Source organism: Cherax quadricarinatus, chromosome 55, assembly GCF_038502225.1.
Source record: "Cherax quadricarinatus isolate ZL_2023a chromosome 55, ASM3850222v1, whole genome shotgun sequence".
NCBI classification, from domain to species: Eukaryota; Metazoa; Arthropoda; class Malacostraca; order Decapoda; family Parastacidae; genus Cherax; species Cherax quadricarinatus.
This window is the reverse complement of record NC_091346.1, coordinates 19,946,603-20,087,137: the sequence shown is the minus strand read 5'-3', so window position 1 is coordinate 20,087,137 and position 140,535 is coordinate 19,946,603. Positions and strand designations below refer to the sequence as shown.

Below are 140,535 nucleotides of genomic sequence, written 5' to 3'. Positions count from 1 at the left end.
TCGAGAACAACGTCCAGTATTGGGCCCCTACTTAAACAAGATGGGTCCTACACAGATGACAGCAAGGAAATGAGTGAGCTACTCAAGTCCCAATATGACTCAGTTTTTAGCAAGCCGCTAACCAGACTGAGAGTCGAAGATCAAAATGAATTTTTTATGAGAGAGCCACAAAATTTGATTAACACAAGCCTATCCGATGTTATCCTGACGCCAAATGACTTCGAACAGACGATAAATGACATGCCCATGCACTCTGCCCCAGGGCCAGACTCATGGAACTCTGTGTTCATTAAGAACTGCAAGAAGCCCCTATCACGAGCCTTTCCCATCCTATGGAGAGGGAGCATGGACACGGGGGTCGTCCCACAGTTACTAAAAACAACAGACATAGCCCCACTCCACAAAGGGGGCAGTAAAGCAACAGCAAAGAACTACAGACCAATAGCACTAACATCCCATATCATAAAAATCTTTGAAAGGGTCCTAAGAAGCAAGATCACCACCCATCTAGAAACCCATCAGTTACACAACCCAGGGCAACATGGGTTTAGAACAGGTCGCTCCTGTCTCTCTCAACTATTGGATCACTACGACAAGGTCCTAAATGCACTAGAAGACAAAAAGAATGCAGATGTAATATATACAGACTTTGCAAAAGCCTTCGACAAGTGTGACCATGGCGTAATAGCGCACAAAATGCGTGCTAAAGGAATAACAGGAAAAGTCGGTCGATGGATCTATAATTTCCTCACTAACAGAACACAGAGAGTAGTCGTCAACAGAGTAAAGTCCGAGGCAGCTACGGTGAAAAGCTCTGTTCCACAAGGCACAGTACTCGCTCCCATCTTGTTCCTCATCTTCATATCCGACATAGACAAGGATGTCAGCCACAGCACCGTGTCTTCCTTTGCAGATGACACCCGAATCTGCATGACAGTGTCTTCCATTGCAGACACTGCAAGGCTCCAGGCAGACATCAACCAAATCTTTCAGTGGGCTGCAGAAAACAATATGAAGTTCAACGATGAGAAATTTCAATTACTCAGATATGGTAAACATGAGGAAATTAAATCTTCATCAGAGTACAAAACAAATTCTGGCCACAAAATAGAGCGAAACACCAACGTCAAAGACCTGGGAGTGATCATGTCGGAGGATCTCACCTTCAAGGACCATAACATTGTATCAATCGCATCTGCTAGAAAAATGACAGGATGGATAATGAGAACCTTCAAAACTAGGGAGGCCAAGCCCATGATGACACTCTTCAAGTCACTTGTTCTATCTAGGCTGGAATATTGCTGCACACTAACAGCACCTTTCAAGGCAGGTGAAATTGCCGACCTAGAAAATGTACAGAGAACTTTCACGGCGCGCATAACGGAGATAAAACACCTCAATTACTGGGAGCGCTTGAGGTTCCTAAACCTGTATTCCCTGGAACGCAGGAGGGAGAGATACATGATTATATACACCTGGAAAATCCTAGAGGGACTAGTACCGAACTTGCACACGAAAATCACTCACTACGAAAGCAAAAGACTTGGCAGACGATGCACCATCCCCCAATGAAAAGCAGGGGTGTCACTAGCACGTTAAGAGACCATACAATAAGTGTCAGGGGCCCGAGACTGTTCAACTGTCTCCCAGCACACATAAGGGGGATTACCAACAGACCCCTGGCAGTCTTCAAGCTGGCACTGGACAAGCACCTAAAGTCAGTTCCTGATCAGCCGGGCTGTGGCTCGTACGTTGGTTTGCGTGCAGCCAGCAGCAACAGCCTGGTTGATCAGGCGCTGATCCACCAGGAGGCCTGGTCACAGACCGGGCCGCGGGGGCGTTGACCCCAGGAACTCTCTCCAGGTAAACTCCAGGTAAGCATTTGCGACAGAAGTGATGTAGAACATCAATCAATTGAGATCTGTTATTGAAATGATAAAGACTTAAAGACAGGACAAAGTGCTTTTAAAACCTACAAACGGAAGTCAGTTTGCGTTTTTAGGTTTTTCTTTATAGTATTTTTACCAAAAATGCGTCTTTACTGGTCCATGCGTCTTTACTGGTCAAGTAACCCTATCAGGTACCTCCCTTAACATTTAGAGGCGAAAACAAACATTTATCCATACACATCAATGTCTATCAACAACACTTCAGTTAATTTGTCACAGTACAAGTCTAGATAACGTGTAATTACTACAGAAAATTGGAGAGGAATCTCCCATACTCACCCATTAGCGGGAAAACACAGCTGTTCTGATGTAAACAAAGGCGTGTTGAGTGTTGCCATCTATGGTTAGGTTTATTTACTTTTATTTTATTTTATTTCATTATTTATTTTTGTTTTGATTAATTTTTAAAAATCAATTTTACTCTCCAAACACTTGAACTTTTTAGGTAGGGACCCCTTTGCACTTGCACCATGTGCACAGTCTTGGATGAGCCCCTGAACCCCTTGGACCGCGGGGCCCCCAAATGCGCGGGGCCCTAGGCAAATGCCTAGTTTGCCTATGCGGTAATCCGGCCCTGCTTCTAGGGCAGGGTTGGTGCCAGAGCCCGAGTTTGTAGCTCACAAGATGAGGGGGGTACTTGTGCCTCCTCCCATGGGAGACTTAGGTCTCAGACACTCCCTAGACAGGGAGCCAGTGCCGGGCCACCACTTGGAAAGGCCCGGGCCGGGAGAATACCGGCGAATCTTTAACAACAACAACCTCTGTATGTAAGAAGTGATCAAGGTCCCAGGACCAAAACGTTTTCTAATAAATGTCATAGTGTTTGCTTACGTGTCTTTCTAAACCAACTTGTCGGTATTTATTACCAAGGTTTATACCATAAGGAATATAATTGAATCACTGATTTCACAAAAGCATTTTTTGAATATATGAATATATCCTTTGTCTTATATAAATTAGATTAACTTATAATTAATAGTCTACTGTACAACTATGATATAACTAATATTCTACTGTATAACTATGGTATAATTCTTAGTGTTAAGTAGTCTGTAAGCAAATAATGTTAATTCGGCCAGAATGTCTAAGCATAATACAGGCTCTCTTTGTATTGCAACCCATTATTGTAAATACAAAATCTCAATGTACTATTTGGAAAGACATAAATAAATGTAACGTCTGTGGAATCTGGGTCATGTAGCGTCTGTGGAATCCGGGTCATGTAGTGCCTGTGGAATACGGGTCATGTAGCGCCTGTGGAATCCAGGTCATGTAGGGCCTGTGGAATACGGATCATGTAGCGCCTGTGGAATCCGAGTCATGTAGTGTCTGTGGAATACGGGTAAGTAAGTAAGTAAGTAAGTTTATTCAGGTATACACAAATACAGTTACATAGAATTATCATACATAGCAGCATATGTGTAGAGAACCTGGGATAACCCAAAAAAGTCAGACAGAGTGACTTATTTCCATTGGGGTCCTTTTATCTTATTATTATAATATAAAGGTTATAATATTTTCTTATTATTCTACAATGAAGATAACATCTTATTATCATACTAAAAAGACTATCTACTACACCAAGGTCATTAAGACTATCTACAATACGAGGGTCATTACTAGGAATAAGGTAAAATTTACACGTATGTTAGCTAAAAAATAGAAAATCATTCCCCTCCCTTTCTGTAGCATCTGTGGAATACGGATCACGTAGCGCCTGTGGAATCTGGGTCATGTAGCGCCTGTGGAATACGGGTTATGTAGCGTCTGTGGAATATGGGTCATGTAGCGCCTGTAGAATACGGGTCATGTAGCGCCTGTGGAATACGGATCATGTAGTGCCTGTGGAATATGGGTCATGTAGCATCTGTGGAATACGGGTCATGTAGCGCCTGTGGAATCCGGGTCATGCAGTGCCTGTGGAATAAGAGGCATTCAAATTCGATCCAAGAATGGGTAAAATAAGTTCCAGTTTACTGGAGGGGCACCATTCATCAGCTCCATTTTCCGCTCTGTGGATATATTTTTAATGGTTTTTGGTGAGAAACCGATTCCCGGACGCAGGTGAGGATGTGAGCTTCCCGCTGTGCTGGGACCGCAGGATGGATATGGAGTGCACAATAAACTAGCCACTTTGGTGGGAAAATCTAAAAAAAATCTCTGAGGCTTCGCAAGGAAAACTTCTAATTTTTGTTTGTATTTGCAAAGGGACTCCTGTTCCCTTTTCCTTCATCGTCCATCCGCTGACAATATCTCCAAGAACCCCAGTAGAAATAAGTCCTCTGACTTTTTGGGAGTTTTGCTAGGTAATTTACATGTATGTTGCTATTTATGAAAATAGTTATCTCTGATTTTTTTTTGTAACTGTAGTTATATGTACCTGTATCTAAAATTTAAAAGAACCCCAACGGAAATAAATAAAATTGTCAGAATTTTCTTTTTTGATTACCCTAAGTAATTTACACATGTTACTGTGTATGATGATTGTACGTATGTGTACCTGTACCTAAATAAATTTACTTATTTTCTTGCTTGCTCACTCTCTCTCTCTTCCATACGTCGTGAAACAGCTCAATACGTCGTAAGCCGTCAGTGGACCTTACAAGAAGCAGCAGTGTTGTACAAGAATGGTATACAATACCGACAAGATGAAATTGAGACATGTGCAACATCTGGGTATCTTTATTGTAGACGTGGAATAGGTCCTACCCAAAGAGATGGGTTAGTTGTAGTAGTAGTGACAACTACTACTACAACTAACCCATCTCTTTGGGTAGGACCTACTTCCACTGGGGAATCCCGCCTACCAGTGACTATGCCCTTGTCTGCTACCCGTCCCATTTCCACCTGACGTTACTATATAAGCGTCAGGCGCCTTGCTTCTGCTTCAGATTCTCCACGACTATGGTGCTCTTCGCACCTACTGCTAGGTTGAGGGACTGATTACCTCATTTTTTGTACATAGTTCTCCTCTTCAAGGGGGGCTCCTTGGCGTGGTGAAGAGGCTCTTGGTCTGAGGAATTAGCCCTGTCGGTCTTCTTCCTCAGACCGAGCCTAATTACCCCCCATTCTCCCCTCCCCTATCCCATCCTCCCCTTTTTCCATTCCTCCTCCTCCTCCTCACCCCTCCCTTTTGCCCTTCCTCTTTTTGGCCTTTGGGATTTCTCTCACAGGCGCGCTAGTTCCTAGGTAGGGGAAAGGACACTGGGGTCCATCCCATTCCATTGAGGTTCTTGGTGGTGGCGTAGTTTGCCGTGGAATCTGGATTGCCTGGGGATGTCCCGATCCCTCTCCGGTATCCCGGAGTAGCTTTGGGTGTCTTTCGGGCGACGGGTGTATCTCTGGAAGCCACCTTTCGGATTCCGGGGGTGGTGGCCGAAGGAGGTATGCTTTGTGGCGGATATCCGGCCGCCCTCTCTTTTGTCCACCGAGGTAGCTCGGCAGATGTGAGATTCCTATCCCGGATTGCTGGTTTACTGGCATGAAGGGTAGGGTATGGCACGGGTTCCATGCTGCATCTGCACTACTAGCGGTGTTGAGGTCCTCTTGTGCGCGGAGGGAGATTTCTGGCCCTTTCATTCCTCCTGGGAACTATTCCTCCCCGCTCCCCCCTTTTTTTATTCTTTTTTTATTTTTATTTTCTTTTCTTCTTTCTTTTTTTTCTTAAAAACAAAAAGCAAAGGAGTAACCTAACCATGGCAGCCCTAGTCCATGAACCCACTACCCCCGGGCCCCTTCTTGATACCGCACCCCATTCTGACCCTGCCTTGTGTTTCGACCACTCTTCGGACACTCCTGATGCCCCTGTACCTCTTGCTGGTGCTGTTTCCTCACCCGCTTCAGGTACCGGGGCTTCGACTGACTCCTTCGATTTGTCTGAACTCCGCTCTCCTTTGACTATGCTTCCGGCTTCTCCCTCTACGGTACGGCAATTTTCGAATTGCCCGCCCATTTCATGCCGGACCAACTCCGGTCCTACTCCTAAACGCCAACGTCAATCTCCTGATGATGCTCCTTCGTTACCTTCCCATTCTACTCGGAAAAGACCGACACGTCAAGCACTCCCTCTCCACGCTCAGTTTCGGACCACACAATGGACTAAATTCTTTACTTTAAGACCGACTTCTTCTTCTGCCTACCTTTCTGACCATAGTATTGGCAAAGAGCTCCTGCGTCATGTTGGTAGAGATATTTCATTTCATGCTCTCAAGAGCGGTATGTGCATCGTCACTGTCCAGAATGCTGCCCAAGCTCATGATCTTTCTCTCCTTTCGAATATCGATACTACTCCTGTCACTATTGAAAAACATCTTTCTCTCAATTCTTGTGGTGGTACTGTCATTCTGCCCCATACCATAGTCCAACAGAATTTCCAGTCATGTGGCAATGACATTTTTGAACAGCTGGAACTCCAGGATCTCCCAATCCTCAAAGTAGACACTTATGTCCTTCCTGCCCGGGGGCGGAGACGTTACCCTTGCAATGTGGCTCGTTTAACTTTTGACAGCCGAGAACTCCCGTCCTCTGTATATGTCGCGGGACATCAGTTACAAGTTCGAAAGGTGATACCTACACCGCAACAATGTAGAAATTGCTGGCGTTTTGGTCACCCAGCGAAATATTGCAGATCTATGGCCGAATGCCCTGTCTGTGGTGCTGACGACCATTCTAATACATCTTGCAGGCAACCTCCATCTTGCCTTAATTGTAATGAAGCTCACCCTTCGTACTCCCGCCGTTGCCAGGTCTACTTAAATGAACGTGAAGTCCGTTGCCTCAAAGAGGCAGAAGGTCTCCCTTATGCTATGGCAGTTACTCATCTCCACCTCCAAGGGAGACTACCCCGTGTTTCTTATTCTTGTGTTTCCAAACATCCCCCCACTTCTGGGGTCCCATCTTCTGCAGCCTCCTCTGTTGTTACCCCTCCCATAGCCACTCCGGCATCTAATTCTTTTGCTGTCCTTGGCTCTGACGTCCCGACTACAACTCAGTCTGTTCTCACATCTTCGCGTCCTTCCTCACAAGCCCCAGTATCGACAAGACCTCGTACGACACCTAATACCAATCGCCCCTCTACTCAGAAGTCCAAAAAATCCACATTGCTCAAATCTTCTTTGCCCCTTCCTTCCCTTCTTCCACCTCCACACTTTACCTTTCCAGTCTTTGTACCTAGTTCTTCCCCTCTCTCTGGCTCTATTACAAGTGTGGAGATTCACCCTCCTCCTCGTACTATGCCTTCCACCCCCGTCCCCTCCCAAGTTTCTCCCTCTTCTGCTACCTCCCAGGTTTCTGCCTCTTCTGTCCCCCCCCCCACACTTCATCTCCAGTCCCTTACACTCTTCCCTTCCCCTCTACTTTGGTACAGTCCATTACTGTCCCAATCTTTACTCACCCTCCTCCTTCTATCTCCAATATGGTCTCCCATACATCTTTGAATTCAGAAACACTTGAAGCCATTTCAGAATATATTGCAGAGACTAAACCTTCACTGGACACTGATTCACTTCCTGTTCCTTCTCTTCCCTCTCCTCCATCTTCACAACCCCATTCTTCGCAACGCTCCGTTCCTTCGCTACTTGAACGTCTTCTAATGCCACCACACGTTGACTTTTCTAACCCCTCTAGTCCGTAGGTACCTTTACCTACAGATTCCTGATATTTTCTTCATCGCCAATCATGGCCTATTTACAGTGGAATATCCGTGGCCTCAGGGGTAATCGGGGTGAGCTTCAGATGTTGCTTTCCAGGTTTTCCCCTGTTGGTGCTTGCTTACAAGAACCAAAATTACACTCAGCTGTTTTCCAACCTATCTCAGGCTATAATTTATTGTATTCTTCGGATCCTTTCTCAGATGGGACCTTTAATGAAAGTGCCCTTCTTCTACACAATGATATTCCGTACTGTCAACTATTTGTCCATACCTCGCTGCATTACACTGCAGCCCGTATCCACTTGAATAAGTGGTTTACAATATGTTCTTTATATCTCTCTCCTCCTCGAGCATTTTCTATCCCAGACTTTGCCTTTCTTGTTTCATCCTTACCACCACCACTTGTTACTTGGTGATTTTAATGCCCACCATTTCCTCTGGGGGGGTCTCATTGTGACTCACGTGGCATCCAGTTGGAGGCTTTTCTCGCCTCTCACCCCCTCCATATTTTAAATACGGGTACTCCCACCCATTTTGATCCTCGTACTCATACTCTCTCTTGCATCGATCTATCAGTCTGCTCTTCCTCCACTGCACTAGACTTCACCTGGTCTGTTCTACCAGACTTACATGACAGCGATCATTTTCCGATCATTCTTACTTCTCCTTCCTATTCACCACCTTTCCGTAGCCCTCGCTGGCAATTTGATCGGGCAAATTGGGATCTTTACTCACATCTCACTGCTTTTAGTGAGGTTCCTTTTTCATCCTCCATTGATGAGCTCCTACACATCTTCTCGACGTCAGTTTATACCGCAGCTTCTCATTCTATACCCCAAACCTCAGGCAGGCATTCTCAGAAGTGCGTGCCTTGGTGGTCTCCTGCTTGTGCTCGTGCAGTACGTTTGAAACGTGCTGCATGGGGCAGGTACCGGTACAATAGAACCGCCGAGAGACTTCTTGATTTTAAGCAGAAGCGTGCGATCGCTCGCCGTGTCATCCGTGAAGCTAAATGCACTTGTTGGCGAGACTATGTTTCCACCATCACCTCTGCTTCTTCTATGAGTGCAGTCTGGAAAAAAGTGAGGAAATTGAGTGGTAAATACTCTCCTTACCCGGCTCCTGTTCTACGGGTCGCTGGTGTTGATGTAGCAAACCCTCTCGACGTTGCCATTGAACTTGGCACACATCTGGTCCGTATTTCCCGAGGGCTCCATCTATGCCCCTCGTTTCTTTCCTCAAAGTCTGCCAGAGAGTTAGTACCCTTGGACTTTTCTTCTCTCAGAGAAGAACAGTATAATGTGCCTTTTACACTTCAAGAACTGGAGGCAACGCTCTCAGCTTGCCGATCATCGGCAGCTGGGCCTGACGACATTCATATTCGTATGTTACAACATTTACATCGGTCAGCCCTTGTAGTCCTCTTACACCTCTTCGATCTTATTTGGGCACAAGGAGTTCTTCCCCAGCTGTGGAAATCTGCCATTGTTCTCCCTTTCCGCAAACCGGGTACTACAGGACATGATGCCTCCCACTATCGCCCCATCGCTCTTACTAGTGCAGTTTGCAAAGTGATGGAACGTCTCGTAAATCGACGTTTAATGTGGTATTTAGAGACACACAACAGTCTCTCCGCTAGTCAATATGGCTTTCGTAAGGGTCGTTCTACCATAGACCCCTTACTACGCTTGGATACGTATGTTCGTAATGCCTTTGCGAATAATCACTCAGTTATTGCCATATTTTTTGACCTTGAGAAGGCATATGACACAACTTGGAGGTATAATATTTTGGCCCAGGCCCATTCCTTAGGCCTCCGAGGCAATCTACCATCCTTCCTTAAAAGACACACTACAGTCTTAGAAGACACACTAGAGTCTTATAAGACACACTACAGTCTTTCAAGACACACTACAGTCTTACAAGACACACTACAGTCTTACAAGACACACTACAATCTTACAAACACTACAATCTTACACTACAATCTTACACTACAATCTGACAGACATTTCCGTGTTCGAGTCAATAATGTTCTTTCCCCGGACTTCGTCCAAGCTGAAGGTGTCCCTCAGGGATGTGTTCTAAGCACAACACTGTTTCTCCTTGCTATAAATGATTTGGCCTCTGTTCTTCCACCCAATATTTGGTCATCACTCTATGTTGATGACTTCGCTATTGCTTGTGCAGGCGCTGACTGTCATCTTATTGCAGTTTCTCTCCAGCATGCGGTCGACCGTGTTTCCACTTGGGCCACCACGCATGGGTTTAAATTTTCAAGTACCAAAACTCACCAAATTACTTTCACTAGACGCTCTGTTATCTCCGATCATCCTTTGCATCTCTATGGCTCCCGTATCCCCGAACGTGATACAGTCAGGTTTCTAGGCCTTCTCTTTGACCGTCGGTTATCCTGGAAACCTCACATTACCTCTCTGAAGGCAACTTGTCACAGCCGGCTAAACCTTCTTAAAACCCTTGCTCATCTTTCCTGGGGAGCTGATCGTCGAACTCTGCTTCGCCTACATTCAGCCCTCGTTTTATCGAAACTCGATTATGGTGACCAGATTTATTCCGCGGCCTCTCCTGCTACTCTCTCTAGCCTTAACTCTATCCATCACCAAGGATTACGTTTGTGCCTTGGTGCTTTTCGCTCTTCCCCTGTTGAGAGCCTCTATACAGAAGCGAATGTTCCATCCTTGTCTGATCGCCGTGATGCCCATTGCCTTCGCTACTATGTACGCTCTCACGATCTACACAATCCTTCCATTTATAGAATGGTCACCGATATTAGTAGACATTCTTTATTCGTTCGCCGCCCCTGTTTGCTCCGTCCCTTTTCTCTTCGCCTACATTCACTCTTGTCTTCCCTTCAGTTACCACCTTTATATGTTCATGTAGCATCTCACTTTTCCCTACCCCCCTGGGAAGTTCCAGCTGTTCGGGTCTGTTCTTTCTCACTCCCTTGCTCGAAAGCCCAACTGCCTACGGTGGCTTCCCGCTCTCTTTTTCTTGATCACTTCCACTCCCATTCTCATGCCACCGCTGTGTACACAGATGGCTCTAAGTCGTCAGATGGCGTCGGATTCGCAGCAGTGTTTCTGGACAGCGTCGTGTGGGGACATTTACTATCTTCAGCTAGCATTTTTACTGCTGAACTGTATGCCATTCTTACAGCACTTATTCGTATCGCATCTATGCCTGTGTCATCATTTGTAGTAGTCTCAGACTCCCTTAGTGCTTTACAGGCTATACGAAAATTTGATACATCTCATCCCCTAGTTCTCCGTATCCAACTTTGGCTACGCCGTATCTCTGATGAATGTAGCTACAGAAAGGGAGGGGAATGATTTTCTATTTTTTAGCTAACATACGTGTAAATTTTACCTTATTCCTTGTAATGACCCTCGTATTCTAGATAGTCTTAATGACCTTGGTGTAGCAGATAGTCTTTTTAGTATGATAATAAGATGTTATCTTCATTGTAGAATAATAAGAAAATATTATAACCTTTATACTATAATAATAAGGTAAAAGGACCCCAATGGAAATAAGTCACTCTGTCTGACTTTTTTGGGTTATCCTAGGTTCTCTACACATATGCTGCTATGTATGATAATTCTATGTAACTGTATTTGTGTATACCTGAATAAACTTACTTACTTACTTACTTACTTACCAAACATAAAGATATTGTTTTTTGTTGGGTCCCTGGTCATGTCGACGTACAGGGCAATGAACAGGCAGACACTGCTGCACGGTCAGCAGTACATGACCTACCAATTTCCTATCGAGGTGTTCCATTTCTGGACTATTTTGCTGCAATAGCTACCCACCTTCGCACCCGTTGGCAACAACGTTGGTCAACTCTGCTCGGTAACAAACTTCATTCTATTAAACCGAGCATAGGTTACTGACCGTCTTCTTGTCATCAGTGCCGAGGTTGGGAGACCACTCTCTCCCGCCTTCGCATTGGTCACACTCGTCTTACTCATTGGTATCTCATGGAGAGGCACCCTGTTCCTCTCTGTGAGCAGTGTCAAGTTCCAGTATCGATTAGCCACATTCTGTTAGACTGCCCTCTCTATCAACGAGCACGCAGAATTTACCTCCGTCGTCGTCTCCGCTCTACTACTCTCTCTTTACCTTCCCTTCTTGCTGATGGACCCTCCTTTAATCCTGACTCTCTCATTGACTTCTTGACAACGACTGATTTACTCCACAAACTCTGATGATACTTTTCGCACTCCCCTCAGCCCTTTCTAGTTCAGTCTCTTGCTGCCCTTTACACTTTCACCATCCACTACCCCGCTGTTATCCGTAACCTATCACTCATCCATCTCCCTTTTACCACCTGACACCCTCGCTTCCTTCCTGCCCTGCAGCGCTGTATAGTCCTTGTGGCTTAGCGCTTCTTTTTGATAATAATAATAATAATAATAATGTACATAGTTCTCCTGTCTTCAAGTTATGTCCTGGAATTTGTATTGATAAAGCCACTGGATGGCGAAACGTCTACAATAAAGATACCCAGATGTTGCACATGTGTCTCAATTTCATCAAGAAGCAGCAGTAGCAGCAGGTGATACACCTTTCATAATAATAATAATAATAATAATAATAATAATAATAATAATAATAATAATAATAATAATAATAATAATAATAATAATAATAATAATAATAATAATAATTATCTTATTTACTACAAGTACATGTACAAGGTATACAGACCGTAGCTGATATCAGTGACATACTACTATATAGAAAGACCCTTGTTATGCTGAACATTTCGGGCAAATTAGGTCAGTGTCCCAGGATGCGACCCACACCAGTCGACTAACACCCAGTTACCCATTTTACTGATGGGGAACATAGACAACATGTGGAAAGAAACACGCCCAGTGTTTCTACTCTGGCTGGGAATCGAACCCAGGCCCTCGCCGTGTGGAGCAAGAGCTTTAAGATAAGATTTAAGAGATAAGATTTCGTTCGGATTTTTAACCCCGGAAGGTTAGCCACCCAGGATAACCCAAGAAAGTCAGTGCGTCATCGAGGACTGTCTAACTTATTTCCATTGGGGTCCTTAATCTTGTCCCCCAGGATGCGACCCACACCAGTCGACTAACACCCAGGTACCTATTTGCTGCTAGGTGAACAGGACAACAGGTGTAAGGAAACGTGTCGAATGTTTCCACCCGCCGGGAATCGAACCCGGGCCCTCCTTGTGTGAAGCGGGAGCTTTAGCCACCAGGCCACTGGACCACCAGGGAAAGAGTTTGACCCTTCAGACCATCAGGAGATCCTGGCCTTTAGCTGGCCTTCTTGCTGGCTTCAGGGAGCATTGGGGACATATAAAGCTAACAGCCATTAGCCAACTTCCTTCCACTTTGGAAGGAAGTTGACTAATAGCGTATCGAGCCCTACCTTCCGGGCACTGGATGGAAGGGCTCGATACGGCGTACATTGTCAGTAGCTCTATAAACCCCAACAACAACAACAAAAAGATGCATCTTGTGGTCACAAATATCCCAGAATCATTTAGGACACCAGACCTCAGAAATTTCTTCTCTGAATATGTTGAAAAAGGTGCATTTCAGTGCTTTCACTTCCGCCACCGTCCCCAGACCCACCTGGCAGGACTCCTGGATAATAACGCAACAAGTTCACCACAGCAACATATTTCTCGCTCACAAACTAACGCAGAAAAAGTCAGTAGTAAAGAAGACAGTAATAAAACTTTATGTCCTCATTCACCTGATGCCACCAGTCTTAAAGTCCAGCAAGAACTGATCCAGGACACTGACAATACTTTAAATAAAAGACTAAGAAAATCAACTTCTGTAGAGTATAACCAAGACGATAAACCAGTTCACATAGAATATAATAACGAAGAAAAGAATAGCTCTGCTAGCAAAGTGCATTGGCTAAATTCAGGCTTGTCTGGGCTTTCATCATTAATTAATGAAAAAAAGGAGAAGGCAAAAACAGACTTGAAGCACTCGATGCAACTTTTACACAGAGAAGGAACTTCTTCCACTTGTTCAATGAAAAGTGATATTGATAAATCAATGAAGAAACAAAGTGGCAGTGATAACTTACATTCATCAGTGTCATTACATGTCATTGATATGATGAAAGAGGCAGAGGCTAAGAGGACTTGCTGCATCTTAAACATAAAAGAGGATTTTGTCGAAAAATTCACGTTGAAATACGACAAGAAACACTGGGTCGATCTTGCTGGTGAAGTTCTCGTACCGAGGTGTTATATCTTAAAAATAAACTTTAGGAAAAGCAAAACTTATGATGGTATGTTGAAGGTTGATATACTAATACAATGCTGATTATGTAGGTACAGTGACCATGGAAATCAAGGACCCCAATGGAAATACGTCACTTTGACTTTTTTTGGGGGGCGGTTAACCTAGGTAATTTACACCATGTATGATAATTGTACTTATTTGTACCAGTACTTAAACAGAAAAAGGCACAATACCGTGACTGGTATTTGTAAATGGTCCAAGTCGGACTGAAACGTCATCATAAGCTCCTCTCTTCTATATGCAGGTTATTTGTGTAAAAGTTCTAGTGTCTTATCAGTAATTTAGCTCTGTATCCTTCGTAGTGGGTGCCTTAGTAAGTTTATTTAGGTACATGTACACATAAATACAATCATCATACCTAGTAACGTAAATTATCTAGGATAACCCAGAAAAATAAAACTTTTTTCCATTGGGGTCCTTGAAATATCTTATTATCTAAAGCTGGTAAAGATTATTAATTTGAGAAACTTGAGCTATCCTTAGTAATGGGTATGGGACCACCTGTAGAATACATACCCCAGGGAAAACAAACAAGTTTTGTAATACAAATTCTTTAATAGGTAAAGTACAGTAATTTATTTTATATTATGTAAAATTTAGCAAAGTTAGGTTAGGTTGCTAGATTAGTGTTAGTGCACAATAAAAACATTTGCTTAAACAAACTTGCATAAAAAAATTTGACTGTTTTCCTTCACATAATCCAGGTATGATATAGTATATTTGTTAACTAAAACTATAATTTTTAAATTCTAATGATTATTATATACATATATGTATATATAGTGTCTAGTCGTATTTTTAAAATTAGGTTTTTATAATCATGAAATTAAGTAGAAAACTTTAATTTTTTATTTTATTATCACACTGGCCGATTCCCACCAAGGCAGGGTGGCCCGAAAAAGAAAAACTTTCACCATCATTCACTCCATCACTGTCTTGCCAGAAGGGTGCTTTACACTACAGTTTTTAAACTGCAACATTAACACCCCTCCTTCAGAGTGCAGGCACTGTACTTCCCATCTCCAGGACTCAAGTCCGGCCTGCCGGTTTCCCTGAATCCCTTCATAAATGTTACTTTGCTCACACTCCAACAGCACGTCAAGTATTAAAAACCATTTGTCTCCATTCACTCCTATCAAACACGCTCACGCATGCCTGCTGGAAGTCCAAGCCCCTCGCACACAAAACCTCCTTTACCCCCTCCCTCCAACCTTTCCTAGGCCGACCCCTACCCCGCCTTCCTTCCACTACAGACTGATACACTCTTGAAGTCATTCTGTTTCGCTCCATTCTCTCTACATGTCCGAACCACCTCAACAACCCTTCCTCAGCCCTCTGGACAACAGTTTTGGTAATCCCGCACCTCCTCCTAACTTCCAAACTACGAATTCTCTGCATTATATTCACACCACACATTGCCCTCAGACATGACATCTCCACTGCCTCCAGCCTTCTCCTCGCTGCAACATTCATCACCCACGCTTCACACCCATATAAGAGCGTTGGTAAAACTATACTCTCATACATTCCCCTCTTTGCCTCCAAGGACAAAGTTCTTTGTCTCCACAGACTCCTAAGTGCACCACTCACTCTTTTTCCCTCATCAATTCTATGATTCACCTCATCTTTCATAGACCCATCCGCTGACACGTCCACTCCCAAATATCTGAATACGTTCACCTCCTCCATACTCTCTCCCTCCAATCTGATATCCAATCTTTCATCACCTAATCTTTTTGTTATCCTCATAACCTTACTCTTTCCTGTATTCACCTTTAGTTTTCTTCTTTTGCACACCCTACCAAATTCATCCACCAATCTCTGCAACTTCTCTTCAGAATCTCCCAAGAGCACAGTGTCATCAGCAAAGAGCAGCTGTGACAACTCCCACTTTGTGTGTGATTCTTTATCTTTTAACTCCACGCCTCTTGCCAAGACCCTCGCATTTACTTCTCTTACAACCCCATCTATAAATATATTAAACAACCACGATGACATCACACATCCTTGTCTAAGGCCTACTTTTACTGGGAAAAAATTTCCCTCTTTCCTACATACTCTAACTTGAGCCTCACTATCCTCGTAAAAACTCTTCACTGCTTTCAGTAACCTACCTCCTACACCATACACTTGCAACATCTGCCACATTGCCCCCCTATCCACCCTGTCATACGCCTTTTCCAAATCTATAAATGCCACAAAGACCTCTTTAGCCTTATCTAAATACTGTTCACTTATATGTTTCACTGTAAACACCTGGTCCACACACCCCCTACCTTTCCTAAAGCCTCCTTGTTCATCTGCTATCCTATTCTCCGTCTTACTCTTAATTCTTTCAATTATAACTCTACCATACACTTTACCAGGTATACTCAACAGACTTATCCCCCTATAATTTCTGCACTCTCTTTTATCCCCTTTGCCTTTATACAAAGGAACTATGCATGCTCTCTGCCAATCCCTAGGTACCTTACCCTCTTCCATACATTTATTAAATAATTGCACCAACCACTCCAAAACTATATCCCCACCTGCTTTTAACATTTCTATCTTTATCCCATCAATCCCGGCTGCCTTACCCCCTTTCATTTTACCTACTGCCTCACGAACTTCCCCCACCCTCACAACTGGCTCTTCCTCACTCCTACAAGATGTTATTCCTCTTTGCCCTATACACGAAATCACAGCTTCCCTATCTTCATCAACATTTAACAATTCCTCAAAATATTCCCTCCATCTTCCCAATACCTCTAACTCTCCATTTAATAACTCTCCTCTCCTATTTTTAACTGACAAATCCATTTGTTCTCTAGGCTTTCTTAACTTGTTAATCTCACTCCAAAACTTTTTTTATTTTCAACAAAATTTGTTGATAACATCTCACCCACTCTCTCATTTGCTCTCTTTTTACATTGTTTCACCACTCTCTTAACCTCTCTTCTTTTTCTCCATATACTCTTCCCTCCTTGCATCACTTCTACTTTGTAAAAACTTCTCATATGTTAACTTTTTCTCCCTTACTACTCTCTTTACATCATCATTCCACCAATCGCTCCTCTTCCCTCCTGCACCCACTTTCCTGTAACCACAAACTTCTGCTGAACACTCTAACACTACATTTTTAAACCTACCCCATACCTCTTCGACCCCATTGCCTATGCTCTCATTAGCCCATCTATCCTCCAATAGCTGTTTATATCTTACCCTAACTGCCTCCTCTTTTAGTTTATAAACCTTCACCTCTCTCTTCCCTGATGCTTCTATTCTCCTTGTATCCCATCTACCTTTTACTCTCAGTGTAGCTACAACTAGAAAGTGATCTGATATATCTGTGGCCCCTCTATAAACATGTACATCCTGAAGTCTACTCAACAGTCTTTTATCTACCAATACATAATCCAACAAACTACTGTCATTTCGCCCTACATCATATCTTGTATACTTATTTATCCTCTTTTTCTTAAAATATGTATTACCTATAACTAAACCCCTTTCTATACAAAGTTCAATCAAAGGGCTCCCATTATCCTTTACACCTGGCACCCCAAACTTACCTACCACACCCTCTCTAAAAGTTTCTCCTACTTTAGCATTCAGGTCCCCTACCACAATTACTCTCTCACTTGGTTCAAAGGCTCCTATACATTCACTTAACATCTCCCAAAATCTCTCTCTCTCCTCTGCATTCCTCTCTTCTCCAGGTGCATACACGGTTATTATGACCCACTTCTCGCATCCAACCTTTACTTTAATCCACGTAATTCTTGAATTTACACATTCATATTCTCTTTTCTCCTTCCATAACTGATCATTTAACATTACTGCTACCCCTTCCTTTGCTCTAACTCTCTCAGATACTCCAGATTTAATCCCATTTATTTCCCCCCACTGAATCTCTCCTACCCCCTTCAGCTTTGTTTTGCTTAGGGCCAGGACATCCAACTTCTTTTCATTCATAACATCAGCAATCATCTGTTTCTTGTCATCTGCACTACATCCACGCACATTTAAGCATCCCAGTTTTATAAAGTTTTTCTTCTTCTCTTTTTTTTTTTAGTAAATGTCTACAGGAGAAGGGGTTACTAGCCCATTGCTCCCGGCATTTTAGTCGCCTCATACGACACGCATGGCTTACGGAGGAAAGATTCTTTTCCACTTCCCCATGGACAACAGAAGAAATAAAGAACAAGAGCTATTTAGAAAAAGGAGAAAAACCTAGATGTATGTATATATATATGCATGTGCGTGTCTGTGAAGTGTGACCAAAGTGTAAGTAGGAGTAGCAAGATATCCCTGTTATCTAGCGTGTTTATGAGACAGAAAAAGAAACCAGCAATCCTACCATCATGCAAAACAGTTACAGGTTTTTGTTTCACAGTCATCTGGCAGGACGGTAGTACTTCCCTGGGTGGTTGCTGTCTACCAACCTACTACTTTAATATAAAATTAATTTTAATTTCAAGGTAGAGTAATCAAAAAAAAAAAACAATTCTACCCATGACTGATTAAACATAAAGTCTTACCTTACCTGAAATAACTTAAAAGCAGAGATCACATAAATAAAATGAGTAATTTTTTGCAGTGTAACATTTATTGTAGACTTATGAGTTAAGTGAATTGGATTGGGTTAGTGCAGCATCAAAATAGTAACATTCAGTAAGTTAAATTTTGACTGAATCTACTTATGCCTACAATGGGTCAGTATCAGTAGTCATACAATTTTAAACAATTTACCTCTTGTAGTGATCTGAAGGCATGGTTCATCAAATGTGTTTTTTTTTTTCTTTTAACAGATTCAGATTATAAAACAAGAAAGGAATTGGACTCCCAAAGTCTCTCTGTGGAGTCACCTTTGGATTTAGTAGAGTTTTGTCCTCCTACTCTCATGCCACAAGGTAATGTTGGCACTCCAACCCAGCACTTCAAGAATTTAATTAAGGCTTGTCAGTTACCTGGCATCATTATAAGAAAGCTTGGTCTGGAATTTCCAAGAAGCAGGTGAATAAATTCTTAATGTTCTCTTTTATTTACTGTATATTATACAGAGAGTGCAAAAAATATTCCCTTGCTAGGTACCCAATCTATAAAAAATGTAATCTAATCATGAAAAACTTTGCAGAGGACAGAAGCGGTTTAGCCAAGTACCATTCAATTATGGAACAAGCGTGGTTAAAACTAAGCCAGTGTTAACAGATGAATCAGGAATTGCTTTTACTGCTGCTGGTCACCTTATACCTTCTTCAGCAGATTTCACAAGAGTAAAGAAAAAGCTAAAGAAAAAACGGATTTGTAGAAGACCAAAGTTAGAACTGGAAGTTGAAAAAGAGGTACAGTACCGTATTAAAAATTTACTCTTGATGTCTTCCTGCTATTAAAGTTTTATTCGTCTCTAAAATAGAATGAAAGTTGGTGTTTTAGTAGTCTAATTATTCTTGTTTACTTTAGCATGTAGGTTAGTTACAATTTAATACCGAAGTCAGCGTATATTTCTGTACAGTACATTCATTCTGCTTAATTTTTCTTATGTTAGATGTATTTTCTTGCATCTTTTTTCAGAATCATTCTTGGCTGCCATAACACTTGCTCCTATATCACATATTAACAGCCTTCTGATACTTCCCCATCTTTTGCAGAGCTCTGCATTTTCAGACTTTTTTCAGTGTTCGTTTTCATATTTAACTTTCAGGTTTAGATTTTTTTTATAGCTGTTTATGGACAGAATGTAATGTAATATGCCTTGAAATATTGGGACCTACATAACAGTTTTTCAGTGTTAGTAACCTAGATATTTTTTACATTAGAAAATGAATGCCGACTTTGCACTCCCTGCCATTAAGATTTCTAAAGCCGCTTTTCATTTTGCCATTCTTTGTCATATAGTTATAGGAAAGTAAATATAGTATTATAACCTTTCCCAATCTTTGCTTCTTGATACCCTACCTCTCATGAGTAGAAGTTTGGCAAAAAATTACCACGTAGGAATAGCAATTCTATTATATATGACACATCACTTACAGTCGGGGGCAGCCCATCCATATAGGCATATTAGACAGTCATCCATGGTGCCAAATTAAATGTGGTGTCAAATTCAAGGGAAATATTGAATTTTAAAAAAATTAAATTAGAAACAACTTGGGATTTTAGGATAGGGGTTCTAATTGCATGGTTTGCTGAGGGAACCAGGTGATAGCATCTGGCCAACCTTCCTTGCAATAGCTTTTCTCATATTTGACAGGAGTGGTAATTTTTGTCATTTGTATGAAAATTGTAGTTAACACTCTTTAGTGCATTGACATATCATTTACTAAATGAATGCCTGCCTGATCTTTAAAAGTTATAAAATATCTATGGTAAGTAAAAAGTGTCCTGAAATAGCTGTCATCATATGCAACAGTAATGCTATCAAGCAGAACCAAGAGTCCTTTAATATTACATTAAACTAACTAACCGACTGAAAAATAAGTAATATTTAAGCTACTTTTGGGCAAACATAATTTCTTCTTCTTTCAACAAACCAGCCATATCCCACTGAAGCAGGGTGGGCAAAAAGAAAAACAAAAGTTTCTCCTTTTAATTTTAGTAATGTATACAGGAGAAGGGGTTACTAGCCCCTTGCTCCCAGTATGTTAGTTGCCTCTTATGACACACATGGCTTACAAAGGAACAATTCTTTTCCACTTCCCCATGGAGACAAGAGGAAATAAATAAGAACAAGAACTGGTAAAAAAATAGAAGAAAACCCAGAGAGAGAGGGAGGGGTGGGTGTGGGTGGGTGGGTGTGGGTGGGTGGGTGTGTGTGGGTGTGTGTGGGTGTGTGTGGGTGTGGGTGTGTGTGTGTGTGGGTGTGTGTGTGTGTGTGTGTGTGTGTGTGTGTGTGTGTGTGTGTGTGTGTGTGTGTGTGTGTGTGTGTGTGTGTGTGTGTGCGTGCGTGCGTGTGTGCGTGCGTGCAGGGGGTGTACTCACCTAGTTGAGGTTGCAGGGGTCTAGTCCAAGCTCCTGGCCCCGCCTCTTCACTGCTCACTACTAGGTCACTCTCCCTGAACCGTGAGCGTTATCATACATCTGCTTAAAGCTATGTATGGATCCTGCCTCCACTACATCGCTTCCCAAACTATTCCATTTCCTGACTACTCTGTGGCTGAAGAAATACTTCCTAACATCCCTGTGATTCATCTGTGTCTTCAACTTCCAACTGTGTCCCCTTGTTGCTGTGTCCCATCTCTGGAACATCCTGTCTTTGTCCACCTTGTCAATTCTTCTCAGTATTTTGTATGTCGTTATCATGTCCCCCCTATCTCTCCTGTCCTCCAGTGTCGTCAGGTTGATTTCCCTTAACCTCTCCTCGTAGGACATACCTCTTAGCTCTGGGACTAGTCTTGTTGCAAACCCTTGCACTTTCTCTAGCTTATTTACGTGCTTGGCTAGGTGTGGGTTCCAAACTGGTGCCGCATACTCCAATATGGGCCTAATGTACACTGTGTACAGGGTCCTGAATGATTCCTTATTAAGATGTCGGAATGCTGTTCTGAGGTTTGCTAGGCGCCCATATGCTGCAGCAGTCATTTGGTTGATGTGCGCTTCAGGAGATGTGCCTGGTGTTATACTAACCCCAAGATCTTTTTCCTTGAGCGAGGTTTGTAGTCTCTGGCCCCCAAGACTGTACTCCGCTGCGGTCTTCTTTGCCCTTCCCCAATCTTCATGACTTTGCACTTGGTGGGGTTGAAATCCAGGAGCCAATTGCTGGACCAGGTCTGCAGCCTGTCCAGATCCCTTTGTAGTTCTGCCTGGTCTTCGATCGAATGAATTCTCATCAACTTCACGTCATCTGCAAACAGGGACACTTCGGAGTCTATTCCTTCGGTCATGCCGTTCACAAATACCAGAAATAGCACTGGTTCTAGGACTGACTCCTGTGGAACCCCGCTGGTCACATGTGCCCACTCTGACACCTTGCCACGTTCCGCGACTCGCTGCTGTCTTCCTGACAAGTATTCCCTGATCCATTGTAGTGCCTTCCCTGTTATCCCTGCTTGGTCCTCCAGTGTGTGTGTGTGTGTGTGTGTGTACTCACCTATTTGTACTCACCTATTTGTGGTTGCAGGGGTCGAGTCCTAGCTCCTGGCCCCGCCTCTTCACCGGTTGCTACTAGGCCCTCTCTCTCCCCGCTCCATGAGCTTTATCAAACCTCGTCTTAAAACTGTGTATGGTTCCTGCCTCCACTACGTCATTTTCTAGGCTATTCCACTGCCTTACAACTCTATGACTGAAGAAATACTTCCTACTATCTCTCTGACTCATTTGTGTCTTCAACTTCCAATTGTGGCCTCTTGTTTCTGTGTCCCCTCCCTGGAACATCCTGTCTTTGTCCACCTTGTCTATTCCACGCAGTATTTTATATGTCGTTATCATGTCTCCCCTGACCCTCCTGTCCTCCAGTGTGGTCAGGCCGATTTCCCTTAATCTTTCCTCATAGGACATTCCCCTTAGCTCTGGAACTAACCTTGTCGCAAACCTTTGTACTTTCTCTAGTTTCTTGACGTGCTTTATCAAGTGCGGGTTCCAAACAGGTGCTGCATACTCCAGTATGGGCCTGACATACACGGTGTACAGTGTCTTGAATGATTCCTTACTAAGGTATTGGAATGCTGTTCTCAGGTTTGCCAGGCGCCCATATGCTGCAGCAGTTATCTGATTGATGTGTGCTTCCGGAGACATGCTCGGTGTTATACTCACCCCAAGATCTTTCTCCTTGAGTGAGGTTTGCAGTCTTTGGCCACCTAGCCTATACTCTGTCTGTGGTCTTCTGTGCCCCTCCCCCATCTTCATGACTTTGCATTTGGCAGGATTAAATTCGAGAAGCCATTTGCTGGACCAGGTGTCCAGTCTGTCCAGGTCTCTTTGAAGTCCTGCCTGGTCCTCATCAGATTTAATTCTCCTCATTAACTTCACATCATCTGCAAACAGGGACACTTCTGAGTCTAACCCTTCCGTCATGTCGTTCACATATACCAAAAATAGCACTGGTCCTAGGACCGACCCCTGTGGGACCCCGCTCGTCACAGGTGCCCACTGTGATACATCATTACGTACCATGACTCGTTGTTGCCTCCCTGTCAGGTATTCTCTGATCCATTGCAGTGCCCTTCCTGTTATATTCGCCTGATGCTCTAGCTTCTGCACTAATCTCTTGTGAGGAACTGTGTCAAAGGCCTTCTTGCAGTCCAAGAAGATGCAATCAACCCACCCCTCTCTCTCTTGTCTTACTTCTGTTATTTTATCATAAAACTCCAGAAGGTTTGTGACACAGGATTTGCCTTCCGTGAATCCGTGCTGGTTGGCATTTATACTCCTGTTCCGTTCCAGGTGCTCCACCACTCTCTTCCTGATAATCTTCTCCATAATTTTGCATACTATACACGTCAATGACACAGGTCTATAGTTTAGTGCCTCTTTTCTGTCTCCTTTTTTAAAAATGGGAACTACATTTGCCGTCTTCCATACCTCAGGTAGTTGCCCAGTTTCCAGGGATGTGTTGAAGATTGTGGTAAGTGGCACGCACAACATATCTGCTCCCTCTCTAAGGACCCACGGGGAGATGTTGTCTGGTCCCATTGCCTTTGAGGTATCGATGTCCCTTAGCAGTTTCTTCACCTCCTCCTCATCTGTATGTATGTCGTCCAACACTTGTTGGTGTATTCCTTGCTGGTGTCCCCATCTGGTCTGTCCCCCCAGAGTCCTTCCTGTCTCTACTGTAAATACTTCCTTAAATCTCGTGTTGAGCTCCTCACATACCTCTTGATCGTTTCTTGTGAGTTTCTTGTGTGTGTGTGTGTGTGTGTGTGTGTGTGTGCGTGCGTGTGCGTGCGTGTGTGCGTGCGTGCGTGCGTGCATGCATGCATGCATGCATGCTTGCACATGCAAGTGTAGTGTGACCTAAATGTAAGTAGAAGGAGCAAGACATACCTGAAATCATACATGCTTATGAGACAGAAAAAAGACACCAGCAATCCTGCCATCATGTAAAACAATTACAGGCTCTCGTTTTATACTCACATAGCAGGACGGTAGTACCTCCCTGGGCAGTTGCTGTCTACCAACCTACTACCTAGGAAACATAAATTGTAGTGGTCATATACTATTGTAAAACACCTTTGCATCGCTCTAATGCATCCAAATACGTACTGTACATCCCAGATGACACATGACCCCTCTAATTCAAGGGACCTCCAAACCCTAATCTCTCTCACTGTTCCACTGTATATTTTACAGTTTTGAGATTGCCCTTGAGTTTTTTATACAGTACTCCATATGCCAGTTATAACTAACCATTTTCAACAAATGATTTTTCTAGTATTTTCTCTTTGTATACTGCATTAAAGTTGGCATTTTATTATGTTATAGTATTTGACATAACTGTTTTTTGCCATTCAGTTGAATAACATGTGTCATATTTGCGGATAGATAGCAATATCAATAAGTTTACAATCAAGGTTAAAAAAAATTGTGTTAAAGTTCAATAAATGATGGCTCACATATTCTTCATTGACATTCATTTTATATTACACTATAATATACATGTATTTAAAATGTACTGTACGTTTTTTTCAGGATGGTGCAGAAACAGAAGAATGGGAGCGTTATGAAGCCTTCCATAACGATGTAACAAGCCAGGACCGTATCAAGGAGCGACTCTTTGAGAAGGAAATAGAGGTGGGTACCATCATGTATCCTGAAATTAAAACTAGATATAGATGAAAGAAAATAGAGACAGGTATCATCATGTATCCTGAAGTGAAAGCTAAATACCAGTAATAGTAATACTATACTTTGTATCTTTTAGTTTAAGTATGGTAGTGCATACTACATTTTTTGTGGAAAACATAGCACACAACCACATTTTGCACAAAATATGTTCCAAAAAACAGAGCTATACATGAAAACATAATATATGAAGTGAATAACTTGGAGAAAAAGTAGGTTATATTCTGTCCCATCTTCAAAAAAAAAAAAAAAACTTTTCTTCTAAATACACAATTTGCCTAAAATAATAAAATATTGTACAATGATTTTAAAAGGCAGGCAGATGTTATGGGTACATTAAGTCATGATATTATAGTATAATACAGGATGATTTAACCAAGCATAACCTAAGAAAGTTAAGCAATGTGAATACACTGACCTTAAGTTCTGGATGCTTTTGCTTAAGTCACTTGACATCAGTGAAGAGGCATGGTGTGTCCTACTGGGCATCAGATGAGGTGGATAGGGTAAATGAAGTAGAAGGCTGGGGTTTGTGGACTGTAGTGGTGGATGGCTGGGGTTCCTGGGCTGAAGTGAATGACTGGGAGCAGTGCCCCGAATATTCTGAAAAAAAAATATTTTTTTTCTTTTTATAGAAAAAAGGAACACATTTTTTGACATGTTTTAGAATATAAAAAAAAAAAGAAATTAGGGTCAGTACTTATTATTTTATGTAATTTTTATGTTCTGATAATTACAATTTGTAGTAGTTCTTGTCATTTTATAACCAATCTTTGTTCTGACACTAGTATTAGGTACTGAAATTGTACTCAAATTGTCACAAACACAGTGACAGGTGGACATTTACACCTGCCTTAGCCATTTACTATTTCTTTCTTTCTTTCAACACATCGGCCATATCCCACCGAGGCGGGATGTCCCAAAATAAAAAACGAAAGTTTCTCCTTTTACATTTAGTAATATATACAGGAGAAGAGGTTACTAGCCCCTTTAGTCGCCTCTTACAACATGCATGGCTCATGGAGGAAGAATTCTGTTCCACTTCCCCATGGAGGTAAGAGGAAATAAACAAGAACAAGAACTAGTAAGAAAAATGGAAGAAAACCCAGAGGGGTGTATATATACATATATGCTTGTACATGTATGTGTAGTGTGACCTAAGTGTAAGTAGAAGTAGCAAGACATACCTGAAACCTTGCATGTTTATGAGACAGAAAAATGGACACCAGCAATCCTACCATCATGTAAAACAATTACAGGTTTCCGTTTTACACTCACTTGGCAGGACGGTAGTACCTCCCTGGGCGGTTGCTGTCTACCAACCTACTACCTAGGCCATTTACTATTGTCTTGGAATATATACAAAGTATTTATATGTCCCAGCAATGTTTTGGATATGTGGAAGTATATAATAACAATGAGGAGGAGGAGGAGGAGAAGGAGGAAGAGGAAAAGAAGGAGGAGGAGGAGATGGAGGAGGAGGAGGAAGAGAAGGAGGAGGAGGAGGAAGAGAAAGAGGAGGAGAAGGAGTAGGAGGAGGAGAAGGAGTAGGAGGAGAAGGAGGAAGAGGAGAAGGAGGAAGAGGAGAAGGAGGAGGGGGAGGAGGAGATGGAGGAGGAGGAGAAGAAGGAGGAGGAGGAGGAAGAGGAGAAGGAGGAAGAGGAGAAGGAGGGGGAGGAGATGGAGAAGGAGGAGGAGAAGAATAATACGTAATAATAATAATAGGTAATAATAAGTTCTATTGAAGCATAAAAAACAAAAGTCCACCCCTAACAGTGACATGATAAGATGAGATAACATGCATATATGAGGGTTACCTGGAGGTTATTCTGGGGATCAACGCCCATGCAGCCCGGTCCATGACCAGGCCTTCCAGGGTGGGAGAGGGTGCAGCAGATAAGAAAAGATTAGAGGTGATATTTGATGAGGATCACCCTCCTTTGTTTTCGCTGGTACACAAACATGTCTGTCTATTTGTCTGTCAAACTCCCTGTCTATCTGTCTATCCATCTAGCTCTCTGTCTCAGAGAGAGCCACAAGACTTCCTCATCACCTTTACTCACATCTTCAAGCAGAGTATAGCACTTTGGATTTTTTGGGTTATCCTAGGTAATTTACACTATATATACTTGTATTTATGTGTACCTGTGAGACAGAGATAGACACAGATAGAAAGAGAGAGACAGATTGAAAGAGATACAGAGACATAGACAAAGACAGATAAAGACAGAGACAGATAAACAGAGACAGACACAGATAGACAGAGGTAGACAGAGACAGATAGACAGAGATATATAGACAGAGACAGACAGACAGAGGAAGACAGAGATAGACAGAAATAGAGATAGACTGAGATACAGAGATAGACAGACCCTAAACTTGGGGTTAACATAACTTTCCTCTTAAAACAGGAGTGTTAATATGACATTACATCGGTGAATTCTTGGTGTTTGCCACATCTCAGGCCAAACGTGCCAAATTTGAAGGCAGGAAAAATAAAACACACACACACACACACACACACACACACACACACACACACACACACACACACACACACACACACATATATATGTCGTGCCGAATATGTAAAACTGGCCAGTTAGCAAGAATTCATTTAAAATTAAGTCCTTTCTAAAATTTTCTCTTATACGTTTAAAGATATATTTTTTTCATTAATGTTAATGCAAAAATTTTTAATTTTGCACCAAAAGGAACTTAGAAAACTTACCTAACCTTATTATAACAAGAACAATTTATTTTAGCCTAACCCAACTAAATATATTTTAAATTTGTTTACAATAATTTAATACTTAACAAACACAGTGAAATATATTTTTTTTGTTAGGTTAAGAATGATTTTGGCGAAATTATTGCATACAAAAGTTTTCGCTTGTCCTATATGGCAAGATGAGCGTTGCTATTTAAGCCAAGATTGCAAGTTCTGCCTATTCGGCACGACATATATACAGTGGACCCCCGCATAACGATTACCTCCGAATGCGACCAATTATGTAAGTGTATTTATGTAAGTGCGTTTGTACGTGTATGTTTGGGGGTCTGAAATGGACTAATCTACTTCACAATATTCCTTATGGGAATAAATTCGGTCAGTACTGGCACCTGAACATACTAATGGAGTGAAAAAATATCGTTAACCGGGGGTCCACTGTATATATATATATATATATTATATATATATATATATATATATATATATATATATATATATATATATATATATATATATATATATATATATATATATATATATGTATATATATATTTCAACAAGTTGGTCGTCTCCCACCGAGGCAGGGTGACCCAAAAAACAAAGAAAATCCCCAAAAAGAAAATACTTTCATCATCATTCAACACTTTCACCACACTCACACATTATCACTGCTTTTGCAGAGGTGCTCAGAATACAACAGTTTAGAAGCATATACGTATAAAGATACACAACATATCCCTCCAAACTGGCAATATCCCAAACCCCTCCTTTAAAGTGCAGGCATTGTACTTCCCATTTCCAGGACTCAAGTCCGACTATATGAAAATAACCGGTTTCCCTGAATCCCTTCACTAAATATTACCCTGCTCACACTCCAACAGATCGTCAGGTCCCAAGTATCATTCGTCTCCATTCACTCCTATCTAACACGCTCATGCACGCTTGCTGGAAGTCCAAGCCCCTCGCCCACAAAACCTCCTTTACCCCCTCTTTCCTTCCCCTATAGATTTATATGCTTTCCATGTCATTCTACTTTGATCCATTCTCTCTAAATGACCAAACCACCTCAACAACCCCTCTTCTGCCCTCTGACTAATGCTTTTATTAACTCCACACCTTCTCCTAATTTCCACACTCCGAATTTTCTGCATAATATTTACACCACACATTGCCCTTAGACAGGACATCTCCACTGCCTCCAACCGTCTCCTCGCTGCTGCATTTACCACCCAAGCTTCACATCCATATAAGAGTGTTGGTACTACTATACTTTCATACATTCCCTTCTTTGCCTCCATAGATAACGTTTTTTGACTCCACATATACCTCAACGCACCACTCACCTTTTTTCCCTCATCAATTCTATGACTAACCTCATCCTTCATAAATCCATCCGCCGACACGTCAACTCCCAAGTATCTGAAAACATTCACTTCTTCCATACTCCTCCTCCCCAATTTGATATCCAATTTTTCTTTATCTAAATCATTTGATACCCTCATCACCTTACTCTTTTCTATGTTTACTTTCAACTTTCTACCTTTACACACATTCTTAAACTCATCCACTAACCTTTGCAATTTTTCTTTAGAATCTCCCATAAGCACAGTATCATCAGCAAAAAGTAACTGTGTCAATTCCCATTTTGAATTTGATTCCCCATAATTTAATCCCACCCCTCTCCCGAACACCCTAGCATTTACTTCTTTTACAACCCCATCTATAAATATATTAAACAACCATGGTGACATTACACATCCCTGTCTAAGACCTACTTTTACCAGGAAGTATTCTCCCTCTCTTCTACACACCCTAACCTGAGCCTCACTATCCTCATAAAAGCTCTTTACAGCATTTAGTAACTTACCACCTATTCCATAAACTTGCAACATCTGCCACATTGCTCCTCTATCCACTCTATCATATGCCTTTTCTAAATCCATAAATGCAATAAAAACTTCCCTACCTTTATCTAAATACTGTTAACATATATGCTTCAATGTAAACACTTGATCTACACATCCCCTACCCACTCTGAAGCCTCCTTGCTCATCCATCCGCAATTCTGCATTCTGTCTTACCTCTAATTCTTTCAATTATAACTCTACCGTATACTTTTCCTGGTATACTCAGTAAACTTATTCCTCTATAATTTTTACAGTCTCTTTTGTCCCCTTTCCCTTTATATAAAGGGACTATACATGCTCTCCGCCAATCCCTAGGTACCTTCCCCTCTTTCATACATTTATTAAACAAAAGTACCAACCACTCCAACACTATATCCCCCCCTGCTTTTAACATTTCTGTCATGATCCCATCAGTTCCAGCTGCTTTACCCCCTTTCATTCTACGTAATGCCTCACGTACCTCCACCACACTTACATTCTGCTCTTCTTCACTCCTAAAAGATGGTATACCTCCCTGGCCAGTGCATGAAATTACCGCCTCCCTTTCTTCCTCAACATTTAAAAGTTCCTCAAAATATTCTCGCCATCTATCTAATACCTCCCTCTCCCCATCTACTAACTCCCCTACTCTGTTTTTAACGGACAAATCCATACTTTCCCTAGGCTTTCTTAACTTGTTTAACTCACTCCAAAATTTTTTCTTATTTTCATTAAAATTTCTTGACAGTGCCTCTCCCACTCTTTCATCTGCTCTCCTTTTGCACTCTCTCACCACTCTCTTCACCTTTCTTTTACTCTCCATATACTCTGCTCTTCTTATAACACTTCTGCTTTGTAAAAACCTCTCGGAAGCTACCTTTTTCTCTTTTATCACACCCTTTACTTCATCATTCCACCAATCACTATATATGTTATGAATGAAAAGAAGTTGGATGTCCTAGCCCTAAGCGAAACAAAACTGAAGGGGGTAGGGGAGTTTCGGTGGGGGGAAATAAATGGGATTAAATCTGGAGTATCTGAGAGAGTTAGAGCAAAGGAAGGGGTAGTAATATTGAAGGATCAGTTATGGAAGGAGAAAAGAGAATATGAATGTGTAAATTCAAGAATTATGTGGATTAAAGTAAAGGTTGGATGCGAAAAGTGGGTCATAATAAGCGTGTATGCACCTGGAGAAGAGAGGAATGTAGAGGAGAGAGAGAGATTTTGGGAGATGTTAAGTGAATGTATAGGAGCCTTTGAACCAAGTGAGAGAGTAATTGTGGTAGGGGACATGAATGCTAAAGTAGGAGAAACTTTTAGAGAGGGTGTGGTAGGTAAGTTTGGGGTGCCAGGTGTAAATGATAATGGGAGCCCTTTGATTGAACTTTGTATAGAAAGGGGTTTAGTTATAGGTAATACATATTTTAAGAAAAAGAGGATAAATAATTATACAAGATATGATGTAGGGCAAAATGACAGTAGTTTGTTGGATTATGTATTGGTAGATAAAAGACTGTTGAGTAGACTTCAGGATGTACATGTTTATAGAGGGGCCACAGATATATCAGATCACTTTCTAGTTGTAGCTACACTGAGAGTAAAAGGTAGATGGGATACAAGGAGAATAGAAGCATCAGGGAAGAGAGAGGTGAAGGTTTATAAACTAAAAGAGGAGGCAGTTAGGGTAAGATATAAACAGCTATTGGAGGATAGATGGGCTAATGAGAGCATAGGCAATGGGGTCGAAGAGGTATGGGGTAGGTTTAAAAATGTAGTGTTAGAGTGTTCAGCAGAAGTTTGTGGTTACAGGAAAGTGGGTGCGGGAGGGAAGAGGAGCGATTGGTGGAATGATGATGTAAAGAGAGTAGTAAGGGAGAAAAAGTTAGCATATGAGAAGTTTTTACAAAGTAGAAGCGATGCAAGGAGGGAAGAGTATATGGAGAAAAAGAGAGAGGTTAAGAGAGTGGTGAAGCAATGTAAAAAGAGAGCAAATGAGAGAGTGGGTGAGATGTTATCAACAAATTTTGTTGAAAATAAGAAAAAGTTTTGGAGTGAGATTAACAAGTTAAGGAAGCCTAGAGAACAAATGGATTTGTCAGTTAAAAATAGGAGAGGAGAGTTATTAAATGGAGAGTTAGAGGTATTGGGAAGATGTAGGGAATATTTTGAGGAATTGTTAAATGTTGATGAAGATAGGGAAGCTGTGATTTCGTGTATAGGGCAAGGAGGAATAACATCTTGTAGGAGTGAGGAATAGCCATTTGTGAGTGTGGGGGAAGTTCGTGAGGCAGTAGGTAAATTGAAAGGGGGTAAGGCAGCCGGGATTGATGGGATAAAGATAGAAATGTTAAAAGCAGGTGGGGATATAGTTTTGGAGTAGTTGGTGCAATTATTTAATAAATATATGGAAGAGGGTAAGGTACTTAGGGATTGGCAGAGAGCATGCATAGTTCCTTTGTATAAAGGCAAAGGGGACAAAAGAGAGTGCAAAAATTATAGGGGGGATAAGTCTGTTGAGTATACCTGGTAAAGTGTATGGTAGAGTTATTATTGAAAGAATTAAGAGTGAGACGGAGAATAGGATAGCAGATGAACAAGGAGGCTTTAGGAAAGGTAGGGGGTGTGTGGACCAGGTGTTTACAGTGAAACATATAAGTGAACAGTATTTAGATAAGGCTAAAGAGGTCTTTGTGGCATTTATGGATTTGGAAAAGGCGTATGACAGGGTGGATAGGGGGGCAATGTGGCAGATGTTGCAGGTGTATGGTGTAGGAGGTAGGTTACTGAAAGCGGTGAAGAGTTTTTACGAGGATAGTGAGGCTCAAGTTAGAGTATGAAGGAAAGAGGGAAATTATTTCCCAGTAAAAGTAGGCCTTAGACAAGGATGTGTGATGCTACCGTGGTTGTTTAATATATTTATAGATGGGGTTGTAAGAGAAGTAAATGCGAGGGTCTTGGCAAGAGGCATGTAGTTAAAAGATAAAGAATCACACATGAAGTGGGAGTTGTCACAGTTGCTCTTTGCTGATGACACTGTGCTCTTGCGAAATTCTGAAGAGAAGTTGCAGAGATTGGTGGATGAATTTGGTAGGGTGTGCAAAAGAAGAAAATTAAAAGTGAATACAGGAAAGAGTAAGGTAATGAGGATAACAAAAAGATTAGGTGATGAAAGATTGGATATCAGATTGGAGGGAGAGAGTATGGAGGAGGTGAATGTATTCAGATATTTGGGAGTGGACATGTCAGTGGATGGGTCTATGAAAGATGAGATGAATCATAGAATTGATGAGGGGAAAAGGGTGAGTGGTGCACTTAGTAGTCTGTGGAGACAAAGAACTTTGTCCATGGAGGAAAAGAGGGGAATGTATGAGAGTATAGTTTTACCAACGCTCTTATATGGGTGTGAAGCATGGGTGATGAATGTTGCAGCGAGGAGAAGGCTGGAGGCAGTGGAGATGTCATGTCTGAGGGCAATGTGTGGTGTGAATATAATGCAGAGAATTCGTAGTTTCGAAGTTAGGAAGAGGTGCAGGATTACCAAAACTGTTGTCCAGAGGGCTGAGGAAGGGTTGTTGAGGTGGTTCGGACATGTAGAGAGAATGGAGCGAAACAGAGTGACTTCAAGAGTGTATCAGTCTGTAGTGGAAGGAAGGCAGGGTAGGGGTCGGCCTGGGAAAGGTTGGAGGGAGGGGGTAAAGGAGGTTTTGTGTGTGAGGGGCTTGGACTTCCAGCAGGCATGCGTGAGCGTGTTTGATAGGAGTGAATGGAGACAAATGGTTTTTAATACTTGACGTGCTGTTGGAGTGTGAGCAAAGTAACATTTATGAAGGGGTTCAGGGAAACCGGCAGGCCGGACTTGAGTCCTGGAGATGGGAAGTACAGTGCCTGCACTCTGAAGGAGGGGTGTTAATGTTGCAGTTTAAAAACTGTAGTGTAAAGCACCCTTCTGGCAAGACAGTGATGGAGTGAATGATGGTAAAAGTTTTTCTTTTTCGGACCACCCTGCCTTGGTGGGAATCGGCCAGTGTGATAATAAAAAAAAAATATTATATATATATATATATATATATATATATATATCCTCCATGGGGAAGTGGAACAGAATTCTTCCTCCGTAAGCCATGCGTGTTGTAAGAGGCGACTAAAATGCCGGGAGCAAGGAGCTAGTAACCCCTTCTCCTGTATATATTACTAAATGTAAAAGGAGAAACTTTCGTTTTTCCTTTTGGGCCACCCCGCCTCGGTGGGATACGGCCGGTGTGTTGAAAGAAAGAAAGATATATATATATATATATATATTTCTTTCAACACATCGGCTGTATCCCACCGAGGCGGGGTGGCCCAAAAGGAAAAACAAAAGTTTCTCCTTTCACATTTAGTAATATATACAGGAGAAGGGGTTACTAGCCCCTTGCTCCTGGCATTTTAGTCGCCTCTTACAACACGCATGGCTTACGGAGGAAGAATTCTGTTCCACTTCCCCATGGAGGATATATATATATATATATATATATATAATATATATATATATATATATATATATAATATTTTTTTTTTTTTTTATTATCACACTGGCCGATTCCCACCAAGGCAGGGTGGCCCGAAAAAGAAAAACTTTCACCATCATTCACTCCATCACTGTCTTGCCAGAAGGGTGCTTTACACTACAGTTTTTAAACTGCAACATTAACACCCCTCCTTCAGAGTGCAGGCACTGTACTTCCCATCTCTAGGACTCAAGTCCGGACTGCCGGTTTCCCTGAACCCCTTCATAAATGTTACTTTGCTCACACTCCAACAGCATGTCAAGTATTAAAAACCATTTGTCTCCATTCACTCCTATCAAACACGCTCATGCATACCTGCTGGAAGTCCAAGCCCCTCGCACACAAAACCTCCTTTACCCCCTCTCTCCAACCTTTCCTAGGCCGACCCCTACCCCGCCTTCCTTCCACTACAGACTGATACACTCTTGAAGTCATTCTGTTTCGCTCCATTCTCTCTACATGTCCGAACCACCTCAACAACCCTTCCTCAGCCCTCTGGACAACAGTTTTGGTAATCCCGCACCTCCTCCTAACTTCCAAACTACGAATTCTCTGCATTATATTCACACCACACATTGCCCTCAGACATGACATCTCCACTGCCTCCAGCCTTCTCCTCGCTGCAACATTCATCACCCATGCTTCACACCCATATAAGAGCGTTGGTAAAACTATACTCTCATACATTCCCCTCTTTGCCTCCAAGGACAAAGTTCTTTGTCTCCACAGACTCCTAAGTGCACCACTCACTCTTTTTCCCTCATCAATTCTATGATTCACCTCATCTTTCATAGACCCATCCGCTGACACGTCCACTCCCAAATATCTGAATACATTCACCTCCTCCATACTCTCTCCCTCCAATCTGATATTCAATCTTTCATCACCTAATCTTTTTGTTATCCTCATAACCTTACTCTTTCCTGTATTCACCTTTAATTTTCTTCTTTTGCACACCCTACCAAATTCATCCACCAATCTCTGCAACTTCTCTTCAGAATCTCCCAAGAGCACAGTGTCATCAGCAAAGAGCAGCTGTGACAACTCCCACTTTGTGTGTGATTCTTTATCTTTTAACTCCACGCCTCTTGTCAAGACCCTCGCATTTACTTCTCTTACAACCCCATCTATAAATATATTAAACAACCACGGTGACATCACACATCCTTGTCTAAGGCCTACTTTTACTGGGAAATAATTTCCCTCTTTCCTACATACTCTAACTTGAGCCTCACTATCCTCGTAAAAACTCTTCACTGCTTTCAGTAACCTACCTCCTACACCATACACTTGCAACATCTGCCACATTGCCCCCCTATCCACCCTGTCATACGCCTTTTCCAAATCCATAAATGCCACAAAGACCTCTTTAGCCTTATCTAAATACTGTTCACTTATATGTTTCACTGTAAACACCTGGTCCACACACCCCCTACCTTTCCTAAAGCCTCCTTGTTCATCTGCTATCCTATTCTCCGTCTTACTCTTAATTCTTTCAATAATAACTCTACCATACACTTTACCAGGTATACTCAGCAGACTTATCCCCCTATAATTTTTGCACTCTCTTTTATCCCCTTTGCCTTTATACAAAGGAACTATGCATGCTCTCTGCCAATCCCTAGGTACCTTACCCTCTTCCATACATTTATTAAATAATTGCACCAACCACTCCAAAACTATATCCCCACCTGCTTTTAACATTTCTATCTTTATCCCATCAATCCCGGCTGCCTTACCCCCTTTCATTTTACCTACTGCCTCACGAACTTCCCCCACACTCACAATTGGCTCTTCCTCACTCCTACAAGATGTTATTCCTCCTTGCCCTATGCACGAAATCACAGCTTCCCTATCTTCATCAACATTTAACAATTCCTCAAAATATTCCCTCCATCTTCCCAATACCTCTAACTCTCCATTTAATAACTCTCCTCTCCTATTTTTAACTGACAAATCCATTTGTTCTCTAGGCTTTCTTAACTTGTTAATCTCACTCCAAAACTTTTTCTTATTTTCAACAAAATTTGTTGATAACATCTCACCCACTCTCTCATTTATATATATATATATATATATATATATATATATATATATATATATATATATATATATAGATAGATAGATAGATAGATAGATAGATAGATAGATATATAGGCACTTCTCAGAGCCAACAAAAACATAACTGTCTTTAACTACAATATCAGATCTTTAAGCAAGCATTACGATGACCTCAGCATTACTAAATTCCTTGCATGCCAATATGTCCATCATTACACTAACTGAAACCTGGCTAAAGCCTGATACTACAGATGTCTATGCCATTCCTGGTTACACAGCCATACACAACTGTAGGCCAGACCAAAAAGGGGGTGGCACAGCTATATACTACTCAGACCAACTAGAATGTATCACTAATACTTGCACAAGGGATGAACATGGGGAATATATAATAGCTAAATTCAAATCCAAATACCTACAAAAACCTCTCACATTGATAAACATCTACAGAGTTCCACAATCAAACATTAGCCAATTTAGTCAAAACCTAGGAAGTATGATAACTGATGCACGCATGAACAAAGATCACTTACTACTCTCAGGTGACTTCAATATAAATCTCCTGCAAGACCAGGACCCACACGTTACTGAATTCACAAACACAATGAGTAACTGCATGTTGCTACCAACAGTAACAAAACCTACAAGAGTTATGGAGACTAGTGTTTCCCTACTTGACCACATCTGGACCAACACCATATCCCCTTTAAAATCAGGCATAATTACAGATAATACCACAGACCACTACCCTACTTTCCTCATAACAACCCTTGGTAAATTACCCCAAGACACTACTAAAGTCACCTTCAGACTTCACAATGAGGCAGCCATTAATAACTTCACAACAGCAATAACAAACATTGACTGACACACTGAGCTAGAAATCTATACAGATATTGACGAATGTATTAATAATTTTCTAAAAAAGACCCAATACTTCTATAACAAGCACTGCCCTAAAAAAACTAAACAGATGACAGCTAAGAGACTGAACAGTCCCTGGCTAACACCCAGCATTCTCAAATCCATAAATACAAAACACCAATATGAAAAACAGTACAGAATGGGTCACATAACCAGAGACCAAACAAAACGTTACTCGTCAATCCTAACCAGCCTGATAAGAAGGGCAAAAAAATTGTATTATGAGAACAGATTATCCAACTTACGAGGTGATATAAAAAATAGTGCCAACCCTGCAGGAAAAAGGGTGAGAATTACCTTGGATATGAAGAAAGAGATAATTGCTAAGTACGAAAGTGGAGTGCGTGTCTCGGAGCTGGCCAGGTTTTATACCAAACCCCAATCAACCATCACTACTATTGTGGCCAAGAAAACGACAATCAAAGGAAGCTGTTCTTGCAAAAGGTGCAACTTTGTTTTCGAATAAGAGATCGCAAGTACTCGAAGATGTTGAGAGACTATTATTGGTGTGGATAAATGAAAAACAGATAACAGGAGATAGCATCTCTCAAGCGATCATATGTGAAAAGGCTAGGAAGTTGCATGAGGATTTAATTAGAAAAATGCCTGCAACTAGTGGTGATGTGAGTGAATTTAAGGCCAGCAAAGGTTGGCTTGAGAGATTTAAGAATCGTAGTGGCATACATAGTGTGATAAGGCATGGTGAGGCTGCCAGTTCGGACCAAAAAGCGGCTGAAAAATATGTGAAGGAATTCAAGGATTACATAGACAGTGAAGAACTGAAACCTGAACAAGTGTTTAATTGCGACGAAACAAGCCTGTTTTGGAAGAAAATGCCAAACAGGATCTACATTACTCAGGAGGAAAAAGCACTCCCAGGACATAAGCCTATGAAAGACAGGCTTACTCTCTTGATGTGTGCTAATGCTAATGGTGATTGCAAAGTGAAGCCTTTATCGGTGTATCACTCTGAAACTCCCAGTGTGTTCAGGAGAAACAATGTCCTCAAGGCTAATTTGTGTGTGATGTGGAGGGCAAACAGTAAGGCATGGGTCACTAGAGACCTTTTCTATGACTGGTTACACCATGCATTTGCCCCCACTGTGAAAATTTACCTCCTGGAGAATAAATTGGACCTTAAGTGCCTCCTGGTATTAGACACTGCTCCTGGTCATCCTTCAGACTTGGCAGAGCGACTTTCTGGGAACATGAGCTTCATTAAGGTCAAGTTTTTGCCTCCTATTACCACTCCTCTCCTGCAGCCCATGGCCCAGCAGGTCATTTCAAACTTCAAAAAACTCTACACAAAAGCTATGTTTCAAAAGTGTTTTGTAGTGACCACAGAAACTCGATTGACTCTAAGAGAGGTTTGGAGAGATCACTTTAGCATCCTCAATTGTGTAAACATTATAGGTAAGGCTTGGGAGGGAGTGACTAAGAGGACCTTGAACTCTGCTTGGAAGAAACTATGGCCAGAATATGTAGACGAAAGGGATTTTGAAGGATTTGAGGCTAACCCTGAGAAGTGTATGCCAGTTATGGAATCAGTTGTGGCATTGGGGAAGTCCTTGGGGTTGGAGGCTAGTAGGGAGGATGTGGAAGAGTTGGTGGAGGAGGACAATGAAGAACTAACCACTGATGAGTTGCAAGATCATCTTCAACAGCAAGAGGCCAGACCTGAGGAAACTGCTTCGGAGGAGGGGATAAAGAAATTGAAGAAGTTGCCCACCTCAAAGATTAAGGAAATGTGTGCAAAGTGGCTTGAAGTGCAAACCTTTTTTGATGAAAATCACCCTCACACAGCTATTGCAAGCCATGCTGGTGACTGTTACAATGACAATGTTGTGAACCACTTTAGGAAAGTCATAAAGGAACGGGAGGTACAGGCCTCTATGGACAGATATGTTGTGCGACAGAGGTCCAGTGACTCTGAAGCTGGTCCTAGTGGCATTAAAAGAAGAAGGGAAGTAACCATGGAAAAGGACTTGATACCTCAAGTCCTAATGGAAGGGGATTCCCCTTCTAAACATTAACAACTTTCACACTCTTCTCTCCTCCCATCCCATCAATCATCACCAGATCTTCAATAAAGGTAAGTGTCAGTTTGTGTGTATTAAAATTAATATTTCATGTGATAAAAAAAATATTTTCATACTTTGTGGTGTCTTGCACAGGTTAATTTGATTTCCATTATTTCTTATGGGGAAAATTAATTCAGCTAACTATAATTTCATCTAACGATGAGCTTTCGGGAACGGATTAATATCGTTAGCTGAGGGTCCACTGTACTTCACATTTCCAGGACTCAAGTCCAGCTATAAAAATTTGTTAAATATCTTTGCAAAATCCATTTAGATGTATCATCATTTTCTTTTCCTTCCAAGGCCTCCATAATTTCGTCATAGTGATCTAATAGTTGTTATTATTATTATAATCAAAAAGAAGCACTAAACCTAGATCTTATAGTTGTGATGTGAAAGATTTTCTTGCTCTAAAGCCATGTTGTGTAGCTGATGTTTCTCAGCAAAGTCAGCAGTTTGATGATCCAGAATCCCTCAGAGATTTTTATTTTGTGTGGCTGAAAGCATCTCAAAGTCATTAAGGGGTCAAGTAAATAACAAAAAATTGTAAGAATTCACATATCTCTGGTGAGGAGCTACGGATTGTCCTTTGTGCTTCATTATTGGGATTAACAGTGAGTCCTTAGCAACTTTGAAAAACTTCTGCCAACCATTTTCCCATTTTTTTGAAATCACTTTTAATAGATATATTGTACACTGTACTGTTTTTTTTTTTTTTTTTTTTTTTTTTACAAACTGGCCATATCCCTCCAAGGCAGGATGATCTAAAAAGAAAAATGAAAGTTCATCTTTTTAAATTTAGTAATTTATACAGAAGGGGCGTGTACACTATATATTGATATATTTTATTCATTATACATAACATTTAATTATCATTAACTTTTAAAAACTTTAATTGTTCTTAAAGTACTACTGTATTAAGAAATCTCATATTACTTGCTTTATATTTTGATATGCTAAATATCTTAATTATGTAATATGGATTTGTAGTTGGTGTGGGAGAAAGGAGGGCCAGGTCTTGTGTTTTATACTGATGCACAATACTGGAGAGAACAAGAAGGAGATTTCGACGAACAAACAACTGATGAGTGGGATGTTGACATGTCGGTCTACTATGAAGAAGGTTTGTCCTTTACTTTTTTTTTATTATCACCTACCAAGGCAGGGTGACCCAAAATATAAACTCATTCACCATCATTCACTCAAAAGCTGTCTTGTCCGAAGTACACACTCATCACAATTCAAATTTCTCTCCAAACTGCAACATCCCCTTCCCTCCTTCAGAGTGCAGGCACTGTACTTCCCACCTCCAGGACTCAAGTCTAATAGTAACTGGAAAAATTTTCTTTGTGTCTGGAGGATGCTGTGAAATCCAGTTTTCAAGAAGCTTGTGAATCTTTTTATATATACTGCTACAATATGCATATTCTGACTCCCCATTAATGAATAGATTTCATAAATTCTCATTCATGCTTAGTGTATTGTTACTTGTATGATGAGTGAGAGATGGTCGGTGCATTAAAAAATAAAATCACGTTTTTGTGTTATTATTATATTCATGGAAAAGCACTTAAATCCATAGGATGTAAGGCAGTTGTCAGGTTTGATCTTAGAAAGGAAAGAGTAACTCTAATTCCTTGGTTCAAGAGCTCTTCACTAGCATCAGTGTGCCCACTTCCCTCCATCTTCTGAAAAGTTTGAAATTAATAACTGCCAGTAACTATATTCCTCTGTCTTACTATATGATAAAATAGTAAACTGTATTAAATGATTAAATTGAAAGTATGTAATCTACTGCTGGTGTTTTGGTTTAGCATTAAATAATTACATTTGAAAATAAATACTGTACAACTGATGTTTTGGTTTAGCATTAAATAATCACATTTGAATGGTTTTACAGGTGCTGGAGATCGTGATGCTCAGGATAGTGTTGCAATGTTGCACAGTGACAAACTTCGCTCAGGAAATATTTCTCACTCTGTCTTCAAAACCCCAAGAACTCATGATGATGGGAAAAAGAAAATGAGTAAGAATACCTCATCAGCAAATTTGAAAAAGAGAATTGGTAAGTTACACCAAGGCATCAAAAAAAAAAAAAACATTGTATAAAATGAATTTTCTATTATTTCTTATACTTATTACTACAGTGGTACCTTGGTATGTGATGTAGTTCGTCTGGGCTTGTGAGGTCTCTAGGGAGACCTAATTATATGGTCACACCTTGCCTTGGCAAACGTCTGTCAGCCACGCCTTTTCGGCTTAAGACTGAGGTCTTTTGTTCTGGACGGCGTCAGGTCAAAACACATGGTGCACACCCCATTGTGGGGGTTGCTCTCGGGACAATATAAGCCCAAGGAACAACTGAGGAAAAGAGACTTCGAGCGGAGCTGCTGCTGTATGCAGAGCTCTGAGCAGAGAGACTCCGAGCGGAGCTGCTGCTGTGTGCAGAGCTCTGAGCAGGGAGATTCGAGAGGAGCTGCTGCTGGGGTGCAGGGCTTAGGAGAAGGCTGCTGAAGTCTCTGGAGGAGACTGTTGGAGACACTGGGCAGAGTACTGGCTTGGAGCAGTACTCGGCTGTGTAGGTCTTGGGACCTGTGGCTTAATTCCTGTGGTGAACTGTCCTCTGAACTATATTGTAAGTTACATTCTGTTTTGCCAAGCTAATTGTATTCCCTGTCTCACTACTTATATGTACCACCTCATTTATCAAAACCCCAGTAATGTTTCCTGTTCCCAAATATATTATTGTACAAGGACTTCATAATAAACTGTGTTTGAGTAGAATAGTAATATTCACTGTCCCCATTATTTGCTCGTTTATTCATTATTTTATTTCAAGTAGTGAGAGGGTGAGTAGTGTGGTGGGTAGAGTAATGAGGGGTGAAGGTGTAGTCATCAGTGACCTCACATTACCTACCGTTCGCCTCTAATCACTCGACTCCGACTCTCCTGCCTTACTCCAGGTTACTCCGTTATTCCCCAGTTATGCTTACATTCCAATAATCCCCATACATGACAGGTATACATCCGCTTTGGAATAAGTCCAACTTGGTATATGTCCTGCTTGGACGCAAAAATTTTTGATTGGTATACGACATTTGTGTGGAATACAACTCGCGTGCTAGAACTTGTATGGGTCAGAATGAGTCACGACACTGCACTCTACCCTTGTTTACCTCTCTCTCGAGACAGAGCCACTGACTAGCGTCAGTACGCCCATTGCTACCATTCAGTGAACAACCCACGCTGTAACTCTCTGTGAATTTTCATGTGATTTTGTGTTTTTTCATATAAATTTTTAGTAAATTCATTAACCATGAGTTCTAAGAAAGTTAATGAGAAGAGCCAACCAATGAAGAAAATAGTTAGGATCACCATGGAGGTGAAAAAAGAGATTGTTGAAAAGTATGAAGGTGGCATGCATATCCGGGACTTGGCTGCTGCATACCATATGCTGAGAACAATGGTATCTATGATTGTGAAAAACAAAGATGTTATTAAATCGGCTAACGTTGCGAAAGGGGTGAAATCAATTACCAAATAAAGATCAGGGACATTAGAGCATGTTGAAAAATTGCTTTTGATCTGGATAACAGAAAAACAGTGTGCTGGCAATAGCATATCAGAGGCAATGATTTGCGAAAAGGCAAAACTGATGCATGTCGATCTTTTGAAAAACAAGGCAGGAATGAGCCAAGAAAGTGAAGTGTTTAAAGCCAGCCATGGCTGGTTTGATAATTTTATGAAGAGGACTGGCATTCACAGTGTTGTGAGACACGGAGAGGGAGCCAGTGCTGATAAAGATCCCACCAATGATTTTGTTACAGAGTTTGGGGGGTTTGTGGAGGCTGAGGGTTTTGTTCCCCAACAAGTGTTTAAGTGTGACGAAACAGGCCTGTTTTGGAAGAAAATGCCTAACAGGACCTATATTACACAAGAGGAGAAGGCATTACCAGGACACAAGCCAGTGAAGGATAGGTTAACTCTCTTGTTCTGTGCCAATGCAAATGGGGATTGCAAACTGAAGCCTCTACTGATCTGCCGCTCTGAAAACCCAAGGGCTTTTAAAAAACATAATGTGCAGAAAACTCAGTTACCTGTGATGTGGAGGTCAAACAGCAAGGCTTGGGTAACCAGAGAATATTTCAGTGAATAGTTTAATGTTATGTTTGGGCCAAGTGTAAAAAGTTATTTAGAGGAGAAAAACCTGCCTCTGAAGGCCCTCCTCATAATGGACAGTGCTCCAGCTCACCCTCCAAACTTGCAGGACTATGTGCTGCCGGAGTTTGACTCCATCATTGTAAAGTTTCTCCCCCCTAACACGACTCCTCTCATTCAGCCCATGGATCAGTAGGTCATCAGTAATTTCAGGAAACTCTACACTAAAGCACTATTCCAGAGGTGCTTTGAAGTGACCTCTGACACAGAGTTAACCCTGAGAGAGTTTTGGAAAGATCACTTTACTATCGCCCTTTACATAACTCTCATTTACAAAGCCTGGCGGGAAGTTTCATACAGAATAATGAACTCTGCTTGGAGGAATTTGTGGCCAGAAGCAGTGGCTGAAAGGGGCTTTGAGGGCTTTGAGGCTGTCTGTAGTGGAGGATATTGTCTCTCTGGGCAGGTCCATGGGTCTGCATGTGAGTGATGGTGATGTGGAGGAGTTAGTGGAGGGGCACAGGAAAGAGCTGACCACTGAGGAGCTGCAGGAACTTGAGAAGGAGCACCAGACTAAGATGGACACACTCTCTTCAGGCTCGGAAGAGGAGATAGAGGAAGCCCCTACTTCATTAATCAAGGAAATCTTGGCCAAATGGATGGATGTCAAAAACTTTGCAAAGAAGCTCCACCCCAACAAAGCCGTAATAACCAGACAATGTCACATATCTGAAACATCCTGAGGAGAAGGCAGAAGCATAGTTCTTTGGGCAGATATTTAGTAAAAGTCAAACCTGGTGAGCTTCAACCAGGTCCAGATAGGTAAAAGAGACAGAAAAGAGAAGGGGACTCTCCTTCCAAGCTGTAACATCTCCTCCTCCTCCTCCTCCTCCTCCTCCCTTCTCAGCACTATCCTAGTAGGCACTCGACTCTTTTCAGCTAAGTAAAGTGAGGTTAAATTTGCATTTATTTCATCTAATTCTATTTGTATTTATGTATGTAGTTTAGTATTAAGCAGTGTTTAAATTACATATTTTAGTATTAAGCAGTGTTTACATTATTTTATACAACCCCATCAGTGTATAATATGCCAATAACAATAGGAGTTTTTTTCATGGGAACAGAGTAATCGTTTTCCCTATATTTCTTATGGGAAAATTCGTTTGGTACAAGTCCAAGGTCCTGGAACGGATTAAGGACGTGTACCGAGGTACCACTGTAATTGTATTTTATTTGCTGGAGATTAGATTTTCTTGAATTAACATAATAATGTATAAAATATTAACTCTTTGGTACATAGTATGGTATTATAAATCTCCAGTGCATACTATACAGTGGTACCTCGGAATACGAACAGCTCAAAACGCGAACAGTTATGTAAGTGTATTTATGTAAGTGCTTTTGTAAGTGTATTTTTGGGGGTCTGAAATGGATTAATCTAATTTACATTATTCCTTATGGGAACAAATTGTTTTGGTATCAGCATTCGAACAGCCTTCTGGAACGAAATAAATTTGTATCTCGAGGTACCACTGTATAGTACATAGGATATTAATGTATACAGTATTAATAAATTCAGTAGTGTGCAGTCAGACCTCCATAATTATCAAATTCAAATTTTTATTTCTTTTATGCAGTACACAGATAATGTAGTTTACATGTAAGAAAATATTGTTAAGCACAAGAATCACTAGCATGTGATGCATATTGGGTAGTTATTTGACTGTTGAAGAATCTTTGGCAGTATTCTTGAATACCTGAAGCATGGGTATTTTTTAATTTTTAAAATTAAATTATTGTATATGTATAAATCAATGTTCCTAGACTTGTAATGATGAGATCAATCTTTCTGATAGTCTTAGTAATGATGGTGCTGGCAATGTGTGAAGATATTGGGAAACTTGTTTGTTAGCACTTAAGACTGTCTCAAGTCTTAGATCAAGATTGTTATTACTTTATTATAATGTAGTGCTAAACCCTTAAGGGCAACCAGGTAAACAAGTTGAAATAATTCTGAGGATTTAAGTAAGTTAGTTAACTGAACATATGTGACATGGAAAATTAGACCAGTATTTTATCTTGCAAAGGGCCAACCTCACCTCCAGTAATAGGAGAGTTTGAAGAGCATACCCGAGGCTTTGGTCGCCGACTTCTGGAAGCGCAGGGTTGGCATGATGGACAGGGATTAGGAAAAGATGCTAAAGGTCTTCCTTATGCTCTTGATGGTGATGGACAACATCCTCATGACAAGAAAGGCTTTGGGTAAGTTTTAAATTATAAAATTTATCATATTTGTGTATAATTTACATTTTCGTAAACAAATTTGTAGATTTTGAAGTGAATAACAGTTCCAGCTTTAGATGTTATTAAAAAATAAGAATTATAAAAAAAATTGTACTGTATTTGGTGCTAAGCATATCACAGGTAATAATTCACTTATTCATGCCAAGATAGGCAGTCAGAAAATTTTTTAAGTAACCATAGTGTGCATAAAGTAGTTGGCAAGTGTCAGTGTTTGGTAGTGTCGAGTCAGTATTAAAAGCAAGAATTTTTATTTTACACCATTGATTTTACTGGATAAAAGCTATTATCCTACCTCATCTCATTGCTAGCATAATTTGATTAAAGTGTACAGTAGGTCTACAGCTTGCAATGCTCTATACTTACAAAATTGGTATTTTGGAACCAATTAATTGCTGACGAACACAGACTCGCCATTCTAAATGGTAAAACTACTTACAGCTTGAAAATATCACTTCCAGTAAACTAAACAAGATAGTACAGTATCAATATTTGCTATATGCATTCATATTTTTTGTATGTTTATTTTATGCATATTTGGATCACTAATATTTTTTCATTAGAAGTTGGTCAATGACTGTAAATTTAATAAATATAGCATTATCTTTTCTCTGGTAGCTTTTTACCAATTGCATTGATATTTTGCATATTCATAATTTTATGCAAGTGTAGTAGGCTCACATTTGATTGGTAAAGATTGGTTAAGAACTAAAGATTTCATAATTAAGACAGTCTTGGTTGGTGACATGCTGACTAGGTGGCTACATTCACTTTGTGTACAACTGGTATGGTGCAACAACTCAGACACCTCACACCACCACCCTGCCTCCACTATGCAACTCAGACATGCAGTAATGCTCATCACTCATGTATTCTCACCCAAACATTTCAGCAAACTTCTGATGTAAAACATCTAGGAATGGTTTAGACATTTGCTGAAGAATTCTCTAGCAGTTTAGTTACCACATAATTGAAGTAGTCAGTTTCCTGGTACTGAAAAATAAAATTTTTGTAAAAGTTTAAGGCTTGCTCTAGCAAAATATGAGAGAACTAATAAAAAGCAAATGGTATAAGTACAGTAACCCCAAAAAATAAGATAGCAAAATCATTGCCATAATGTAAGACTGAGGACAGTGCTTTTACAAGAAGACATTGCAGCTCAACATGATAATACAGTATATTACTAGTAAATTAAAAGGATGTTTGGGAAGGTGTGTAAAGGTAGAAAGTTGAAAGTGAATATGGATAAGAGTGAGGTGATGAGGGTATCAAACAATTTAGATAAAGAAAAATTGGATATCACATTCGAGGGAGGAAGTATGGAAGAAGTGAATGTTTTCAGTTACGTATTTGGGAGTTGACTTGTCAGTGGATGGGTTTATGGAGGATGAGGGAAACCATACAACTGATAAAGGAGAAAAGGCGAGTGGTGTGTTGAGGTATCTGTGGAGACGAAGAGCATTATCCATGGAGGCAAAGAAGGGAATGCACGAGAGTATAGTGGTACTAACACTCTTATATGGGTGTGAAGCATGAGTTGTAAATGCTGCAGTGAGAAGGCGGCTGGAGGCAGTGGAGATGTCGTGTCTAAGGGCACTGTGTGGTGTAAATATTATGCAGAGAATTCGTAGTGTGGAAATTAGGAGGTGTGGAGTTACTAAAAGTATTAGTCAGAGAACTGAAGAGGGGCTGTTGAGGTGGTTTGGTCATTTAGAGAGAATAGAACAAAGTATAGAATGACTTGGAGAGCATATAAATCTGTTGGGGAAGGAAGGCAGGGTAGGGGTCATCCCCAAAAAGGTTGGAGGGAGGAGGTAAAGGAAGTTTTGTGGCGAGGGGCTTGGACTTCCAGCAAGCATGCGTGAGCGTGTTAGATAGGAGTGAATGGAGACGAATGGTTTTTGTGACCTGACGAGCTGTTGGAGTGTGAGCAGGGTAATATTTTGTGAAGGGATTCAGGGAAACCATTTAGCCAGACTTGAGTCCTGGAAATGGGAAGTACAATGTCTGCACTTTAAAGGAGGAATTTAGGATATTGGCGATTTGGAGGGATATCTAAACTGTCTTATCTGAGCGCCTCTGCAAAGACAGGGATTATGTGTGAGTGATGGTGAAAATGTTGAGTGATAATGATTTTTTTTTGGGGGGGAGGGGGTTCTTTCTTTTTGGGTCACCCTGCTTTGGTGGGAAATGGCTGATGTGTTAAAAACAAAACAAAAAATGCATTAATGAGAAATCACTATTTATTTCTAGTTACTATGGAGAAAAACTTCATGGTTGGAGAACTGCTTCAAGCACAGGCCAACAGCACCAGTCACGTCTCCCAGGAGCATGCAAGAAGCATCAGAAAGATGTCCTGATATCTACAGTATTTGATTGTCCCAGCACAGTGGATCCTCCAGCACCAACACTTCGCACTCGTGAACCAACTACTCTTTCTCATCGTCATAATTATGTGGCATTTGCAAGAGCTTCAGATTCTAGTTAACTATCACAACTTTCAGAATTTCATTTTTATATTTAATAGTTGTAAATATTAATTCATTTTCATCAAACCTCACAAGAACTTATCTTAACTTTTTTTTTCATGAATCAAAATTTAGTGATTTATTTTTTATATGTTTTATCTTTGATACCTTATTTATTTTTTAAATTCTCCATTCTTTTATGTATTTTAGGAGAGGTTTTCAGTGATTTATACTTCTCAAATACAGTACATGTATGTATAATTTGTATATAAACCACAAAACAATTTATTCATATACAGACTGTATATAGTATATTTTGTAATATATCAGGTTCATCTCAGCTTGCATTGTTACTTACAGTGAGCAAGGACACAAAAATAATGAAAAAATAAAAGTTTGTCCGGTAACAGGTTATTTTTTTTCTTCCAAGGTGAATAAATGAATGATTTACTATAGCATTCTATATATACAGTGGACCCCCGCCTTACGATCAGCTCCCAACTCGAACAATTATGTAAGTGTATTTTTGTAAGTGCTTTTGTACATGTATTTTGGGGGGTCTGAAACGGACTAATCTAATTTACAATATTCCTTATGGGAACAAATTCGTTCGGTAACGGCACCCGAACAGATTTCTGGAATGAATTAATATCGTAAGGTGGGGGTCCACTGTATTTCATATGGAACAGCTGTTATATTGTGTATGTATTATGCATAAAATATTCTTTCATTGTGAAATTTATAGTAAAACTCATAAAAATATGCCATATGTGCATTGCATAAAGCAGGGAATAGCTTTCACTGTTTCCGCCAGACAGCACCGGTTACAGGGTTAAAATTTCACCTAACCTGTGAGACCTTGGCACACACTGCAGGATATTCAAAACATTTCTTGGTCAGAGTGGAAGTTCCACTTACTTGGTTTAGAAATTAAACTGCAATTGCAAATTTGTGACTTTTTTTTTTTTAACACTGGCTGTTTCCCACCATGGCAGGGTGACTCAAAAAAGGAACACTTTCTCCATCATTCACACTATCACTGTTTTGCCAGAGGCACGCAATAATGTGGAGAAAGTATAAGGGCTGTACTGTATTCATCAAGTATATAAAAGCTAGTAGAGTAAAGAATAGTAAAGCAAACAAAAAAGATATTTTTATTTTAAAAGGAATTGACAACAGTGTGTTGAAAAGTCAATATAGTTGAGAAAATAGGGCAGCGCATCCAGTGTAAATACCGTATAACCACTGGGGGTACCATTTTAACAGCCTCCTAGGTAGTGCTTCAACAAGTGATCAGAAATCAATCATTTTTCTACTGTAACAAATATATAAATTAGAACCCTTATTGGTTTGCTAATGGATGGAACCTGAATGCCTCTCATTCTCCAGGCACTGTATGATCCCTAAGAGTTTAGCACTCCCCCATGATTACAATAACTTCAGTGGAGTATTGATGCAGATGACAAAGCCCAATTAACCATGAGAGATACATAAGACACATACAGGTCATTCAAACATATATACACGTAGCTGTAGCTTTACAATACAATGATAATGATAATTTTTATTCTTATAATTTAAGTACGCAATTTATATGTGATTAGTTATGATTGGCATACTTAACAGAAAGACCCAGTTATGTAGAATATAATACACTTTATGTCCCCCTTTACTATGTATATCCGTCTACAAGTGACTGAGTTATATGTGAAACCTTCACTTTATTAAACACATTTGTGAGACTCGCAGTTTACAGCAAGAAAGCAGCCACAGTCACATTACAACAATCAGTTCATTACATACATCATGCCACAATATATGGAAAAAATATGCATGTATAGGAAAGATTGTATAAGGGGAAAATAGCCATGAAACATATAATACATCTTTCGTTTAATAGCAATTTTTTTTTTTTTAACAAGTCGGTTTTCTCCCACCGAGGCAGGGTGACCCAAAAAAGAAAGAAAATCCCCAAAAAGAAAATAATTTCATCATCATTCAACACTTTCACCACACTCACACATAATCACTGCTTTTGCAGAGGTGCTCAGAACACAACAGTTTAGAAGCATATACCTATAAAGATACACAACATATCCCTCCAAACTGCTAATATCCTGAACTCCTCCTTTAGAGTGCAGGCATTGTACTTCCCATTTCAAGGACTCAAGTCCGGCTATATAAAAATAACCGGTTTCCCTGAATCCCTTCACTAAATACTATTACCCTGCTCACACTCCAATAGATCGTCAGGTCCCAAATACCATTCATCTTCATTCACTCCTATCTAACACACTCACGCACGCTTGCTGGAAGTCCAAGCCCCTTGCCCACAAAACCTCCTTTACCCCCTCCCTCCAGCCTTTTCAAGGACGACCCCTACCCCGCCTTCCTTCCCCTACAGATTTATACGCTCTCCATGTCATTCTACTTTGATCCATTCTCTCTAAATGACCAAACTACCTCAACAACCCCTCTTCAGCCCTCTGACTAATACTTTTATTAACTCCACACCTTCTCCAAATTTCCACACTCCGAATTTTCTGCATAATATTTACACCACACATTGCCCTTAGACAGGACATCTCCACTGCCTCCAACCGTCTCCTCGCTGCTGCATTCACAACCCAAGCTTCACACCCATATAAGAATGTTGGTACTACTATACTTTCATACATTTCCTTCTTTGCCTCCATAGATAACGTTTGTTGTCTCCACATATACCTCAACGCACCACTCACCTTTTTTCCCTCATTAATTCTGTGATTAACCTCATCCTTCATAAATCCATTCGCTGACACGTCTACTCCCAAGTATCTGAAAACATTCACTTCTTCCATACTCCTCCTCCCTAATTGGGTTTAATTCTTACAAGATTTGACACATGAACAAACAAATAAAAAAACACTACTATTGGAACATACTCTGAGAGTAGTTAAACTCTCAAAACTCTTCAAAGGTATAGGCTGAAGTACTGCCATGCACTAATGGCCCTTTTCAAGGCAGGTGGAATTGCAGACCTGGAGAATATACAGAATTTTCACTGCATATACAAGTACAATAAAGCACCTCAGTTACTGGGAACGTTGAAGTCCCTTGACCTGTACTCTGTGGAACGCAGGTATGAAAGATACGTGATATGCACTTGGAAAATCCTAGAGGGACTTGTTTACCTGGAGTTTACCTGGAGAGAGTTCCGGGGATCAACGCCCCCGCGGCCCGGTCTGTGACCAGGCCTCCTGGTGGATCAGAGCCTGATCAACCAGGCTGTTGCTGCTGGCTGCACGCAAACCAATGTACGAGCCACAGCCCGGCTGGTCAGGAACCGACTTTAGGTGCTTGTCCAGTGCCAGCTTGAAGACTGCCAGGGGTTTGTTGGTAATCCCCCTTATGTATGCTGGGAGGCAGTTGAACAGTCTCGGGCCCCTGACACTTATTGTATGGTCTCTTAACGTGCTAGTGACACCCCTGCTTTTCATTGGGGGGATGTTGCATCGTCTGCCAAGTCTTTTGCTTTCGTAGTGAGTGATTTTCGTGTGCAAGTTCTTTACTAGTCCCTCTAGGATTTTCCAGGTGTATATAATCATGTATCTCTCCTGCCTGCATTCCAGGGAATACAGGTTTAGGAACCTCAAGCGCTCCCAGTAATTGAGGTGTTTTATCTCCGTTATGCACGCCGTGAAGGTTCTCTGTACATTTTCTAGGTCAGCAATTTCACCTGCCTTGAAAGGTGCTGTTAGTGTGCAGGAATATTCCAGCCTAGATAGAACAAGTGACCTGAAGAGTGTCATCATGGGCTTGGCCTCCCTAGTTTTGAAGGTTCTCATTATCCATCCTGTCATTTTTCTAGCAGATGCGATTGATACAATGTTATGGTCCTTGAAGGTGAGATCCTCCGACATGATCACTCCCAGGTCTTTGACGTTGGTGTTTCGCTCTATTTTGTGGCCAGAATTTGTTTTGTACTCTGATGAAGATTTAATTTCCTCGTGTTTACCATATCTGAGTAACTGAAATTTCTCATCGTTGAACTTCATATTGTTTTCTGCAGCCCACTGAAAGATTTGGTTGATGTCTGCCTGGAGCCTTGCAGTGTCTGCAATGGAAGACACTGTCATGCAGATTCGGGTGTCATCTCCAAAGGAAGACACGGTGCTGTGGCTGACATCCTTGTCTATGTCGGATATGAGGATGAGGAACAAGATGGGAGCGAGTACTGTGCCTTGTGGAACAGAGCTTTTCACCGTAGCTGCCTCGGACTTTACTCTGTTGACTACTACTCTCTGTGTTCTGTTAGTGAGGAAATTATAGATCCATTGACCGACTTTTCCTGTTATTCCTTTAGCACGCATTTTGTGCGCTATTACGCCATGGTCACACTTGTCGAAGGCTTTTGCAAAGTCTGTATGTATTACATCTGCATTCTTTTTGTCTTCTAGTGCATTTAGGACCTTGTCGTAGTGATCCAATAGTTGAGACAGACAGGAGTGACCTGTTCTAAACCCATGTTGCCCTGGGTTGTGTAACTGATGGGTTTCTAGATGGGTGGTGATCTTGCTTCTTAGGACCCTTTCAAAGATTTTTATGATATGGGATGTTAGTGCTATTGGTCTGTAGTTCTTTGCTGTTGCTTTACTGCCCCCTTTGTGGAGTGGGGCTATGTCTGTTGTTTTTAGTAACTGTGGGACGACCCCCGTGTCCATGCTCCCTCTCCATAGGATGGAAAAGGCTTGTGATAGGGGCTTCTTGCAGTTCTTGATGAACACGGAGTTCCACGAGTCTGGCCCTGGGGCAGAGTGCATGGGCATGTCATTTATCGCCTGTTCGAAGTCATTTGGCGTCAGGATAACATCGGATAGGCTTGTGTTAATCAAATTTTGTGGCTCTCTCAAAAAAAATTCATTTTGATCTTCGACTCTCAGTCTGGTTAGCGGCTTGCTAAAAACTGAGTCATATTGGGACTTGAGTAGCTCACTCATTTCCTTGCTGTCATCTGTGTAGGACCCATCTTGTTTAAGTAGGGGCCCAATACTGGACGTTTTTCTCGACTTTGATTTGGCATAGGAGAAGAAATACTTTGGGTTTCTTTCAATTTCATTTATGGCTTTTAGTTCTTCCCGCGATTCCTGACTCCTATAAGATTCCTTTAGCTTAAGTTCGATGCTTGCTATTTCTCTGACCAGTGTCTCCGTACGCATTTCAGATATATTGACCTCTTTTAGCCTCTCTGTTATTCTTTTCCGTCGCCTGTAAAGGGAGCGCCTGTCTCTTTCTATTTTGCATCTACTCCTCCTTTTTCTTAGAGGAATAAGCCTTGTGCATACATCGAGTGCCACCAAGTTAATCTGTTCTAAGCATAAGTTGGGGTCTGTGTTGCTTAGTATATTTTCCCAGCTTATATCGGTTAGGACTTGGTCCCACTTTATGTTTTTGTTATTGAAGTTGAATTTGGTGAATGCTCCCGCGTGACTAGTCTCATTATGTCGGTCTGGGGCTCCACGCATACATGTCTGAACCTCAATTATGTTGTGATCTGAGTATATTGTTTTTGATATGGTGACATTTCTTATCAGATCATCATTGTTAGTGAAGATGAGGTCTAGTGTATTCTCCAGTCTAGTAGGCTCTATTATTTGCTGGTTTAAATTGAATTTTGTGCAGAGATTTAAAAGCTCGTGTGAGTGTGAGTTTTCATCAGAGCTGCCTCCTGGTGTTATTATGCAACAATATTATTTGCTATATTCCTCCATTTTAGGTGCCTTAAGTTGAAGTCCCAAATCTTCACATGTAAATCACACCCTACAGAAGCTAAAGACTCAGCAGACAATGCAACATCCCTCAATTAAAAGCAGTGGTGCCAAGAGTACACTAAGAGACAACACGGTAAGTGTCAGAGGCTCAAGACTGTTCAACTTCCTCCCAGCATACATAAATAACCCCTAGCTGTATTCATGAGGGAGTTGAGCAGGCACGTAAAGTTAGTACCAGACCACCCTGGCTATGGTTTGCATGCAGCCAGCATAACAGCCTGGTTGATCAGGCCCTGCCCCTCAAGGGAGGTTCCTTAATACTGGTGAGAGACTCCTGATACAGGGAATTAGATCTGTGCTCCAATTCCTTGAATTAAGCCTGAATGCCTTCCACCTCCCCCCCCACAGGTGCTGTATAACCCCTATGGGTTTATTGCTCCCCCATAATAAAAATTTTCAGGTCCTGATCCACCATGAGGTGCAGTCTTGACTGGGCCGTGGGGGGGCACTGACCCCCAAAACACCTTCCAAGTATAAGCGCTAACCCCACAATGGTCAAACAGTGCAGCTGTAGGGACATAAAATTTTATAACATTCACATACAACAAAAACAGGACATAATTTGCTCACATGTTATCATTAGTAGTAGTAGTAGTATTGTTATGAAGAAGCATTGAGCAGCGCTGTATAGCCCTTGTGGTTTAGCGCTTCGAATTGTAGAGGAGAGAGAGAGAGAGATTTTGGGAAATGTTGAGTGAATGCATGGGGAGTTTTGAACCAAGTGTGAGAGTACTTGTGGTTGGGGATTTCACTGCTGAAGTGGGTAAAAATGTTGTGGAGGAAGTAGTACATAAATTTGGGGTGCAAGCGGTAAATGAAAATGGGGAGCCTTTAATTGAGCTATGTGTAGAAAGAGGTTTGGTAATAAGTAATACATATTTTATGAAAAACGGGATAAATGAATATACAAGGTATGATTTAGCACGTAATGAAAGTAGTTTGCTAGATTATGTATTGGTGGATAAAAGGTTGATGGGTAGGCTACAGGATGTACACGTTTATAGAGGGGCAACTGATATATCGGATCATTATATAGTCGTAGCTACAGTTAGAGTAAGAGGTAGAGGGAAAAAGAGGAAAATGGCAACAACAAGTAAGAGGGATGTGAAAGTGTGTAAACTAAGGGAGGAGAAAGTTTGGGTGAGATATAAGCAACTATTGGCAGAAAGGTGGGCTGGTGCAAGTATGGGTAGTGGGGGGAGGTTTGTGGTTACAGGAGGGTGAGTGCAGGAGGAAAGAGGAGTGATTGGTGGAATGATGAAGTAAAGGGTGTGATAAAAGAGAAAAAGTTAGCTTATGAGGTTCCTAAACCTGTATTCGCTGGAACACAGGCGGGAGAGATACATGATTATATACACCTGGAAAATCCTAGAGGGACTAGTACCGAACTTGCACACGAAAATCACTCACTACGAAAGCAAAAGACTTGGCAGACGATGCAACATCCCCCCAATGAAAAGCAGGGGTGTCACTAGCACGTTAAGAGACCATACAATAAGTGTCAGGGGCCCGAGACTGTTCAACTGCCTCCCAGCATACATAAGGGGGATTACCAACAGACCCCTGGCAGTCTTCAAGCTGGCACTGGACAAGCACCTAAAGTCAGTTCCTGACCAGCCGGGCTGTGGCTCGTACGTTGGTTTGCGTGCAGCCAGCAGTAACAGCCTGGTTGATCAGGCTCTGATCCACCAGGAGGCCTGGTCACAGACCGGGCCGCGGGGGCGTTGACCCCCGGAACTCTCTCCAGGTAAACTCCAGGTTATGAGAGGTTTTTACAAAGCAGAAGTGTTATAAGAAGAGTAGAGTATATGGAGAGTAAAAGAAAGGTAAAGAGAGTGGTGAGAGAGTGCAAAAGGAGAGCAGATGATAGAGTGGGAGAGGCACTGTCAAGAAATTTTAATGAAAATAAGAAAAAATTTTGGAGTGAGTTAAACACGTTAAGAAAGCCTAGGGAACGAATGGATTTGCCAGTTAAAAACAGAGTAGGGGAGTTAGTAGACGGGGAGATGGAGGTTTTGGGTAGATGGCGAGAATATTTTGAGGAACTTTTAAATGTCGACGAAGAAAGGGAAGCGGTAATTTCTTGCACTGGCCAGGGAGGTATACCATCTTTTAGGAGTGAAGAGCAGGATGTGAGTGTGGAGGAGGTGCTGTAGATCAAGTGTTTACATTGAAGCATATATGTGACCAGTATTTAGATAAAGGTAGGGAAGTTTTTATTGCATTTTGGATTTAGAAAAGGTATATGATAGAGTGGATAGGGGAGCAATGTGGCAGATGTTGCAAGTACATATATGGAATAGGTGGTAAGTTACTAAATGCTGTAAAGAGTTTTTATGAGGACAGTGAGGCTCAGGTTAGGATGTGAAGAAGAGAGAGAGACTACTTCCCGGTAAAAGTAGGTCTTAGACAGGGATGTGTAATGTCACCATGGTTGTTTAATATATTTATAGATGGGGTTGTAAAAGAAGTAAATGCTAGGGTGTTCGGGAGAGGGGTGGGATTAAATTATGGGGAATCAAATTCAAAATGGGAATTGACAGTTACTTTTTGCTGATGATACTGTGCTTATGGGAGATTCTAAAGAAAAACTGGAATGGTTAGTGGACGAGTTTGGGAGTGTGTGTGAAGGTAGAAAGTTGAAAGTGAACATAGAAAATAGTAAGGTGATGTGGGTATCAAATGACAGTCCTCGATGACGCACTGACTTTCTTGGGTTATCCTGGGTGGCTAACCCTCCGGGGTTAAAAATCCGAACGAAATCTTATAAAGAAAAATTGGATGTCAAATTGGAGAGGAGTATGGAAGAAGTGAATGTTTTCAGATATTTGAAAGCCAGATGGACTTATGAAGGATGAGGTTAATCATAGAATTGATGATGGAAAAAAGGTGAGTGGTGCATTGAGGTGTATGTGGAGACAAAAAACGTTATCAATGGACGCAAAGAAGGGAATGTATGAAAGTGTAGTAGTATCAACACTTGTGTAGGGGTATGAAGCTTGGGTTGTAAATGCTGCAGAGAGGAGGCAGTTAGAGGCAGTGATGTGTGGTGTAAATATTATGCAGAAAATTTGGAGTGTGGAAATTAGGAGTTGTGGAGTTAATAAAACTATTAGTCAGAGGGCTGAAGAGGGGTTGTTGAGGTGGTTTGGTCATTTAGAGAGAATGGATCAAAGTAGAATGACATGGAGAGTGTATAAATCTGTAGGGGAAGGAAGGCCAGGTAGGGGTCGTCCTCGAAAAGGTTGGAGGGAGGGGGTAAAGGAGGTTTTTTGCTTGAGGGCTTGGACTTCCAGCAAGCGTGTGTGAGCGTGTTAGATAGGAGTGAATGAAGATGAATATTATTTGGGACCTGACAAGCTGTTGGAGTGTGAGCAGGGTAATATTTAGTGAAGGGATTCAGGAAAACCGGTTATTTTTATATAGCCGGACTTGAGTCCTTGAAATGAGAAGTACACTGCCTGCACTTTACAGGAGGGGTTCGGGATATTAGCAGTTTGGAAGGATATGTTGTGCATATTTATACGTATATGTTTCTAAACTTGTATTCTGAGCTCCTCTGCAAAAATAGTGATTATGTGTGAGTAAAGTGAAAGTGTTGAATGATGATGAAAGTATTTTGTTTTTTGGGGATTTTCTTTCTTTTTGGGTCACCCTGCTTTGGTGGGAGATGGCCAACTTGTTGCAGAGGTTGGTGGATGAATTTGGTAGGGTATGCAAAAGAAGAAAATTAAAAGTGAATACAGGAAAGAGTAAAGTTATGAGGATAACAAAAAGATTAGGTGATGAAAGATTGGATATCAGATTGGAGGGAGAGAGTATGGAGGAGGTGAATGTATTCAGATATTTGGGAGTGGACGTGTCCGCGGATGGGTCTAAGAAAGATAAGGTGAATCATAGAATTGATGAGGGGAAAAGGGTGAGTGGTGCACTTAGGAGTCTGTGGAGACAAAGAATTTTGTCCTTGGAGGCAAAGAGGGGAATGTATGGAGTTTACCTGGAGTTTACCTGGAGAGAGTTCCGGGGGTCAACGCTCCCGCAGCCCGGTCTGTGACCAGGCCTCCTGGTGGATCAGAGCCTGATCAACCAGGCTGTTACTGCTGGCTGCACGCAAACCAACGTACGAGCCACAGCCCGGCTGGTCAGGTACCGACTTTAGGTGCTTGTCCAGTGCCAGCTTGAAGACTGCCAGGGGTCTATTGGTAATCCCCCTTATGTATGCTGGGAGGCAGTTGAACAGTCTCGGGCCCCTGACACTTATTGTATGGTCTCTTAACGTGCTAGTGACACCCCTGCTTTTCATTGGGGGGATGTTGCATCGTCTGCCAAGTCTTTTGCTCTTATATGGGTGTGAAGCATGGGTAATGAATGTTGCAGCGAGGAGAAGGCTGGAGGCAGTGGAGATGTCATGTCTGAGGGCAATGTGTGGTGTGAATATAATGCAGAGAATTCGTAGTTTCGAAGTTAGGAAGAGGTGCGGGATTACCAAAACTGTTGTCCAGAGGGCTGAGGAAGGGTTGTTGAGGTGGTTCGGACATGTAGAGAGAATGGAACGAAACAGGGGTAGGGGTCGGCCTAGGAAAGGTTGGAGGGAGGGGGTAAAGGAGGTTTTGTGTGCGAGGGGCTTGGACTTCCAGCGGGCATGCGTGAGCGTGTTTGATAGAAGTGAATGGAGACAAATGGTTTTTAATACTTGACGTGCTGTTGGAGTGTGAGCAAAGTAACATTTATGAAGGGATTCAGGGAAACCGGCAGGCCGGACTTGAGTCCTGGAGATGTGAAGTACAGTGCCTGCACTCTGAAGGAGGGGTGTTAATGTTGCAGTTTAAAAACTGTAGTGTAAAGCACCCTTCTGGCAAGACAGTGATGGAGTGAATGATGGTGAAAGTTTTTCTTTTTCGGACCATCCTGCCTTGGTGGGAATCGGCCAGTGTGTTAATAATAATAATAATAATAATATATATATATATATATATATATATATATATATATATATATATATATATATATATATATATATATATATGTATATATATATATATATATATATATATATATATATATATATATATATATATATATATATATATATATATATATATATATATATATATATATATATATATATATATATATATATATATATATATATATATATATATATATATATATATACATACATACATACATTTTACACGCCTCTATGAGTAACCAGTTAATACAATATAAAATTTCATTATAATTTTAAAAAGATTGGATTAATTGAGGTGAAGGTTGTGTTGTGTTGTGTTGTTGTAAGCGTTGTGAGAGGCATGGCGGGTGAGGCGTCGCGCTCCTGCCTCACATCTTTACTACAAGTTTGTGTGTTAATATGGTGTTTCTGGGTGAGCTGGGCCTCCAAACTTAATGTCCCGAGAGTGCTCCTCCCTTACAACCATGAGATACCATCCAATTTCACCCTGAAAGTGTTTGAGGGCGGCTGTTATAGGTGGTAAGCATGGGTTTCAAAATTGAGAACTTTGGCGGGGGGTAAACCCGGGATGTGTTGCCTCTATTTTAACTTTTTTATCGACACTTTGTGTTATTTTGCTCCTAGGGATCATAACTAGCAATTCTTTGATGTTATGGACATTCTTAGCCTTTTGAAGGATCGCACATTTTTTTATATAAGTTGTATCAGTACTCCAATAGAAATCCAAGACCTCAGTGGAAATAATTCACTGACTTTTTTGGGGGGTTATCCTAGGTAATTTATACATAAGTTTATTCAGGTATATACAAATACAGTTACATAGATTATCATACATAGCAGCATATATGTAGAGAACCTGGGATAACGTAAAAAAGTCAGTGGCTTATTTCCATTAGGGTCTTATGCTATTTATGTGTGACAATTTGTGTAACTATTTGTACCTGTACCTAAATAAATTAACTTACGTCGACCCTCATTGTTGTTTCTTGTACAACTCTGTTATGTTGGGAGATATTAACAAAAATAATTTGTTTATGGATGTACAGCTCATCAGAGCTAATCAGCGGTTAATTAATATTGACACTCCTGGCCAGTCACAACCAATATAAAGAGAGATGATTTGAATGTCATCCAAGGCGAGCCAGACCCATATCTACCACTGGTGGAGTAAGATAGGATCAATTTTGTTGGAGGATAACCCTAGAAAGTCAGTGGGTCATCATAGACTCGTTTATTTCCATTGTGGTCCTTCAGTTTTATCCTCCAGGATGCGACCCATACCAGTTGACTAACGCTTGGTTACCTACTTACTGCTGGGCGAACAGGGACAGCAGGTGTAAAGAAACATGACCACTCATGCCGGGGATTGAACCATGGACACGCATTGTGCGAAGCGAGAGCATTGCCTACCAAGCCACTACTGGGTTATAATAGGTTCTTTTAAGTTGGGTGCTGTTAGCTTTAATTAGTTTTTCTTACATTTGCACAATATAAAATTATATCAGTCACAAAGCCAACCAAACATGGCATTTTTAGGAATAAATTATGACTAAATTTACTTAAAGACCATAATTACCTAATACTGTAGTGAACTCTGAGGGAAAATCCTGAGGAGATAGATAAGGTTGATTGCATTCAAAATTCTCTTGTAATTTTTTCTGAGGCCTGGTCACAGACCGGGCTGCGGGGGCGTTGACCCCCGGAACTCTCTCCAGGTAAACTCCAGGTATCTACCTAAGGGACTGCATAAACTATTATTAGATTGTAAGCTTAACACATTAACACATATATTACCTGGAGGTTACCTGGAGGTTATTCCGGGGATCAACGCCCCCGCGGCCCGGTCCATGACCAGGCCTCCCGATGGATCAGGGCCTGATCAACTAGGCTGTTACTGCTGGCCGCACGCAGTCCAATGTACGAGCCACAGCCCGGCTGATCCGGCACCGACTTTAGGTATCTGTCCAGCTCTCTCTTGAAGGCAGCCAAGGCTAAGGTATTCTTTAGAATCTTATATAAAGGCAAAAAAACAAATGTATTCTTTTAAGATACCTTTATTGAAGGTGTTTGCCTTGGGACCTTGATCAGGTCAAATATAGTACTACTGTAATTAGTGTAGTTAGGTAATTATCATCAATGGCACAGTCATTGGACAGGGGGGCTAAGGTGGCCTAAGCTTCGCAGTTGCAAATATTTTTTATTTTTTTTCAATTAATCGCTGTTTTCCACTGCATTATATTGACCAATGACCACAAAAGTACAATCTGATAAATGTCACATGTTACTGAAAATCAAGTGTTTTTAAAGAAAATTTCTTTGATATTTTGAGAATCTTATGATTTTAAGGTCTCCCCAGAGTGAAATTTGTATTGACACCCTGTCCCACCCAGACTGAAATCCTGGCTGTGCTACTGATTACCATGAATACATCGGTTTTTCATATTTTCAGGTCGTGTTCAAGAACTGAAGTTGTCAGGCTTTACGAAGTTATAGAAGATGAGTGTGCAAACGAAGTACAGGTGTCTGCCATCAGTCGGTCACCCTCTAGACAAACAGCTATTATCTTGGCTCAAGATACAGGTACGTTTTAATTTTGCATTTTTTTTTTATTTGCCTATTTGTAATTGCCACACACTGCATTCTTAAATATACATCGTACCTCTTTGATCTCCTCCTCCTCTTCTCTTTTTTTGTATATACGCACATGTGATAGTATTGTGCTCTGTCAGTATTTGGAGTGTACAAACTTCAAAAAATTATACAGTAAACAATATGTCCCCAGTAGCAAATTGATAGATTTTTACATGAGAACATTTGTTCTACTCATAAAAAGGCTTTCATGACAAAAAGATACAATTTTACAAGCATTGCTTTTTCACAATCATTGGTTTTTGCCTGCAGGCAGCGGAGGAATTTTACGTTGTGATGTTCTTGTTGACACAATTCATCGATTGGAGATAGTTACTACAACGAGAGAACTGTATGTAGAGGAGGCTCCAGAAGAATTTGAAGTTCGCGCATATGATGACCAAGGTAAGTAAAAAACTAAAGATTTTTTGCAGTTCAGTTAAATGGACACAGGTGCTAGAGGTGGGAAGGGCACTGCCTGTACTCTGGAGGAGGGGTGAGATACTGCAGTTTGTTGGGTTATTTTAATTGTTATGTTGTCACACTTCTGGCATGACATCAATTAAGTGAATGATGGTGAATGTGTTTCTTTTTTGGAGATTACCCTACTTTGGTGAGAGACAGTAGCAAGAAAAAAAATATAAATGCAGATGTGAAATATGATTAATTGAGTGCAGTACTGGCATTGTCTGAAAACTCATGGTAATATTAATGTTAAGGCTCCGACTGTGTTTTTGGATTAAAACGTTGACTTTGAGGTGTATTTTCGTATACTATTTATGGTTGTATTCTTGTTTTCTTGGCCTCATTTGATAGAATGGAAAACACATTATAGAAAAAGAAGTGATTTTGTTTGGTTTTACTATGAAAAGGATGTTGAAATTGAGCTCAAATTGGCAGAAATGTTCAGTTTTTGCCGATGTTCAAGAGTAATCAAATGACGTCATTGTCCAATAAATGTCCAGCTAGCCATTGTAATGCGCAGTCACGAATAGGTTGACGTTATTTACACAGTTATTACAATATTGCAGTAGTCTGCATAACAGTAAATCTTCTATTTTTTGTGTGAATAAAAATTCAAAATAGAAAGCAAGAGTATTATAACAGGGACCTGGAGATGTGACTGATGAACAGAGAAAATGTTATTTTAGTGCCAGGAATGTTTGCATTGTTCATTCTGGACCCTATTTTGAAATTGACATATTTTTTAATATGCATGAAATTGGCCAAATTGCCAATTTCTGACCATTTTATTGGGTAGTTGAAATCGGTAAATGGGCGGTTTCTTGTACTCAGTCGATAGAACAAATGGAGTTCTAAAGAAATAGCTATGAGTTTGATGGACTGGAACAATGGAATTGGCAAATGGGGCTCAAAGTATGCAAAATTGCCGATGCATAAATGTTGCTGAGATGGCTAACTTCGTGAGAGCATAATTCCGTAAGTTTTCCATCAAATTTCGTACTTTTGGTGTCATTATCATCGGGAAAAGATTCTCTTATCATTTCACAAGAATTTTTTTTTTTTTTTTTTTTAAATATTTTGCGACATCAGGAGACACTTCAAGATTTGGGGTTGTGACAGTCAAAGGGTCAATAGAGAAATTCAGGGAAACTGGTGGAGATGCTGTTTTATTGAATAAATTAGTACTGTATGGCATTTAGAGAAAATTTGCCATGGAAAATATTTTAAACATAAGTACAACATGGAATAAGAAAGAGAGAAGTTTGAAAGTCATTATTTAGTGGCAAGAAATTGGGTGACATTTACAGGAGGCACCAGAGAAAATCATAATTTCAACCAGCAGTACATGTATTAAACAATAGTCACCCTGTATTAATGCTGGTAGAATTACCAACTATGTTAGGTAAAAGGGCACAAGTGCAACTAATGTGACATTTTATTGTGGCAACATTTTGCTCTCCAGGATCTTGGTCAAGCTGTTACAGCTTGACAGAGTTGTAACATCTTGACAGAGTTGTAACATCTTGACAGAGTTGTAACATCTCGACAAAGCTGTAACGGCTTGACAAAGCTGTAACAGCTTGACAAAGCTGTAACGGCTTGACAAAGCTGTAATGGGTTGACAAAGCTGTAATGGGTTGACAAAGCTGTAATGGGTTGACAGAGCTGTAACGCCTTGACAGAGCTGTAATGGCTTGACAGAGCTGTAACGGCCTGACAGAGCTGTAACGGCTTGACAAAGCTGTAACGGCTTGGCAAAGCTCTTGGAGAGCGGAACATTCCCACAATAAAATGCCACATTAGTTGCACTTGTACTTTTTACGTAACAAAGGTCTCCTTATGTATATACATGTACCAAAACTACAACAGTAGAGACTGATCCTGTAAAATTTGTTGTTAATGAGAGAAAGCTGGCAGGAAAGTCTGCAAGTTCAACACAGATGGGGGCACTTGGTAAAGAGGAACAAATGCAAATCTTTTAAAATGGTATGTACAGTGGAACCTCAAATTTTGAACTTAATCCGTTCCAGGAGCTAGTTCTAAATTCGAAAAGTCTGAAATTCGAAGCAATGTTTCCCATAAGAAATAATGGAAATACAATTAATCCGTTCCAGAAACCCAAAAATATTCACAAAAAATACATTTTATAGAGATAAATTACAGTTTTACATACACACTACAAATGCTATAGTCTTTAATTGTGTATAGTAATATAAAATAACATTTTTACTTACCTTTATTGAAGATTGGTGATGGCATATGGAAGATAGGGAGGAGAGAGGGAGTTGGGGTTATTGTTTGGAAGGAGAATCCCCCTCCATGAGGACTTCCGATATCAACGCCCTCTCTGGGGTTGCTTCCCTTCTCTATATTTTAATGCCATTAGGACCAGCTTGAGAGTCATTGGACCCCAGTCTCACAAAATAACTGTCTACAGTCCTCTGTTTCTGTCTCACAAAATAACTCTACAGTCCTCTGTTTGTCTCACAAAATAACTGTCCACAATCGTCTGTTTCTCACAAAATAACTCCACAGTCGTATGTTTGTCTCACAAAATAACTGTCCACAATCGTCTGTTTGTCTCACAAAATAACTCCACAGTCGTCTGTTTCTGTCTCACAAAATAACTCCAGTCGTCTGTTTCTGTCTCACAAAATAACTGTCCACAGTCGTCTGTTTGTCTCACAAAATAATTGTCCACAGTCCACTGTACATCCTGGCAAGCTCAACAAGTCTCACTCCAATCTCATACTTCTGTAGTATTTCCTCCTTCACATCTATGGTGTTTCTCACTTTCTTTACCACAGGGGCACCACTAGCAAGTTTCTTTGGGCCCATGGCAGCTTATTTCACAGCCCCACAAGGACTAAACACAATTAAATAATCATATAATGTGTGAATGAGATTGCAGGTTAGTGTTCACTCAGGCATAAACAAAGCTAGACTGCTCACGGCGCCTGCGCGGGGACGAGGACGAGAGCGGGCCAGCGGACAGGTCCTGTACCTGGCGGTCCGAAAATAGGGGCGTGTTCGATAATAGGTACACAGTTTGTCCGAAAAAATTGTCTTACTTTCGAAACGTTTGATATGTGATACGTTCGATTTTTGAGGTTCCACTGTATGAAGGTTAGATAAATTCAATGTGAGACACATCTTGGGAAAAAAGGAGAAGCAGGTTTGCATGTTGGGGGGGTTAAGATGTAGTGTTAGTATAGTAGCTTAGGTATGAAAACATACAAAGATATATTTATAAGTCTAAGAATAATGTTAATAACATAGTAAAAAGAGTTGTAATAGATATTGGGGAAAAATTGTTCTATTCTTAGACCTATTCATTTATTTCTTGCAGGCAATGAATTTACTACATTGGAGGGCATTGAAATGATATGGGATCTTCAGACCTTGGCTGATCGGGGATCTGTAGTGGCTGCACAGACTGTTCTCCGGTGAGCCATTTCCTTAAAACTTGCATTGGAGCATTTTTTTTTTTTACTCTAATTGTAAATATCCAGTAAGGATTTTGTGTTTGTTTACATGTAATGTTTTAATCACCAGATTCATGACATTTGAGGGGTCACCATATGAAATGCCACCCTCTATTGCACCTCTTGAAGAGAGTGGCCGCATGGGTTACATGGTTCTCATTGAAGGAAGACAAACCGGCTCAGCCAGACTTTCAGTTAGGGTTGCTCATCCAGCATATAAGGTTAGTATTTATGACTTTTATATATTAGTAGTATTTACTGGTGGCAAACTATTTCTGGATCTTTGTTGTAAAGAACCCTAGCTTTGTCCTCTAAAAATGAGAGGATGTGAGAGATACTAGTTGATTGTGAGTAGCTACAGGGGGTCACTGGAAGATGAAAAATATGAAAATCCAACTTTCATTATGATTTGTAGCAAATTTATCAGTTTTCAAGAAAAAATTAAATTACTAGAAATTAAGTCTTCAACCTTCATGCAACAGCTGATCATCATCAGTGAGTTCTGCATATTCTTACAGTTAATGAGGGCCCATACAGTGTTAGTATTAGTCTTTTCTTTAAAGTGTGTTACTGTATAAATACAGTATAGATTGTATGTTAATGCTACTGTGAAGTAATTGTATTGATTTTTCTCTCTCAACGAAACAGCCGTATCCCACCAAGGGAGGGTAACCTAAAAAGAAAAATGAATGAAAGTTTTTCTTTTTAAACTTAGTAATTCAGTATATTTATGTTGTTGATTATGGAGATGTTTCAAAAATTGACATCTTATATAGTTTTTCAATTGCAAAACATTTTGACAGAGGTTTCAGTTCTGATGTGTGTGCCTTGGTGTAGCTACTGCAAGTCTTGGTTATTAATAAATGGACAACAGAAAAACATTTTGAACAATAATAATTATCCTAAATTCTTAAATTCACTGAGATACATGATAACATAATGCTTTTTATTCCTCATGGGCAGTGTATCATCCCTGTGGGTTAATTTTTTCATGATAAGGATTTACACTATTTAGTTTTATTTTAAACATTAAAATGTGCACCATTGTGTATTCTGTTATAGCTAGGCCTAACCAGATAATATAATAGTGGGATGCAAATAAAAAAATTGTGAAGCAGTAAAACAATTTCTTCATAAATGGTGTTTTTTAGACATAGCATATGTATCCTACTTTGGAACAAAGTAGAATGACTTGGAGAGTGTATAAATCTGTAGGGGAAGGAAGGTGGGGTAGGGGTCATCCCCGAAATGGTTGGAGGGAGGGGGTAAAGGAGGCTTTGTGGGCAAGGGGCTTGGACTTCCAGCAAGCGTGCGTGAGCGTGTTAGATAGGAGTGAATGGAGACGAATGGTTTTTGGGACCTGACAAGCTGTTGGCGTGTGAGCAGGGTAATATTTAGTTAAGAGATTCAGGGAAACCGGTTATTTTTGTATAGCCGGACTTGAGTCCTGGAACTGGGAAGTACAATGCCTGCACTTTAAAGGAGGGGTTTAGGATATTGGCAGTTTGGAGGGATATGTTGTGTATCTTTATATGTGTATGCTTCTAGACTGTTGTATTCTGAGCACCTCTGCAAAAACAGTGATAATGTGCGAGTGTGGTGAAAGTGTTGAATGATGATGAAAGAAAATCCCCAAAAAAGAAAATACTTTCATCATCATTCAACACTTTCACCACACTCGCACATTATCACTGTTTTTGCAGAGGTGCTCAGAATACAACAGTCTAGAAGCATACACATATAAAGATACACAACATATCCCTCCAAACTGCCAATATCCCAAACACCTCCTTTAAAGTGCAGGCATTGTACTTCCCATTTCCAGGACTCAAGTCCGACTATATGAAAATAACCGGTTTCCCTGAATCCCTTCACTAAATATTACCCTGCTCACACTCCAACAGATCGTCAGGTCCCAAGTACCATTCGTCTCCATTCACTCCTATCAAACACGCTCATACACGCCTGCTGGAAGTCCAAGCCCCTCGCCCACAAAACCTTCCTTACCCCTTCCTTCCAACCTTTTCGAGGACGACCCCTACCCCGCCTTCCTTCCCATACAGATTTATACGCTCTCCATGTCATTCTACTTTGATCCATTCTCTCTAAATGACCAAACCACCTCAACCATCCCTCTTCAGCCCTCTGACCAATACTTTTATTAACTCCACACCTTCTCCTAATTTCCACACTCCGAATTTTCTGCATAATATTTGCACCACACATTGCCCTTAGACAGGACATCTCCACTGCCTCCAACCGCCTCCTCACTGCTGCATTCACAACCTAAGCTTCACACCCATGTAAGAGCGTTGGTACTACTATACTTTCATACATTCCCTTCTTTGCCTCCGTAGATAACGTTTTTTGTCTCCCCATATACCTCAACACACCACTCGCCTTTTTTTTCCTCATCAATTCTATGATTAACCTCATCCTTCATAAATCCATCCGCCGACACGTCAACTCCCAAGTATCTGAAAACATTAATTTCTTCCATACTCCTCCTCCCCAATATAATATTCAATTTTTGTTTATCTAAATCATTTGATACCCTCATCGCCTTACTCTTTTCTATGTTCACTTTCAACTTTCTACCTTTACACACACTCCCAAACTCGTCCACTAACCTTTGCAGTTTTTCTTTATAATCTCCCATAAGCACAGTATCATCAGCAAAACGCAACTGTCAATTCCCATTTTGTATTTAATTCCCCATAATTTAATCCCACCCCTCTCCTGAACACCCTAGCATTTACTTCTTTTACAACCCCATCTATAAATATATTAAACAACCATGGTGACATTACACATCCCTGTCTAAGACCTACTTTTACTGGGAAATAGTCTCCCTCTCTTCTACACACCCTAACCTGAGCCTCACTATCCTTATAAAAACTCTTTACAGCATTTAGTAACTTACCACCTATTCCATATACATGTACTTGCAACATCTGCCACATTGCTCCCCTATCCAGTTTATCATATGCCTTTTCTAAATCCATAAATGCAATAAAAACTTCCCTACTGTTATCTAAATACTGTTCACATATATGCTTCAATGTAAACACTTGATCTACACATCCCCTACCCACTCTGAAACCTCCTTGCTCATCCGCAATCCTACATTCTGTCTTACCTCTAATTCTTTCAATTATAACCCTACCGTATACTTTTCCTGGTACACTCAGTAAACTTATAACTCTATAATTTTTACAATCTCTTTTGCCCCCCTTCCCTTTATATAAAGGGACTATACATGCTCTCTGCCAATCCCTAGGTACCTTCCCCTCTTTCATACATTTATTAAACAAAAATACCAACCACTCCAACATTATATCCCCCCCTGCTTTTAACATTTCTGTCATGATCCCGTCGGTTCCAGCTGCTTTACTCCCTTTCATTCTATATAATGCCTCACGCACCTCCCCCACACTCACATCCTGTTCTTCACTCCTCAAAGATGGTATACCTCCCTGGCCAGTGCATGAAATTACCGCTTCCCTTTCTTCGTGGACATTTAAAAGTTCCTCAAAATATTCTCGCCGTCTACCCAAAACCTCCATCTCCCCATCTACTAACTTTCCTACTCTGTTTATAACTTTCTTAACTTGTTTAACTCCAAAAATTTTTCTTATTTTCATTAAAATGCCTTGACAGTGCCTCTCCCACTCTATCATCTGCTCTCCTTTTGCACTCTCTCACCACTCTCTTCACCTTTTTTTTACTCTCTATATACCCTACTCCTCTTATAACACTTCTGCTTTGTAAAAGCCTCTCATACGCTAACTTTTTCTCTTTTATCACACCCTTTACTTCATCATTCCACCAATCACTCCTCTTTCCTCCTGCACCCACCCTCCTGTAACCACAAACTTCTGCCCCACATTCTATTACTGCATTTTTAAAACTATTCCAACCCTCTTCAACCTCCCCACTACTCATACTTGCACCAGCCCACCTTTCTGCCAATAGTTGATTATATCTCGCCCGAACTTCCTCCTCCCTTAGTTTATACACTTTCACCTCCCTCTTGCTTGTTGTTGCCATTTTCCTCTTTTTCCCATCTACCTCTTACTCTAACTGTAGCTACAACTAAATAATGATTTGATATATCAGTTGCCCCTCTATAAACGTGTACATCCTGGAGCCTACCTATCAACCTTTTATCCACCAATACATAATCTAACAAACTGCTTTCATTACGTGCTATATCATACCTTGTATATTTATCCTCTTCTTCATAAAATATTTATTACTTATTACCAAACCTCTTTCTACACATAGCTCAAAGGCTCCCCATTTTCATTTACCCCTGGCACCCCAAATTTACCTACTACTCCCTCCACAACATTTTTGCCCACTTTAGCATTGAAAATCCCCAACCACCATTACTCTCACTCTTGGTTCAAAACTCCCCACGCATTCACTCAACATTTCCCAAAATCTCTCTCTCCTCTACACTTCTTTCTTCTCCAGGTGCACATTCGCTTACTACAACCCACTTTTCACATCCAACCTTTATTTTACTCCACATAATCCTTGAATCCTTGAATTAATACATTTGTAGTCCCTCTTTTCCTGCCATAACTTATCCTTCAACATTATTCCTACTCCTTCTTTAGCTCTAACTCTATTTGAAACCCCTGACCTAATCCCATTTGTTCCTCTTCACTGAAACTCTCCCACCCCCTTCAGCTTTGTTTCACTTAAAGCCAGGACATCCCGCTTCTTCTCATTCATAACATCCACAATCACCTCTCTCTTATCATTTGTACAACATCCACGCACATTCAGACTTCCCACTTTGACAATTTTCTTCTTATTCTTTTTAGTAATTATTACAGGAAAAGGGGTTACTAGCCCATTGTTCCCGGCATTTTAGTTGACTCTTACAACATGCATGGCTTATGGAGGAAAGATTCTTATTCCACTTCCCCATGGATATAAAAGGAAAAGTAATAAGACCAAGAACTATTAAGATAAAAATCAAAGAAAACCCAGATGAGTGTGTATAAATAAACATGTACATGTATGTGTAGTGTGACCTAAGTGTAAGTAGAAGTAGCAAGACGTACCTGTAATCTTGCATATTTATGAGACAGACAAAAGACACCAGCAATCCTACCATCATGTAAAACAATTACAGGCTTTCATTTCACACTCACTTGGCAGGACGGTAGTACCCCCCTGGGTGGTTGCTGTCTACCAACCTACTACCTAATGAGATATAATTAGATATTGCATTGACAGAACTGTAGGTATGCTCAATGTTGAGTGTTAGATGAAAGCTGGCTTTCTGTACAATTTTCATGTCAATTTGTACTGTTTGAATAAAAAAAATTAATTTACAATATGATTTTTTGGTTGAATCTTTACAGCACCTGGCTCCTTCTTCAGTTGATCTCATGGTTGTGGCAAATCTACTGTTGGACCCAGCAGATGTTCATGTCCTACCACACACTGCTGTACTGTACACAGTCTTCCAGATCAAACAAGGACATCTTTCTGTCATTGATTTACCAGCATCACAGTTTTACTTGCAAGTGTGTAATTCCTTAAGTATTTTTGTAAATATAATTTGCAACTGATATATCGTATCATTATTTAGTTGTAGCTACAGTTAGAGTAAGAGGTAGATGGAACAAGAGGAAAATGGTAACAACAAGTAAGAGAGAGGTGAAAGTGTATAAACTAAGGGAGGAGGAAGTTTGGGTGAGATATATGAAACTATTGGCAGAAAGGTGGGCTAGTGCAAGTGTGAGTAGTGGGGGGGGGGTTGAAGAGGGTTGGAATAGTTTTAAAAATGCAGTATTAGAATGTGGGGCAGAAGTTTGTGGCTATAGGAGGGTGGGTGCAGTAGGAAAGAGGAGTGATTGGGGGAATGATGAAGTAAAGGGTGTGATAAAAGAGAAAAAGGTAGCTTATGAGAGGTTTTTACAAAGCAGAAGTGTTATAAGAAGAGCAGAATGTATGGAGAGTAAAAGAAAGGTGAAGAGAGTGGTGAGAGAGTCCAAAAGGAGAACAGATGATAAAGTGGGAGAGGCACTGTCAAGAAATTTGATGAAAAGAAAAAATTTTGGAGTGAGTTAAACAAGTTAAGCAAGCCTAGGGAACAAATGGATTTGTCAGTTAAATACAAGAGTAGGGGAGTTAGTAGATGGGGAGCTGGAGGTATTGGGTAGATGGCGGGAATATTTTGAGAAACTTTTAAATGCCGACGAAGAAAAGGAGGCGGTAATTTCGTGCATTGGCCAGGGAGGTATACCATCTTTCAGGAGTGAAGAAGAGCAGGATGTGAGTGGGGGGGGAGGTGCATGAGGCATTACGTAGAATGAAAGGGGGTAAAGCAGCTGGATAACAAATGTATGAAAGAGGGGAAGGTACCTAGGGATTGGCAGAGAGCATGTATAGTTCCTTTATATAAAGGGAAGAGGGACAAAAGAGATTGTAAAAATTATAAAGGAATTAGTTTACTGATGTAGGGTGAAATGACAGTAGTTTGTTGGATTATGTATTGGTAGATAAAAGACTGTTGAGTAGACTTCAGGATGTACATGTTTATAGAGGGGCCACAGATATATCAGATCACTTTTTAGTTGTAGCTACACTGAGAGTAAAAGGTAGATGGGATGCAAGGAGAATAGAAGCATCAGGGAAGAGAGAGGTGAAGGTTTACAAACTAAAAGAGGAGGCAGTTAGGGTAAGATATAAACAGCTATTGGAGGATAGATGGGCTAATGAGAGCATAGGCAGTGGGGTTGAAGATGTATGGGGTAGGTTTCGGAAAGTAGTGTTAGTGTTCAGCATAACTTTGTGGTTACAGGAAAGTGGGTGCGGGAGGGAAGAGGAGCGATTGGTGGAATGATGTAAAGAGAGTAGTAAGGGAGAAAAAGTTAGCATATGAGAAGTTTTTACAAAGTAGAAGTGATGCAAGGAGGGAAGAGTATATGGAGAAAGAGAGAGAGGTTAAAAGAGTGGTGAAGCAATGTAAAAAGAGAGCAAATGAGAGAGTGGGTGAGATGTTATCAACAAATTTTGTTGAAAATAAGAAAAAGTTTTGGAGTGAGATTAACAAGTTAATCAAGCCTAGAGAACAAATGGATTTGTCAGTTAAAAATAGGAGAGGAGAGTTATTAAATGGAGAGTTAGAGGTATTGGGAAGATGGAGGGAATATTTTGAGGAATTGTTAAATGTTGATGAAGATAGGGAAGCTGTGATTTCGTGTATAGGGCAAGGAGGAATAACATCTTGTAGGAGTGAGGAAGAGCCAGTTGTGAGTGTGGGGGAAGTTCGTGAGGCAGTAGGTAAAAATGAAAGGGGGTAAGGCAGCCAGGATTGATGGGATAAAGATATAAATGTTAAAAGCAGGTGGGGATATAGTTTTGGAGTGGTTGGTGCAATTATTTAATAAATATATGGAAGAGGGTAAGGTACCTAGGGATTGGCAGAGAGCATGCATAGTTCCTTTGTATAAAGGCAAATGGGACAAAAGAGAGTGCAAAAATTATAGGGGGATAAGTCTGTTGAGTATACCTGGTAAAGTGTATGGTAGAGTTATTATTGAAAGAATTAAGAGTAAGACGGAGAATAGGATAGCAGATGAACAAGGAGGCTTTAGGAAAGGTAGGGGGTGTGTGGACCAGGTGTTTACAGTGAAACATATAAGTGAACAGTATTTAGATAAGGCTAAAGAGGTCTTTGTGGCATTTATGGATTTGGAAAAGGCGTATGACAGGGTGGATAGGGGGGCAATGTGGCAGATGTTGCAAGTGTATGGTGTAGGAGGTAGGTTACTGAAAGCAGTGAAGAGTTTTTACGAGGATAGTGAGGCTCAAGTTAGAGTATGTAGAAAAGAGGGAAATTTTTACCGAGTAAAAGTAGGCCTTAGACAAGGATGTGTGATGTCACCGTGGTTGTTTAATATATTTATAGATGGGGTTGTAAGAGAAGTAAATGCGAGGGTCTTGGCAAGAGGCGTGGAGTTAAAAGATAAAGAATCACACACAAGTGGGAGTTGTCACAGCTGCTCTTTGCTGATGACACTGTGCTCTTGGGAGATTCTGAAGAGAAGCTGCAGAGATTGGTGGATGAATTTGGTAGGGTGTGCAAAAGAAGAAAATTAAAGGTGAATACAGGAAAGAGTAAGGTTATGAGGATAACAAAAAGATTAGGTGATGAAAGATTGAATATCAGATTGGAGGGAGAGAGTATGGAGGAGGTGAACGTATTCAGATATTTGGGAGTGGACGTGTCAGCGGATGGGTCTATGAAAGATGAGGTGAATCATAGAATTGATGAGGGAAAAAGAGTGAGTGGTGCACTTAGGAGTCTGTGGAGACAGAGAACTTTGTCCTTGGAGGCAAAGGGGGAATGTATGAGAGTATAGTTTTACCAACGCTCTTATATGGGTGTGAAGCATGGGTGATGAATGTTGCAGCGAGGAGAAGGCTGGAGGCAGTGGAGATGTCATGTCTGAGGGCAATGTGTGGTGTGAATATAATGCAGAGAATTCGTAGTTTGGAAGTTAGGAGGAGGTGCGGGATTACCAAAACTGTTGTCCAGAGGGCTGAGGAAGGGTTGTTGAGGTGGTTCGGACATGTAGAGAGAATGGAGCGAAACAGAATAACTTCAAGAGTGTATCAGTCTGTAGTGGAAGGAAGGCGGGGTAGGGGTCGGCCTAGGAAGGGTTGGAGGGAGGGGGTAAAGGAGGTTTTGTGTGCGAGGGGCTTGGACTTCTAGCAGGCATGCGTGAGCATGTTTGATAGGAGTGAATGGAGACAAATGGTTTTTAATACTTGACGTGCTGTTGGAGTGTGAGCAAAGTAACATTTATGAAGGGATTCAGGGAAACCGGCAGGCCAGGCTTGAGTCCTGGAAATGGGAAGTACAGTGCCTGCACTCTGAAGGAGGGGTGTTAATGTTGCAGTTTAAAAACTGTAGTGTAAAGCACCCTTCTGGCAAGACAGTGATGGAGCGAATGATGGTGAAAGTTTTTCTTTTTCGGGCCACCCTGCCTTGGTGGGAATCGGCCAGTGTGTTAATATGTTAATAAGTTTACTGAGTATACCAGGAAATGCGTATGGTAGGGTTATTATTGAAAGAATTAGAGGCAAGACAGAATGTAGGATTGCGGATGAGCAAGGAGATTTTAGAGTGGGTAAGGGAAGTATAGGTCAAGTGTTTATATTGAAGCATATATGTGAACAGTATTTAGATAAAGGTAGAGAAGTTTTCATTGCATTTATGGATTTAGAAAAGGCATATGATAGAGTGGATAGGGGAGCAATGTGGCAGATGTTGTAAGTACAGTGGACCCTTGACCAACGCTGGCATCGTATAACGTTAAATCCAACTAGCGATACATTTTAACGCAAAAAATTTGCCTCGACTAGCGCTAAAAAACTCGACCAACGCGATTCATTCTGTTCGAGACACATCCATTTGTGGCCTGAGCGCGCCTTACTTGTCCCGTGGGTGCCAGTGTTTACAAGCCAACCAGCCACCGCGGTCCCATCCAAACATACAATCGGAACATTTCATATTATCCCAGCATTTTTAGTGATTGCACCTGCAAAATAAGTCACCATGGGCCCCAAGAAAGCTTCTAGTGCCAACCCTACAGCAAAAAGGGTGAGAATTACTATGGATATGAAGAAAGAGATCATTGCTCAGTATGAAAGTGGAGTGCGTGTCTCCGAGCTGTCCAGGTTGTACACAAAACTCCAAGAGTTGGTGGAGGAGGATAAATGATGAACTAACCACTGATGAGCTGCAAGATCATCTTCAACAGCAAGAGGCCAGACCTGAGGAAACTACTCCGGAGGAGGGGATAGAGAAATTGAGGAAGTTGCCTACTTCAAAGTTTAAGGAAATGTGTGCAATGTGGCTTAAAGTGCAAACCTTTTTTGATGAAAATCACCCTCACACAGCTACTGCAAGCTGTGTTGGCAGGCAGTACACTGAGAATGTTGTGAAACACTTTAGGAATGTCATAAAGGAACAGGAGGTACAGGCCTCTATGTTGTGCGACAGAGGTCCAGTGACTCTCAAGCTGGTCCTAGTGGCATTAAAAGAAGGGAAGTAACCCCGGAAAAGGACTTGACACCTCAAGTCCTAATGGAAGGGGATTCCCCTTCTTAACACTAGCATCATCCACACACTCCCCTCCCATCCCATCAATCATCACCAGATCTTCAATAAAGGTAAGTGTCATGTAATTGTACATGTCTTCTTCGGTTTGTGTGTATTAAAATTAATATTTCATGTGGTAAAAAAAATTTTGTTCAATACTTTGGGGTGCCAGGAATGGATTAATTTGATTTCCATTATATGGGGAAAATTAACTCGACTAACGATAAGCTCTCAGGAACGGATTAATATCGTTGGTCGAGGGTCCACTGTATATGGAATAGGTAGTAAGTTGCTAAATGTTGTAAAGAGTTTTTAAAATTAAAATTAATATTTCATGTGGTAAAAAAAATTTTGTTCAATACTTTGGGGTGCCAGGAATGGATTAATTTGATTTCCATTATATGGGGAAAATTAACTCGACTAACGATAAGCTCTCAGGAACGGATTAATATCGTTGGTCGAGGGTCCACTGTATATGGAATAGGTAGTAAGTTGCTAAATGTTGTAAAGAGTTTTTATAGGATAGTGAAGCTCAGGTTAGGGTGTGTAGAAGAGAGGGAGATTACTTCCCAGTAAAAGTAGGTCTTAGACAGGGATGTGTAATGTCACCATGGTTGTTTAATGTATTTATAGATGGGGTTGTAGAAGAAGTAAATGCTAGGGTGTTGGGGAGAGGGGTGGGATTAAATTATGGGGAATCAAGTACAAAATGGGAATTGACAGTTACTTTTTGCTGATGATACTGTGCTTATGGGGGATTCTAAAGAAAATAACAAAAAAGGCACAATACCGAAACGTCTCCGTAAGCTTCTCTCTTTTATGTGCGGGTTATTTGTGTATTCTAAAGAAAAATTGCAAAGGTTAGTGGACGAATTTGGGAGAGTGTAAAGGTAAAAAGTTGAAAGTGAACATGGAAAAGAGTAAGGTGATAAGGGTATCAAATGATTTAGATAAAGAAAAATTGGATATCAAATTGGAGAGTAGTAGTATGGAAGAAGTGAATGTTTTCAGATATTTGGGAGTTGACGTGTCAGCGGAGGGATTTATGAAGGATGAGGTTAACTTTAGAATTGATGAAGGAAAAGAGGTGAGTGGTGTGTTGAGGTATATGTGGAGACAAAAAACGTTATTTATGGACGCAAAGAAGGGAATGTATGAAAGTATATTGGTACCAACACTTATATGGGTGTGCAGCTTTGGTTGTAAATGCTGCAGTGAGGAGACAGTTGGAGGCAGTGGAGATGTCCTGTCTAAGGGCAATATGTGGTGTAAATATTATGCAGAAATTTCCGAGTGTGGAAGTTAGGAGATGGTGTGGAGTTAATAAAAGTATTAGTCAGAGGGATTGTTGAGGTGGTTTGCTCATTTAGAGAGAATGGATCAAAGTAGAATGACATGGAGAGTGTATAAATCTGTAGGGGAAGGAAGGCGGGGTAGGGGTTGTCCTCGAAAAGTTTGGAGGGAGGGGGTAAAGGAGGTTTCATGGGCGAGGGGCTTGGACTTCCAGCAAGCGTGCGTGAGCGTGTGAGATAGGAGTGAATGGAGACGAATGGTATTTGGGACATGAGCTGTTGGAGTGTGAGCAGGTAATACTTAGTGAAGGGATTCAGGGAAACCGGTTATTTTTATATAGCCTGACTTGAGTCCTGGAAATGGGAAGTACAATGCCTGCACTTTAAAGGAGGGGTTTGGGATATTAGCAGTTTGGAGGGATACGTTGTGTATCTTTATAAGGTGTATGTTTCTAAACTGTTGTATTCTAAGCACTTCTGCAAAAACTGTGATTGTGTGAGTGAGGTGAGTGTTGAATGATGATGAAAGTATTTTTGTTTTGGAGATTTTCTTTCTTTTTGGGTCACCCTGCCTCAGTGGGAGATGGCCAACCTGTTTAAATATATATATATATATATATATATATATATATATATATATATATATATATATATACTCACACACACACACACACACACACTCACACTCACTCACACACACACACACACACACACACACACACACACACACACACACACACACACACACACACACACACACACACACACACACACACACACACACACACACACACACACACACACACACACACACACACACACACACACACACACACACACACACACACACACACACACACACACACACACACACACACACACACACACACACACACACACACTCACACTCACACTCTCTCTCTCTCTCTCTACCTGGTATATGCTACTGTTCTTGTCACATGCTTCTGAAGATATGTAGTTGATCACGCAAGCACTCAAGCATTCAGTATACCTGTGCAAGGTGTCCACAAAGTTGTGCATCATAGGAAAACCATATTTATTTGTAAAGATGGCTACATCAGTTTTTCAAAAGTGCATCTCAGTACAGTAGGACCCCACTTATATGGCGGGTTAGGTTTCAAGAAGTCGCCGGAAAGCAGACATCGCCGGAAGGCGATGGCATATAAATGCCAGACAACAAATTTACACTAAATTATATTAAGTTAGTAATAGAACTAGGCATTAAAAACACACAAAGTAAAATACATTCACAGTACATTCATTACTTATCTTGAAGTATTTGTAATCTTAATGTAGGGAGAGAGGTGAATAGTACTTATTTGTAGGAAGTCAGGTGTAGGTAGCCCTGGCTTCCCGTCTCATACTTAATATACGATATTTAAAACATCCCAGAGAGTTAAAATACTCATACACTACACTCATTATTTACCTTAAAATATGTGTAGTCTTAATATAGGAAGAGAGGCGAGTAGTATTTATTTGTAGGAAGTCAGTGTAGGTAGCCGGTAGGTGTAGCCTGCCTGTGCTTCACGAGTAGTATTTATTTGTAGGAAGTCAGTGTAGGTAGCCGGTAGGTGTAGCCTGCCTGTGCTTCACCTACCGGCTACCTACACTGTGGCCCAGAGCCATATTATTAGCATTTACATACCTTGTTCACTGAATTTAATCGTTTCTAACAACTACCTTTAGATGCCATCATAAACGAAGGGAGAAGTAATGAATAATTCATGCCGAAAATTGTGAACAAAAGCGGAGTGAGGGAGTGGCTGGGCCAAACGCAGATTCATACACGTTTTCTCTGATGGCTGAGCAAAGAAAACATGATGTTGTCCCTCCGGCCGGCTACCACACAGGTCCACAAGTATATTATTATCAGAGTACGTACGTGTAAAATATGCAATAAATGCCAGACAACAAGTTTACACTAACTAATATTAAGTTAGCAATAGAAATAGGCATTAAAAACACAACAAAAAGGTAAGATACACACAGAGTACACTTATTACTTGCCTTAAAATATTAATAATATGTGAAAGGTGAGTGGCAGGGTGTTTATTAAATAAAAGCAGAATGGCACACCATCCTCCTCTAACTTGGTACTTAAAGCAAGAGGCTTACGACTTCTCTTTTTATCACAGCTAAGCTTAGACGCCATCGTCAATGAGAGCCAACTAGTTAACGAAAGAGTAAACGAGAGAGAGAACGAGATACAGAGTTCAAACAATGTAAGAATACAAACTGAACAGGTAGTGGGCGATCACTTGGTCAGGCAAAATAAATGCATATTAATATGTGTCTACTTTTAGTTCATTCACATACGTTTGTAAGAGTTTGTAAAACATCTACCTCAATATTTTTATTATAATAATACAGTGGACCCCCGGTTAACGAACTTTTTTCATTCCAGTAGTATGTTCAGGTGCCAGTACTGACCGAATTTTTTCCCATAAGGAATATTGTGAAGTAGATTAGTCCATTTCAGACCCCCAAACATACACGTACAAACGCACTTACATAAATACACTTACATAATTGGTCGCATTTGGAGGTGATCGTTAAGCGGGGGTCCACTGTAATTAGTTCACAATACAAATACTCTTACATTGTGTACAAGTTGTACAAGTTAGTACAGAATAACCAAACAGCAACACACCATTTTTAGAGTGAATGAAGATATTATTATTATTATTATTATTATCATAATAAAAAGCACTAAACCCACAAGGGTCGTGAATTGCTATATATAGAGTGAAGGCATACAAAAAGAATATTTTTCTACAGTTATCCCCCAGTTTGACTAGAGAAAACGTAATTCTTCCGACACTACCTACTCAGCCTCTTTGTAAACAAATCTCATTTTTACATCAATTTTTATTGTGTGTGTATGTATCATGTTTATATGTTATGTAACAGGTTTCATATATAATTTTGAGGACAATATCATATTGATTAATGAAAATGCCTATATTAACCCCTTCAGAGTCCAAGGCCAAAATCTGAAGTGGTGCCCCAGTGTCCAAGAATTTAAAAAAAAAAAAATAGTTATTTTTTCTTATGAAATGCTCGAGAATCTTTTTGTGAAGGTAATAAAACAAAAAGTACGAAATTTCATGGAAAATTGACGAAATTATGCTCTCGCGAATTTTTATGTGTCAGTGATATTTATGAATCGGCGATTTTGCTGACTTTGGCTCCCATTTTAGGCCAATTACGTTACTCCAGTTGACCAAATTCTTAACTATTTCACTAGTATTACTTCTATTCTATCGATTGAGCACAAGAAATCGCCAAGTTAACTGTTTCGACTACAAAATAAAGTGATCGGAAGTTGGTAATTTGGCCAATTTAACACAAAGTTCATAATATTCCAGTTTCAAAATAGGGTCCAGAATAAACAATGTAGGTATTCCTGGCACTAAACTAATATTTCCTCTGTTCATTAGTTACATTTTGAGGCTTTACAAATAGATTCCATTTTTATTTTTTATTCACATAATGAATTTTTATTCACACCAAAAAATAAAAGATTTACTGTTATGCAATATTGTAATAATTGTATAAATATCATCACGACATTTGTGAATGTATATTAGACCCACCAGCTGGCGTGTATTAGACGTGTGAGATCGTTTGTTTACTCTTGAACTTCAGCAAAAATTTAACATTTCCGCTACTTTGAGCTGTTTCAAGCCATTTCCAGTGCTAAAACCAATCAAAATCATCTCTATTTCTGTAATATGTCTTCCATTCTATCAAATGAGACCAAGAAATCGCAAATACAACTATAAAAAACATACGAAAAAACACTGCAAAGTCGCTGTTTTAATCGAAAAATCATGGTCTCAGTTTTTTTTCTCTCATTATACACAGTGTGCTGCAGGATTTGTTTTATGTGGTGGACACATACCACATAGATGTATTCTCTCATATCAAGGTCCAAATGTACCACTCACAGTTTATCAGAGTGAGCTGAGCTCATGACGTAGATCTACGGTTTGGACCCTGAACGTAAAGCCGTAGATCTACGGGACGGACCCTGAAAGGGTTAATGTAAAATAAAACATTCAGTGTGCCCAAGAGTGATTATTATTATGTAGTACGTATTGGCTTCATGAGTAGAGACTTAGCGATTTTAATGTGTACCTGCACACCAGCATAGTGTGCAAGTATATTTAGGTACAGGTACACATAAGTATAATTATCAGAGTACATATAAAATATGCAGTAACAGCAGAGTATAGCACTTTGTCTGGATTTCTTGGGTTATCCTAGGTAATTTACACTATGTATACTTGTATTTATGTGTACCTGTGAGACAGAGATAGGCAGACAGAAAGAGAGACAGATTGAAAGATATAGAATGAGGGAGAAAGGTAATTAGATAGAATGGAGGAGGGGAAGCAGCATCCGACCCCATTGTTTTGACAGGCAGGAGGGGGAGTGAGTAATGAGACAATATGTCACTTTGACAGCTGCCGACTTCTGACTCAAAACAATTATAAGCCACACACTCGCACACAAGACAAGGAGGAGGAGGAGGAAGAAGACGTGGCGGAGGAGGAGGAGGAGGAGGAAGAGGAGGAGGAGGAGGAGGAGGAGGAGGAGGAGGAGGAGGAGGAGGAGGAGGAGGAGGAGGAGGAGGAGGAGGAGGAGGAGGAGGAGGATGGATGAGGAGGAGGATGGAGGAGGAGGAGGAGGAGGAGGATGGAGGGAGGAGGAGGAGGATGGAGGAGGGAGAGGAGGATGGAGGAGGAGGAGGAGGATGAGGAGGAGGATGGAGGAGGAGGAGGAGGAGGAGGAGGAGGAGGAGGAGGAGGAGGAGGAGGAGGAGGAGGAGGAGGAGGAGGATGGAGGAGGAGGAGAGGAGGAGGAGGAGGAGAGGAGGAGGAGGAGGAGGAGGAGGAGGAGGATGGAAACCGATGGAGGAGGAGGAGGAGGAGGAGGAGGAGGAGGAGGAGGAGGAGGAGTTGGAGGATGAGGAGGAGGAGGAGGAGGAGGAGGAGGAGGAGGAGGAGGAGGAGGAGGAGGAGGAGGAGGGAGGATGGAGGGAGGAGGAGGAGGAGGAGGAGGAGGAGGAGGAGGAGGAGATGAGGATGGAGGAGGAGGAGGAGGAGGAGGAGGAGAGGAGGAGGAGGAGGAGGAGGAGGAGGAGGAGGGAGGAGGAGGAGGAGGAGGAGGAGGAGGAGGAGGAGGAGGAGGAGGAGGAGGAGGAGGAGGAGGAGGAGGAGGAGGAGGAGGAGGAGGAGGACGAGGACGAGGAGGAGGATGAGGAGGAGGAGGATGAGGAGGAGGAGGAGGACGAGGACGAGGAGGAGGAGAAGGAGGAGGAGGAGGAGGAGGAGGAGGAGGAGGAGGAGGAGGAGGAGGAGGAGGAGGAGGAGGAGGAGGAGGAGGAGGAGGAGGATGATGATGATGATGATGATGATGATGATGATGATGATGATGATGATGATGATGATGATGATGATGATGATGATGATGATGATGATGAGGATGAGGATGATGATGATGATGATGATGAGGAGGAGGATGATGAGGATGAGGATGATGAGGAGGAGGATGATGAGGATGAGGATGATGAGGATGAGGATGAGGATGATGATGATGAGGATGAGGATGATGAGGAGGAGGATGATGAGGATGAGGATGATGAGGAGGAGGATGATGAGGAGGAGGATGATGAGGATGAGGATGATGAGGATGAGGATGATGATGATGATGATTGTTGTAATTTAAAACACTTGAAATTTTGGAAAGTTTCCTGATATAATAGATGTGGTCACGAAAAAGTAAACAAACCTGGTGGGGTGCGCTGTATTTGAATAGCAAATTTTGGTCATAATTTGACATTGCCATATTAGCAGAACACCGTAAGGCGAGATGCCGTAAAGTGAGGCCCTACTGTAATCTTGAAACATGAATTGTTTACATCGTACAATAAGATACATAAGACTTAAACACATTGTAATAATAGTATATTCCGTAGGTGGTTGTAAAGCTGTACTTTATTCTGTAAGTGCTTGTACTGAAGCCTGAAATAATCTTTCTTCTCTCCTGTTTTGCAATAGGTTGCAGATACAGAAATTGCAGAGCTCAACACAGATGGCATCAGCATCACAGCTAAGAATCTTGGCACAACTCGGGTAAATACTGACCGTCTCTGTCCTGCTTATGATTTGCTTTCTAGAATTTTCATCTCTGAACCAATGCTTTTGGTGTATATTTTAGTCTTGCAGTAAAGCAAGTTTCATAAATGTTATCTGAGTAAAGACTAAGAAATAAAAAGTATGTACTTTAGTATTGTAAATGGTATCGCTCGTATTTGAATTATTAAATGCATTTATTTCAACAGGTGATTTTGAAGGACAACAATGTTGTCTCCGAGCTGGTAAAGCAACCTACAGCCACAATACATGTGGTAGATCCATCGTATCTTATCATCTCTATTGAGCCCCATAACAACCCAGCACTTACTCGTGGAAAGCATTATGCTGTTATTGTCAACGTTTTTGATAAACAGGACAATAAAATCCATTTAGCTGAGGTAAGATTTTGTTCAGATTATTTTAGTATATAGATATGCCTCAAGAAGACTATTTTTATTTAATTTGTAAAAACTTAAGTTCTAATTAAGGGAGTATGTTCGGGAATATTTGTTGCAAAAAAAAAAATCAGAAATGAGGATCATGATATCAGTGTTTGTTAATCATTACTGCACACCTCTAGTATATAAGACTGCATGGAGAATAGTAATCTATTTGCCAGAACCAAAGATGAACACTAAACAATTTTCCTCATTAGGCTTCATTTAGTGCTGTTAATTCTTTTAAGATTATGTATTTTACTTTCTGCAGAATGTTGTGATTGAAACTACAATTCAGTCTGAGTACTTTGCCTCTGAATTTGTCTCCAAAAATGGATCCTATGTGTATGGTGTACCTATCAAAACAGGAAAGACCAAAGTTCAGGTATGTTTGTCTCATAGTTTTAGAAGTATTTTAAACTTAATGAAAGGTTAAGTTTAGTTCCAAAAAATCTCTCTCAAGGTTATCGGTGTTATTTCAGTACCCCTCAAGGTGAGTACCTTGCTGCTGATGGATTCTTGATTAAATATTCATTTCCTTATTTTACATGCTCTTCCAAATTTTTCCACCAACCTTTGCAACATTTCTTCAGAATTTCCCAAAAGCACAGTGTCATTGATATAAAGCAACTGTGACAATTCTAACCTACTACCATTATTATTATTGTTCTTTTCTTTCAACAAACTGGCCGTATCCCACCAAGGCAGGGTTACTGGCCTCTTGCTCCCGGCATTTTAGTCGCCTCCTACGGCACACTTGGCTTACAGAGGAAGAATTCTTTTCACTTCCCCATGGAGATAGGAGGATATAAATAAAATCAAGAAATAGTAAGAAAATAGAAGAAAACTCAGAGGGGTGGGCATGTATGTGTGTGTGTGTGTGTGTATATGCTTGTACATGCAAGTGTAGTGTGACCTAAGTGTAAGTAGAAGTAGCAAGACATACCTGAAATCTTGCATGTTTCTTCTTTCAACATACCAGCCGTATCCCACTGAGGCAGGGTGGCCCAAAAGAAAAAACTAAAGTTTCTCCTTTTAAATTTAGTAATATATACGGGAGAAGGGGTTACTAGCCCCTTGCTCCCGGCATTTTAGTCACCTCTTACGACACGCATGGCTTAGAGGAAGAATTCTGTTCCACTTCCCCATGGAGATAAGAGGAAATAAACAAGAAGAATAATTAGAAAGAAAATAGAAGAAAACCCAGAGGGGTATTTATATATATGCTTGTACATGTATGTGTAGTGTGACCTAAGTGTAAGTAGAAGTAGCAAGACGTACCTGTAATCTTGCATATTGATGAGACAGACAAAAGACGCCAGCAATCCTACCATCGTGTAAAACAATTACAGGCTTTCGTTTTACACTCACTTGGCAGGACGGTAGTACCTCCCTGGGCGGTTGCTGTCTACCAACCTACTACCTACATGGAGAATATTATTATTATTTATGATTTCAGCAGTTTGATTACCACACATAAAGTGGGAGTTGTCACAGTTGCTCTTTGCTGATGACACTGTGCTCTTGGGAGATTCTGAAGAGAAGTTGCAGAGGTTGGTGGATGAATTTGGTAGGGTACGCAAAAGAAGAAAATTAAAAGTGAATACAGGAAAGAGTAAGTTTATGAGGATAACAAAAAGATTAGGTGATAAAAGATTGGATATCAGATTGGAGGGAGAGAGTATGGAGGAGGTGAATGTATTCAGATATTTGGGAGTGGACGTGTCAGCGGATGGGTCTATGAAAGATGAGGTGAATCATAGAATTGATGAGGGGAAAAGGGTGAGCAGTGCACTTAGGAGTCTGTGGAGACAAAGAACTTTGTCCTTGGAGGCAAAGAGGGGAATGTATGAGAGTACAGTTTTACCAACGCTCTTATATGGGTGTGAAGCATGGGTGATGAATGTTGCAGCGAGGAGAAGGCTGGAGGCAGTGGAGATGTCATGTCTGAGGGCAATGTGTGGTGTGAATATAATGCAGAGAATTCGTAGTTTGGAAGTTAGGAGGAGGTGCGGGATTACCAAAACTGTTGTCCAGAGGGCTGAGGAAGGGTTGTTGAGGTGGTTCGGACATGTAGAGAGAATGGAGCGAAACAGAATGACTTCGAGTGTATCAGTCTGTAGTGGAAGGAAGGCGGGGTAGGGGTCGGCCTAGGAAAGGTTGGAGGGAGGGGGTAAAGGAGGTTTTGTGTGCGAGGGGCTTGGACTTCCAGCAGGCATATGTGAGCATGTTTGATAGGAGTGAATGGAGACAAATGGTTTTTAATACTTGACATGCTGTTGGAGTGTGAGCAAAGTAACATTTATGAAGGGATTCAGGGAAACCGGCAGGCCAGACTTGAGTCCTGGAGATGGGAAGTACAGTGCCTGCACTCTGAAGGAGGGGTGTTAATGTTGCAGTTTAAAAACTGTAGTGTAAAGCACCCTTCTGGCAAGACAGTGATGGAGTGAATGATGGTGAAAGTTTTTCTTTTTCGGGCCACCCTGCCTTGGTGGGAATCGGCCAGTGTGTTAATAAAATAAATAATAAATATTTTATTTCCACAATATACTGAAAAAAATTTTCTTTCAACATACTGGCCATCTCCCACTGAGGCAGCCCCCCCCCCCCAAAAAAAAAAAAAAAAACTATAAAGTTTTCTTTTTTATTATTATTTAGGAATTTATATAGGAGATGGGGTTATTAGCCCTTTGCTCCTGGCATTTTAGTTGCCTTTTACAACATTCATCACATATTATTTTTATTGCTAAAATTAGAAATTATAAAATTAAATACTGTAATATATAATATTTATATTTCAGGCTGTTCTATTGGCAATACAAGTAGATGACAAGATTTTGGAAATTACTCCAGCTCTGAAGACCAGCCAAGAGATAGAAATATTTGACCCTGTCAAAGTCATTCCACCACTAACAATTTTGCCATGGGATCCAATAACAAAGCCAGTGTACAGTTTCAATCTAACAGTAAGTTCTACCTTAATTAATTTGAATCTATCTTCTTAAAATTTTGTTAAATCTATCATCTATAAGTTTTGCTCTGTTTGTAGGCTTCTCACAAATTTCCATGTTTTTATACTTCAAAAATCCCAACAGAAGGTGTCCTCATAGTAAGAAAACCTGTGAATGGCACACTCTCAATACAGCCTCTCCTCACTTAATGAGAGAGTTACATTCCTAAGACCACGTTGGCAGACAAATTTATCGCTAAGCAAGGAGCATACTATAATGGTAGTGGGTTTGTGCCATCCTTGATATTGTTTTAATGTCACCTTTGCACCATTTATAACATTTTTAGTATATTTTTAAATGTTTATACAGTAGTTTACTGTATATTGTAATAAACAGAATAGAGGAAATCACCTCTGATATACATTAGTTAGGTATGCATACTGGTCAGAGAGCCCTTTGTAAGTCCGAGTCGTCAGTAAACAAATACGTCGCTAAGTGAGGAGAGGCTGTATTGAGATATTTCTCTTAGGTGAAACCTGTATTTAATAATAAAAAAGTGCAGCCAAATTGTTTTTAATCATCAAGTAAGAGAAAGGTGAAAGTGTATGAATTATGGGAGGAAGAAGTTCTGGTGAAATATAAGCAATTATTGGCAGAAAGGTGGATTGGTGCAAATATGAGTAGTGGGGGCATTGAAGAAGGTTGAAATGGTTTTAAAATTGCAGTATTAGAATGTGGAGCAGAAATTTGTGGCTAATAGGAATATGGGTGCAAGAGGAAAGAGAAGTGATTGGTGGAATGATGAAGTAAAGGGTGTGATAAAAGAGAAAAAGGTAGCTTATATGAGGTTATTACAAAGCAGAAGTGTTATAAGAAGAGCAGAGTATATGGAGAGTAAAAGAAAGGTAAAGAGAGTGGTGAGAGAGTGCAAAAGGGAGCAGATGATAAAGTGGGAGAGGCACTGTCAAAAAATTTTGATGAAAATAAGAAAAAAATTTGGAGTTAAACAAGTTAAGCAAGCCTAGGAAACAAATGGATTTGTCAGTTAAAAACAGAGTAAGGAAGTAGTAGATGGGGAGATGGAGGTATTGGGTAGATGGTGGGAATATTTTGAGGAACTTTTAAATGCTGATGAAAAAAAGGAGGTGGTAATTTCATGCATTAGCCAGGGAGGTATACCATCTTTTAGGAGTGAAGAAGAGCAGGATGTGAGTGTGGGGGAGGTGCATGAGGCATTACGTGGAATGAAAGGGGGTAAAGAAACTGGAACTGACGGGATCATGACAAATGTTAAAAGTGTTGGGGTAGTTGGTATTTTTTTTTTAATGAATGTATGAAAGAGGGGAAGGTACCTAGGGATTGGCAGAGAGCATGTATAATTCCTTTATATAAAGGGAAGGGGGACAAAAGAGATTGTAAAAATTATAGAGGAACAAGTTTACTGAGTATACCAGGAAAAGTGTATGGTAGGGTTATTATTGAAAGAATTAGAGGCAAGACAGAATGTAGGATTGTGGATAAGCAAGGAGGTTTTAGAGTGGGTAGGGGATGTGTAGGTCAAATGTTTACATTGAAGTATATATGTGAACAGTATTTAGATAAAGGTAGAGAAGTTTTCATTGCATTTATGGATTTAGAAAAGGGATAGGGGAGCAATGTGGCAGATGTTGCAAGTATATGGAATAGGTAGTAAGTTACTAAATGCTGTAAAGAGTTTTTATGATGATAGGCTCAGGTTAGGGTGTGTAGAAGAGAGGGAGACTACTTCCCAGTAAAGGTGGGTTTTAGACAGGGATGAGATTAAATTATGGGGAATCAAATACAAAATGAGAATTGACACAGTTACTTTTTGCTGATGATACTGTGCTTATGGGAGATTCTAAAGAAAAGTTGCAAAGGTTAGTGGATGAGTTTGGGAGTGTGTGTAAAGGTAGAAAGTTGGAAGTGAACATGGAAAAGAGTAAGGTAATGAGGGTATCAAATGATTTAGATAAAAATTGGATATCAAATTGGAGAGGAGTAGTATGGAAGAAGTGAATGTTTTTAGATGTTTGGGAATTGACGTGTCAGCGGATGCATGTTTGAAGGATGAGGTTAACCATAGAATTGATGAAGGAAAGAAGGTAAGTGGTGCATTGAGGTATATTATTATTATCACACTGGCCGATTCCCACCAAGGCAGGGTGGCCCGAAAAAGAAAAACTTTCACCATCATTCACTCCATCACTGTCTTGCCAGAAGGGTGCTTTACACTACAGTTTTTAAACTGCAACATTAACACCCCTCCTTCAGAGTGCAGGCACTGTATATGTGGAGACAAAACACATTATCTGTGGAGGCAAAGAAGGGAATGTATAAAAGTACAGTGGACCCCCGCTTTACGATCAGTTCCCAATGCGACCAATTATGTAAGTGTATTTATGTAAGTGCGTTTGTACGTGTATGTTTGGGGGTCTGAAATGGACTAATCTAATTCACAATATTCCTTATGGGAACAAATTCGTTCAGTACTGGCACCTGAACATACTTCTGGAATGAAATAATATCGTAAACCGGGGGTCCACTGTATAGTGGTACCAATACTCTTAAATGGGTGTGAAACTTGGGTTGTAAATGCTGCAGCGAGGACAGTTGGAGGCAGTGGAGATGTTCTGTCTGAGAGCAATGTGTAGTGTAAATATTATGCAGAAGATTCGGAGTGTGGAAATTAGGAGGTGTGGAGTTAATAAAAGTATTAGTCAGAGGACTGAAGAGGGATTGTTGAGGTGGTTTGGTCATTTAGAGAGAATGGGTCAAAGTAGAAGGACTTGGAGAGCGTATAAATCTGTAAGGGAAGGAAGGTGGGGTAAGGGTCGTCCTCGAAAAGGTTGGAGGGAGGGGGTAAAGGAGGTTTTGTGGGCGAGGGGCTTGGACTTCCAGCAAGCGTGTGTGAGCGTGTTAGATAGGAGTGAATGGAGACGAATGGTATTTGGGTCCTGACGAGCTGTTGGAGTGTGAGCAGGGCAATATTTAGTGGAGGGCTTCAGGGAAATCGGTTATTTTTACATAGCCTGACCTGAGTACTGAAAATGGGAAGTATGATGCCTGCACCTTAAAGGAGGGATTTGGGATATTGGCAGTTTGGAGAGATATGTTGTCTATCTTTATGCGTATATGCTTCTAAACTGTTGTGTTCTGGGCACCTCTGCAAAAACAGTGATTATGCGTGAGTGAGGTAAAAGTGTTGAATGATGATGAAAGTATTTTCTTTTTGGGGATTTTCTTTCTTTTTGGATCACCCTGCCTCAGTAGGAGACGGCCAACTTGTTAAAAAGAAGTAAAAAAAAATTCTTTATACATCAATGACAGTAGCCATTTTTAACATTTTCAATGATGTGGCACATGAAATTAAAAGTGCTGACTCTGGTTTGTTTTTAAATAGTGATAATTTTATCTTCTGAATTGTTAGAGAATGCTTTTCTGAAGGTAACAACCGAAAATGCCGAAAATTTTGCCATTATATTCCAAAGCTCATTTATTTGATTACCACTTTATTGTTCACCACAACTTACATTAGTCCCTTTTATATTATTATTTTATACTATAATTCTAACTTTAAAGAATTACCTTTATAGTACTACCTACTATCATATTCCCAAGCTCCATTATTTGATTATCACTTTATTTGTATTAGTCCCTTTTATATTGTCACCTTTATTTTAGCTTAAAAAAAAAAAAAAAAAAAAAAAACTAAGCTCATTATTTTACATTTGTTAAATAATTCAGGTGCTATTTTTTAGCTTAAGACTATTTACTTTGTTTTATACTTAATTCTAACTATAGATTCACTACAAATCTTATGATTACAAGCATTGATCCTGATACCAACCTCTTATTTAATGACTTAAATGAATCAAACAGTTACTGTAATTACTACACTGCAGAACAATCAAAGGCACTTCTCAGTGCCAACAACAACATAACTATCTTTAACTACAATATCAGATCTTTAAGCAAGCATTACGATGACCTCATAGCATTACTAAATTCCTTACATGCCAATATGTCCATCATTACACTAACTGAAACCTGGCTAAAGCCTGATAGTACAGATGTCTATGCCATTCCTGGTTACACAGCCATACACAACTGTAGGCCAGACCAACAAGGGGGTGGCACAGCCATATACTACTCAGACCAACTAGAATGTATCACTAATACTTGCACAAGGGATGAACATGGGGAATATATAATAGCCAAATTCAAATCCAAATACCTACAAAAACCTCTCACATTGATAAACATTTACAGAGTTCCACAGTCAAACATTAGCCAATTTAGTCAAAACCTAGGAAGTATGATAACTGATGCACGCATGAACAAAGATCACTTACTACTCTCAGGTGACTTCAATATAAATCTCCTGCAAGACCAGGACCCACATGTTACTGAATTCACAAACACAATGAGTAACTGTATGTTGCTACCAACAGTAACAAAACCTACAAGAGTTACAGAGACTAGTGTTTCCCTACTTGACCACATCTGGACCAACACCATATCCCCTTTAAAATCAGGCATAATTACAGATAATACCACAGACCACTACCCTACTTTTCTCATAACAACTCTTGGTAAATTACCCCAAGACACTACTAAAGTCACTTCAGACTTCACAATGAGGCAGCCATTAATAACTTCACAACAGCAGTAGCAAACATTGACTGGCACACTGAGCTAGAAATCTATACAGATATTGACGAATGTATTAATAATTTTCTAAAAAAGACCCAATACCTCTATAACAAGCACTGCCCTAAAAAAACTAAACAGATGACAGCTAAGAGACTGAACAGTCCCTGGTTAACACCCAGCATTCTCAAATCCATAAATACAAAACACCAATATGAAAAACAGTACAGAATGGGTCACATAACCAGAGACCAAACAAAACGTTACTCGTCAATCCTAACCAGCCTGATAAGAAGGGCAAAAAAATTGTATTATGAGAACAGATTATCCAACTTACGAGGTGATATAAAAAAGACCTGGAAAACCCTATCAGAAATTCTAGGAACAAAAAAGATATCACGAAATAGCGAAATAAAATTAGCAAAATCAGATGAACCCCAACTCCCACCAACAGAAACAGCAAACAGACTCAATGACTTCTTCTCCACTATAGGACAAAACCTTGCCAATAAAATCCCAAGCTCAGATACCCCACCAAATGACTACCTCACTGGCAACTACCCGAACACACTGTTCCTAGCTCCGACTAACCCATACGAAGTCTCCCTTATTATCAACACGCTAAAAAACAAGGCAGGAGATTTAAATACCTTACCACCCTTTATATACAAAAAAGTGTCACAAGTGCTATCACCAATCATTGCAACACTCTTTAACAAATCCATTGAATCCTCCACCTTCCCTACAGTACTCAAAATAGCAAGGGTCACCCCGATCCACAAAGGAGGAGACCAAACAGAGTTGAATAACTATAGGCCAATATCCAACTTACACCCTCTCTCAAAAATCTTCGAAAAATTAATTCATAAACGAATCTACTCCTACCTTATCTCCCAAAACATACTCAACCCCTGCCAATTTGGATTCAGGCCAAACAAAAATACTAATGATGCTATTATACACATGCTAGAACATATATACACTGCAATAGAGAAAAAAGAAGTCCCACTGGGGATCTTCATTGACTTACGTAAAGCTTTTGATACAGTTAACCATGACTTGCTCCACGTAAAATTGTCACACTATGGTATAAGAGGGCACTCCCTCAACTACCTCAAGTCATACCTCAGCAACAGAAGCCAATATGTGTATGCAAATGGGGCAAACTCTTCTGCACAACCAATTACAGTTGGTGTCCCACAGGGAAGTGTCCTTGGCCCTCTTCTCTTTCTCCTATACATAAATGACCTACCAAATGCTTCGCAATTACTCAAACCCACACTATTTGCAGATGACACTACATACGTCTTCTCCCACCCGAGCCCAGTCACGCTAGCCAATACTGTAAATACCGAATTACAGAAAATATCTACCTGGATGAGGACTAACAAACTTACACTAAACATTGACAAAACCTACTTCATTCAGTTTGGTAACAGAGCTACAGATGTCCCTCTTAACATAATGATAAATGGATCACCTATCACAAAGCTAACAGAGGGAAAATTCTTAGGAATCCACCTTGATAATAGACTCAAATTTCATACACATATACAACAAATTTCTAAGAAAATTTCCAAGACTGTAGGCATACTATCGAAGATACGGTACTATGTTCCACAGTCAGCCCTCCTGGCCCTATATCACTCTCTTATTTACCCCTATCTCACCTATGGAATTTGTGCATGGGGCTCAACAACAAGTAACCATCTCAGACCACTAATTACCCAACAAAAGGCTGCAGTTAGAATGATAACAAATTCTCACTATAGGCAGCACACTCCACCAATATTCAATACACTAAACCTATTCACCATACAAAACATTCATACTTATTACTGCACCTATTACATACATAGAACACTTAACTCTGATATTAACCCTCCCCTCAAACATCTCCTTGCCAACCTCAACAGAACACATGACCATAACACAAGGCACAGATCACTCTTTGATGTTCCTCGTGTCCATCTCACACTATGCAAAAACTCAATGCACATAAAAGGCCCTAAAATCTGGAACTCATTACCTGTAAATATAAAAGAAACACTACCTGTTTATAAATTCAAGTCTCTTCTCAAAGATCACTTACTCACCCAAAACCAAATAAATACTGAATAACTGAACCTTATAAATTGTATATCTTAAATGTTTCTCACAATTATATCACATAAATGTTAAACCTAAAACCCAATCTAACTTTATTATTTTTTAAATACACTACCTAACAGAATACTCCATTCTACTGAATGTACAACAATGCATACAACCATATGACCTGTCTTTGTAATACTCACTTGTGCTTTATAGTAATCTGTATACATTAAAGTTTTATCACTGATGTCATCAATGCTTAGTTCATCTTAAGTTAATTTTAAGCCAGCCCGTAATGCTATGCATAGTATAAGTGGCTTTGGCATGCTGCTCTTATCTGTATTTTTTGTACCTCTGTATGTGTGCTCAAATTTTTAAATAAATAAATAAATAAATAAAATAAATAAATTACACATGCACATTAGCGGTTTGGGTGTAATTTATGCATTGGTGATTTCACCCACTTTGGGTCATACTCTGAATCAATTATATTGCTCAATTCAATCCAATTCATAGGTAGTTTGCTGGTATATCTTCTGTAATATCATTTGAGCACAATAAACAGCCTGTACAACTGTCAGAACTATCCTACAAAGTGCACAGAAGTCAGTAATTTGGCCAATTTTACACAAAATTCAAGAAATTCCAATTTATAAACATTCCAGCCACTCGTGCAACCTTTCCTCTGTTGATTAATCATGTCCCGAAGCCTCTTATATATCACTTGCCCTCCATTTTGACTCCATTGTCAGACAGCAACCACCCAGGGAAGTACTACCGTCCTGCCAGATGACTGTGAAACAAAAACCTGTAACTGTTTTGCATGATTATTGCTGGTTTCTTTTTCTGTCTCATTAAGATAACAGGGATAAATACACTACACTCACAGACACGCACATGCATATATATAATACATACATCTAGGTTTTTCTCCTTTTTCTACTGAATGTACAACAATGCATACTAGTAACCCCTTCTCCTGTATACATACTGACCTGTCTTAAATGTTGGATGTAATACTCACTTGTGCTCTGGAGTATCTAGTAATCTGTATATCATGTGTATTCAAGAATTATGTTTATCACTGATGTATCATCAATGCAAGTGAGAGAGTAGTGGTAGGGGACATCTAAAGTAAGAAACTTTTAATTTTAAGCCAGCTTTGATTGAACTTTGTATAGAAAGGGGTTTAGTTATAGGTAATACGATAAATAAGTATACACGATATGATGTAGGGCGAAATGACAGTAGTTTGTTGGATTATGTATTGGTAGATAAAAGACTGTTGAGTAGACTTCAGGATGTACATGTTTATAGAGGGGCCACAGATATATCAGATCACTTTCTGAGAGTAAAAGGTAGATGGGATACAAGGAGAATAGAAGCATCAGGGAAGAGAGAGGTGAAGGTTTATAAACTAAAAGAGGAGGCAGTTAGGGTAAGATATAAACAGCTATTGGAGGATATGGGCTAATGAGAGCATAGGTAATGGGGTCGAAGAGGTATGGGGTAGGTTTAAAAATGTAGTGTTAGAGTGTTCAGCAGAAGTTTGTGGTTACAGGAAAGTGGGTGCAGGAGGGAAGAGGAGCGATTGGTGGAATGATGATGTAAAGAGAGTAGTAAGGGAGAAAAAGTTAGCATATGAGAAGTTTTTACAAAGTAGAAGTGATGCAAGGAGGGAAGAGTATATGGAGAAAAAGAGAGAAGTTAAGAGAGTGGTGCAATGTAAAAAGAGAGCAAATGAGAGAGTGGGTGAGATGTTATCAACAAATTTTGTTGAAAATAAGAAAAAGTTTTGGAGTGAGATTAACAAGTTAAGAAAGCCTAGAGAACAAATGGATTTGTCAGTTAAAAATAGGAGAGGAGAGTTATTAAATGGAGAGTTAGAGGTATTGGGAAGATGGAAGGAATATTTTGAGGAATTGTTAAATGTTGATGAAGATAGGGAAGCTGTGATTTCGTGTATAGGGCAAGGAGGAATAACATCTTGTAGGAGTGAGGAAGAGCCAGTTGTGAGTTGGGGGAAGTTCGTGAGGCAGTAGGCAAAATGAAAGGGGGTAAGGCAGCCGGGATTGATGGGATAAAGATAGAAATGTTCAGGTGGGGATATAGTTTTGGAGTGGTTGGTGCAATTATTTAATAAATGTATGGAAGAGGGTAAGGTACCTAGGGATTGGCAGAGAGCATGCATATCTTTGTATAAAGGCAATAAAAGAGAGTGCATAGGGGGATAAGTTGAGTGCTGGTAAAGTGTATGGTAGAGTTATAATTGAAAGAATTAAGAGTGGTATATCTTCTACAGTATATATCATTTAGATTGAGCACAATGACAGGGTGGATACAGCAGATGTTGCAAGTGTATGGTGTAGGAGGTGTTACTACAGTGAAGAACTGTCAAGTTAGAGTATGTAGGAAAGAAGAAACTATCCTAGACAAAGTGCACGTGGTTGTTTAATATATTTATAGATGGGGTTGTAAGAGAAGTAAATGCGAGGGTCTTGGCAAGAGGCGTGGAGTTAAAAGACAAAGAATCACACACAAAGTGGGAGTTGTCACAGCTGCTCTTTGCTGATGACACTGTGCTCTTGGGAGATTCTGAAGAGAAGTTGCAGAGATTGGTGGATGAATTTGGTAGGGTGTGCAAAAGAAGAAAATTAAAGGTGAATACAGGAAAGAGTAAGGTTATGAGGATAACAAAAAGATTAGGTGATGAAAGATTGAATATCAGATTGGAGGGAGAGAGTATGGAGGAGGTGAATGTATTCAGATATTTGGGAGTGGACGTGTCAGCGGATGGGTCTATGAAAGATGAGGTGAATCATAGAATTGATGAGGGAAAAAGAGTGAGTGGTGCACTTAGGAGTCTGTGGAGACAAAGAACTTTGTCCTTGGAGGCAAAGAGGGGAATGTATGAGAGTATAGTTTTACCAACGCTCTTATATGGGTGTGAAGCGTGGGTGATGAATGTTGCAGCGAGGAGAAGGCTGGAGGCAGTGGAGATGTCATGTCTGAGGGCAATGTGTGGTGTGAATATAATGCAGAGAATTCGTAGTTTGGAAGTTAGGAGGAGGTGCGGGATTACCAAAACTGTTGTCCAGAGGGCTGAGGAAGGGTTGTTGAGGTGGTTCGGACATGTAGAGAGAATGGAGCGAAACAGAATGACTTCAAGAGTGTATCAGTCTGTAGTGGAAGGAAGGCGGGGTAGGGGTCGGCCTAGGAAGGGTTGGAGGGAGGGGGTAAAGGAGGTTTTGTGTGCGAGGGGCTTGGACTTCCAGCAGGCATGCGTGAGCGTGTTTGATAGGAGTGAATGGAGACAAATGGTTTTTAATACTTGACGTGCTGTTGGAGTGTGAGCAAAGTAACATTTATGAAGGGATTCAGGGAAACCGGCAGGCCGGACTTGAGTCCTGGAGATGGGAAGTACAGTGCCTGCACTCTGAAGGAGGGGTGTTAATGTTGCAGTTTAAAAACTGTAGTGTAAAGCACCCTTCTGGCAAGACAGTGATGGAGTGAATGATGGTGAAAGTTTTTCTTTTTCGGGCCACCCTGCCTTGGTGGGAATCGGCCGGTGTGATAATAAAATAATTTTTAGATTAATAAAATATAAGCAAGAATAAGAACATAAAGGAGGAACACTGCAACAGGCCTGTTGGCCTGTACTAGGCAGGTCCTGCACAATCCATCCTACTAACAAAACATTTGCCCAACCCAATTTTCACTGCCGTCCAAGAAATAAGCTCTGATAACTATCCACTCATATGCAAGTCCCACTCAACTCCATCTCCTCTCACTTGTGTATTTATCCAACCTAAATTTGAAACTATCCAAGGTTTTAGCCTCAGTAATCCAAATAGGTAGACTGTTCCACTCATCAACTACCCTATTTCTAAACCAGTACTTTCCTATATCCTTTCTAAATCTAAATTTGTCTAATTTGAATCCAATTACTGCAGGTTCTCTCTTGGAGAGATATCCTCAAGACCTTATTTATATCCCCTTTATTAATACCCATCTTCCACTTATACACTTCGATCATGTCTCCCATCATTCTTCGTCTAACAAGTGAATGTAACTTAAGAGTCTTCAATCTTTCTTCATAAGGAAGATTTCTAATGCTATGTATTAATTTAGTCATTCTATGCTGAATGTTTTCTAACGAATTTATGTCAATTCTGTAATATGGAGACCAGAACTGAGCTGCATAATCTAGGTGAGGCCTTACTAATGATGTATAAAGCTGTAATATAACCGCTGAACTTCTGTTGCTTACACTTCTTGTTATAAATCCCAGTAATCTGTTTGCCTTATTACGTACACTTAGGCATTGCTGTCTTGGTTTAAGGTTATTGCTTATCATAACCCCCAAGTCCTTTTTACAATCTGTATGGCTAAGTTCTACATTATTTAACTTACAAGTGCTAGGATTATGGACACTCACGAGCTTCAGAGCCTTGCATTTATCTACATTGAACTGCATCTGCCACTTTTCTGATTAGGTACTGAGTTTGTCTAAATCCTCCTGAAGTTCCCTGATATCTGTGTTTGGGTACTTGGTACTTGGGACCTGACGATTTGTTGGAGTGTGAGCAGGGTAATATTTAGTGAAGGGATTCAGGGAAACCGGTTATTTTCTTATAGTTGGACTTGAGTCCTGGAAATGGGAAGTACAATGCCTGCACTTTAAAGGAGGGGTTTGGGATATTGGCAGTTTGGAGGGATATGTTGTGTATCTTTATAAGTATATGCTTCTTAGCTGTTGTATTCTGAGCACCTCTGCAAAAACAGTGATAATGTGTGAGTGTGGTGAAAGCGTTGAATGATGATGAAAGTAATTTCTTTTTGGGGATTTTCTTTCTTTTTTGGGTCACCCTGCCTCGGTGGGAGACGGCCGACTTGTTGAAAAAAAAAAAATCTTTGTGTCACTGGCAAATTTGCTCATTTCACTAGTAATTCCCTCATCAAGATTATTGATATATATTATAAACAACAACAGGCCCAAGACTGATCCCTGTGGAACGCCACTTGTTACAGATCTCCACTCGGATTTAACCCCATTTATGGACACACTCTACTTCCTGTCTGTGAGCCATGACTCGATCCATGAGAGCACTTTTCATTCAATGCCATGAGCTGCCACTTTCTTTAACAGTCTTTGGTGCAGAACTCTATCAAAAGCCTTACTAAAATCAACGTAAATAATATCAAATTCTTTATCGTGATCAACAGCCTCAAAAGCTTTACTGAAGAATGATTGGTCATGGTTTAAGCTGTCTCACTAACTGAAGAAGAGACCTTGTAAAACCCATAAAACAGAAGGTGAAGAGGCCCTACCCTTCCTCAGGAGAGTTGCCAAAAATTGAATAACTTTGTCACTTTGGAAACCTCTTTCAAGCTATTTTAAACTAAACACAAAATCAGAGTTTTGCTTTTCCTATCGTGTACTGTGTGGGGCAGGATTTATTATTTATTTTGCACACTCACCACATAAAGCCATTCTCTCATGGCTAGACCAAAATTCACCACTGGCCTATTTAAGGGTATTGTGCATACATAGATCTATGAAGCAACACTGGTTTCAGTGACATAGATATTTATTGCAGACAGTAAAAGGGTTAATCTGTTTTCACACACATTGCTCCTTCTGTAATTAGTTTGAATGATCATGGCCATTTCACTCAACATGAAAAACTCTTACTTTTATTTTAATAATTTCAATAATCATCATTTTCTCATTGTATAATGTTTTTTCATAGAAACTTTGCAACAAATTTTCCACAAGAATTTAGTCTTTACAGTATTTTGCAAAGCCTTTGTATCCATATTTTTCAATCTGATTTTCTTGCAAACAATTTTGTAGAAGTAATAAATACTTTACAGCATCTTCCACTTAATTGTATTTGATGTTTCATTCTGTTTATACACTATCTTGTATAATGAATGTAATGTATGTATATTTGTTTCTGCAGGCTATTGGTGGTTCAGGTGGTGTAATATGGAGCAGCAGCAAAACAGAAGTGGTTGGGGTATCACAGATGGGTGTATGCAAGACAAAGACTCATGGCTCTGTATCAGTTACTGCATCTATGGTACTCAACCCACATAACAAAGATGCAGCTCAGGTTAGTACAGTGAAACATCCCTATGTATCTGCCTACAGTATATGTTCGAGTATGGCCTGGGTTCACATACAGGTTAACCCTTCCCCCCCCTACCCTCTACCCCCACCTTTTTTTTTTTTCTTCTTCAAAAATGCTACTCATGTTTGCAAGTTCAGCCTGTTCTTCTGATATTCTGTGTACATACATTTTGTGTATTGTATAGATTCCTAGAAAGATAATTTATGTAAGTTCTCTTCTGATATTTATCAGAGAAGGATTACAACAATATTTAAGCCAAGACAGTGGTTTAGAGAGAGGGAAGGAGGAGGCTGAAGACATGTGCTTAAGATAAAATATATGAGGAACTGATAGTCTTGGCAGTGTTGTTGGTGAAAAAAGTTAACAAAAGTTAAGATGTCAACTTTTGGGGATGTGTTTTACCTGGAGAGTTTGCCTGGAGAGAGTTCCGGGGGTCAATGCCCCCGCGGCCCGGTCTGTGACCAGTTTAAATAAAATTTTAAATTTATGTTTATGCTGGTAAAAAATTAGTGAATTAATTTGGTTATCACAGGCCTCTAGTGTGCATTTTTAATATTAATTTTTGACCTTAAAGAGCTTTTCAACTAAGTTGTACAACTTTCTTGTAATGCAGTGGAACCTCAAATATTAAACTTAATCCGTTCCAGGAGTTAGTTCTAAATTCGAAAAGTCTGAAAAGCGAAGCCATATTTCCCATAAGAAATATGTAATGGAAGTACAATTAATCCGTTCCAGAAACCCAAAAATATTCACAAAAAAAATAAATTTTATGAAGATTAATTATAGTTTTACATACACACAACAAATATAGTGTTCAATTATGTATTAATAAGTTTAAATAAATATATAAAATAACATTATTTTCATATAGCCGGACTTGAGTCCTGGAAATGGGAAGTACAATGCCTGCACTTTAAAGGAGGGGTTTGGGATATTGGCAGTTTGGAGGGATATGTTGTGTATCTTTATATGTATATGCTTCTGAACTGTTGTATTCTGAGCACTTCTGCAAAAACAGTGATAATGTGTGAGTGTGGTGAAAGTGTTGAATGATGATGAAAGTATTTTCTTATTGGGGATTTTCTTTCTTTTTTGGGTCACCCTGCCTCGGTGGGAGATGGCCGACTTGTTGAAAAAAAAAAAATAACATTTTACTTACCTTTATTGAAGATTGGTGATGGCATCTGGAAGATAGGGAGGAGGAGAGAGGGAGTTGGGGTTAGTGTTTGGAAGGAGAATCCTCCATGAGGACTTCAGGTATCAAAGCCCTCTCTGGGGTTACTTCCCTTCTCTGTGTTTTAATGCCACTAGGACCAGCTTGAGAGTCACTGGACCCCTGTCTCACAAAATAACTGTCCAGTCCTCTGTTTCTGGTGCCTCTTTAAGATTTCCCTAAAATGGGACATGGTTCTGTTACTGAAGTTGTTGCAAAGATGGCTTGTTTCAGCTTGCTCAGGGTGGTACTTCTCCACAAACATGTAGACATCATTCCACTTGGGCATCATTCCACTTCTGTATTATTTCCTTCTTCACATCTATGGTGTTTCTCACTTTCTTTACCACAGGGGTACCACCAGCAAGTTTCAATGCTCACATTGCAGCTTATTTCACAGTCTCTCAAGCACTAAACACAATGAAATAATCATAAGATGTTTGAATGAGATAGCAGGTTAGTGTTCACTCAAGCATCAACAAAACCAGACTGGCTCACAGCGCCTGCGTGGGGACACGGACAGAGCGGGCTGCCGGACAGGTCCGGTACCCGGCGGTTCAAAAATAGGGGCGAGTTCGATAATAGGGACAAAGTTGGTTCGAAAAAAGGGTTCTATTTTCAAAGAGTTCGATAAGCGATACGTTCGAAATTTGAGGTTCCACTGTACAAGTACTGTACAGTGGAACCTTTTCTTAATGTATAGTATAAAAAATTTCATAATTTTCACTTTTTATAGAAGCACTGTGTGACCCCAATGGATTTACATTTCTCAATGAATACAATAATAATAATAATTCACTCATGTACAGATCCACATTGTCGAGGCCATAGGCTTGACACTACTCGAGGGAATTGTCGAGGTAGAAGTTGAAGAAAGGTTGCCTCTGCATGTGGCCTCGTTCACACAGTGGGATAATACTATGGTGCCTTTCACAGTGTGCCACCAGTTACCTCTGAAAGTAGAACCAGTGGAACTCAAATTCATTGCTTTACCAGGTTTGTTACACAATTTTTTTAGCCCTGCATTTTGTGCTTCATGGAAGTAGGATCTTGATGCTGGTGAATAATTTTTTATCCAGTGAATTGTAGATATTCTCCAATTCCTTACATGAAACCTGATTACCCCTTCCCTTCATATTCTTTCTGTATAAGATCCCTGCTTTGGACAATGACTATATTTTTTGATATATTGTATGTACATTTTGTGTCTTCCTAATGTACTTTTAATTATGTTTATAGCACACTGTGTGTCTCCCACCAAGGTAATGTGTCCTGAAAAAGAAGAAATACTTTCACCATCATTCACTCTATTTCTGTCTTGTCAGAATTGTGCTGATACTACAGTTCGGATGCCACTTCATACTGCAAATATTCTCACTTTTTCTTTGGAGTGCAGGCACTGTACTTCTCACATTCAGGACCTAACCAGTTTCCCTGAATCCCATCACGAAATATTACCCTGCTCACACTCCAACGGCTCGTCAAGTCCCATAAACCGTTCATCTAGATTCATTCCTATCTAACACGCTCACACGTGATTTCTGTATGTACAAGCCTCTTGCACACAAAACCTCTTTTACCCTCTCCATCCATCCTTTCCTTGGACAACCCCTACCCATCTTCCCCTCCACCACAGATTTATACACCCTCCAAGTCATCCTATTTTGTTCCATCCTCTCTAAATGACCAAACCACCTCAACGAGGCAGGGTGACCCCAAAAAAAAAGAAATGTAAAACAATGGATCTAATATAAGTTTATTCTCTGACTTTCAGACGTAAAGAAACCCACGGTTGAAAGCTCCTGTGCAGTTGTTGAAGTCGAAGGAAAAACCCCAGGGTTTTCTGCAGTTAAAGTTTCTTACCAGAGTACTAAAGGTGAACTGGCTGCTTCGACTGTGGTTGCTGCATTTAGGTAAGGCAATGTGGTTAATTTTTTTTTTTTTTTTTTTAAGCTGTTGGAAATATTTCCCAGAATGAATTTGCCGTTTCAAAAATATATGAAAGGGATAAATTTATAAATTATCAGAAGAGATTTGATTGAGTGACAGTCCAAGAAATATGCTAAAAGCTCCATGACTGAATTCTTTGTTTCTTTATGTGCTTCAGAGTTAATATAATACATGGATACTGTATTTTCAGTGTTAAATCATTTGTGTGTAAAACTGTACTTACAAACTGAAACACGGACTGGAGCATTTTCAGCATTTATGGACATTAAGAAAGTTGATAAGTTCATGATAACAGGTTTAAAATACAGAAATGGTATAACTGGATAGGAGGTGCTTGTGTTTAGTTATTTTAGTCATAAATGTATAGTAATGTGCTAGTAACTAAGTCACTGGGTTTTGATAGCACTAGATATTGTTAAATATGGATGCCATACCAAGAATTTAAGTACATTAAAACTTACTTTGAATGTATTCTGCTTGGTTAGGCACTGCATTAATAAAAAAATGTCAAAATCCTTTAATTGTGTTTGATTTTTCTTTCAAGGCCTCTTACTCCTATTAACCCATCATCTGGAAGGACAGTTCTAGCTTTAGGTTCTTCAAGGATTATACTGTTTGAAGGTGGTCCTTTACCTTGGATAAGCAAACCGTCTTCTCACACTGCCAAAGGTTGGTTCTCTGATTTCCTTGTCATTCCTGAAGTCATCATTCCTCACAATAATGAATGTTCCTTCCATGCATGCAGAAACTTCTTGAATAATTGGTTGACTACATAAAATTTATTTTCATCTATTTTTTGCTTGTTTATACTCATGTTTTTCACTTAACCTCACACTACTCATTGTTGTAAGTTTTTAATAGCTAGTCTTGTCCAATGGTCTTATTTTCATTTTCAAAGCTAACCACTTTTAACGTTTACTTTATTGATTAAGCAGGAAGTATCTCGCAATACAAGTCATTATCTCGGTCATACGTCAACTACTCATTAATTTCAACCATTAACCAACACTCAGATAATCTGCATTAAATCAGTCTTTGAATAATTGCAGCCATAGGTCAACTTTTCAATAATTTGTCTCAAATTAACCTTTAATTAAGATCAACCATAAGTCAACTCCTCTTCCCAAAACAAAGGACCAAAACTATGTGAGAGCTGAAGTGATGCATTGTCTGTTCATAAGAATGGTGAGAAATTGAGGAGTATAGCAGTTTACAAATTAGAATGAGCAAAAATTATGCTTTGCAAGAAGCTTTCATGAAAGGCTTTGTGAGACAGAACTGAATGTGGAGGTGATGCAGTAGTATGTGAAGAAGACTTCAGTCATCAGGGGAGATAGAATAATCTGAGAATACATGGGAGTACATGGTAAAGACAGATAACACTGGACTTGAAAATCTACTGAGGCTATATGGTGAGAACTATCTACTACTCAGAGTAATGACTGTTTCGTATTATCTAGGTGTCTGAGGGAAGGTTAAAAGTGCAGAAGGCTCTCTTCTTACTCTCCACTCCCTCAACCACTGCTAGCATGAAAACCTGAAAAAATATACCATGTAGGTATTTGAAAAACGGCATGGAATCTACAGGAGAGATGGAGCTAGGCAGGAGGTGTGGGTTACAACTACCTCTACTAAATTAGTACTTTTCCTACCCTAAATTATGTTATTCTACTGCCACTTTCTGAGCTGTGTGTACCAGTGGTTCTACTTCTGGTTACCACCAGTTCTGTTCTGACTATCATAACCCTCTATCTTCTACCACCATTACTATTACTGACTCGATTGGGATGATTGCCATTTTGCAGATGCATTCGCTGGACAGACATCAGGAATCTGTTGACTTCAGAATACCCTGTCTATTGAATGCATATGACAGGCTGCATGGGTTTAGTGAGTGGTTGAGTAAGGTAATGAGTGTCCTATGCAACAGCTTGCTCCTGTCCCCTCTCACTATACCCTAAATGTTACTGGTCACTATAACTTACTGCATTTTGTAACAAATGGTATGGGCTGACCCAGCAATTTTGACTTGTTATTGTGTACAGAGCATGTAATTCTGAAGACATAGGCAGTTCTTCCCACAAGGGGTGTTGGTATGTTGCAGTTTTTTAACTGTAGTGTAGGTGCACCTCTGGCAAGACAGTGATGAAGTGAATGATGATCAAAGGGTTTCTTCTTTTTTTGATCGCCCAGCCTTGGTGTAAAACGGCCGATGTGTTAAAAAAAAAAAAAAAAAAAAGGCACAATTTGTATTTAGTTGAATCTTATGCTTGCAAAATGCCTGAGTGAGCTAATGTAGATGCATTTTGTGGAAGAAGCCTCCATTACTGTACCCTTTTCAACTAATTTTATAAATCTACTGAACCTGAATTCTTATTGAGTTTATATAAGTAAATTTATATTGTGTTTTTCTCATTTTATATTTCAGTCAAGATAGACAACACAGATATGGTAAGAGTGAAGCTTTTAGGTGAAACTAAGAAACATTCTGATATACATGCTGTGGAAGTATTGTGCCTTGATCTTGGCGAGTTTACACTCACTCTTACTGTTGGAAACTCTCCATCTCCAACTCTTCCTCATCCTCGAAGTGTAAGTTATTTTGTAGTGAAGCTAGAGCATGTGTAGTATGTTTTTTGTTTCTCTGTTTTGTGAAAAGCCAAAATTTTATGATTAGCTACTAAAGTGTTGCCTATCATCTGAAGAAGGTTTTTTTTTTTATTTTAGATTTTTTACAATATTAATGTTAATTTTTTAGTAGTAGAGTATAATAAATTTCAGCCATTTATGAAATTTTTCTTGTTGCTATTCCTATTCTTGTAAATGGTTTAACCCTTTCAGGGTCCGTGCCATAGTTCTTCGGCTTTGAGTTCTGGGTTCAAATTGTAGTTCTACGCCATGAGCTCAGCTCACTCAGATAAGCTGTGAGTGGTAAATTTGGGCCTAAATATGAGAGAATACATTTATGTGGTAAGTGTGCACCACATAAAACAAATTCTGCAGCACACAGTGCATAATGAGAAAAGACTGAGACCGTAATTTTGGATTAAAACAGCGACTTTGCAGTGTTTTTTTGTATGTTTTTTATAGTTGTATTTGTGATTTCTTGGTCTCATTTGATGGAATGGAAGATATATTACAGAAATAGAGATGATTTTGATTGGTTTTAGCGCTGAAAATGGCTTGAAACTGAGCTCAAAGTAGCAGAAACGTTAAATTTTTGCCCATGTTCAAGAGTAAACAACTCACATCACTCATCCAATACACGTCAGCTGGTGGGTCTTATGTGCGTTCACAAATGCGCTGATGTTATTTATGCAATAATTACAATATTGCATAAAAGTAAATCTTCCATTTCTTTTGAATAAAAATTCATTATGTTAATAAAAAATCAAAATGGAATTCATTTGTAAAGCCTGAAAACGTAACTAATGAGCAAAGGAAATACTGGTTTAGTGCCAGGACTGCCTGCATTGTTTATTCTGGGCCCTATTTTGAAGTAAGAATATTTTGAACTGCTGGTTTAGTGCCAGGAATGCTTGCATTGTTTATTCTGGACCCTATTTTGAAATAGGAATATTTTGAACTTTTTGATAAATTGGCCAAACTACCAATTTCTGATCACTTTATTGGGTAGTTGAAACAGTTGACTTGGTGATTTCTTGTGCTCAATTGATAAAATTAATACTAGCGAAATGGCTAATAATTTGGTCGACTGGAATAATGTAATTGGCCTAAAATGGGAGTCAGAGTCGGCAAAATTGCCGATGCGTAAATATCACTGATGCATCAAAATTCGTGAGAGCATGATTTCGTCAGTTTTCCATCAAATTTTGTACTTTTTGTTTTATTACCTTCAGAAAAAAATTCTCTACCATTTCATAAGAAAAAAATAATTTTTTTTTATGAAATTCTTGGACCCTGTGGACACATATCAGATTTTGGGTCTGGACCCTGAAAGGGTTAAAAAGCTGAGAGAATTATTATAGTCTGTTAATCTTAATTTGGGTTATAAATTCAGTATATGCAGTATAAAAGTTCAGATTTCTTTCTTCCTGTAATATAAAGCATTAACTTTATATTCTCAAAATCTTGGTTCTCAAAAGAAAAAAGAGGAACCTAAAGACAGTGATGTCATGATTGAGAGTAATGTGTAGTGTGAATGTTATACAGAGAATTTCAGCCCCCCAATTCTGGGTCACTTTAACACTGTGGTGAGGTTATAGTTTATGCCTAGGAGTAGGATGTGTCTTCTGTAGGTGGGGAGTGCCACTCTTCTCTGTATGGGGATGCCACTCTCCATAGGCTGCTTGCCTGAGAACCCAGCATCTCTTTCAGCATAAATGGTGAGAATATTTTCCCTTTCATTTTAGATTTGCTCACACTCTTGGCCAGTGACATGAAAAATTTTATAGACATGAATTGTGAAATGTAAAAAAATACATTTTGAGGAGTTTTACTTGCAGATTGGGAAGCTAAAGATACAGACGAGTCACAGGGAAGTCAGAAAGAATTTCTACAGTCTCAGGGTGGATGGGAAGTGGAATGACCCTGATGAAGTGGGAGAGGCAGACTTTATGCATGATTTTAAGAATAGCTATGACAGGGCCAACAAGGCTAGGAGAGTGAATCTGGCAAGTGGCAGATTCAGAGGTGGAGCCAGGAGTTAAGACTCAAACCCTGTATTGTGACCCCTGAATGGGTCACAATGTATATAATGTATATTACCTGTTCATGTAATTTTATATTGCTTATATTTGCGATATTAGCTAAATTGTAAATATATTGCTTTATATTATTATTTGACTTAGTTATATTATTAGGTAGGATGTAATATTTATATATTATTCAGTGCTCATAGTTCGAGTGTTAAGTAGCTGACAGCATTGCCTAACTATCGCTCCGCTTGTTTCCCTGCCGGCTTCTCTGTGTTGCTGGGCAACAGCAGTCCATGGAGAGTCACGTGATCAGGGGGGATGATCACACCTCACCAGGAGTGAGTGTCGGCCTGGCCTGCGCTGATTATTGTCGGTTGGACGTTGCTTCTAACAAGAGGTCCCTCTACTGCTCTACCTTGTGGGCCCTTGTTGGAAGATCGTCTCTGTCGCTTTCTTGTTGTTGGTTCTGTGTAACTCTGTTCACAGAACATGGTCTAGACTTAGTGATTTTTGATGTACTGTGGTTGTGTGTCGCATAGACACTCTGAGAAACTCAGGTCCTGAGCTGTAGCTTCTGACCTAATTTGTACTGGTATCTGTGTACTGTCACAGTCGGGGATTTTCTAATGCTGAACTTAGATTCAGTAGTATGGGAGTTTTGTGACTTGTGGAGGATCTGCAGATGGTCCCTACTTAGTGTCGTTATATTATCTCCTTGTTCCTGATTCTGTGTCGCTGTTGCTTGTTTTATTGCTGTTCGGCTTAACAGTCGCTTTATTGTTCAAGCAAGCTGTTCTGATTGCCAGGTTGGTCAAGAAGTTAGTTTGTGAGGACTTTTAGTCAGTCACTGGTTAAGTCTAGTCGAGTCTTGAGACATAGCGAACTACTTAGAGCACTTACACACATACACACAAACTTACTTGTATATATTTGTACGTTGTTATTAAATGCTAACACTGTACCAGACAGTACTTAAAAGCCATAAAGATGTGATATGTGCCTTCAGCACAATACTACTGTACACGAGAGAAGTGTAGGAACTTGTATCCTATATTCAATTGATTACTTTAATTTACTTTGATAATATAAGCCTAGACAACTTTGTTATTAATAAACTTATTAAATTTTAATCTCTTTAGTAAGTAGCCTACCAGTTGTAATCCTGAAGCACTATTGAATCTTAATAAATTCTGATGGATAATTGGACCAGGATACTGACTACTTGTTACAAAAACCTAGTAACAGGCTGGATGCTAGAAGGGCAGTCCTCTCTAGTATTCACTGGAGATCTCTATCATTATTAGATACCGCATTTTTTGTAACACCCTGCAACTACATACATATAGTTGAATACAGCATTTGAATGAATATTATTCTTTTTATTAACACATCAGCCGTTTCCCACCAAGGCAGGGTGGCCCGAAAAAGAAAAACGTCCATCATCATTCACTCCATCACTGTCTTGCCAGAGGCATGTTTTCACTACAGTTATAAAACTGCATCATTAACACCCCTCCTTCAGAGTGCCAGCACCGTACTTCCCATCTCCAGAAATCAAGTCCAGCCTGCCGGTTTCCCAGAATCCCTTCATAAATGAATGAATGATGGTGAAAATTTTTTTTTGGCCCACCTTACTTTAATGAGAGTTAGCCTGCAAGGTTAAAAAAAAAAAAAGTTTAAATTAACATAATTAATTTGGGAAAAAAATTATTTTTTCTTATGAAATAATAGAGAATCTTTTCCCGATGGTAATGACACCAAAAGTACGAAATTTGGTCGAAAACTCACGGAATTACGCTCTCGTGAAGTTAGCGGTCTCAGCGACATATACGCATCGGTGATTTTGCCAAATTTTAGCCCTGTTTTTGGCCAATTCTGTTGTTCCAGTTGATCAGACTCATAGCTATTTCTTTAGAACTTCATTTTTTCTATCTCTTGAGTACAAGAAACCGCCCATTTACCAATTTGAACTATCCAGTAAAGTGGTCAGAAATTGGCAATTTGGCCAATTTCACGCAAATTGAAAAAGATGCCAGTTTCAAAATAGGGTCCAGAATAAACAATGTAGACATTCTTGGCACTAAAATAACATATCCTCTGTTCATTAGTCACGTCTCTAGGCCCCTCTTATATTACTATTGCTTTCTATTTTGATTTTTTATTCATACAGAAAAATACAAAATTTACTGTTATGCAGACTACTGCATTATTGTAAAAATGGTATAAATAATATCAGTGCACTAGTGAAAGAATATTAGACTCCCCAGTTGAAGTTTATTGGACGTGTGGTGTGATTTGCTTACTCCTGAACATTGGTAAAAATCGAACATTTCCTCTACTTTGAGCTCAATTTCAAGGTCGTTTTCATCGTGAAAGTAATCAAAATCATCTCTATTTCTGTAATATGTTTTCCATTTTATCACCTGAGACCATGAAAACAAGAATACAACGATAAATACTATACGAAAATACACTTCAAAGTCGGCGTTTTAATCCAAAAAAGCGGTCAGTTTTTTTTCTCATTACGCACTGCATGCTGCAGGATTTTTTTTATGTGGTGCACACTGACCACACAGACCCATTCTCTCACATGTGGGCCTACCAGCTTTCTCCCGCTTGATTTGAAGCCGCTAGAATTTACGCATATAAATACGTCAGAAACAGTGGTGCGTAAGACGTATGTATACGACCGAAACAGTCAAAGGGTTAATTATGATCTTTCTCCATCAGGTTAGTTCAACTCTGAAAGTTGTGTGTGCATTGCCAGATGCAATTAGTTTGGCAGCTGTTATAAAGAGACCTGTTGCTGCTCAGTCACCTTGTCCAGCTGTAGCAGAGATTGGGGTGGTAAGTTAATATAAAGAATACAAGTAATATGATTAAAACTTCATTAGCCATAGTTAATCATCAAAAGAGTTTGCATTGCATTAGATTAATACTCCTTTAAATAGTTTGTGAGCATGAGGGGAAAATTAGGTAAATGAAAGAAAAAAAAAAAAGGTTTCTAGCTTATCCATTCTCTATATCTGTGATCTTAGTTTATGAATTCAGATTTTTTGCCTTTAAAGTTCACTTGGCTGTCCTGCAAATTATGCTTACTGTGATGCTAAAAAGCTAAACCCAGTTCTCTAATTAAGACACCAGTATTTTGCCTTCCCTGTTTCTAATTTACTAACACTCTTATACAGTACACTGTGGATATTAAACATGTCAAACTAAAGCTCTTGAAAGAATGTGGTGCTGTTTATATTTATATATATATATATATATATATATATATATATATATATATATATATATATATATATATATATATATATTTTTTTTTTTTTTTTTTTTTTCAACAAGTCGGCCGTCTCCCACCGAGGCAGGGTGACCCAAAAAAAGAAAGAAAATCCCCAATAAAAGAAAATACTTTCATCATCATTCAACACTTTCACCACACTCGCACATTATCACTGTTTTTGCAGAGGTGCTCAGAATACAACAGTCTAGAAGCATACACATATAAAGATACACAACATATCCCTCCAAACTGCCAATATCCCAAACCCCTCCTTTAAAGTGCAGGCATTGTACTTCCCATTTCCAGGACTCAAGTCCGACTATATGAAAATAACCGGTTTCCCTGAATCCCTTCACTAAATATTACCCTGCTCACACTCCAACAGATCGTCAGGTCCCAAGTACCATTCGTCTCCATTCACTCCTATCTAACACGCTCACGCACGCTTGCTGGAAGTCCAAGCCCCTTACCCACAAAACCTCCTTTACCCCCTCTCTCCAACCCTTTCGAGGACGACCCCTACCCCGCCTTCCTTTCCCTATAGATTTATATGCTTTCCATGTCATTCCACTTTGATCCATTCTCTCTAAATGACCAAACCACCTCAACAACCCCTCTTCTGCCCTCTGACTAATACTTTTATTAACTCCACACCTTCTCCTAATTTCCACACAACGAATTTTCTGCATAATATTTACACCACACATTGCCCTTAAACAGGACATCTCCACTGCCTCCAACCGTCTCCTCGCTGCTGCATTTACCACCCAAGCTTCACACCCATATAAGTGTGTTGGTACTACTATACTTTCATACATTCCCTTCTTTGCCTCCATAGATAACGTTTTTTGACTCCACATATACCTCAACGCACCACTCACCTTTTTTCCCTCATCAATTCTATGATTAACCTCATCCTTCATAAATCCATCCGCCGACACGTCAACTCCCAAGTATCTGAAAACATTCACTTCTTCCATACTCCTCCTCCCCAATTTGATATCCAATTTTTCTTTATCTAAATCATTTGACACCCTCATCACCTTACTCTTTTCTATGTTCACTTTCAACTTTCTACCTTTACACACATTCCCAAACTCATCCACTAACCTTCGCAATTTTTCTTTAGAATCTCCCATAAGCACAGTATCATCAGCAAAAAGTAACTGTGTCAATTCCCATTTTGAATTTGATTCCCCATAATTTAATCCCACCCCTCTCCCGAACACCCTAGCATTTACTTCTTTTACAACCCCATCTATAAATATATTAAACAACCATGGTGACATTACACATCCCTGTCTAAGACCTACTTTTACCGGGAAGTAATCTCCCTCTCTTCTACACACCCTAACCTGAGCCTCACTATCATCATAAAAGCTCTTTACAGCATTTAGTAACTTACCACCTATTCCATATACTTGCAACATCTGCCACATTGGTCCTCTATCCACTCTATCATATGCCTTTTCTAGATCCATAAATGCAATAAAAACTTCCCTACCTTTATCTAAATACTGTTCACATATATGCTTCAATGTAAACACTTGATCTACACATCCCCTACCCACTCTGAAGCCTCCCTGCTCATCCGCAATCCTACATTCTGTCTTACCTCTAATTCTTTCAATTATAACCCTACCGTATACTTTTCCTGGTATACTCAGTAAACTTATTCCTCTATAATTTTACAGTCTCTTTTGTCCCCTTTCCCTGTATATAAAGGGACTATACATGCTCTCCGCCAATCCCTAGGTACCTTCCCCTCTTTCATACATTTATTAAACAAAAGTACCAACCACTCCAACACTATATCCCCCCCTGCTTGTAACATTTCTGTCATGATCCCATCAGTTCCAGCTGCTTTACCCCCTTTCATTCTACGTAATGCCTCACGTACCTCCACCACACTTACATTCTGCTCTTCTTCACTCCTAAAAGATGGTATACCTCCCTGGCCAGTGCATGAAATTACCGCCTCCCTTTCTTCCTCAACATTTAAAAGTTCCTCAAAATATTCTCGCCATCTACCTAATACCTCCCTCTCCCCATCTACTAACTCCCCTACTCTGTTTTTAACTGACAAATCCATACTTTCCCTAGGCTTTCTTAACTTGTTTAACTCAGTCCAAAAATTTTTCTTATTTTCATTAAAATTTCTTGACAGTGCCTCTCTCACTCTATCATCTGCTCTCCTTTTGCACTCTCTCACCACTCTCTTCACCTTTTTTTTACTGTCCATATACTCTGCTCTTCTTATAACACTTCTGCTTTGTAAAAACCTCTCATAAGCTACCTTTTTCTCTTTTATCACACCCTTTACTTCATCATTCCACCAATCACTCCTCTTTCCACCTGCCCCCACCCTCCTATAACCACAAACCTCTGCCCCACATTTTAATACTGTATTTTTAAAACTATTCCAACCCTCTTCAACCCCCCCAACTACTCATCTTTGCACTAGCCCACCTTTCTGCCAACAGTCGCTTATATCTCCCCCGAACTTCCTCCTCCCTTAGTTTATACACTTTCACCTCCCTCTTACTTGTTGTTGCCACCTTCCTCTTTTCCCATCTACCTCTTACTCTAACTGTAGCTACAACTAAATAATGATCCAATATATCAGTTGCCCCTCTATAAACATGTACATTCTGGAGCCTACCCATCAACCTTTTATCCACCAATACATAATCTAACAAACTACTTTCATTACGTGCTACATCATACCTTGTATATTTATTTATCCTCTTTTTCATAAAATATGTATTACTTATTACCAAATCTCTTTCTACACATAGCTCAATTAAAGGCTCCACATTTACATTTACCCCTGGAACCTCAAATTTACCTGCTGCTCCCTCCATAACATTTTTACCCACTTTAGCATTGAAATCCCCAACCACCATTACTCTCTCACTTGATTCAAAACTCCCCACGCATTCACTCAACATTTCCCAGAATCTCTCTCTCTCCTCTACACTTCTCTCTTCTCCAGGTGCATATACGCTTACTATAACCCACTTTTCACATCCAATCTTTATTTTACTCCACATAATCCTTGAATTTATGCATTTGTAGTCCCTCTTTTCCTGCCATAGCTTATCCTTCAACATTATTGCTACTCCTTCTTTAGCTCTAACTCTATTTGAAACCCCTGACCTAATCCCATTTATTCCTCTCCATTGAAACTCTCCCACCCCCTTCAGCTTTGTTTCACTTAAAGCCAGGACATCGTTTCTTCTCATTCATAACATCCACAATCATCTCTTTCTTATCATTTGCACAACATCCACGCACATTCAGACTTCCCACTTTGACAATTTTCTTCTTCTTATTCTTTTTAGTAATCTTTACAGGAAAAGGGGTTACTAGCCCATTGTTCCCGGCATTTTAGTTGACTTTTACAACACGCATGGCTTACGGAGGAAAGATTCTTATTCCACTTCCCCATGGATATAAAAGGAAAAGTAATAAGACCAAGAACTATTAAGATAAAATCAAAGAAAACTCAGATGAGTGTGTATAAATAAACGTGTACATGTATGTGTAGTGTGACCTAAGTGTAAGTAGAAGTAGCAAGACGTACCTGTAATCTTGCATATTTATGAGACAGACAAAAGACACCAGCAATCCTACCATCATGTAAAACAATTACAGGCTTTCGTTTTACACTCACTTGGCAGGACGGTAGTACCTCCCTGGGTGGTTGCTGTCTGTGTAACTACGTAGCTTTTTTCTAACCACTATATCCAGATCTTTCTTTCAACAAACCAGCCATGTTCCACCAAAGCAGGGTGGCCCAAAAAGAAAAACTAGTTTCTCTTTTTACAGAAGGGGTTACTAGCCTCTTGCTCCTGGCATGTTAGTTGCCTCTTACGACACGCATAGCTTATGGAGGTAGAATTCTGTTCCACTTCCCCATGGAGCTATATCCAGATGTGTATTAATTCAGGCAAGAAAAATTTACTGTTACCTGCCAGATTAGACATTGTTGTTCCCTGATTACGATCAGCTCCCAACTCGACCGATTATGTAAGTGTATTTTTGTAAGTGCTTTTGTGCGTGTATTTTTGGAGGTCTGAAACGGACTAATCTAATTCACAATATTCCTTATGGGAACAAATTTGGTCTCTAACGGCACCCGAACAGACTTCTGGAATGAAATAATATCGTAAGGCGGGGGTCCACTGTATTGTATATTATTATATCTTCATTACATTATACTGTAGTTTTACATTGTGCTGGTTGGATTAGGTCAACTTACTGTATATAAATCTGAATAACTTATTTTCTTTTTATATATTACAGTCTGTTGCTCACTGTTATAAATCACTTTTAATGGAAGTGATTGTAACAGACTCTGATAATCGTAAGTTTGACAACATATCCTCCTTGGTCTTCAAATGGAGTTTGTCAAATGAGTCCTTAGCAGTTATTCCTGATGAGCCTTCCAGCCTCATGCAAGTCACTACTATACATGGCTTCAGCCTTCCAGTGAAAAGTAAGTAAATGAAGAATCTACTTTTAAACATATCCACTCTACCCACTAGCTGTAGTGAAAGAATATAAAAAAATAGTTATTACATTGCTTAGGAAGTGAAAAACAAGCAAGAATACATTTAAACGAATTTATATATAGGATAGGGTCTTTACCAAGGGACTATAGTTGGAAATAATGCTCCTAGATGAGCTTCAGGTAAATTAATAAGCATTTCTTTAACACAAAAGTGGTAAAGAAATAGAATTATCTGAGAAAAAGCAGTTGAAGCAAACTCCAAACAGTGGTTCAAAAAGAGGTATAACAGCTGAATCACATCACTGGGTAAAAAAATTAAGGCAGGACCAAGAGCTAGAGCTCACCCCATTCAGATTCATAGATAATTACACAGATATAAAGGTCAAGGGAGAATCTGAGTTAGAAGTCAAATATATTTGGAAAAAATTGTGAATCAGACCACTGTACTGCACTTTAGGTATATGCTCTGGAATAATCTGAACTGAAGCAAGTCTGGTGACCCATCTGTCATGTCTTCTCACTTTAGCTTGTGTTTATCCATCCTACTAGTGGAAAATGAGAAAGATGACCACTTTTTCCAAGTTTTTCCATCACAGCCCACCAGGTCTTAAAAGACATGCACCTTTTCCAAACAATTTTTGATGCAGCAAAACTAACTATTGATTCACAGATCAATTTAAGATTTATTGTGTTGGCTTACCTTGATGTAACATTGTATTTGTCAAGTGAACTCAACAATGTTATGTAAATACTGCAAGAGAATTCAAATAATACCTTTACAGTGGTTTTTGCCATCCACTAACCTTTTATAACATTTCATCATATATGCAAAAAACTACAGTAGTTTAATTTTTTATTGCAGCCCATCAGATGCTAAATCCCATTGGAGAAGTGGGAGAAGTGATAGTCGGAGTGAAACTTACTGGTTTCAACAAGTTGGCGTCTGAAGCAGCCATACAACATACACTGTCTTCCCTCTCAGCTTCTTTGCCACTCAGACTAGTTCAGGATGCCATGTTGAAACCACCATCTGCAGTTCTGTATCAGCATAAAGATAATAAGGTACAGTGGAAGCAAGCATTCTCTTAAATTTTATATGTATACATCATACAGGAAGATCTGTTATTCAGAATAATGCATATGCAAGTATATGTGAGTTTTGGAAACTAGATATAATGCCAGTTTGGGTGAAAATAATTTGATTTTGAAATTTTATGAAAAGACTTGTTGATTTACTTTGATTCATTTGTGTACTTCATAAGAGGTAAACTTCATTTTCCCAGTCAGTTAACCAAGAAATAAATATATTTACAAACATAATAAATATTTGTCACTGACAAACAAATTCACACAGACAAAATGAAATGAAAGATGAGTGTTGTTGATTTTGGTCTCCCACTGAGGTAGACTTCTAAAGAGGGCCTTGGCCATAAGCTAGAATATCTAATACTCCTCTTAACTTTATTTTCATTATGGGTTTTTTTGCAAAGTGATTTGGTTTTGAGAAAAACCCATTACAGTGTATTTGGAAAAATGGATTGTAAGAATGCTATTGGGAAATTAAGAAGTGTATGTGCAGGAGGTTCATACATAGTTTGGAAGGGTGTTTCAAAGATGTGAAAACAATAGAAAACAGGAAGATGGTAGAATAAGAAGTATATATATGGTGATTGAAAAACTGGAAGAAAGAAGTGCAGCAGAAGGAAGTGAATGTATAAAGATGTGTAGGTGTGGATGTATCAGCAGAGGGGTGAATGAAGGATGAGGTAAATTACAGGTTAGTGAAGGAAAGTATATTTAAGTTTGTCTGATTGCATAATGGGAAATATTGAGTATGCAGGTACTGATTAATATGTTTTAAATGGGCTTGAAGCATGATTTTTGAATGTTGTAGAGGTTGAAGATTATGGAAGTGTTGTGTCTGAGATCAGTGTGTGGTGTGAATAATTGTTATAATGAAGTTGCAGTGATTTAACATTGTTAATTTAAATTATATTTTACAGTTGGATTTAAGTGTAACAGGAGGTTCGGGATTCTTTGAGCTTCAGACTACAGAAAGTGATGTGGCTACTGTCTCATATATGGATAAGGACAGGATGGTTTATGTAAGTACAGTATCTTCAGTTCTGATTCTCTTTCCTTGTAGAAAGAGTATGATGTTGAATCTGTCCTTAACCTTTCAAATGCCCTTGTCCATATTAAATTCCTATATGGATTCACTTTAAATATTTCAGACACCATTTACCAGTCACAACAGTTCAGTGTTTGTTTGATGGTCTTACCTACTATGTAATGACAGATTTTTGCACAATACATGATGCAATATTATAAGGTAGTTATAAATAATGAGCTACAAATCAGTGTTATGCTAAGTCAGAATTCTTTCTTTATTGTGAAATGTATTAATTTAGGTTTCCTAGATCATGGTGTCGACTTCCCTTTTTTGAGAGGGCGAAGTGACACAGCATTTACCATGTTGTGGTCCTATGTGTTGTTTTTCTCAATGCATCCCAGTGGCTCTGTTGGAAGATAGCTGGCCATCTACTTATCCTATAAGTATAGCCTTATACTTGAGCTGTAAAATGGCCAGTGTTTACAGTAGTTGCCATCAGTGATGTCCTGGCCTGATCATTACAGCCAACTTTTTCAGAATAATGAAGCCTCTACATGTCAACTTAGGAGTTATACCCTTTAGTCATTTAATGTTGGGCATTATAGCTGCTGTTCCTAAAAGTATAGTAAATGCTTAGAACATGACATCACATGGCTTGATTTTGTGCACTGTAAATCAAAAAGTGAACTTGGATGCACTCAAGATTTTTAATATTTCTCAGTGAATCATGAAAGAGTCAGCTAACATGAAATTTTCATATTGCCTTGTATAGATTTCCATAGCATCAAGTTACATGCTAAATCTGGATACTAAATGGCATCGCATTTTTTTTTTCCCTCTGCTTTCCTGTTGAGCAGTTTTGCCATTAATGATTTTGGAAATTTTCCTCACCCCATCTCATCTCTGGATGTAAGCAATTGTACTCAAGAATTCTAGTGATGTTGGAGGTGCCAAGAAGAGTAATAGTCATGAAACTATGATATAAATACATGTTTCAGAGAACCAACAAGTTGATGAATTAGACATGTGTGCAGCATTTGGGTATTTTTATTGTGGAAACATCTCGCCACAATGGCTTCATCAGCCCAATACAAAGAAGAATGGTGAAGATCAGAAGGAGTTTGAGGTAGTGAATCCCTCACTCTGGAGTTGATGTAATCAGTCCGTTAATCTTGATTAGAGTGCAGCCCCTTCTTTGTGCATATGCTGTATTCTAATCAAGATCGATAGACTTATTACGTCAGCTCTAGGCTGAGGGACTGATTACCTCAAACTCCTTCTGATCTTCGCCATTGTTCTTTGAATTGGACTGATGAAGTTACTGTGTGGCAAAACATTTCCACAGTAAAGATACCTAAGTGTTGTACATGTCTAATTGTGAAACTGGTGGTACAGTGTTGATGAAGGTGAGATTTTCTAGACATTCTTCAAGGTGCATGTGAGATGGAAAGTGTTCATCCTTCTGGTCTGAGGGAACCATCCATTTACCCTTAGCCCATTAACATGTACTGTATATTATTTCAATTTATTTTTATAAAAATAACCTTTGAAATTTTAATAGAAGATAAGCTGTAAATATATTGTGAAAAATATTAATGTTGCCAATACTATTGATGTTTGCAGGTTCAGCCTCTGTCAGACGGAGAGCTGATAGTGTCACTTGTTGATGTATGTTTACAAGCAGAAAGGCCAGCTACTTCACATGTCAAGGTAATTATGTACCAGCTTATTAGCCAGTTAGTATTTGCCTAATTCTATGATTAATACACATAGACACTTGGTGTTAAGAGGGCTTATTTTAAAATAAGGGGTATTTATAAATAGGCAGTACACAAAATTTAATAAAGGTTAAAAGAAACAATCAAACTGTTAAAAAATTAAAATTTATTACTTTATTTACAAACACAAACACTAGTACAGCAAGTTAATATAATAATTAAATACTTTAATCTAGTAATGGTAAAATTCCTAAATTGTAATTATTAACACTTTCCTAATTTAATGTGCTAACTTAAATAACACGGGAACTCAGCCTTTATTCCACATTTGACCATTAAATCAGCTGAGCAACCATATCTGATAGCAGAAGCAAACAAAACCATGCATGTATGAGCATATACACCAGTGGTAGTCTCCAGGCATTGGAACCTGTTTCTTTTGCTTTTTCCAATTATTATTATCGAGACCTTTTTTTTTTTTTTCTGAAACATCGGCCTTTTCCCACCAAGGTAGGGTGACCCAAAAAGAAAGAAAAAAAAATATTTTCATCATCATTCAACACTTTCACCATCACTCACATAAATCACTGTCTTTGCTGGGACACTTGGATACGACAATTTAGAAGTCCCTCCAAACTGCCAATATCCCAAACTTAAATCTAGGCATATTTATCATTAATGGACAGAACAAACTGTACTTTAAATCTAATAGAAACTGACTTTTTTTTCTTTCTTTAAACTACTCGAAAGTGAATTGAAAATTGGTATACAGTTAGGCATTATAGCATGCCATACCATATTGAAATAGCAAAATTCTTTGTTACTCTTATGTAGAAAGGGGGTTAAAGTAACAGTTTTATAAGGATTTTTTTTTTTTTTTTTTTTTTTTTTTAATAATTTTTCTAGTTAGGTCGAACCTCTAAAGTATATGTTGCCACCATTATAACATTTTCCAATACATGTATTCTATATTTTTCCAACAAATGGCCCTCATTAGAGGCTTTTAATTGAATTTGCATTACCTGCAAATTTGAGTAAATGTGAATACTTGTTTTTGCATGCATAAACAGATGCATAAGTAAATATTCTCTGCATTGATAGATAGCTAAAGCTTATCTTAAATTATTTTCTTTCTACAAGATTGCTAAAGCTCATCTTAAATTATTTTCTTTCGACAAGATTGCTAAAGCTCATCTTAAATTATTTTCTTTCGACAAGATTGCCAGTATTGCTTCTCTTGACTTGTTGGTTGTGGATCGTGTGGAGTTGGGTGGGATGTTGGAGGCTGAAGTTTTGGTAAAAGACTCGTCAGGTCTTCCACTGCCTTCTCATAAACTGATGAATCTGGCACCTCATCCACAGGCAAATATTATTACAACAAGGTAAGATTTATTCTAATATAAGGTTTTTATTTATTTTTCCACACCTTGCTGCTGCTTCTATTATTATTATTATTATTATTATTATTATTATTTTCGTCATACCAGCCATATCACACCGAGGCAGGGTGATCTAATAAGAAAAACAAAAGTCTCTTCTTTTTTTTATTTTTTTTTTTAACAAGTTGGCCGTCTCCCACCGAGGCAGGGTGACCCAAAAAAAGAGAAAATCCCCAAAAAGAAAATACTTTCATCATCATTCAACACTTTCACCTCGCACATAATCACTGTTTTCGCAGAGGTGCTCAGGATACAACAGTTTAGAAGCATATACATATAAAGATACACAACATATCCCTCCAAACTGCCAATATTCCAAACCCCTCCTTTAAAGTGCAGGCATTGTACTTCCCATTTCCAGGACTCAAGTCCGACTATATGAAAATAACTGGTTTCCCTGAATCCCTTCACTAAATATTACCCTGCTCACACTCCAACAGCTCGTCAGGTCCCAAATACCATTCGTCTCCATTCACTCCTATCTAACACGCTCGCGCATGCGTGCTGGAAGTCCAAGCCCCTCGCCCACAAAACCTCCTTTACCCCCTCCCTCCAACCTTTTCGAGGACGACCCCTACCCCGCCTTCTTTCCCCTACAGATTTATATGCTCTCCATGTCATTCTACTTTGATCCATTCTCTCTAAATGACCAAACCACCTCAACAACCCCTCTTCAGCCCTCTGATTAATACTTTTAACTCCACACCTCCCAATTTCCACACTCCAAATTTTCTGCATAATATTTACACCACACATTGCCCTTAGACAGGACATCTCCACTGATTATTATTATTATTATTATTATTTTTTTTTTTACAAGTCGCGCATCTCCCACTGAGGCAGGGTGACCCAAAAGGAAAAAATCCCCAAAAAGAAAATACTTTCATCTCATTCAACTCTTTTACCTCACTCACACATAATCACTGTTTTTGCAGATGTGCTCAGAACACAACAGCTTAGAAGCATATACGTATAAAGATACACAACATATCCCTCCAAACTGTCAATATCCCAAACCCCTCCTTTAGAGTGCAGGCATTGTATTTCCCATTTCCAGGACTCAAGTCCGGCTATATTAACACATCGGCCATCTCCCACCAAGACAGGGTGGCCCAAAAAAGAAAAACTTTCAATGTTATTCACTCCATCACTATCTGCCAGAGGTGTGCTTACACTACAGTTATAAAATTGCAACATTAACACCCCTCCTTCAGCGTGCAGACACTACTACCCATTTCCAGGACTCGAGTCCAGCCTGCTGGTTTCCCACTATTCCTTCATAACTGTTACCTTGCTAACGCTTCAGCAGCATGTCAAGTCCTAAAAACCATTCGCTCCTATCTAACACACTCACGCATGCTTTCTGGAAGTCCAAGCCCCTCGCACACGAAATCTTCTTTACCCCTTTCCCTCCAACCTTTCCTAGGCCAACCCCTACCCCACCTTCCCTCCACTACAGATTTTTTTTTATTATTATTATTAGTAGTAGTAGCGGTAGTAACTCAGCAGTCATCTGTGAATTATTAATGCTCCTCATTTGCACTTGCTTTTATAATACGAATTTATTTAATTTTTCAGGAAAAAGTTTCTTCCAATGTGGGTCCTTATCAGTGGTGACCCACTTAGTGGGCCATTTGATCTTGAAACTGAGGCATTCCTCTGGCGTAGTCCTCCCCTTCAAAAGTTACTACATTTCATTGCAAGGATATTTTGACAAATTACATATTGACATCATTTGTGGTTCAACTTCATAAGTTTGTTTTACTGTAATTATTTTTTTGTCGTATCTATTTTGTTAGTTTAAATACTCTGTTTAAACACCAGGTATCAGGGAGTAAATCGTGAAGGCAATGCTGTGTATGAGGTTACTGGTCGACATGTAGGAGACACAACATTGCGTGTCAGTACTGGCAATGGTGGTCTGGGTGAGGCTTTGATCTACAGTCCTGCTAAACCTATTCAAGTGTTTCCACCGCTTGTGTTGCAACCCCGGAATATTACTCTAATTATTGGTGCAGTTTACCAGGTATTTGTTTTATGAATTAGATGTAAATCATTTACTACTAAAATAGTATAAATAATAAATTTTTCCCTTTTGGTACACATAAGCTGATATTATTTGTGAACCAAAATTAATCGCCAGAAAACATGAAGCAGTAAAGTATATACAAAAAAAAAAAATGACAAAAAAAGGTTTAAGAGTGAACTAGCTCTGAACTACTATAAAATTAGCATAAGTGTTTGCCATCCAAGGAGGAGCTCCCAGTGAGATCATAACATTAGTGTTGAAGTTTCAGAACTTATAACCATGCAAAGAATGTATAGTATTATACATGACATACTGTTGTAATAAAGTTGGTAGAATTACTGACAATATGTAAAGTAATTGGACACAAGTGCAGCTAATGTGACATTTTATTGAGCTTTATCAAGCCGTTACGGCTTGATAAAGCTCCTGGAGAGCGAAACGTTGCCACAATAAAATGTCACATTAGCTGCACTTGTGTCCTTTTACTTTACATGACATACTGTTATAGAATATATGAAAACTATTATATGCTATTAAACTGATGAACCATAAAAATTACATATGGATTTAGCTTTCTTAGATAAGCTGATAATTTATCATATACTGTATGTTTAAAAAAAAAATTATTCAGCTTGTACTTTAAATCAAATTTAAACAGTGTTAAATAATTAACAATATGGACAAGGTCAAGCATTAGGCAATTTTAGTATCTGCAGTTATCACTGTGTTGATTTAATTTGGTATGTAAATAATAAGAATTACTGTAAATGCAAAATGAAAATTAGTAAATAAAATTAACTGTTTAACTAGTTTTGTTCATCATCAATTACTAATTACTTTTCACTTCTTATGAATGGCCCTCATGCACAAATAATAATACAACAGACAAATGTAAAGTGAAACATCTCTATTCTTTGATGCACGAGTTGCTTCACTTTTTATATTTTCAGGTGGAAACCAGTGGTGGCCCTTACCCAGATGCAAGTGTAGAATTTTTAATAGCTAATGAAACAATTGCCAGTACATCACATGCTGGAATAGTTACTGCCCTGTCCCTGGGCACAACAATTTTGACTGCCCAGGCTGTTAGTGTCGGTAAAGAAACTGGTTACAAGATTGTTTATTCGCAGGTATGTTTATATTTTAATGATTATATACATGTGTATATCTGTATGAAAATATAGTGGTACCAACACTCTTATATGGATGTGAAGCTTGGGTGGTAAATGCAGCAGCGAGGAGATGGTTGGAGGCAGTGGAGATGTCCTGTCTAAGGGCAATATGTGGTGTAAATATTATGCAGAAAATTCGGAGTGTGGAAATTAGGAGAAGGTGTGGAGTTAATAAAAGTATTAGTCAGAGGGCAGAAGAGGGGTTGTTGAGGTGGTTTGGTCATTTAGAGAGAATGGATCAAAGTAGAATGACATGGAAAGCATATAAATCTATAGGGGAAGGAAGGAGGGGTAGGGGGTCGTCCTCGAAAGGGTTGGAAAGAGGGGGTAAAGGAGGTTTTGTGGGCGAGGGGCTTGGACTTCCAGCAAGCGTGCGTGAGCGTGTTAGATAGGAGTGAATGGAGACGAATGATACTTGGGACCTGACGATATGTTGGAGTGTGAGCAGGGTAATATTTAGTGAAGGGATTCAGGGAAACCGGTTATTTTCATATAGTCGGACTTGAGTCCTGGAAATGGGAAGTACAATGCCTGCACTTTAAAGGAGGGGTTTGGGATATTGGCAGTTTGGAGGGATATGTTGTGTATCTTTATACGTATATGCTTCTAAACTGTTGTATTCTGAGCACCTCTGCAAAAACAGTGATAATGTGTGAGTGTGGTGAAAGTGTTGAATGATGATGAAAGTATTTTCTTTTTTGGGGATTTTCTTTCTTTTTTGGGTCACCCTGCCTCAGTGGGAGACAGCCGACTTGTTTAAAAAAAAAAAAAAATCTATATACTTTTCTCAGTGGACATCTCCCACTCAACGTAGGGTGACCCATCATTCACTCATTCCCTCAATCATTGTGATGACATCACAATTTAAATGACCCTCCATGTAAGACATCCTCATCTCTCCTTCACAGTGCAGGCACTGCCCTTGATGACTAAAGTCCTACTAACTGGTTTCCCTTAATTCTTTCATAATTGTTAACTTGATCACACTCGGCTGTATGTCCATGTAAAACTGCTTTTCTCCACCCAGTAACATGCTAACAACTACAACCAAAAATAGTTGAATCAAGCCACTACCTTTACCCCCACCCTCCAGCCCATCCTGGGATGAACCCTACCCCTTTTTACTTCCACCTCGGATTTATACATCCCGATCATCCTATTCTGCTCCATCCTCTTAAAATGCCCAAACCACCTCAACAACCTCTCCTCAGCCCTCTTAATTATGCTTTTGGTAATTCCACACAATTTTCTAATCTCCATACTCAAGAGTATTTCTTCTTATCAATTTTATTTTTATTTTGTGGTTTATTAGGCAAAATATAATTAGGAATAAAAGAAAGCTAGTGGTTATTCATTTCTAGTTATTTTAATTAGGCACCATGGAAGGAAAAGATCATTATAGGGCACCCTGGAAGGAAAGGATATATGGTACCTTGAAAGGATCATATAAGGTGCTCTGGAAAGTAAATGCCAATATAAGGTACCCAGGATGGAAAAGACCTGCAAGATATAGGCATAGTGGGGAAAGTGTGTGTAATCTGTAGATTGTTGGATAAATGCAAATTTAAGAGACTTCATAGCTATAAAGAATCTTTATTATAAAAGCTCTGAAATTATTCTTCATTATTAACCCTTTCAGGGTCTGTCCCGTAGATCTACGGCTTTACGGTGAGTGTCCAAACCGTAGATCTACGCCATGAGCTCAGCTCACTCTGATAAACTGTGAGTGGTACATTTGGGCCTAGATATGAGAGAATACATCTATGTGGTATGTGTGCACCACATAAAACAGATCCTGCAGCACACTGTGTATAATGAGAAAAAAACTGAAATCATGATTTTTCGATTAAAACAGCAACTTTGCAGTGTTTTTTCATATGTTTTTTATAGTTGTATTTGCGATTTCTTGGTCTCATTTGATAGAATGGAAGACATATTACAGAAATAGAGATGATTTTGATTGGTTTTAGCACTGGAAATGGCTTGAAACTGAGCTCAAATATTATTGGTTTTGGAAAAAAACATTGGAAAAACCTAGAGAAGATAAGATGAATATAGAGAGACCAAAACAAAAAATATCTTTTTCCCCAGTGGCAAACTCTAATCTACAATCCTCTACACCCAGGTAGAACAAAACTCAAAATGCTGCTACCCTCAGAGACTCAGCATATGAAAAGATAACAGGCTTATCAAATCTCTTAATATTCTCCACATTACCTCCATGTAAACCTTCTCATCACTAACACCCAGTTCAAACATGACCCTACCCATCACACCTCTGAGCCTGAAAATATGATTAAGGAAACTTATATTTTTTGTCATTACCCATCAGAGGCAGTGAGGTATCCATTAGGAAATGGTAGTATTATCTCAGGATTATCAGACAGGACTGAACCAACACCATTTTTTGTACTGCTCAACTCTCAGGCTTATTGATCTTGGTGAGGCAGGTTCCATACGTAGTTTGAAGAGCAGGTACGGTAGGGCCCATGAGGCTAAGACAGTGAATCTGAAGAGTGAAAAAATAAGAGGCAGGGCAAGGACCTGGGAGTCACCCCCTGCAAGCACAAATAGGTGAGTATATAAAGTATTGTATATGCAGTAATTAATGTTTTTTAGGCATGCATTTCTTCATGTTTATGATCTCATTTTACTTTTATATTTGCTAGCAGTATTTATGTATGATTTCATGTACCAGGTTATTGCTACAGTAATCATCTATTTAAATTTTCCTGTTATACCAGCCATTACCACATTTATCTTCTTTTCCCCTATAAGAAATGACATGAATTAAGCATAGGGCAGCTCTGTCCTCCCGCTCCTGTTTATTCTCAACCTATATATAGCAAGTCTAGGCAAACATGTAGCATCTTCATCTTCACTGAAATATTTCTGTAGTAGCAGGAGTCCTGAAACTTACTTTTGTGTTGAATTACCAGTAACTTTTATCTGTATGTGCAGAGATTTAATTTTTTTTTTTTCACGCAGGATGTGGCGATAATCAATGTAATTCCTTTTGAAAAAGTTCGTATTTATGCACCGCTCACCCACTTGGAGACTGGGACAACAATGCCACTATATGCCCTTGGGAGTGAAGACCATTTGAATCCTTTAGCATATGCTACAGCTGTTCCACCATTGCTCTTTGAGTGGTCAATTAACAACAAACAAATTGCTTCATTCATAGGAATTTATAATAAGGTGAGTTGAGTAAGAAGTTTATGTATATGATGCATTAAAAATATATATATATTTTTTTAAAAGTTTGTGCTGTAGATCACTTTATGTATACTGAAATTTGTTTAATTTTTTACCACTTCGGCTGTCTTCTACAAAGGTTGAGTGACCTAAAATGACATTCACTATCATTCATTAGCTCTCCTATTGTGCAGACATCATAGTTCAAATGACCATTTTTAAACCACAGCATCCCTCTCTTTTCTTCAGAGTGAAGGCACTGTACTACCTCCTCTAGGACTCTGTCCAGTTAACTGGTTTCCTTGAATCCCTTCATAAATTTTATCTTGCTTACTCAAACAGCATGTCAAATCCTAAAGACTATTCTTCTCCACTCCACTCTTAATTGTATGTATAGTTAATTGTGATTTATCCAGTGTGCACTTGAATTATTTTCTTTTTCTTCTTTCAACAAACCTGCCGTATCCCACCAAGGCAGGGTGGCCCAAAAAGAAAAACCAAAGCTTCTCTTTTTAAATTTAGTAATTTATACAGGAGAAGGGGTTACTAGCCCCTTGCTCCCGGCATTTTAGTCACCTCTTACAACACGCATGGCTTACGGAGAAAGAATTCTGTTCCACTTCCCCATGGAGATAAGAGGAAATAAACAAGAACAAGAACTAGAAAGAAAATAGAAGGAAACCCAGAGGGGTGTGTATATATATACTTGTACATGTATGTGTAGTGTGACCTAAGTGTAAGGAGAAGTAGCAAGACATACCTGAAATCTTGCATGTTTATGAGACAGACAAAAGACACCAGAAATCCTACCATCATGTCGGACAATTACAGGCTTTTGTTTTACACTTGCTTGGCAGGACGGTAGTACCTCCCTGGGCGGTTGCTGTCTACCAACCTACTACCTAGGTGAATTATTTTCATTTTTATTAATTTAAAAATAATTACTGTAGTACTCTATTTTGGTCTTGCAATGTGTATTGCTACCATACATGTTCTTGTTTGGTATCTTGTTTAAACTTCAACCATTAATCCACTTTTAAAGTTATTTAATGATGAAAATTACATTACTTTTCAGAATGGGCTGCAGGAAACTAAAGAAAATAATGGTATTGTCAGATTGAAAGCTGAACGACCAGGACGAGTCTCTGTGACACTTAAAGTGAAACCTGGTGTTCCTATAAGCCATCCTGACTTCCAGGTTATGGATAATGCTGTTCTTACAGACAAGTTAGAAATCAGGGTATGTATTATTCACTTGTCTATATTTCTTGATTCTTCATATCTTGTAGCAAACGCCGAAGTATTGTGTGAGTCTATATTCGTACCTTACTTTACATACCTTCTCTATAACAGAACCTGCTGTTTAACTTGAAGCTTTCCTTGCAGTGACAGTTATTCTCCACTGGTCGTTTTGGTGGGTCCTGCTCTGTGAGGGGTCCCTTGCAAGATCCAATCTTTGTTTTCAAATCTCCAAATTAAAAATTAGTAATACAGTTTCCTCGCTTATTGACGGAGTTCTTTTCCTAAGACCACATCATTAAATGAATTCGTCGCTAAGTGAGGAGCGTGCTATAATCATAATGGGTTTGTGTCGACCATCCTCGATATTGTATTAGTGTCACCTTTGCACCATTTATAACATTTCTGGTATACAGTGGAACCTCAAATTTTGAACATATCGTTTATTGAACTCTTCGAAAATAGAACCCTTTTTTTTAAGCAACTTTGTCCCTATTATCGAACTCGCCCCTATTTTCGAACTGCCGGGTACCAGACCTGTCCAGCAGTCCGCGTCCCCACGCAGGCACCGTGAGCCAGTCTGGTTTTGTTGATGCTTGAGTGAGCACTAACCTGCGCTCTCATTCAAACATTTTAAGATTATTTCATTGTGTTTAGTGCTTGTGGGACTTTGAAATAAGCTACAATGGGCCCAAAGAAACTTGCTAGTGGTACCCCTGTGGTAAAGAAAGTGAGAAACACCATAGATGTGAAGAAGTAAATAATACGGAAGTGGAATGATGTCTAAATGTTTGTGGAGAAGTACCACCCTGAGCAAGCTGAAACAAGCCATCTTTGCAACAAGTTCAGTGACAGAACCATGTCTCGTTACAGGGAAATTTTAAAGAGGCACCAGAAACAGAGGACTGTGGACAGATATTTTGTGAGACAGGGGCCCAGTGACTTTCAAACTGGTCCTAGTGGCATTAAAAGACAGAGAAGGGAAGTAACCCCAGAGAGGGCTTTGATACCTGAAGAACTCATGGAGGGGGATTCTCCTTCCAAACACTAACCCCAACTTCCTCTCTCCTCCTCTCTATCTTCCATATGCCATCACCAGTCTTCAATAAAGGTAAGTAAAATGTTATTTTATATGTTTATTTAAATTTATTAATGCATAATTGAACACTATATTTGTTGTGTATGCAAAACTATAATTAATCTATATTTTTTTTTTTTTTAACAAGTCGGCCGTCTCCCACCGAGGCAGGGTGACCCAAAAAAGAAAGAAAATCCCCAAAAAGAAAATGCTTTCATCATCATTCAACACTTTCACCACACTCGCACATTATCACTGTTTTTGCAGAGGTGCTCAGAATACAACAGTTTAGAAGCATACACATGTAAAGATACACAACATATCCCTCCAAACTGCCAATATCCCAAACCCCTCCTTTAAAGTGTAGGCATTGTACTTCCCATTTCCAGGACTCAACTCCAACTATATGAAAATAACCGGTTTCCCTGAATCCCTTCACTAAATATTACCCTGCTCACACTCCAACAGATCGTCAGGTCCCAAGTACCATTCGTCTCCATTCACTCCTATCTAACATGCTCACGCACACTTGCTGGAAGTCCAAGCCCCTTGCCCACAAAACCTCCTTTACCCCCTCTCTCCAACCCTTTCGAGGACAACCCCTACCCCGCCTTCCTTCACCTATAGATTTATATGCTTTCCATGTCATTCTACTTTGATCCATTCTCTCTAAATGACCAAACCACCTCAACAACCCCTCTTCTGCCCTCTGACTAATACTTTTATTAACTCCACACCTTTTCCTAATTTCCACACTCCGAATTTTCTGCATAATATTTACACCACACATTGCCCTTAAACAGGACATCTCCACTGCCTCCAACCGTCTCCTCGCTGCTGCATTCACAACCCAAGCTTCACACCCATATAAGAGTGTTGGTAATACTATACTTTCATACATTCCCTTCTTTGCCTCCATAGATAACGTTTTTTGACTCCACATATACCTCAACACACCACTCACCACTTGCACTTTAACCCTTAAACTGTCTAAACGTAGATTTAAGTTCACTCACCCAGCGCTCCGAATGCTTTTTTTTTTTTTTTTTTTTTTTTTTTTTTTTTTTTTTTTCATTCATTCATTCGTTTAAAGAGGGCAATTTTGTGTGTGTAATAAGACCAAAAAGAAAAAAATTTGGAATCAGTACTTGCCGAGATATAAGACCATGAAGTTGGCACTGGATGCTCACCTGACATCAACATTGAGTCCTGCCTCTTGCAGAAGTGTTGCCAATATACCTTTTTTTTTTTTTTTTTTTTTTTTTTTTTTTTTTTTTTTTTTTTTTTTTTTTTTTTTTTTTTATGTTCTGATAATTATAATAGTTCTTGTGATTTCATAGCCAGTCTTTATTCTGACACTAATATTAGGTACTGAAACAGTACTCAGATAGTCACAAACACACTGACAGGTGAACATTTTCACTTGCCTTGGTCATTTACTATTGTCTAGAAATATAGGTCTCAGCAATGTTTTATACATGCTGGAGTATGTATGAAACTACTTGAAGTGTGGTGTTATTCCGAGTATCAGTAAACTGCTGACAGTGCAGTGACACTGGATGAACGTGCACTGCTCCAGGGAACCCTGGCTTTATTTGTTTTCACTGTTACACACAAACATTGTCTGTCTAGCTCTGCTTATCTGTCTGTCTAGCTCTGCTTGTCTGTCTTTGTCTGCCTGTGTGTATCTGTCTTTCTGTCTGCTTGTTTCTGTCTCAGGGAGCGGCTCGTAAACCAACAGGTTTACGAGCCACTCCCTGATTCCTGGGAAAGTAAAAATGCGTATTACATGAATCGTGCTTATTATGCCTTATATCTACAAGCACTATATAGGACTTTGCCTGGAATTTTTGGGTTATCCTAGGTAATTTACACTGTATAATTGTACTTGTGTACCTGTGAGAGACAGACAGACAGACACAGACAGAAAGACAGCCAAAGTCAGTCAGCCAGCCAGTCGGCTACCCAGCCAGCCAACCTGCCGAATACATATTACACATGTTCCAGAATCATTGCTCTTTACTTAGGGCATAGGTTATTGCACATTCTGGCAGGATGACACTACCAGTGGTATCAGAAATGAAAAGATGTTGCACGTGGGTTATTGTCGAGGTTTTTGATGTTTCCTCAACCACTTGTAATCACGTCCATCTCAGAGCCACTAAACTCTGGGTCATCATCACTTTCTTCTTAAAATGGGAGTGTTAATATGACATGACATCACATCAGTGAATCCCTGGTGTTTGCTCGAGCTGGCACTCAATTGAACTGGTGCTCCCACAAGGTACTAAGTGGTCTCAGATTTTTTTAATATTGCACACACCGAGTGTTAAGACCCATTCTGTACTGACCAGGCATCTTAGGCCAATTGTGCCAAATTTGGAGGCAGGAAAAATAAAACGTAGATCTATGTTTGGAGCGCTAGCAGTACAAACGTAGAGCTACATTTGGAGCACTAGCGGTACAAACATAGAGCTACGTTTGGAGCGCTAGCAGTACAAATGTAGATCTACGTTTGCAGCGCTAGCAGTACAAATGTAGAGCTACGTTTGGACAGTTTAACCCTTAAACTGTCCAAACGTAGATCTACGTTCGTTCGCGTAGCACTCCAAACATAGATCTACATTTTTTTACATTCTTTCTTATGGGGAAAATCAAGGTTGAAGCGCTACAGGTGAAAACGTAGATTTACGTTTGGACAGTTTAAGGGTTAAGGGTTAAAGGAGGGGTTTGGGATATTGGCTGTTTGGAGTGATATCTAAACTGTTATATCTGGGCACCTCTGCAAAGACAGTGATTATGCGTGAATGATCGTGAAAGTGTTGAATGATGGTGAAAGTGTTTTTCTTTTTTGGGTCACCCTGCCTTGGTGGGAGATGGCCGACATGTTAAAAAAAAATGTATATGTATATTTTTTTACTCAATGCTGTTTCCTGCCAAGGCAGGGTGACTCAAAGAAAACATTTACCAGCATACGCTCAGTTGCCATCTTTCCAGAAGTGTGCTGACATCACTATCAGATTATCTCTCTTGCTGTAATATCCTCACCTTATAAACATTTTTCTATTGTCAGGTATTTGAATCTTTGAGACTGACGTATCCTGGTGATGGATCATCTGAACTCTTGTTGTCTACACATGCTGAGGCCAAGATTATCACTAACAGGTAAATTCATACAGTCTGTCATTTTTTCTCTTGTATTATTTATCTAATTCATATGGTAATGTTGTATTCTATAGGCATTGAGCATGATAAATGCAAAGTATCATTATCAGAATGGTTCACTAGCAATAATCCATTCAGCATGTAGAAAAACCATTAAGAGATTATATACTGACTATGGAAAAATGGACACCAATGCAGTATAATGCAATCCTTTATTGACTACATTTTGCCCACACAGTTGACTTTATGTAGATAGTAAGTTGATAGACAGCAACCACCCAGGGAGGTACTACCATGCTGCCAAGTGAGTGTAAAACGAAAGCCTGTAATTGTTTTACATGATGGCAGGATTGCTGGTACGTCTTGCTACTTCTACTTACACTTAGGTCATACTACACATACATGTACAAGCATATATATACACACACCCCTCTTTTTTTTTTCTATATTCTTTCTAGTTCTTGTTCTTGTTTATTTCCTCTTATCTCCATGGGAAAGTGGAACAGAATTCTTCCTCCGTAAGCCATGCGTGTTGTAAGAGGCGACTAAAATGCCAGGAGCAAGGGGCTAGTAACCCCTTCTCCTGTATAAATTAATAAATTAAAAAAAAAAATTTTTTTGGAGGGGAGGCCACCCTGTCTTGGTGGGATACGGCCGGTTTGTTGAAAGAAGAAAGAAGTTGACTTTATCTACTCATAAACAGATCTGACATTTATACTGGCTATACTGACAAAGATGTCACTGGAGATTTTGAACCAAAATTGCTAGTCGGTAGACCACAAAAAATTTCTAGTCTCTTTTCTAACTTAATGGAGGATTAATGAAAGTAAGGGCTAGTCTGAAGTTAAGACTTAATTTTGCAAACTTACTCCATTTTCTCTGCCAAATATTGGAAAACAGACTTAATGTACAAGACCTAAGTCAGCATCATATGGGGTTGGAAAAATAGGGAGGAGTAGGGAGGGTGAGAAAGAAGAAAGACAGATTTTTTTTTTTTTTTTTTTTTTTTTTTAGCACATCAGCCATATCCCACCGAGGCAGGGTGACCCAAAAAGAAAGGAAAACCCAAAAAGAAAAAAAAAAACTTTCATCAACACTTTCACCATCATTCATACATAATCACTGTCTTTGCAGAGGCACTCAGATACGACAGTTTAGATGTCACTCCAAATAGATAATATCCCAAACCCCTCCTTTAAAGTGCAGACATTGTACTTCCCACCTCTAGGACTCAAGTCCTGCTAACTGGTTTCCCCGAATCCCTTCACAAAATATTACCCTGCTCACACTCCAACAGCTCATCAGGTCCCATAAACCATTCATCTCCATTCACTTCTATCTAACATGCTCAAGCACACTTGCTGGAAGTCGAAGCCCTCTTGCCCACAAAACCTCATTTACCCTCTCCCTCCAACCTTTCCTAGGACAGCCCCTATCCAGCAGATATAGCTGTAAAATGATTACCTGATTTGTAAGGCTGTTGCTATCTGCAACCTGTAGGCCTACATAGCCATTAATCCTTTGACTGTCGCAAGCCCCTTTCTGAAACTCATTCTATGTCGAAAAATTTTTGGAAAAAAAAAAAAAATTCTTATGAAATGATAGAGAATCTTTTCCCGATGGTAATGACACCAAGAGTATGAAATTTGATCGAAAACTTATGGAATTGCACTCCCGCAAAGTTAGCCATCTTGGCAATATATACACATCGGCGATGTTGCCGACTTTGAACCCTATTTTTGGCCAATTCCATTGTTTGTCGACCAAACTCATAGCTATTTCTTTAGAACTCCATTTTTTTCTATAAAATGAGTACAAGAAACTGCCCATTTACCGATTTCAACTACCCAATAAAGTGGTCAGAAATTGCCAATTTGGCCAATTTCACGCAAATTAAAAAAGATGCCAATTTCAAAATAGGGTCCAGAATAAACAACAGACATTCTTAGCACTAAAATAACATCTCTGTTTATTAGTCATGTCTCTAGGCCCCTCTTTTATTACTCTTGCTTTCTATTTTGATTTTTTATTCACACAATAAATAGAAGATTTACTGCTATACAGACTACTGCATTATTGTAAAAATGGTATAAATAATATCAGTGCACTAGTGAAAGAATATTTGACTCCCCAGTTGACGTGTATTGGACGTGTGGTGTGATTTGCTTACTCTTGAACATTGGTAAAAATCAAACATTTCCGCTAATTTGAGCTCAATTTCAAGGTCGTTTTCATCGTGAAACTAATCAGAATCATCTCTATTTCTGTACTATGTTTTCCATTCTATGAAATGAGACCAAGAAAATGAGAATACAACCATAAATACTATAAGAAAATACACCTCAGAGTCGGCGTTTTAATCCAAAAACACGGTCGGAGTTTTTTTTTTTTTCTCATGCACTGCGTGCTAAAAGATTTTTTCATACAGTGCACACTGACCACACAGACCCATTCTCTCACATGTGGGCCTACCACCTTTCTCCTGCTTGATTTGAAGCCGCTAGATTTTTTTTTTTTTTTTAACAAGTCGGCCGTCTCCCACCTAGGCAGGGTGACCCAAAAAGAAAAAAAAAAAGAAAATACTTACATCATCATTCAACACTTTCACCTCACTCACACATAATCACTGTTTTTGCAGAGGTGCTCAGAACACAACAGCTTAGAAGCATATACCTATAAAGATACACAACATATCCTTCCAAACTGCCAATATCCCGAACCCCTCCTTTAGAGTGCAGGCATTGTACTTCCCATTTCCAGGGCTCAAGTCCGGCTATATAAAAATAACCAGTTTCCCTGAATCCCTTCACTAAATATTACCCTGCTCACACTCCAACAGATCGTCAGGTCCCAAATACCATTTGTCTCCATCCACTCCTATCTAACATGCTCACGCACGCTTGCTGGAAGTCCAGGCCCCTCGCCCACAAAACCTCCTTTACCCCCTCCCTCCAACCTTTTCGAGGACGACCCCTACCCCGCCTTCCTTCCCCTACAGATTTATACTCTCTCCATGTCATTCTACTTTGATCTATTCTCTCTAAATGACCAAACCACCTCAGCAACCCCTCTTCAGCCCTCTGACTAATACCTTTATTAACTCCACACCTTCTCCTAATTTCCACACTCTGAATTTTCTGCATAATATTTACACCACACATTGCCCTTAGACAGGACATCTCCACTGCCTCCAACCACCTCCTCTCTGCTGCATTCACAACCCAAGCTTCCCACCCATATAAGAGTGTTGGTACTACTATACTTTCATACATTCCCTTCTTTGCCTCCATAGATAACGTTTTTTGTCTCCAAATATACCTCAACACAACACTCAACTTTTTTCCCTCATCAATTCTATGATTAACCTCATCCTTCATAAATCCATCCGCCGACACGTCAACTCTCAAATATCTGAGAACATTCACTTCTTCCATAGTACTCCTCCCCAATTTGATATTCAATTTTTCTTTATCTAAATCATTTGATACCCTCATCACCTTACTCTTTTCTATGTTCACTTTCAACTTTCTACCTTTACACACACTCCCAAACTACTCCACTAACCTTTGCAATTTTTCTTTAGAATCTCCCATGAGCACAGTATCATCAGCAAAAAGCAGCTGTGTCCCTTCCCATTTTGTATTTGTTTCCCCATAATTTAATCCCACCCCTCTCCCGAACACCCTAGCATTTACTTCTTTTACAACCCCATCTATAAATATATTCAACAACCATGGTGACATTACACATCCCTGTCTAAGACCTACTTTTACTGGGAAGTAGTCTCCCTCTCTTCTACACACCCTAACCTGAGCCTCACTATCCTCATAAAAACTCTTTACAGCATTTAGCAACTTAACACCTAGAAATATTGAGTATATATACGTCCGAAACACTGGCTCATAAGACGTATATATATGACCAAAACAGTCACAGGGTTGAAGCTGTGCTAATAAGGCAGGAAATTATCTAATATCCTCTTAGAGATTTCTTCCTTTAAATTTCTAATATTTCTTAAATCTGACAGTTAGTCATGAACATTGGGTGTTGACAAAGTTTGGTAATTGCACTTAACAGTGCTCCTTCCTTTTCATTGGTTTTATTCCTTTTTTGTCTCGTATCTCTCACTCCAGTAAATTATTTGAATATATAAATTGGGTACCTGGCCTGTGTGTATTTTGACTTGTGAAATCATAATGACATGATTGCAAACAAACCATACCATGAGCGGGCCTTGAACCCACGGGTTCAAGCCCCGCCTGTGGTATGGTCTGTGTGCATTTTGTATGTACTCAACTATATGTGGCTGCAGGGGCTAAACCGCAGCTCCTGACTCTGCCTCTCACCTTACCATTGAGAGATTCACTCCTATCTTTATAGACCTTATCATACCAACTCTTAAAGCTATGTATGGAGCCTGCCTCCACTACTTCTCACCAAGATCATTCCACTTTCTGACCACCCTGAGACTGAAAAAGTACTTCCTGATATCCCTGTGGCTCATCTGTCTTTAACCTCTAACTGTATCATTACGCAAAATATCTTCCTTGCATCAAATTGGGTTGCCTCCCATTCCCAGGCTCAGTATGACCCCCCTACAGGTTTAGTGCTTTCCCTTAATAAAATGGTTGTATATGACTAAATTACTTGACAAATGAGGGAGAATGATGAACTATAAGTTACCTAAAAAAGTACAAAACTGGCTATGGAAGAAGGGTTAAAATGCATGTTTGCATGAATATTTGAGTGTGTTGTATATTTTCCATATCCAATACAGGACATGATGTTAGTGCTTAATATTTTCTTGTATGAAGACAATAAAAATATAATTTTTTACAAATGACCCACACTGACAAGGAAACTTTAGATGTTATGGTCTTAGTGACCGAATATTACGTTGCACATGAATGTAAATAAGAAAAATCAGAATACAGGTCAGGTAAAGACGCGAGGAGAAAGTCAAAGGCAGGTCAGGTGATGAAAATACCAGGAAGCAGGTCTGGAGGCGAGTAGTAGTAAGATATCTCAAATTATGTGTTAATGTTCTCTAAAACTTAATGTTACTGGCCTGACCTGTATTCTGGTATTTTTGTCATCTGGCTATCTTCTGAGCTCCTTACCTCTTTACTTAACCTGCCTTTTGGTTTTCTTTCGTCTCTGGCTCAGTTGTGACTTCATAATGAGCCGAGATAAACCAAAGCATCTAAAATTTCATCACCAAGGTATGGATTTTTATGTATTGTTCCAACCTTGGTGTTGTGACTGGTTCTTAAGTAAATTTGTTTTGCCTTCGTTTTTCTTGGCAAGCAGAGATGTCCTTCACCTTGTTAAACATGATGATCTGAAGGCGTATGATCCTACTGGTGCACCTGCAGTAGGGCAGCAAAGGTGTGACAAAATTTTGTTGTGGTTCTGATGCAGTATGTTGCTTCTTTTTTTTTTTTTTTTTTTTTTTTTTTTCCTTTTTTTTCTTTTTTTTTTTTCCTTTTTTTTTCTTTTTTTTTTCTCCTCCTCTCTCAAAATTATTAACATTGTTTTTTTATGCTATAGCTTAACTAATTCACAAGAAAGTGCCAATTTCTTTTATCACCCTGAATTGCATTTAAGGTTTTGACATTTTCAGTTCTAAATTGCTTTTTATCTTCATTTTCCTAGTCTCTGCTCAGATTGCCAGGATAAACATTCAAATTATCAGCTGACTTGTAACCTTTTCTGCCTCTTTCACATTTTTTGTAATTTTACCTGAGCTTAAGCTCTGATAAATTGTTAAGAGTTGCCTAGCATCCTTCACTGTTCATCCACACTGCTTGTTTGTCAGCAACTCTGTATTTCAATTAAAATTATTTAAATAGAAATCCTCTTTATATGCTACTGGTAATTCATGATAAAATTATACCCTTAAGTTTTTTATTGCCATGAAACACTTTCTCTGGCATAGGCTGAAATATTAATGAATTTAGTTTGATATGTTACCTGATGTTATTTTGACTCTCAGTACTGTGAAATCCTTTTATTCCCTCAGGAACAGGATTCGAGAGTTTGTTCCCGTAATTATAAGTGACTAACTTAACAGCCCTACTAAATCAAAATAATAAAAATTAAGAGTTCATTTATTTATCCCTATGATTCATTTCATTACAAGTCATACAAGTATTGCTTCACTATATTCTCATGTGTGGTGTACTTTAGTTTTGTTTGGAAAAATGTCTGATGTTACTGTATAGTAACATCAGACATAGGGTAGTTGATGAGTGGAATGGTCTGCCTAGTAGGGTTATTGCGGCTAAAACCTTGGTTAGTTTCAAATTTAGGTTGGATAAATACATGAGTGAGAGGGGTTGGATTTGAGTGGGACTTTTTTTACGTGAGTAAATAGAATTAACTGGGAATACAAGAAAACGATAATATGGTAAAAGTCCCTGATTTTCGTTCTTCCGATTACAATGGACTTGGGGAACACCTGTCTAATCTCGATTGGGGTTATCTAGACAACGATTTTATTGGCGATGATCATGCTTATGATTACGAAAGGATCTGCTTTTGATTTTTTTTCTTAATAATGTACACCGTGCTCAGAGTATGTACATTCCCCAGAGAAAAATTAGGTCCAATAATAACGATCCCAGATGGGTTAACAGGAGGCTAAAGCATCTATTAGGGGAGAAAAGGGAAATTTATAGGCACATTAGAAGAGGAGAGGTTAACTTTACTGACCAATAAGCTCAGCTTAAAAGAGAAGTAAAAAAGGGGATTAGAAAGGCTAAACATGACTATGAAATTAGAGTTGCTAATGAATCAAAGACCAATCCAAAGGGGTTCTTTCAAGTGTATGAGACGAAGGTGAAGGAAAAAGTAGGACCTCTGAAAATTGGGAATTGACAGCTGATGGATAACAAACTGGAAATGTGTTCCTTATTTAATGACTATTTTTTGTCAATTTTTACACAGAAAGACACAAATGAGATTCCAGAAATTAACAATTTTTCAGTTCCTCTTGAATACATCTTAACTAATATTACTGTCACGAGGGACATGGTTATCAAACATATAGACAAATTGAAGCAAAATAAGTCCCCGGGGCCCGACGAGTTGTTTTCCAGGGTAATTAACGAATGTAAGATGGAGCTTAGTCAGCCATTAACCAGTGTGTTTAATGCGTCCATCCTTACTGGTGTTGTGCCAGAGTTGTGGAAGATGGCTAATGTGGTTCCTATATTCAAATCAGGAGATAAGTCCACTCCTTCAAATTACCATCCAATAAGCCTGACATCTATAGTGGGCAAGTTATTAGAATCAGTTATAGCTGACATTATTAGAAGTCACCTTGAAGAGCATAATTTGATTAATGAATCTCAGCATGGGTTCACGAGAGGTCGTTCCTACCTGACAGATTTACTGTCATTCTTCAGTAGAACATTTGAGGCAGTAGAGTGATAAAGAATATGATATTGTTTATCTGGATTTTAGTAAAACCTTCGATAGAGTACCTCACAAGAGACTCTTAAGAAAAGTGGCAGCTCATGGTATAGGAGGTAAAGTTCTAGCATGGATAGAGGCATGGCTTATTAATAGAAAGCAGAGTTTCCATTAGCCCTTTCAGGGTTTCGGGTGTACTAGTACGGCTGACGCACCAGGGTTTTTGACGTACTTGTATGCCTAAATTCTAGCTCCCTCAGATCTAGTGAGAGAAAGCTGGTAGGCCTACATATGAAAGAATGGGTCTATGTGGTCAGTGTGCGCAGTATAAAAAAAATCCTGCAGCACACAGTGCGTAATGAGAAAAAAAAACTTTGACCGTGTTTTTGGATTAAAACCGAATTTGCACTGTATTTTCGTATGGTATTTATTGTTATATTCTAGTTTTCTTGGTCTCATTCTATAGAATGGAAGACATATTACAGAAATTGAGATGATTTTGACTGATTTTACAATGAAAAGTACCTTGAAATTGAGCTCAAAGTAGCAGAAATGTTTGATTTTTACCAAAGTTCAAAAGTAAACAAATCATGCTAAGTGTCCAATACACGTCAACTGGTGAGTCTAATATTCTTTCACAAGTGCGCCGATATTATTTATGCCATTTTTTACACTAATGCAGTAGTCTGCATAACAGCAAATCTTATATTTTTTGTGAGAATAAAAATTCAAAGTGGAAAGCAAAAGAATGTAAGAGGGGCGTTGGGACGTGACTAATGAACAGAGAAAATGTCATTTTAGTGCCAGGAATGTCTTTCTTGTTTATTCTGGACCCTATTTGGAAATTGGCATCTTTTGAAATTTGTGTGAAATTGGCAAAATTGCTAAATTCTGACTACTGTATTGGATAGTTGAAATTGGTAAATGAGTGGATTCTTGCACTCATTCGATAGAAAAAAATGGAGTTCTAGCGAAATAGTTATGATTTTTGTCGACTAGTACAGTGGAATTGGCTGAAAATAGGGCTCAAATTGGGCAGAATCGCCGATACGTAAACATCGTCGAGACCGCTAACTTCGTAACAATATCCCATGATGCTGCAGCATCATGGGATCTTGTTACAAAGAATTCTTCAACACTTGTCCAACCTTTGGACGAAGACCTACTTTGACTACTGGATGGTACCACTATGACCCCATCTCCTCCTGCCTCACCTCACCTCACTACAGTATATAAGCCACGTCTACGGCCCTATGCT

At 39.6% G+C, this 140,535-nt stretch overlaps 2 protein-coding genes across 2 annotated transcripts; both read left to right on the top strand.

Annotated features, from left to right (window-relative positions):
- Positions 1-13,059: 13,059 nt before the first annotated feature.
- Positions 13,060-48,250, top strand: LOC128705451 (G patch domain-containing protein 3). Its single transcript, XM_070096897.1, has 8 exons — positions 13,060-13,908; positions 18,716-18,920; positions 19,042-19,249; positions 24,531-24,632; positions 39,907-40,039; positions 40,817-40,981; positions 45,162-45,336; positions 47,629-48,250. The coding sequence occupies exons 1-8, from the start codon at positions 13,107-13,109 to the stop codon at positions 47,861-47,863; spliced, it is 2,025 nt and encodes a 674-aa protein (XP_069952998.1). The 5' UTR covers positions 13,060-13,106; the 3' UTR covers positions 47,864-48,250.
- A 10,704-nt stretch (positions 48,251-58,954) lies between these two features.
- On the top strand, positions 58,955-137,249 carry Gp210 (nucleoporin 210; the record flags this gene model as incomplete). The annotated part of the gene is given in 27 exon segments (XM_070096896.1): positions 58,955-59,144; positions 61,075-61,205; positions 61,527-61,658; positions 65,068-65,164; positions 65,274-65,424; positions 70,585-70,749; positions 82,720-82,794; positions 83,004-83,195; positions 83,506-83,619; positions 86,036-86,200; positions 98,917-99,069; positions 101,110-101,296; positions 102,075-102,213; positions 102,795-102,919; positions 104,679-104,842; positions 109,639-109,755; positions 114,503-114,695; positions 115,573-115,772; positions 116,714-116,815; positions 118,447-118,533; positions 119,760-119,923; positions 121,805-122,006; positions 122,960-123,139; positions 126,170-126,382; positions 127,455-127,619; positions 131,770-131,861; positions 137,172-137,249. Coding segments are annotated over 27 exon segments (3,962 nt in total), but the record flags the coding sequence as incomplete, so codon positions are not given.
- Between the last annotated feature and the right edge of the window lie 3,286 nt (positions 137,250-140,535).

What these genes read in the sequence shown, in the direction of transcription:
- LOC128705451 (XM_070096897.1), top strand. Translation starts at nt 13,107, where the DNA reads ATGCATCTTGTGGTCACAAATATCCCAGAATCATTTAGGACACCAGAC. An exon ending in GAAAAGCAAAACTTATGATG is followed by an intron (nt 13,909 to 18,715) that starts GTATGTTGAAGG and finishes TTCTTTTAACAG; the next exon opens with ATTCAGATTATAAAACAAGA. An exon ending in TCTTTGAGAAGGAAATAGAG is followed by an intron (nt 24,633 to 39,906) that starts GTGGGTACCATC and finishes ATGGATTTGTAG; the next exon opens with TTGGTGTGGGAGAAAGGAGG.